This window comes from Grampus griseus (genome assembly GCF_964374135.1).
Source record: "Grampus griseus genome assembly, chromosome: 10".
Lineage (NCBI taxonomy): Eukaryota > Metazoa > Chordata > Mammalia > Artiodactyla > Delphinidae > Grampus > Grampus griseus.
The window spans coordinates 24,602,046-24,720,736 of NC_139004.1; the positions used below are offsets into that span (position 1 = coordinate 24,602,046).

General features: G+C 49.5%; 1 protein-coding gene and 1 long non-coding RNA gene across 2 annotated transcripts; both read left to right on the plus strand.

Annotated features, from left to right (window-relative positions):
* Positions 1-19,258: 19,258 nt before the first annotated feature.
* Positions 19,259-34,088, plus strand: LOC309828163. The gene is made up of 4 exons (XR_014297295.1): positions 19,259-19,324; positions 20,605-20,790; positions 32,898-33,091; positions 33,843-34,088. It is a non-coding gene; the product is annotated as an uncharacterized lncRNA (long non-coding RNA).
* A 7,096-nt stretch (positions 34,089-41,184) lies between these two features.
* On the plus strand, positions 41,185-115,947 carry TRAM2 (translocation associated membrane protein 2). The gene is made up of 11 exons (XM_082663303.1): positions 41,185-41,396; positions 80,122-80,185; positions 97,794-97,903; positions 98,376-98,492; positions 104,061-104,119; positions 105,268-105,352; positions 105,872-105,942; positions 108,466-108,570; positions 108,767-108,910; positions 109,674-109,837; positions 110,943-115,947. The coding sequence occupies exons 1-11, from the start codon at positions 41,277-41,279 to the stop codon at positions 111,014-111,016; spliced, it is 1,113 nt and encodes a 370-aa protein (XP_082519429.1). The 5' UTR covers positions 41,185-41,276; the 3' UTR covers positions 111,017-115,947.
* The last annotated feature ends 2,744 nt before the right edge of the window (positions 115,948-118,691 follow it).

Consider the following 118,691-nt stretch of genomic DNA (forward strand, 5'->3'; position numbering starts at 1 on the left):
GTAATGGGATTGCTGGATCATAAAGTAATTCTATTTTTAATTTTTTGAGGTACCTCCATACTACTGTCCATAGTAGCTCCACCATTTCGCATTCCCACCAACAGTACACAAATGTTCCAATTTCTCCACATTCTCACTAACACTTGTTATTTTCTGGTTTTTTGATAGTGTCCATCCTAATGGGTGTGAGGTATGGTTTTGATTTGCATTTCTTTGATTAGTGATGCTGAACATCTTTTCATATGCTTGTTGGTTGTTTGTATATCTTTGAAGAAATGTATATTCAAGTCCTTTGACTATTTTTTAATTGGGTTATTTGTTTTTTTGTTGTCGAGTTGTAGAAGTTCTTTATATATACTGGGTATCAACTCCTTATCAGATACATAATTTGCAAATATCTTCTCCCATTTTGTATGTTGCTTTTTCGTTATGAGAATTGTTTCCTTTGATGTGCGGAAGTTTTTAAGTTTGATGTAATCCCATTTGTCTATTTTTGCTCTTATTGCCTATGCTTTCAGTGTCATATCCAAGAAATCATTGCTATATCTAAAGTCATGAAGGTTTTCCCCTGTTTTCTTCTAGGAGTTTTATAGTTTTAGGTCTTACACTTAGGTTTTTTATCCATTTGGGTTGATTTTTGTATATGGGGTAAAGTAAGCATCCAACTTTATTATTTTGCCTGTGGATTCCCAATTTTCCCAAAGCCATGTTGAAAGGACAGTCCTTTCCTTTTCGAAGGGTCTTGGCATCCTTGTGAAAAATTCCTTGACCATATATGTGAGGGTTTATTTCTGGGCTCTCTGTTCTATTACATTGGTCTTCATATCTGTCTTTATGTCATTCCCATATTGTTTTGATTACTGTAACTTTGTAATAAGTTTTAAATTCATGAAATATAAGACCTCCAACTTTGTTGTTTTTTTCAAGATTTTTTTGGCTATTGGGGTCCCTTGAGATTCCCTATGAATTTTAGGATGGATTTTTCTATTTCTGTAAAACACACCATTGAAATTTTAATAGAATTGCATTAAATGTATATATCGCTTTTGGATAGTACTAACACATTAACACTATTAAGTCTTCCAATCCATGAATGTGGGTATCTTTCCAGGCTTTCTCCCTTTTAAGAATAGTTTTTTTCATATCCCCTGCCTTTTCCAGGCAGTGTTAATATCTTTCATTTTTCAATGTTATTGAACTCTTTATATATTCAGAACATTAACCTTTTGTCATATTGTGACAAATATTTTGCCCAGCAGTATACTAATTTAGACTAAATTTGGGCTATAAATGAGGTCAAATCCTCTTTAAAATGTATTGGACAGTGGTATTTCCTTTTTTGCAAATTATGTTTGTATCATTTTCATTTTTAAGTTAGGGGGTGGCATTTTAAATAATTGATCTGAAAGAGTTAATTTTATATTGTAGCAGACACCTGTTAGCTTGTCTGCATAACACATCTCGTTAGTAATTGCCCTCTCCTCTGCCCATACGGTTGCAACAGGGAAGCCATGATTTCACGTGAACTTCTGACCCACCTCAGTCAGTTGGTCACCTGGCCACAGTCAGTTGGTCCTGGGATAGACATCAATCCAACCAAGTTAATCACAGCCTTCCCCAGGGAGTTGGAATAGAACCAAGAGAGTCAGGTCATCTTCTCCCCAAGTAGCTGGACAAGTTATGGTAAAACTTGGGTGCTTCTGGGGGCTCTTTGACCACAATGTGCTCTGGGAAACAGAGATGGAGACCTGCAGGGAAACATAAGTATGAAGCAGAAGAGAGAGAAAGAGAGCAGTCTCAGATTCTGAAAATGTTCTCATGCTGGTTCTAGTAACTGAGGTCTAGCTGCCTTCCCACCCTTAGTCAATTTTAACTTAAGGTAGCTCAAATGGTTCTCTGTTGATTGTAATAAAAGTACTAATTAATAAGTATATTTATTCTGAGTACTATATGCAGATACTGTTCGAGATGCTGGAAATAGAGACGTGATCAAAGTAGACACAACACCTGCCCTCACAGAGGGTATGTTCAAGAGGCATGTAGACAGAAAACAGAAGAACAAGTAAATATGTGGAATGTCAGTGAGGACTGGTGCCATGGAAGAAAATAAAGCAAGCCCCCAAGGAGGGGTAACCATTTTTAAAGTGACATAGGGGTCTGAAAAAAATGAGGGAGAGAGGCTTAGACAAAGGGAACAGCAAGAGCAAAGGCCAGGGAGTGGGACTGTGCTTGGTGGGTTCAGGGTACAAGATGGTCAGTATGGTTGGAGTGAGAAATAGAGGGAAAGAGTGGGAGGAGATGAAGACAGAGGTGGCACAGCCTTGAGGCCGCTGGAAGACTTTGGTCTCTGCTTGGAATGAGATGGAGTTCTTGGAAGGATTGAAAAGAGGGAGGTGGTCTCCTATGCTGTAAAAAGATCACTCCATCTGAATCTCTTTGTCACGTATGTTGAAGAAGTGCTTTTCAGTTCTGCCTTCATTTCATTTGGATGGTGGTGGTTTGATATGCAGAAGCAAGGCTGTGGGGCTGGGCAAGCTCCAGCAGTCACCATTCCTCCTTAATCATGTAACTCAGAAGCCCCGTAAAAGAGTTTTACTTTTTTCTATGCTCAAAACATAATCTTTCCTCTTATGACCTCTTTTTTGTTTATGTTTAGAATGTCCTTCTCTCTAAATATCAATTATATCTTAATCTACGTTTTCAAATAAAAATTGTATGTCTTATGGTTATATGGAAATTTTGAGGCCAAAATTTCTGGAATTAGGCTTGGCTTTATCATTCTTTTCATATAGCCAATTAAAAATATATATCATCTGTTGAATAATCTTTCCTTTTGTCATTGGATTGTGATATTTATCTCACATACATATATTGATAGAACTGTTTCAGGACAGAAGTTCTATTCTGTTGTATTAATTCTTCTTTTCTTACAACAATACCACAACATTTAAAAAACTGACATTCTGTGTTATACTTTAATATGTAGTGGAACAAGAAAAATCTTAATTTTTCTCATCATTCTGTTCTTTCAAGTGAATTTTAGAATCATGTCCTCAAATTCCAACAACAAAACAAAATTCCATTGGGATTTTTTGATGGGATTGGCTTAATCTTGTAAGTTAATTTGAGAAGGATTTGTTCATCCTTTCCAACAGTTTGGTTTTTTTTTTCACCCAGCAACATAATCTACCTCTCCATTTACATATTTCTTAATAAAGTTTTGGTCATATCATGCCTGTGTATTCTAGGATGCTTTATGCTCTGCTGCTGCTATTATGAACATAATTTTTTGCATTAGTGTCCTCCAATCAATAATTAATCGTATATTGGAAAACTAAGCATAGCTCTGGATAATTTACTCAATTTCACTTTATTCTATGGGGGGTTGGTTCTTACTTACTTCTAAGTTTACTCATTAAGTATGTCCCAGTAATAAAGGTTTTCAGAAAGAAAGTCTTAACAGTTTCATTTGGTTATCTGTTTTGTAGTCTCAAAACACCAACTAGTGGAAAACATGGTTTCTTAGTCTCAATAACACCAGTGGAAATTCTTCCTTGAGAAGTCTAAATTTCCTTAAGAATTTTTTGTTTTCTTTTTCCTACATGAATTTGGCAGATAGCTAAGTGAGATCCTCAGTAACCCTAAAGCCTGTTGTCTTTCAAGTGAACTTATATTTTATAATTAATACTAATTTATAATTATACAACAAATGCATGAATATATCTGCTTATAAAAACATTATAGGGCTTCCCTGTTGGCGCAGTGATTGAGAGTCCGCCTGCCGATGCGGGGGACACGGGTTCGTGCCCTGGTCTGGGAGGATCCCGCGTGCCGCGGAGCGGTTGGGCCCGTGCGCCATGGCAGCTGAGCCTGCGCTCCGGAGCCTGTGCTCCACAACGGGAGAGGCCACAACAGTGAGAGGCCCGCGTACCACAAAAAAAAAAACAAAAAAAAATTATAAATAAAACTGAAGACCCCACTTTGCCCTCACCCCCTATCCTGTTCTCCTCTCCAGAAGTGATCACTCATCCATTTGCTATGTATCTTTCCAGAACTTTTTCCAATACATTTACTCTCAGAAAAGATATAGCATTACTCAAAGTTAGTTTTACCTTCTCTTTTTTAATACTTAAAGGTTGTCAAACTGTCCATATTATCCTGCAATTTACTTTTTCCACTCAACTGACAAGGAGACTTAGCCGCCTGAGTACTTATTAGTACCCATTAGTACTTCCTTTTCCTCTTTGTATGATATTCCACAACATGACTACACATGGGTCATTAATCATGACCCATGATTAAAGGGTCTTCTCCCATTAATGGATATTTAGGTTGTTTTCTGGGTTTTTTCCAATCACAAGCAATGTTGTGGTAAGCATCTGTGCACTTGCTTCCTAGGGCAGATAGTAAGTAGCGGGATATCAACTGAAATATTGACTTCTCATTGAGTTGCTAACCTATTTTCAAGGTCTTGGATCATTTTCATTGTTTTTTCCATTGTTAAATAGTTAAACAGTGTTGAGGCCCAGAGTTATCTTCTCAGACTGGAATTGGTTAACAAGCAGACTGGGCCGTTGTTTATTGGGCAGGGTGATTCCTGGAAACCTCTGCAAGCAAGCTGCTGCTGTTTGCTTTTTACCCTGGGCGGTTTGACTTGGAACATTTCTGAAGTTGTTCAGTTCCTGCACATCTAAATGAACGGCTGTTTCTGGGTACAGGTTGGTTGGTGGTTTTTAAAACCTGGACATGGGCCTCTGTGTTTGGAGGACTCCGTTCTGTGTACTTGTGTTCTTCCATACAAGGGAGCCTTATGTAAGGAGCCATTCATCACGCCTCCCAAATGGGCCATAGGAGAGAAGCAATTTCCCTCCAACCAACTGGTTATTACTATAAGGTGTGGGCCTGAGTTGAAGTCAGTGGGGGAAGCATTAGTCCTCCTCATTTTGCATGGTTTAAATTCTGCTCACCCGTATCTCATCAGTACAAATCACCCCAAAACACCCCTCACCCTCTTCCCTGTACATCCTTACTTTACTTGTTTCTTCATCCAACGCCATGTGTATCTGTTATATACCTACCAATCTAGGCAAAGCATAGAGCAGCCTACACACCTGGACATATGAGGAAGGGTGACAGAGAGGAAATATCCTAAAACATCTTTGATTAATACAGAGTAAATTTCAACTAAACAGACCTTAAAATTACCTGTTCTAGTTCTGGGTTCAAATTCCAGCTTTCTTTGTTCATAATAAACAAATATTTACAAGCAACCCTAAGACCTCGAGCCAGTTGCTTAAACGGAGTCACTTTTCTCATCACTAAAATGGATGTAGTAGTAGGTATCTCACTCAATGTCATGTGAGTGTATGAGTTTGTAGTGAGCACTCAACCAGCGATAGCTATTATCTTTATGGCAAGAGTTTGATAGGAAATACCACCAGGTGATAGACTAGTCTCTGTATTCATTTAGGCAAATCTCCTATATTATTCTCTTAAGGCCCTATAAGAGCTTGGATTCTCAAAGACTGACTCAGTTGGATTTCTCATACTTTTAGGACTAATGCAGGGAAATTGATCAAACATCTTAACAAGATCATGAACAATAATCCTAGAAAGGAAGACCTTACTTAACGCTCCCAAGCACTCCACTTCGGATTTGTGGGACTCGGGTACAGCATTCTCTAGATGAATCTGCTGCTTCAAACCCATCCAGCCTAAACCTGTTAGCCTCATTGATGAGATCTCCAGTGATCTGGGCTTGCTTCCCTCTTCAGCCTCTCTTGCAATTTCCCTACACACACCACACACACCACACACTTGTTTCATATTCCATTCTGATTCACATTCTCTAAGTTACTCAAACCCAACCTGTTCTCATCACCAGGCCATTGAACACACTGCGTTTTCTGTCTGGTACACACTTTCTTCAACTTCTTGCCTAACTGCTCACTTTAGATGTCATTTTCTCTGAGTGATGTTCCTTGACTTCAGCAATGCTGGATTAGCCGTGGTTCTGTGCTCCCGTCACATCCAGTGCTTAATTCCATCCAGTGTTCCTTCTGTCATTGTCATGGTCAATTCATTTGGCTGTATCCTTGTCTAAAGAATAAGCTCTTTGAGTGCAGAAACTGTACACCATCCTTTATCATAGCACTGCCACACAGAAGATATCCAATTCATTCTTGACTAGATGAATAAATAGACTGGACATAGAATTTTATCATAATAATCTGACCAATTTGTCTGAGCAGAAAATTTATAACGAGGAGTTGTGGGAAGAAAGATCAGAAAATAAGTTAATTCCAAATTTAGAAGCTCTTGATCTTGAGTTAAATTAAGAGTTTGATCTTTATCCTGTAAGCAGTGAAGAGCTATGGGAAAGTTTTAACTCCATGAAATGACATGATTAAAATGTTTATTTAGGAATCTTATTTTGGCCAGTGGAATGCTTGATAGAGAAAGTAGATGAGATTTCAGGCAGGAGATTCAAATTGGACCTTTAGTTTCTCACATGTGAGGAAAATACCTGAGAAATATTTGATAACTGTGACGCTTCAGAAGCTTTGTAAACTTCTTAATGGCGAGAACCAATTCTTCTTATTTCTGTCCACTTCTTAGTCTTATTTTTATCCACTGCAACCAATACAACGGTTTGGATTTCACTGATGCTTAGTAATTGTCACTAAGTAAATGAATGAGGTGTATAAAAAAGGACAAATGCACAGGCTTTGGAAAGGAAGACTTGATAAGACTTGACTGATTGCCTCTGGAAAGGTGTCAAGTAGAAAATGGTCCCTTTGCTAGAAACAGAGGAGACGGGAAGAGGATCCAGTTTATGGAAAAAGTGAGTCCAGAAATGCACACTTTTTGTGGATCTTTTTTCTAGAAGGGATGGACATAAAGCACTACATTCTCATAATATCCTTAGGCCTGAGAAGCCATTCGTAATATCCTCACTCTCCTTCTCACCTTTAATGGCAGGAAGAAAGTTGCCAGATGGTTGAGTGAGTCACCCACAATCATAAAGCCAGGAGAGGCTGTCCTCAGAACAGAAGCACGTTATCCAGGGTGGAGACCATGCCATCTCCTTGCTCGCACTAAAAAGCAAATTCCGTCTTTAAATAAGCACATCGTCATACTCTGGTTGTGTTACCTGCTCTTCAATTTTTCACCAAGGTTCAAGGAGATGAAACTCTTAACTGCCTGCCATCTTAGTAAATGGCAAAAGTTGGAAGGAAAAGGAAATAAAACCACTCACTGCTCTTAGCAGAATCCTCCGGTGGGCTGTTTTCAGGAAATGCTTTCTAGGGTAAAGAAGTGAAATGTGGTAAAAATAGCTAACTTATAACTAAAGGAAAGGGTGCAAGTGAAGCCTGGTGATGTGTAGTCCAAACTGGGATTAAGTAAATGGCAATCACCCTCGATATAGGTTCAATTAGAGGCGTTTCTTTTTCTTTCTTTCTGTCTTTTTTTTTTTTTTTTTTGAGGCATAAAGATGTTAATTTTCACATGTATTTGACCAGGGGTCTGTGGACGTTGCCTGCCAGCTGTGAACCACCTGCAGTCCTCCCAGACTGCCTCCTTTTCTCACAAATGCCCCGGCTGGGTCCCCTCATGTCAGGGAAACTGGCTGCGTAATACACAGGGCAGACCATGGTTATTCATTCACACACAAATATTTATAGAGTGCCTACTTGCCTGACACTGTGCTAAATCTAGTGGAAATGGCAAAGAGCCATAACTTCCAATATGGGGAAAGCATTCCCTGAGCCTGAAAGGAGCTTACCATCTACTCTGGTAGTCAAAGGCATCCCCTGAGAAAAAAAACAGTATAAAATTGTAATCAACATTATAAAAACAAGGTAAGAGATGTAGGTGGCCCAAGAGAATATGCTAGGACCTTACAATGTGTGGAAAAATCCAAAGGTAGTTTGAGTTTGTAGGACAAAGACAGAGCTTATTTTTCTGTTGGAAGGAAGATCTTGGGAGGAGGAGAGAGTTGAGCTGGACTCTTTTGCTGTTATTACCCAAACCTGGCCTGAGGCTAAGCTAAAGATGTATGAGTCACCAGAGATAAAACAATTAAACAACAGACTGCCTGGCTTGCACAGCCCAGCATCCGGTCCTGAAGGCTTTTCCTCTGAATGACCAGTTGTTCTGATATCACATAGCGTCAGCATACTGAGGCTATGCAATATGCAATGCATATTGCATCCTTTACTATTTTAAGACTTTAAATTTACTGAATTTACTGTTTTAGGACTGGTACGAGCTTTTAGTTGTTGTTAGGAATGATTAGTCAAATCTCTGCATGGTTACTTAGCAAATGGAAGGCAGCTCTCCCTAGAATTCTGGACTGTCAAGGCCCATCAGGGAGAACCCCAGAAGCCAACAGAACGTGCTCGACCTGATGAGTGACCCCAGTCTAAGACTGACAGCAGACAGGAGGTCCACTGCCCCTTCTGAAAGGGCCTTGGTTGGGAAGAAATGCTCTAAGGTGGGATACCCAGTGTTCCCTGCTCAGTCCCTCTACTGAGAAGTTTGGTAGGACAGTTTGGGGTCTTCAACTATGTAAAGTTGCTCAACTTCTATCTCAGTCCAGGAGCTGTGCGAAATTAAAACCCAATATGAACTTACACCATGGTTGTTATAGGACCTGGGAGCTCCCTCAAGGCCTTTCTACTGCAAGCCTAGGGCTTTTCTTTTAGCCTAGTGAGAGGGGGTACCCCATCTAGATGGTGAGATCTGAGAGGTACAGGGGGAAGGGAGTGATTTCAAGGGCAAATCCTCAGAGACAGGTATCGCCAGGCCTCTTGTTCACCTGCAAACTCCTCTTCACTCAAGCTTCGTCTACTCCTGAAGTCTTTTCTGCGTGTGTCCCCTTTGAGCCACCGTGGTTCCCTGCCTTACCCTCTGTAATTGCACATCACATGTAATGCAATGCGATGAGTCATTCACCCACGTGAATCCCTCCTTAGTGAGTTCACGGAGGGAGGAGACTGTCTTAATCACCTTCCTTCATATGCTCAGTGCCTCCCTCATGCCTGATACACTGTAAGGGTTCAGTAAAGGTTTATTGAAAGAATGAGTCCTTGGGAATAATACTTGGCAAAGTTGTGGCTGAGGGACATGTTTCTCCAACTAGGATTGTCAGAGTCCTAGAGCCCCAGAGAGGTGTCTTGGGAACCCTCGTGGGAATGTGGGGAAAGGTGTTCCCAAGGGCACCTTCTCCTCCTGTAACTGTCTGTGATCTGAGTGGTTCTGCTTTTGTCTGTTTTACATATTAGGGGTCTACATCTGGTTTTGCTTGAAAACCTCTAGAAAAATCCTATAGGTGGGAGGAGGAAGAGCTTTTGGGTCTATATGGGATATCAGCAGGATATCATCACAAGATAAAGAGGAATGAGGCACTCAGGTGCATCTGAGCATGGTCACAGCCTCAAGACTGACTGCAGGCCAGTAGAGAGAAGACCTCAGGAAGAGAAAAGTGGCCAAAGGGGTCTCCAGGTCACTTCTCAAGGGCCTCCTTGAGAAGGTCACTGGCCATGGGCCAGAATCCTTAAGACAGCAGACAAGGCCTCACTTCCTTCTCTTGCTGTTCCTGTTCTCTCGACACTGCAGCCACTCTTCCCTCAAATACAACACAGTCTTTCCTGCCTCAGGATCTTTGCACAGGCTGTTTCCTCTGCCTGGTAAACTTCCTTCCTTCTCTGTCCTGGGCCAGTCCTTCTTTAAGTCTCCACTGAAATGTCCCTGCCTGACATCCTACCTCCCTCAACCTAGACCGGATTGGAGCTTTTATTCCCTGTATTTCTAACTTAGTATGTTTATCACCAATTGCAATAATCTATTGAATGTCTGTTCCCTTTCCCCCAGATAGGTTGTGAGTTGTGATGAGAGAAGGGTGGTCGTCACTATATCCCCGGCACCTGGCACAGGGTCATGAAGCTAAGAGGGGCTCAACAAATTCTTAACACATGTGATTGGCAACCTCCGAGATGGCCCCCAAATATCCCCACCTGCTAGTACTCACAGCCTTGTGTATTCTCCTTACCTTGAGAAACTTGCTTCTAGACCATGGGATATGGCAATGTTGAGGGTATCTCACTTCCATTATAAAAGTGAGATATAAAAGAGTGTAACTTCCATCTGGCTAGTTACCTCCTCAGCTTACATGCTTTGATGAAGCAAGCTGCCATGTTGGAAACGGTCATGTCGCAAGGAACTGAGGGAGGCCTCAGGAGGAGCTGAGGTCCAGTCCAACATCCTGCAAGGAACTGAATCCTCCCCACAACCACACGAGCTTGGAAGTGGATGCTTCCTGACTGGAGACTCCCAGCCCTGGCCGACGCCTTGATTACAGGCTTGTGGGGAGACCTTGAAGCAGAGGACCCAGCTAAGCCACGCCAGACTCTTGACCCTCAGAAATCAAGAGGTCATAAATGCATGTAGTTTTAAGCTACTAAGTCTCGGGGCGTAATTTGTTACACAGCAGTAAATAACTAATAAGACAAATAAATGAATAAATCAGTACATGAATGTATGAAACTGAAGACCTCACCAAAAAAAGGGGAACTTCAGACTTGGGGGAATGAACTGAGGTGCTAAGTCAAAGACAATTGCTAATGCTTCCTGTTTGTTTGCTAATGTTTCCTGTTTGTTTCTCCCGGCTACAGAATCTGAAGGTGGGATTTTGGGGAAAACTCTTCCAGAGTTTTCAGGATCAGAAATTCACCAGGTCAATGGACATCTTATATGCCCAGATCCTATCTGACATCACTCACGAGAATTTGTGTTCGTAGATGAATACCAGAAATACATCCTCAGTGATGCCAGTTTGGATCCAATTTATGTCAAAATGAACAGTCTGGCTTGGAAGGCCTTTATTGTAAATGGTTGTATTTTAAATCTTGATCCAAGTGACCCTCTCAAAGCATCTCTGTCTCATGTGTATTTGGCTGCAAGAAGAGTCTTGTGTGACTTTGAAAATGGAAACAGCACTAATTACCTGGAATGGATTAGTGGGCGTTGATTGTGTATATAGTCTAGATGTAAATAATATAAAATCCTTGATGGAGCTATAAATACCAGCTTTATCAATAGCTCTCATAGTTTATAATTTCCCACTGCATTTCAAGATGCCAACTCTCACCTTTTCCCTAGATTGATTTCCTTGCTTCAAAGTAATAAAAGGATGCAAAAATAAATAATAATAATAAAATAATGATATACTTTAAAGTGCATTTGGGTTCCAACATCTGATTTTAATAGAGGTGTACAAAGAAGTTCCTTTTCCACCTTCTTAAATCTCATATTTTTTCCTGCTCAGTTTCACATGGAAAATATAATTGCCTATTGAGTTTCCCTGGGTTAAGCTTATTTCAATAGGAACTACTAATTACTTGATCACCGTGGCACTGTAACATGCAACATTTAAAGTTTCTTTGCCCTTGGGCTTCCGTGGTGGCACAGTGGTTAAGAATCCGCCTGCCAGAAATATAGATCAATGGAACAGGATAGAAAGCCCAGAGATAAACCCACGCACATATGGTCACCTTATCTTTGATAAAGGAGGCAGGAATGTACAGTGGAGAAAGGACAGCCTCTTCAATAAGTGGTGCTGGGAAAACTGGACAGCTACATGTAAAAGTATGAGATTAGATCACTCCCTAACACCATACACAAAAATAAGCTCAAAATGGATTAAAGACCTAAATGTAAGGCCAGAAACTATCAAACTCTTAGAGGAAAACATAGGCAGAACACTCTATGACATAAATCACAGCAAGATCCTTTTTGACCCACCTCCTAGAGAAATGGAAATAAACCAAAAATAAACAAATGGGACCTAATGAAACTTAAAAGCTTTTGCACAGCAAAGGAAACCATAAACAAGACCAAAAGACAACCCTCAGAATGGGAGAAAATATTTGCAAATGAAGCAACTGACAAAGGATTAATCTCCAAAATTTATAAGCAGCTCATGCAGCTCAATAACAAAAAAACAAACAACCCAATCCAAAAATGGGCAGAAGACCTAAATAGACATTTCTCCAAAGAAGATATACAGACTGCCAACAAACACATGAAAGAATGCTCAACATCATTAATCATTAGAGAAATGCAAATCAAAACTACAATGAGATATCATCTCACACCAGTCAGAATGGCCATCATCAAAAAATCTACAAAAAATAAATGCTGGAGAGGGTGTGGAGAAAAGGAACACTCTTGCGCTGCTGGTGGGAATGTGAATTGGTACAGCCGCTATGGAGAACAGTATGGAGGTTCCTTATAAAACTACAAATAGAACTACCATATGACCCAGCAATCCCACTACTGGGCATATACCCTGAGAAACCCTAATTCAAAAAGAGTCATGTACCAAAATGTTCATTGCAGCTCTATTTACAATAGCCCGGAGATGGAAACAACCTAAGTGTCCATCATTGGATGAATGGATAAAGAAGATGTGGCACATTTATACAATGGAATATTACTCAGCCATAAAAAGAAGTGAGATTGAGCTATTTGTAATGAGGTGGATGGACCTAGAGCCTGTCATACAGAGTGAAGTAAGTCAGAAAGAGAAAGACAAATACCGTATGCTAACACATATATATGGGATTTAAGAAAAGAAAAACTGTCATGAAGAACCTAGGGGTAAGACAGGAATAAAGACACAGACCTACTAGAGAATGGACTTGAGGATATGGGGAGGGGGAAGGGTAAGCTGTGACAAAGCGAGAGAGTGGCATGGACATATATACACTACCAAACGTAAAATAGATAGCTAGTGGGAAGCAGCCGCATAGCACAGGGAGATCAGCTCGGTGCTTTGTGACCACCTAGAGGGGTGGGATAGGGAGGGTGGGAGGGAGGGAGACGCAAGAGGGAAGAGATATGGGGACATATGTATATGTATAACTGATTCACTTTGTTATAAAGCAGAAACTAACACACCATTGTAAAGCAATTATACTCCAATAAAGATGTAAAAAAAATAATAATAAATTTTTTTTTTTAAACAACAACAAAAAAGAATCCACCTGCCAATGCAGGGGACGTGGGTTCGAGCCCTGGTCTGGGAAGATCCCACATGCTGTGGAGCAACTAAGCCCATGCACCACAACTGCTGAGCCCGCATGCCGCAACTACTGAAGCCCGTGCGCCTAGAGCCCATGCTCCACAACAAGAGAAGCCACAGCAATAAGCCCGTGCACCGCAACGAAGAGTAGCCCCTGCTCGCCGCAACTAGAGAAAGCCCGCGTGCGGTGACGAAGACCCAATGCAGCCAAAAATAAATAAAATTAAATAAATAACTTTAAAAAGTGAAGTTTATTTGCTCTCAAGTAAAGGACATTTTTTTCCTGTTATTTATAATCATTTTCTTAATCTCCTAGCAGCCAAATCCCATTTCAGTTGCTCATTATGAAAAACTCATATTGCTTTGTGAAATGCCGAAATGCATCTAAAGGCATGATGTACCTTTGTGTGTATCCAGAGAGAAAAGGAGAGGGCTCATTGAAGAAATATGGATGGTGAAATCCTGAACTTAAAGACAGGTTACAGACTGCCTATTTGAGTAACAAACTTTTTATTTATTTATTTATTTATTTTTGGTTGCATTGGGTCTGCATCGCTGCGTGCGGGCTTTCTCTAGTTGCGGCGAGCAGGGGCTAGTCTTCGTTGCGGTACGCGGGCTTCTCATTGCGGTGGCTTCTCTTGTAGAGCACAGGCTCTAGGCCCGCGGGCTTCAGTAGTTGTAGCTCGCGGGCTCTAGAGCGCAGGCTCAGTAGTTGTGGCACACGGGCTTAGTTGCTGCACTGCATGTGGGATCTTCCCGGACCAGGGCTCGAACCCATGTCCCCTGCATTGGCAGGTGGATTCTTAACCACTGCACCACCAGGGAAGCCCTGAGTAACAAACTTTTAAAAATCATTATTTGCAGAGAAATGAGTTGCACTGTTGGACTATGGTTGCGAGACCATGATTCTTAAAGCTGCAGTTTTAGAGGCTACTGTCAAGAGGTAATAGATCAGAAATTAAGATAAAGTGGCTGTGAAGTTGTAATGGGAGTGCACCGGGGCTGGAGATTTATACACATTATGCTCAAGTTAGCTGAGAAAACAACTTTTGACTTCCTCTCAAGCTCTCGCCTACTGACTCACCTTAGTCTGCTGCAATAATTCAAACAATAATTGAAGGAAAATGCTTAGGCTTTCCGATTTTGTTGCCCTCACCTTTGTTTCCCCGAGATGGGATTGCGGGGAGGGATGTGCTGACTGAGTCATCATGGGACTAGGGTAGAGGGGTTCTACAATCCAGAAGTGTCCCTGGTGCTCGATCCCCACCATTGCCCATCGCCCCTCCCTGCTGACCTTTGCATACAGCCAAGTGGACTGCAGATGCACTCAACATATGGCCTCTTGGCCAGGGTTTGGGGCTGATTCCTGGCTGCCTGGCTTCTGCAGCCTCTTGTTGGTGTTAAACCCTCCAAGCCATGTCCTCTGTCCAGCCTCTGATCAGGGGATTAGCCCATGATCCCTGCTCTAGGGTCACCTCCCCTGGTCACAGTGGGCCACTCTTAACTCAGCTGCTTCTTCTCCTTCCCCTCCACAAGGGGACTTCTGGGGCCCCTCCATGCCACATGGGAACTGAAATAGTTGTGGTGCTACCAGGCTTACTGAGGAGTGGTTACCTCCAAGGTTTGGGGCAGGGAGGTTGCAAGGCAACCTCATCCCGGTGTCCAAGCCATGAATTGAAACAAATAAATGAAATGCCCCTGCCCTTGGCATTCCTCTCCACAGCTCCCCAGACCTCCCCTAAAATGGAGAGATGGAGAGCCATGTGACTCACTTCCTGCCTCACATGACTCTCTCCTCCTCCCTTTATCCATTCAGGTAAGAAGGGGAACTTGTACTTCCCCTTTCTGAATACCTGCGATCTCCTTGCCAACCCCAGACTCAAGACTCAGACTTAATGACTGACAGACAGTGTATGAGAAAAACCCACTTACCCATAAAGGAACTACTCGGGAGGCATTTGAGAAAATTGTACCTCTTCTATAAGTCAATGGGAAACATATCATCTGATTTGGAATGAAAATTGTATCTTGGTTCTTTAAATCTACTTAGAAATGTATTGGATGTCAAGTATATGCCAACCTTTAAACATGATGAGTTTTCTCCTACATACTGTATGGTTCCATTTATATGACATTCAGGAAAAGGCAAAACTATAGGGACAGAAAACAGATCAGTGGTTGCCTGGGGTTAGGGGTGGGGAGAGGAGGTGATGACAAAGGGGCACAGAGGAACTTTGGGGGGTGATGCATCTTGATTGTGGTGGTGGTTACATGATTGTATGTGCTTGTTAAAACTCAGAAATGTACACCAAATGGGGCAATTATCGTACATAAATTAGACTTAAATAAACTTGGCTTTTACCAAAAATGATGAGCTTTCACATTCCCAGGATTATAGTTGACATGTATTGAACATTTATTAAATAGTGTACCGTTCTACCACTTTGACTGCATTAGCTCATTCAGCCCTCAGAATAACTCTATTTGGAGGGTACTCTTGTTATCATCATCTCCATCTTACTGATAAGGGAACTGAGACCTAGAAAAGTTAAGTAACTTGCCCAAGACCACACAGTGAGTATAGCTGGAATTCACATTCAGATCTGTCTGATGCCAAAGCCTGTCAGTTTCACCGCTATGTAATATATGGCCTCTCCAGATAAGCAAGTTCTGGGACTTCTCTGGTGGTCCCGTGGTTGAGACTCCGAGCTCCTGATGCAGGGGGCTCAGGTGTGATGCCTGGTCAGGGAACTAGATCCCACGTGCTGCAGCTAAGAGCCCACACGCCGCAACTAAAAGATCCCACATGAGGCAACTAAGACCCAGCACAGCCAAATAAATAAATAAATATTAAAAAAAAAAGTTTAGGCTGATAAATATTTAAGAAGTAAACTGGTAATGTTTATGTTTGCCTGTAACTTGCCTTACCTAGAGCCTTTTTCGGTTCAATCACATTTGCTCTCAGATCAGAAAGTAAGTGGTAAGCCCCATCCCCAACACACACACACACAGACACACACACACACACACACACACACACACACACCAGGAATGTATTGATATTTCTCCAGTTGCCCCAATCCAACATCCTCAGTTAGACTGAGAGACACATTACTGACAGTGAGCTAAGAATGTGTCAGGGGCTTCCCTGGTGCTGCAGTGGTTAAGAATCTGCCTGCCAATGCAGGGGACACGGGTTCAAGCCCTGGTCTGGGAAGATCCCACATGCCGCGGAGCAACTAAGCCTGTGTGCCACAACTACTAAGCCTGCGCTCTAGAGCCCACGAGCCACAACTACTGAGCCCATGTGCCACAACTACTGAAGCCTGCATGCCTAGAGCCTGTGTTCCGCAACGAGAGAAGCCACCGCAATGAGAAGCCTGCGACTGCAACAAAGACCCAATGCAGCCATAAATTAATTAATTAAAAAAGAAAAGAAAGAATGTGTCACACTGGGGGACTGTTGGTGAGGAGGATCCCCTGGAAAGTTCCAGGGTCTGTGTGGCCCACCATAGCTCAGACTCCTGACCAGGCCTCCAACCTATTCTCTCAACTGGGGGTCTTGCAGTTCCAACCCAGATACCACCGCAGCCTGGTGTAACAACAGTGGCAGACTTCTCCTCTGCTTATAAGAGTTTCCTTCTCAAGTTCTTATTTGCTTGACTTGGGTCTGAGAACTCCAGCTCATGCTGCCTCTGACAGCAAATGACAGTAACTGTTCTCATTAGCTGCTGGTGCTAGCACAGTGGGATTTCTGAGCGTCTTCCCATCTGCTTTTCTCTACTGCAGAGTGCTTTCCATAATAAATTATGGAGCTTGATGTAGGACAGTGGTAAGATATGGCAAACTGTGGGAACTCGGGGCTGGTTCTTGCCAGGGGAAAGGGGCACCTGGGCCCACATCTGGTCTTCTGGTTCTCCCAGCCTGGTACGTATGGTGCAGAGCCCAGTTACCATTAGCAAGGCGGTCAGTCAGGGAGTGCACAGCATTATGACAGAGGCTTTGGGCATGTGCTGAAACCACTGCAGGGAGAATCTAACTGGTCATATATCAATTTGCTCATCCAGGGACCTTGGATCAGAAGTAGACAGTTCAAACATGCTGAAAGGGCAGTGATTCACCCCAGCAAATACCACCTTGTGTTTCTTCTTATCTGCTTTGCTTAGGGAGCAATTTGGTCCTCTGACGCTCCTGGTGAATCACCGATGTCCGTAGGGCCAGAGGAAGGTGCTGTGCAATTGAGGGAAGATCACGTAGGCCCCAGCTTCACTTACCTGTCATCAATCTTTATGGGGCCCATGGACCCAATGGCAGGGTTGCTTACATTGGGTCATTTGAAGGTCTATCATCTCAAAAATGCACTTGTCTTTAATTCTCACTATTAAGGGGCCTGTTGGTACATTTGGTCAACTTATGACAAAGATGCTGAAGGCTGGGGCAAGGTTGGGTAAGTTCAGATATGATGGTGAGAGGGGGAGAGGTATGGGGGTCAGGGTGAGTCTGCAGGTCGGGAGCCTTCCCTGAGGTAATAGAGAGCCTCAGAGATGTGCTCTGGAGGCCAGAGACACCCTGACACTAAAAACAGAGGATCAAAAATAGTCAAGGAGAGCCTTAGGAGACAAATTGGTCTGCTCAGAGTTTGGCCTGGAATGCAACCTCTCTGGGCTACTCTAAACTTATCAGTTGTTCATACCTGCCTATAAAGGAGTTTTTCCTTTTTCTAGAGGAAGCCATGAAAATAAGGGACAACTGATTGGCAGGGTCGTGGGTCTAGGTCAACAAAGGACCCAGAGGAATGAAGACTGGAGACAAAAGAGCAAATGTCACTTATATTGACCTTTGGAGACAAAAGAGCAAATGTCACTTACATTGACCTTTGCAGGATGAAGGGTATTCAAATCTGAGTAGGCCTGGCAAGAAAGCAGCAGAGAGATCGGCCAAGTTGGTAACAGAAGGCCAGTCTTCATTCCTGAACAGAGGGTTGAGGGACCTGAGAAGGCAGCCCTCCTATAATTTTATTTTCTCAAACATTAGAAATTACATGTGTGAAACCTATGAAGCCGTCTTATATGTGTAAACATAAAAGAACATTGCTACATTTTAGAGCCAGCTCTTTTCCCATTTCGTAGCAATCCATTTTGTTTTTTCAGACCTCCTAAATCTTGTCTCTTCAATATTCTTTTATTCTGTTTAACAAATAGGTATTGGTGACTGCGTATGTAAACCTCTCTGCAAAGCTTGTTGCTACCAGTGGGAAAAGATGGCAATTTCCTAAAATTGCTCTGTGCTTTATGCTCAGACCATTATGAAAGAAACATTAGGGTATTTTTTAAAAATGAGTATCTACTGTGTACAAAGCACCCTGCTGATAAGGAGAGGACTGTGTTTATCCAGAGTTACGTGCACTATCTCTTCCAAAGATTGGGAATCCCTGAAGGAAAGGAAATGCCTTGGAAGGGAAACTGAGTTATGAAGTTTCCATTTCCGTGATTAATTCTACCCTCTCCAACCTCTCTACCCAACCTGCCTTTTCTCATCTATAAAATGCGCACGATCACAGTTCATTGATTTTGGTAGTCTGCTCATTGATTTGTAAACATGGATCAAAATGCCAGACCATCATTTATGCAAACTGGCCTTGCTCACAGACATAGAAACTAAAATAAATCAGACCTTGGGCCACAAGCAGTCAGCATGACCTCAGGAGGCAGAGGCTGGGTGCTCCCCACGCGCTGTCTCCCTCCCTCCTTCAATGCCAAATGGTGGCTCAACGCCCACCTGCCTTGCCAGCTTGATCTCCTCAACACCAGAAGATCCTAGCCCTCCCTCCATCCCCAAAGGTTCAGTTATCTGCAGAATGTACCTGTCTAGACAGTATCAGCTCTTGAATGTTAAAGATTCCATTCTAGTTCCCAGTACCAGGGAAAAGGCCTGTGCACTTCCACAGTCCAGAATGTTTCAAGCGTAGCCTTTAAAAAAAAAAAAAAAGGAAGCAACATATGTTCGTTTGTAGAAGATTTGGGAAATACAGAAAAGCACAGAGAATCAAATTTGCCTTTAACCATGTTTTCTAGTCATTGTTATGCTTATATATCAGTCCAAGCCACCTTTAAGAATGTATTTTAGAGCAAAATCTGGTAGTTTTAATACTGTTGTTTCTGTTTTTTCTTTAAGATTGCCGGAGACTGTCCATGAAATCGTCTTCATCCTTTGCGCTACTCTCTGACCTGCTCTAGTGTAAGACCATTCTTGGTGGGCGGGAGCAGAGGGGACAGTTAAAACCCTAAATACCGTACGGCAGTCCTTTCCCAGTTATTTGGGGTCATGTAAGACACTTCCAGGAAATGCAATTCCCCGGTTTTATTTTAGGTTTTTGGCGGGGGTGGTGTGTGTGGAGGAGAATGCCAGGACGGTACAGGAGTATTTCTTAATCCAGAGGACAAGCCTCAGGGACACGTCGGAAACACAGACTCCCGGGCCCCACCCCAGAACTACTGGTTGAGAATCTGCATTTTCACGAGATTCCCAGCTGTTTCCAAACTGTGCCTCTGAACTTTGAGAAGCAGTGACCTGTGCAACCCCTTTCTGGCCTTCCTCAGGTGGTATTGATTGTCAGGATTTGTATGTAACGTTCACACCTCCTTGATGTTGAAACTAGCAATAAAAATCCCACCTCCAAGGGAGTAAACACCTTTTGCTAAGGCCACAGCCCACATTCTTCTGGGAAAACTCCAAGTGTGTTGCCTTCTCAATGCCCTGGAGAGTTGCGGAGTGCTCCAAATGGAAATCGAAGGAGGCGGCCAACCTTTTATTTTGCCCTCCCCTCAAAGTCCATTCCAGGGTCAGAGCTGTCATGGTAAGTCATTCACCCAGGCGGGCAAGAGAGATTCAGGACAGCGCTCTGTAAATTCTGTTGGAAAAAAATCCACTGTCCCCCGCCTTCCCCTCTGCACCACCACAGCTGCCCCATTTTCGGCCTCCACTGGTTCCTTTAACGTTGGTGCATCCACCAGGGGGCCCCAGGAGGCACAGGCAGGGCCCAGGGATTGTGACGACCCTAATCAGGCTGACTGGGATCAAGGACTTTGAGTGCAATGCTGCTGATAGAGGGAGAAGAAGAAACGACAGAAGCCCAAACAGTCGTGTCTGTCTGCGTCACCAGACACAACCACGTGTGTGCATCAGGATGTGTGTCAGCCCAGCCTGGGCAAAGCCCCTATGGGGCTGCTTCCCTTAGGTCTCTGCCTGACATCCCCAACCAGGAAGGTGTTCCCAGGTGGCCGTCTGAGCAGCATCCCCGCTCCCCCAGGACTACCTGCACCCAAGTGAAGTGTCATTCTTCTCTCTCCTCACAGACATGAAAGGTGTCACGAAGCCTTTGTGCCCGGGCACTACAGTTCCCTCTGGGTTCTGGCATCGGGTTCTCCTCTACCTGTTCAGCAGCATCAGACAATCTCGCTGGCACCCGGCCCTGGCCTTGGTTATAACGCTCTCATCTGGCGTCTCTCCTCTCCCAGGGTTGGCTTCCTAAGCTCTGGTGTCAGATCTGCAAATCCTTCCGTGGGAGCACATGGGACACTTAGGATGAAGGATGGTTAGGAATGGCTTCTTCCTGAGCTTACAAATATCACCTGATCCATCCTGGCAACACCTGGTTTATAAAGCAAGCAACTACAGTGGTCATCTTCTTTCCAGAGGTTATGGTACGTAAAGGGTCGAAAACTCAGGCCCTGATGCTGCAGAGGCCTGCACTCAAATCCTGGCTTCCCATCACTAGCTGGGTGATTCAGCTCTAAAATGGGGATCCCAAGACCTCACACGAGGATTAAATGAGATGCTGGATGGAAAGCACTTAGCACAGTGCCTGGCAATTACTGAGTGCTCAGTGAAAGGTAGCTGTCGTTGTTGTTGTTACTATTACCTAAAAGGGACAGCAAGTCAGGCCAGATAACCCAATGAGTCTGTGCTGTAACCCACAAGGCCTGGGTTTCCATTCTGGATCTGCCTAGAATCTTGTGTGCCTCAGTTTCCTCATCTGTAAGGTGGGGATGACGCAGTCTGGTGTTCTGATCTTGCTGTAGCTAAGGCTTATCCATGCGAATTGTGTACCAGGCACTGTTGTAAGCACTTCTCGTGTTAATTCTTTTGATTCTCGGCACATCCCTCTTTGACAGACGAGGAGACCGCGGCAAAGAGGTCCCGTGCCCAGGGTCAAGCAGCTGGTAACAAATGGAGCTGAGATTCCAACCCAGGCGGTCTGGCCCCAGAGCCTGCATTTCTACCTTTCTTACTGTGGGGAATCAAATGATATATTGATTATGGAAGTGCTTTGGGCGTGGGAAGTATGATACAAACACGAGATTAATTCAAGTCTCTCGGTGTTTGGTCTTCATCTGGAATCCTTACTCTTTCCTGGCAGGGCATAGAGTTGGGGGCTACTTGAGTTTTTCCTGAAGCCTTTTAATCACTGGATGTTATGAGTTGAATTATGTCCTTCTCAAAAAATATATGTATGGAAGTTCTAGCCCCTAGTACCTCAGAATATGACCATGTTTGCAAATAGAGTCTTGACAGAGGTCATCAAGTTAAAATGAGGTGATTAGGATGAGCCCTAATCAATATGCCTGGTGTCCTTATAAGAAGGGAAAATTTGAGCACAGACGTGCACAGAGGGACGGCCATGTGAGGTCACAGGAGAACGCCACGTGCAGATGGAGGACCGGAGTGATTACCCCCAAGTCAAGGATCACTGAGGCCACCAGAAGCTAGGAGAGAGGCATAGAATAGATCCTTCGGTGGCTGCAGAGGGAGCGTGGCCCTGCCAGCACCTTGATCTTAAACTCCTAGCCTCCAGAATTGTGAAGTGAAAATTTTCTGTTGTTCTAAACCATCCGGTCTGTGGTACTTTGTATGGCAGCCCTAGGAGACAAATAACACTAAGATCAAGGGGGAGGAGGTGAGGCGAGAATGGAGATGAATGGGAAAGTCAAGGCTGACGATGGGTGATGAGAGGCTGCTGAGAGGGGCTCGACACTCCCACGTGTGCCTGTGTGTGTGTGAGCACAGGCATGTGTACACTTTGACTGTGAAATCTGATCTGTGGGCTCACCAAGCCTGCAGAACTTTCCTCTACAAGATCACGGGTGAGGCAAAGCAAACGTTAAATCTATTCCATCTCCACTGAAGCAGGTAGGAAGAGGAGTCTTCTCTGGGAGAGCATTTCATCGAATCCCACCCCTTTGTTCTGCAGTGGAGGATGTGAGAAGTGGGGAGCTGGGTTCCCAAGACCCTTTCAGCGGTGAACAGCAGCAGTGGGGTCGGAGCCAGTGTCGCTCTGCGCGTTGTGCTGCACTGACCCTCAGGGCTTATTTTTGGTTGGCACAGAGGAATTCACTGTTTTGCTGTTACAGGTTACTTCATAAGATTACATTCTGGTTTGTGCGTGTGTGTGTGTGTGTGTGTGTGTGTGTGTGTGTGTGTTTAAAGCAAATGAAGGTTTATTTAGGGAGATACACACTCCATAGACAGTGTGGGCCATCTTGGAAGGCCTGGTTTTTGTGGTTTTTTTAATGAAACTTTTGAATGAAATATTACAGACATACAGACATGTCATAGATCCTAAGTGGACATCTCAGTGTGTCTCCATCTGTGTAAGCAGCACCCAGACAAAGAATGAGTATATCACTCGCACCCCGAAGCCCTCCTGCCCCTCCCAGGCACTAACGCCAACAAAGGAACCACTATCCCGAGTTCTAGCAACACAGATGGATTTGCCTGTTTTCGAGCTGATATGAATGGGATTCACAGGCCTCCTTTGTGTCTGCTTTCTTTCTCTCTACCTTATGTTTGTGAGGTTTCTCTGCATCTCGCATATGGAGCAGTTCATTCTCACTGCCAGAGAGTAATTCATGCTTCTTGTCTTTTGAATCAAATCAAGAGGTGCACAGAGAGAGAAGTGTCCTGAAATAATTCAAACTGGTCCTTTAAGAAAAAAGTTAAAACCATCCAATTGCTGAAACAACAGCAAAACAAATTAATTAATCTTTACAAATTGGATCCAATTTATTGGCCATTTATTAAAAGCCACTTTCCCAGATCACTTCCAACCCACCCTTTCCTTTCCCCTTTCCCTGGATTCCCAAGGCCCAGTTGTGTCACCCTGGGCTGACCCAGTCTGGACCTAGGGGATGAGGTTGTGGGTTCACTAGCTGGGGTTTACCTGGGTGAACCCATCTTGACCCCAGAGTAACTGGGAGCCTGGACTGTTACTGAGTGCACCGTGGCCGAGAGTCACTCCCACAGCTAGCTCAGGCTCTGGCCTGCTCCCAAGAGCAGCTTGGCTGGAAAGGGGCGGCACCCCCTTCCCTCCTCGGTCCACGCCAGACCACAGTTGGCCCGATTTCTTTATGCTGACAAGCCTTACTGGGGTCTTCCCTTTTGCTGGTAGCAATGACCTAATCCCAAAATGCAATTTTCAGGGAGCCCCAATGCAAATCAGCGGGACTGCCGTCCTGAGCCTGAGTCCATATATGGTGCATTCTCTGAACCGGGACAGGGATAGTGCTGAGTGCAGTGCAGCACAGCTGATTCTCCAGCTGGCCCTCTCCCTCCCTAAGCTGTGCCTGCCCACTCCAGTTTCCAGTGATGTCAGCGCTGTACCCATAAGGAAACCTTAAGACAGTCCCAGCGCAGCACTTCTTTGTGCCTTTGGGAGGAGCAATCTAGTTGTTACTTCTTTTTAGGCTCCCCAGTTCCTGGGGGGGGGGGGGGCTGTACTTTCTGGAATGTGATAGAATAACAAGATGACTGGTGCTTTTTCTTCAGTACTGCTCTGGCTGTGGGTGTAGTCGGAGAGAGGACAGTTGCTCAAACCCAGTTGCCAGGACTGTTTTGAACTGGAAGCAGTCACAAGGCCCCACCCTGGCACTGGGCAGAGATCAGTTTTCACAGACCTTAGTTGGAGCCTTGGCTGTTCTTTGGTCTCCACCCTCAGCTAATTTTTATTTGTTTGGCCTTCTGTGTGAGCGGTGGAACTAAGGCATTCTCAGACATGGGAAAGAATGCTGAAGTCTGGTTACCAGCTCTGTTCCAAACTCATTAGTGGATGAGCATGTTCTTTTTATTAGCATACCCACCACCATCCTAGAACCAATTAAAAGCAAAGCCTCGGACTAGACTCCAGCAGTGCACGCTGGAGCTGGCTCTAACCAGTTAGGAACCTAATTGTTAAGTTTCCAGGAAACTTGCAAGCCGATTGTTAAACACAACAATTTTAAAGATTAAGTTACATAAAATTAAAATAGAAGCAACAGGATTTAAAACAAAGGTAATAAATGATCAAAACTCATTCATTTCCTAATGATTTTTACTACATTTTGCTGTTATCTGTGCTCTCTTTTTTAAAGCTATTAATTTTTTAAAATTTATTTATTTATTTTTGGCCGCATTGGGTCTTTATTGCTGCACGTGGGCTTTCTCTAGTTGCAGCGAGCGGGGTCTACTCTTTGTTGCGGTGTGCGGGCTTCTCATTGCAGTGGCTTCTCTTGTTGTGGAGCATGGGCTCTAGGTGTGCGGGGTTCAGTAGTTGTGGCACACAGGCTCAGTAGTTGTGGTGCACGGGCTTAGTTGCTCCACGGCATGTGGGATCTTCCCGGACCAGGGCTTGAACCATGTCCCCTGCATTGGCAGGCAGATTCTTAACCACTGCGCCACCAGGGAAGTCCCTATCTGTGCACTTGAGGTTACTCACATCTGTTGTATATCTGTACGGTGGAAACATCCTATAACACTGTGCACTGTTCACTCTTCCCAGCCCCTGGTTCAGTAAGGTCACATTGGGACATTGAAATCAGCCACTATGGGGTATTTACCCCATGGAAAACACTACAAATCAGGGCTACCACCTCCAACCCCCAAGCCAGTTTTTGACCTTGACCTGCACACCACTGACTCTGGGGGTCAATAAGGAATGACTCACTCCTTGCCCTCAGGGTGTTTATAATACATGGAAGGGGATAAGTCCTTCATGACTTGAGTTGGGCAGTGTCTTCTCTAAAATGTCAAATGGGGGAGTCAGAGGACATGGACATTGAAGTCAGAGAGACCTACATCAGCATCCCAGTTCTGCCACTTGCTGGCCACATCCCCTTAAATACGTTACCTAATGTTTTTGAATCATTTGCCAGATGGGAATAATAGCATCACAAGATGGTCGCGAGGATTTAATGGTGAAAATATGAGAGTGTCGAAAGAGCATTTCCAGTTGAGGGACCAGCATGAAGGAACAGCATAGAAGCAGGAAAGTGGAAGGACTATTCAGAGAATGGCCAGCAGTCTAGGATGTTTGGATATTACGATACACCAGAAGCATCAAAGTGGGAAGAGCACAGGTAGGATGTGACCCTGGAAATGCAGGATTAACAGGGAGGAAAGAGCTGAGACTCCTTGGGGCAGGGCTGGGGAGACTGAGCCACTGGGAGGGCAGCCAGCAGTCCAAGCCAGCAAGTTTGAAGGATACAGCAGGTTCAGGCATAATTCAGACAATCCTCTCAACCAGGAGGTGCAGTCTAGCAGGCAGCATCAGGCACTATGGGCAGTCTGTTCCTCTAAGACGAATCCCCAGCCGTAACTGGAAATGCAGGGTCCTCCTCCAGCCCTAAAGAGGGGGCCAGTAGGAGCCAGGTTAAATATGCTAGGTTGGTTCAGTGGCTCAACACTGTCATCCAAAGGCCAAGCACTCTCTTTTCACTCTGATATTCCCACTACTATTCTCTGTGTGTCAGCTTGTATTCTTGGTGTTGATGCCTAGTGTGGCACAATGATTGCCATAGCTCATAGCCCCTCAATCAAAGCAGGTAAGAGTGCGGCAAGCCTCAGAATCGTTATATCAGGGAGCGAAATCTTTCCCCAAGCCCCAGCAGATTTCCCCTTGTATCTCATCGGCCAGGGTGGGTCACATGCAGTAGCAGGCGGACAATGGCCTATAAAGACCCTCACACTCTTGTCCCCTGGAGCCCGTGAATTTCTTACCTTACACGACCACAGGGACTTTGTAGATTAAAGGTAGGCTCTCGGGGGCTTCCCTGGTGGCGCAGTGGTTGAGAATCTGCCTGCTAATGCAGGGGACATGGGTTCAAGCCCTGGTCTGGGAGGATCCCACATGCTGCGGAGCAACTAGGCCCGTGAGCCACAGCTACCGAGCCTGCACGTCTGGAGCCTGTGCTCCGCAACAAGAGAGGCCGAGATAGTGAGAGGCCCGCGCACCGCGATGAAGAGTGGCCCCCGCTCGCCGCAACTAGAGAAAGCCCTCGCACAGAAACGAAGACCCAACACAGCAAAAATAAATAAATTAATTAATAAACTCCTACCCCCAACATCTTCTTTAAAAAAAAAACAAAACGGTAGAGTCTTTCTCTTTTTCTTTTTCGTTTTATTTATTTATTTATTTATTTTTTGGCTGCGTTGGGTCCTCGTTGCTGCATGCAGCCTTTCTGTAGTTGCAGTGCGTGGGCTTCTCATTGCGGTGGCTTCCCTTGTTATGGAGCACGGACTCTAGGCGCGGGCTTTGGTAGTTGCAGCGCGCAGACTCAGTAGTTGTGGCTTGCAGGCTCTAGAGCGCAGGCTCAGTAGTTGTGCCACTCGGGCTTAGTGGCTCCGCGGCATGTGGGATCTTCCCGGACCAGGGCATGAACCCGTGTCCCCTGCATTGGCAGGCGGACTCTCAACCACTGCACCACCAGGGAAGTCCCAGTCCCCACTTAAAAAAATATATTTATTTATTTAGCTTTACAGGGTCTTAGTTGTTTCGTTGCGGCAGGCGGGATCTTTAGTTGTGGCGTGCGAGTTCTTAGTTGCAGCATTTGGGATCTAGTTCCCTGACCAGGGATTGAACCTGGGCCCCCTTCACTGGGAGTGCTGAGTCTTAACCACTGGACCACCAGGGAAGTCCCAAAAGAAGACTCTTGAGATGGGAAGTTCAACATAATCACATATGGGACTTACCGGTGGTCCAGTGGTTAGGACTCAGAGCTTCCAGTGCAGGGGGCATGGGTTCAGTCTCTGGTCGGGAAACTAAGATCCCTCAAGCTACGTGTAGTGGCCAAAAAAAAACCCCAACAAAACAAAAAAAACAAACCATAATCACATAAACCCAGCTGAGTGACGGAGATGGCCGCAGGAGGGGGATTTGTCGCTGGTTCTGAGAGTGAGGGGGCTATGTGTAAGACCTGGAGAGAGGCCATGAGACACTAATAGAGGCCCCCTGCTGACAGCCAGCAACCTCACTCTTACAGCTGCAAGAAACTAAATTCTACCAATACCTAAAGAGCAAGGAAACCAGTTGTTCCCCGGAGGCTCCAGGAGGGAACTCAGCCCTGCAGACACCTTGATTTTAGCTCAGTGAGATATGTACCCGACTTCTGTCTTACACAACCATAAGATAATAAATTTGTGTTGTTTTATGCTCATTTGTTACAGCAGCAAGACTAAACTAATATACATGCCCATCCCTTAAGCCAGTAAAGGCAAAGGAGACTGAGATAACTATGCCTGGCTTAATCCAGTTGGGGATTTCCCCTGGGCCTGGGTGACAGGCCACGTTCCCTGAGGGTGCAGGCAACAGTCCATAAAATCAGGAAAGAGTACCACAACCAGGGTGGGGATCAAGTAAGCTCCAGGACAGACATGCCAGTGGTTTTCAGCCTTCTGTTTTGATTGGTCTAGTCATTAAACATTTTAAGGATCACCCGTGGTTGCAACCAGAGATCCATAAAGGCCCCCAGAAATCACCCCCATTACACCAGGACCCAGGCCTGATTGGGGGAAGAAGATGCAGAGAATGGGCAAGCAGCTTCCAGAGCTCAACTCTGGAAAATGCTACTTACCATACTTCATCAAACCCGAGATGCCTTCATTTGTAAGCTATGTCGTTATTCCATGAACCAACAAAAGAAAACAGTGCTGCCAGATAAACAACAACATGCCATCGATTGCATGGTCAGTGTTAAATGAGTAAGATGTTAAAATGAGAAAAAGGGTGCATCTTAGATTCAACCAAATAGGATGCTACAAATCTGCCACCAACAGTCATAGTTAATTCTTTTTTTTTAATGAGACCTCTCTATTTTTATTCATTTTTACAAATTTATTTATTTATTTGTTTATTTTGGCTGCACTGGGTCTTCTTTGAGGCGTGCAGGCTTTCTCTAGTTGCGGGGCACAGGCTCTAGAGCTCGCAGACTCAATAGTTGCGGCGCATGGGTTTAGCTGTGCTATGTGGGATCTTAGTTCCCTGACCAGGGGTCGAACCCGGGCCCCCTGCATTGGGAGCACAGAGTCTTATCCACTGGAACACCAGGGAAGTCCCAAGAGTTAACTCTTATGATGCTGCCAGCTCAGTCAAAATTGGCAGGGGTGGTACTTATGAGTTTCTAGGGAAGATGGAGGCCAAGGTGGGAGGGTGAGAGTGTGCCTCTGGTGTTCCTTGAAGCCAAGACAAAGGATGCGGGCTTCCCCCTGTAGGCAATGGGCAGTCACTGAGGGGCTTCTGGCAGGAAGGAGGGGAGTAGGACATCTCTGGTCACACGGCCCCTAGTTTCTGAAACGGTATTTACAACTCCATCTCATAGCAGAGCATGAGAGACCATTCCCCTTTTGCCCAAGAGACTTGGCCTAGAGCAACCTCTAAGCTCACCTTTGACTAGCACTGGTCACCCCTGGCACAAGTGAGGACGCATTCAAAGGATAGCTCTTTTTTAATAAGGAGCTTGGGTTTACCCATCCTGATGTGCATGGTCTGTGTGTCCTCTGAGTTATTAGGTGACGGACAAACCCTCTTTTCCTCCACCCCAGGACTCTGGGGCCTGGAGGGGTAGGAGGGATTGCACCAGAGGCCTGGTCTGGACAGAGGGAAACATTGCAGATGGAGCCCTGAGGGGTCACCAAGCATCGGTTTTGCCACAAACTCCATCCCTTTACCTGGGGTTGGCCCCGAATCCAGGAAGTTTGGAGATCTTTCTGACTACCGTTATTTTATTTTAACTTTTTATTTCATATTGGAGTATAGTTGATTAACAATCTTGTGATAGTCTGAGGTGTACAGCAAAGTGATTCAGTCATACATATACATGTATCTATTCTTTTTCAAATTCTTTTCCCATTTAGGTTGTTAAATAATATTGAGCAGAGTTCCCTGTGCTATACCTGACTACCTTTATAATTAGGAAAAAAATCACAGCGTTACCACCTGAAAGTGCCCCAAGAAATCACCTCATTCTCTTAATTTTTCTGATTGGGAAAGAGTGCAGCTGGCCTGAGGTCACCCACCTGCAGAGTGGCAGAACCAGGCTGGAATCCAAATCTCCTGCCACCCCCAGGGCACGTCTGGAGAGGCAGGGATGGGGACAGGAGTGCCATCCCCAGGCACACCCTGCTCTGCCTCCTACTGGCCTGGGGCCTTGGGCCTGTTACTTAATATCTCTGGGCTTCTATTTCCTCGTATGCAAGTTGGGGCTACCAGCAGTACCTGTAGCCGAGGTTGTTGTGAGGATTAAGTTTAGAAGTTCGTGAGAGGTCAGAGACAATTGCCTGCCAGCTAGTAATTGCTCCACCCAGAGCGATCGCTGTTGCTATTATTTTTCTGTGCTATCTCAGGCCGCCTCCATCACTTAACTCCTGCTATCAAACTGGAGGTCTGAACTTTGAGACTTTGGAACTGAGGCATCCGTGGAATTTGCTCCCCTTGCTAATCTGGCAAAGTCAACAAACTCTTTCCGTCCAACCTGACGGGAGCCTCTTGGAGATGTTAGGTCATGGCATGGAAGAGTTTGGTGTGAGGTCCCAGGGAGCAGGGCGGAGGGAGAGTGGGCAGCCCCACTGGGGGAAAGAGGAGGCTTTCCAGGGGCTGGGGGAGACCAGCTGAGGGTGCAGGAGCCAACAAGCGCTGGGTGGGGCACTTGGCATGTGAACTGAGTGTGGAAGGCCAGGAAGGGGGGTGTGATTGGGCCTTCACGCTAGAAAGGAAGGGGACTGGAGTCGATGAAAAGAAGCATTTTCTGTGGCGCTCAGGAAGGGCCTCTCACTGGGGATTTCCTACCCGGGGCCGCAGGCCTTGGCCGCCTTCCCGGGGAAGGTGGCGCTGGTCATGAGGAGCTTGCACACTGCGAGGCTTCCGTCTAGGGACGGAGGGTGTCCACTCCTGTCTCTGGCGCTGCCGGGCTCCCTGGGCCTTGTTCAGCTGGGAACAAAAGGCTCTTTGCTTGAACCGCACACTTCAGACGTCTCCATGCAAGACAGGGACACTGAGGTCCAGGCGGAAGTGGAAGAGGGGACTGGAGACGATGAATAGTGGGGAGTAGGGGAGGTCAGGGCCTCTCAGGGCGTGCCTTGGAGGCTGAGCAGAGGGGCTGTTTCCAAGGAACAGGGCTTGGCACAGGGTCTAGCGTGGCCCTAAGACTGCAGGCCAGCCCCAGACCACTGGTCATGCCGACGTGGCTGGTCCAAGGAGCTCGATGTGGTCTAAGGCGAAACCTCCTTGGAGAAAAGAATTTCAAAATTAAAAAAAAAAAGAAAGCACAATCAACTCCCTTTTTCTCTTTTTCCCAACCGCAGTCAAAAAGTACTGTATCTGCTATTGAAAAATCACATCTCAGAAGCAGCACCACTTGCTGACAGCATCTGCCAAGATTTCCGATGAGGCTGATGGAAACTCGTTCCATTTTCATGCTGTATAATGAGTAGATAGAGTCCTCGCACATCTGCTCAGGCGAGATAATGATGATATTATTACTAGAAGCATTGTGCTGCAAAGAGAATCTATTTTTTTCCTCTCTCCTACCCCCTGCCTATATCTAGCCTCACTTTCTTTCCACTCTTCTCTCTTTACTGTCCTGTGTCTCTCTGCTTCTCGTGTTTATTTTCTTGCTCTCTCTCTTCCTGTTCTTTCTTTCTTTCCTCACCTCAGTGCCCCACCCAGCTTGTGGAAACCCAGGGGACAAAGTGAGGAATTCTTCTCCTATGGAGGAGGGACCGCTGAGAAGGCGCTGGGGCCAGGGGCTGGCTGCCGAGATCAGGGGAGAGGGGTCTTGGGTCCCTCCTCCGAACCCTGGGGCCGCCTGCATTGGAGGGCCCTCTCCCACTCCCCAGCAAGAGCCCTTCTGCCCCGTCAGAGAAACCTCTGGGCTTGCCCTGTGCCCAACCTCATCAGCAAAGAATCAAGTGAGACAGCAGTGTGACCAGCTCACTTCTGCCAGAGAGACAACAGATGGAAAGGGCTTCATGTATTTAGCATCCAGGAATATTTTGCATCATAACTGGACACTTTCTGGATACGTGACTGATTTACAAAGGGATGAAATTTTCACGTTGGAATATAGTAACAAAAAATCAGAATGTGGGGGGGAGTATCAGGGTCGGGGGAGCCTTCCTTGTGTTTCTCAGATCATTCATTCATTCATTTTTGTCAACAGTCTCTCAGCACCTATTCTGCGGTAGGGAATGAGCTGGTTGCTAAGGCACACAGATGGAAAGCTATGGCTCCCGTCTCCCAGGGCCATAAATCTACCCCACGGCTAAGTTCTACCCAACCCAGATATATCTTTGTTCTTGAACATGCCTCCTGTGTGGAAGCAGGATCCCCTTGGAGCCCCTTCACTATGCAGTTACCTTGGGCACCAGTATAAAGATGGAGTGGTATGAATTCCCTCACGTTGATCCATTAATCCATCCGTCCATTTGCTCATCTACCTACCCATCCAACCATACACCCTTCCACCCATCCATCCATCCATCCATCCACCCACCCTTCCACCCATCCATCCATCCATCCACCCACCCTTCCACCCATCCATCCATCCATCCACCCACCCTTCCACCCATCCATCCATCCATCCACCCACCCTTCCATCCATCCATCCATCCACCCACTCTTCCACCCATCCATCCATCCATCCACCCACCCTTCCACCCATCCATCCATCCATCCACCCACCCTTCCACCCATCCATCCATCCACCCACCCACACTTCCACGCATCCATCATCCTTCCAAGCATGCAGTAGGATGTCAATTAACAGCTCAGTGAGGAGCGGGGCACCCCTAAACCATTATTGTGGTTGGGAGCTAGGCAAAGACACACCCAGTAGTTGCATGTAGTGTTCATGATTGACAACTTGCAAGTGAATGGTTCCTGAATCCTGGGCTGTGATGTGAGAAAGAGAGATGGGATGAATTTCAAGGACTGATTACAAAGGTTCACAGGGAGCTGCTAAAATTTAATCAGAAGAGTGTCTGCCTTTCTCCCCAGACTGGGCGAGAGCTGCTCGGGGAAGGCAGAGGCTCGTGTAAACTGTCCTTCCACAGAGTTCTTGCTATGGAGCTTTTCCTCGCAGTGATGCCCACTGCATCACAGAGCTGCCATTCTGATAGTTCTTGCTTTCTTCTTAAACAAACTAAGGCTAAGTTCCCCAGAGAGTTTCCACTGAAAGATGCCCCCCAAATTGGAGAACTCGGTGGAAATCAAGATCTGAAATCATTCCTTTGCTCCCCAAATGTTGTATTCCAGTATTTTCCTGGTTGCAGGAATTCTGACTGAAATGTACTCATTTCTTTTCTTTTCTTTTTTTTTGGCCGAGCCGTGCAGCACGTGGGACCTTAGTTCCCCAGCCAGGGTTCAAACCCACACCCCCTGCATTGGAAGCACGGAGTCTTAACCACTGCATCGCCAGGGAAGTCCCCTGAAATGTACTCATATCTAATGTTAATTTGAGTTGTGTTTCTTTTTAAAAATGCCCCCCACTTCCCTTCTGAATGTCAGGTGGCACACTCATTAGTCGTCTGGAATAAGTCTGTCTCCAGCTGAATGAGACTTGGAAAGAGGAAATAGGGGGCAGTGGTTAGAGCCCTGAGTGGTCAGGAGTCCTGGTTCCCATGTCTTACTCTGCCACTGAGTCACTTGCTGCCACTGGACAAGCGACTTGGTTTTTCGGAGTTACCGCCTAACTGCCTAAGGTGAGTGAGTGTGGCAAGCAGGCATTTTGTACTCTGTTACTGTTGTCTTACTGTTTACATTTTAAACAAAAATAAGAGCTGCCAGTGGTCACAAAGAATGACAGAATTAAAGTAACAAGTTCTGTTTCTTCATCTATAAAATCACTGTTATCATTGTTTGTTTCCAATTTGTGGTTCAAACCCAAGCTTCTGTCACAATGGAGACCTGGCTGTGCTGGAAACGAGCTAGGCTGCTTCCAGATGGGTATGAACTTACTGGAAACAAATATGTGCATCTGAGACCCTGTGTATTAGGAGTCGGCTGTATATATGAGAGTTACTAGAATTAACTTTCATGTAGGATGCAGTGTTTATTAAAAGATAAATAGTAAAAATGGGCAAGGTCGAAATTTACATACATATTATTAAAACTCAACAGCAACAACAATTGTTTAGAATTTAGACCAAAAGATTAGGGGAAGTATTTTTACCTCTAACATTGTTTAGAATTGCCATGGTGGTAATTAAAAAACAAAGAATTTTAGTCACTTTTGTCATTTAAAATTTGCTTCGAACTTTGAAATAATTTTGGATTTACGTGAAAGTTGCAAAAATATTATGGAGAGTCCTCATAAACCTTTCACTCAGCTTCTGTAACCATGGTACATTTTTCAAAACACAGAAATTAACATTGGTACCATACTATTAACCAAACTACAGACTTTGTTGGGATTTCAGCCATGTTTTCACTAATGTCCTTTTTCTGTTCCAGGGTTAAATCCAGGATACCACATTGCCTTTAGAGGTTTATCATTGTTTTAAAATTCTTTATAGATCATGCAACACCTTCATGCGTGCCCCCAGGGCTGACTGCTTCCACTGCCCTGACCTTAGTATACCACTGATTCCACTAAACCGCTGTGGTATCAGAGGCAAGAATGTTGTGCCTGATATGATATGCTGGACCATCGGAGCACCAACACTACACTTTGTCAAGCTGGAGCTCCATCAGTGAGACACTTCAACAGTGACTGGTAGGTGTGTGACATTTGCAAAGCTCATGTGTCTACTGTACGGAAACCAGAAAGCAAGACTCATTTTGGGCAAGAGTGCCATGAGTCCCTTGAGGAAAAGAGGTGAAAATATATAGAGTAAAAAGCCCTGACAAAAATTATGGTGCAGATGCTTCTGGATGCCTGCTCCATACTAGTTCCCCACCTTTTTTCTTGCCAGGACCTAGTCAGGATCTTCAAAGCAGGCTGAAAGTCTCCTCAACTCCTCTGAGGATGCCTTCCTGGTGAGGTTAATCTAGTCATGTCAGTTCCACTCACCTTGCCAATGACTGGTTTAGGAATGGGCATGTGATGCATTTCGGCCAATGAGGCATGAGGGGAAAGTCTGGGATTTCTGGGAAAGTTTTCTTCACTCTTCAAAATGCCCCCCTCTTTCTTGTCTGAATTTTGGGTCTTGTTGTATGAAAGATAGAATGCCTGGAGCTGTTGCAGCCGCTTTGTAACCATGAGGGACAAGTCTGAGACAAAAGCAAACACAGAGTGGCAAAATGGCAGGACAGTGAGAATCCAGGTTTGGATGAATCACTTACCCCTGGGAATGAACTAATTCAGGACTTCTTGTTATATGAGAAAAGACATTTTCCATTTCCTGGGGTTAGTGGTCACTCTTATACCGGCCATGGCAACAGCATCTCTCTTTCAATCGTTTATTCACTAAAACAACACTCAGTGAGAACACACCATGTGGGATTATTGTGTTTGGTGCTGATGGAATATGAGAGCGAATGGCTAGATTCCTGCCCTAAAAGGTGACACCATCCAAAGGGTGTGTAAAACTCATAGACAAATCCACTGATTGCAGGAGAACTTGCTGCTACCTGAGAGGTGTGCACAGGTGCTATGTGACCCCTCCAGCCTAAGTGCCCTGAAGACAGCTTTGTGAAGGAAGAGGTACACACCCTTTATCTTCAAGGATAGTTACCTTTATAGGCAAAGGGACATAGCACAAGGGCCTTGTGAGAGGAACAAAGACACAGAGATTGGAAACTGCAGGGTCTGTTCTGGAAAGAGGGGCTACTCCAATCTAGTTAAGCACTGGTGTTTCAGAATTATCAGCTGCCATGATGGGACAGGTGGGGAGAGGCAGATGGTGCTCACTTGATCAGTGCCATGCTCTAGGAAGCCTGAAAGGCTCCAGTTTGGGTGGGCAGAGGGGACCCTGTGCTGGTCTCTAGTCTGAGTCCTGTTTCAGCTACCTGCTAATTATGTGGCCCTTTGTCTTTCATGAGTCTCAGAACAGCTATAAGAAGGGGCTGGTAATCACTGTCTTTCCTCCCTCACAGGGTAACTGTAAAGCACAATATAAACATGAAAGGTTATTATCTCCTCCACGTCCAGACCTAACGATAGATTCACCCATCTTAGGTTGTTGCCCCAGCCTCAGAGGAGTGACCCTCAGGCCTCCTCCTTGGTTTCATCCATGATCTCCCATATTTCTAGTATTTTAAGTATTTCCCTCTCTCTCTCCTGAGTGTTTTTTCTCTGTCTCCAAATATGCTCTGATCTTAAAAAATAAAGATCCTTCCTTGGATCTTCTGTATCTCCTAAGACACTATCCATTTCCCTTGTTCTCACCAAACTTCTTAAAAGAATAGACTATTTTCTCACCTTTTCTCATCTTCTACCCACTGTTAACTATGCCTCCTCCAATGTCCAATTAAGAGTGGGCCCTCAGAACTCTCCTACAGTGTTGGTGGGAATGTAAATTGATACAGCCACTGTGGAGAACAGTATGGAGGTTCCTTAAAAAACTAGAAATAGAGTTACCATATGATCCAGCAATCCCACCCCTGGGCATATATCTGGAGAAAAACATGGTTGGAAAGGATACATACACCCCAATGTTCATTGCAGCGCTGTTTACAATAGCCAAGACATGGAAGCAGCCTAAATGTCCATCGACAGATGAATGGATAAAGAAGATGCTGTATATACACACAATGGAATATTACTCAGTCATAGAAAAGAATGAAATAATGCCACTTGTGGCAACATGAATGGACCTAGAGATTATCATACTGAGTGAAGTAAGTCAGACAGAGAAAGACAAATATCATATAATAACACTTATATGTGGAATCTAAAAAAATGATACAAAGGAACTTCTTTACAAAACAGAAATAGACTCACAGACATAGAAACAAACTTACGGTTACTGAAGGGGAAAGGGGGAGCAGGGATATATTAGGGATGTGGGATTAACAGATACATGCTACTATATATAAAATAGATAAAAAACAAGGCCCTACTGTATGGGACAGGGAACTATATTCAATGTCGTGTAATAACCTATGATGGAAAAGAATCTGAAAAAGTATATATGTATATATATATATAACTGAATCACTTTGCTGTATACCTGAAACATTGTAAATCAACTATACTTCAATTAAAAAAAAGTTTTTTAAAAGAGTGGGCCCTCAAAGGCCATAATGCCAGCACCTAGGGGCTTCATCCTCTTATCCTGCCTGGTTTAACCTGCCCTGGTGAAATGCTTGCATTATGGCTTCCTCAACCCGCCCCCCTTTCCTTTTCCTTCTCCCCCCTTCTCGGAGTTGGGGGTCCCTCAGATTCTGCTGACCTCGGGCTTTTCCTCACTCAGCACACTCTGCTGGGAACACTTAGTTAACCTCATGGCTTCCACAGTCCTCTTGCAGATGAAGCACAAATACCTTTAATTCTGACTTTCTCTCCCTTAATCCAGTCCAATGGTTTCCAACTGACCTGTCAAAGCATCGATTTGAACATCCTGAGACTCCTCAGGCTCAGCTTGTGCAAAGCTGAGGCCAGCTTCTCCTCGCTTGTGACTGTTCTTTCTCTGTTGTTCCATATACGTGTTTTTTTTTTTAAATTTTATTTATTTATTTATTTATGGCTGTGTTGGGTCTTCATTGCCGCACGTGAGCTTTTTCTAGTTGTGGAGAGCAGGGGCTACCCTTTGTGTGGTGCGCGGGCTTCTCATTGCGGTGGCTTCTCTTGTTGCGGAGCACGGGCTCTAGGCACGAGGGCTTCAGTAGCTGTGGCTTGCGGGCTGTAGAGCACAGGCTCAGTAGCTGTGGCGCACGGGCTTAGTTGCCCCATGGCATGTGGGATCTTCCCAGACCAGGGCTCGAACCCACGTCTCCTGCATTGGCAGGCAGATTCTTAACCGCTGTGCCACCAGGGAACTCCCCATATATGTTTTTTAATGGTCCCACCATCATTTATGTCATTGTAGCCTAAAGATTTGACTCCTCCAACTCCTATACATCATATATTAAAGCAATCACCAAATCCAATTAATTAACCCATACAATTGTCCCTGAAATAATTCACCTCTCTTTTATTCTTATCGCCACTATTCTTTGAGAAGGGGTTTGTTTTGTTTTGCTTTGTTTTTAACTGGGCTGTTCTAATAGTTTCTCAAGTGGTCTTCCTGATACCACTCTTTTTACCTTTTTTTTTCCTGCGGTACGCGGGCCTCTCACTGTTGTGGCCTCTCCCGTTGCGGAGCACAGGCTCTGGACGCGCAGGCTCAGCGGCCATGGCTCACGGGCCCAGCTGCTCCGCGGCATGTGGGATCTTCCCGGACCGGGGCACGAACCAGCGTCCGCTGCATCGGCAGGTGGACTCTCAACCACTGCGCCACCAGGGAAGCCCAAGATACCACTCTTTTTAAATCAAAACAATCTTTCACATTCCTGATGGTTCTCTCTTTAAAGACAGATTTGGTCCTGCTTAAAAAATTCCCATTGTTTGCAGAATAAAGTCACAATTCTTTAAAAAAATTTTTTCAGCTTTATTGAGGTATAATTGACAAATAAAATTGTAAGGTATTTATGATACACTGAAAGTCACAGTTCTTTATTATGGCATTTGAAACCTGTTACAACCTAGCTCCATCTTAAGCCTCCAAAATTCATCTCCCACCCTGCTCCTGCATTCTCTATCAGTAAGATCCTACCAGATAAAGGTCCAGCCCAAATGTCCTCTTCCCATTACCCCAGACAGAATTAAGTTACCTTTTCTTTGCACTCATAGGGTATGTATTTCAAGTTGTTCTTAGAGTCACCATCATCACACTGAATTGTAATGATGTCTCTGTCTCTTCTAATAGATTGTAAGCTCCAGCATACCTCTTGCTGCATAACCAGTGACAACAAGATTCAGTGACTTAAAACAGCAGATATTTATTAGCTCACAGCTGCTGTGTGTCAGGAATTCGGGAGTGGCTACCTGTCTGGCTCTGGCTAGGGGGTCTCTCATGAGGTTGCAGTCAAGAGGTCAGCAGGGCTGTGGTCATCTGAAAGCTTGACCGGGGCTGGAGGATCTGCTTCCAAAATGGCTCATGCAGAAGCCTGGCAAGTTAGCACTGGCTGTTGGCTGGAGGTCCTGGTTCCTGTCCATGTGGACCTCTCCCTAAAGCTGCTTGAGTATCCTCGCAACATGGCAGCCCACTTTCCCCAGAGCAAGTGATCAAGACAAGAGAGACAGGAGAAAAACAAAATGCCTTTATGACATAGTCTTGGAAGTCACACACCATAACTTATTCCATTTGTTAAAAGTGAGCCACTAAATCCAGCCCACGCTCAAGGGGAAGAGGGGAATTAATTGCTATCTCTTGAAGGTTGGAATATCAAAGAACTTGAGGACATATTTTAAAACCACCAACAGGGGTTGTCCTATCTTTGTCTTCAGTAACTAGCACAGCATCTGGCACTTAGCAGGTGCTCAGTAGATGTTTCTAATGGAAAGATGTGTTGAAGGGGGAGATACTGGAGGCAGTGTAACCATGGGTAATTTGTGTGGGCCCCGTGAAGAGTGGTGGAGGTGAGAGTTGGTGGGAGAGATTCTGAGGTAAGAATTCATGGGACTCCATGACCGATTGCATGAGAGGGGTTGGGAAGAGATCCATTTGGGGTTGAAGGTCTTGAAACTAGGACGTAAGAGATGGTTGCGATGGATGAAGTAGGCATCTAGGACTTCCTCCTTGGGGTTTCAAGGTAATGAAATATTAAATCATACAGCTAAGAACCCCGTGTCTTTGGGGTTCTTTGGAAGGGTCTGGAGCTGGCGGTCATCAGTATGAGCCCTAAGTCATCCCCTTTATTTCATGTTTCTCATTTATAAATGTGGAGGTTCTAGTACCTAACTATGTCCCAGGACTTCCCAACTAAACTCTTAATGTTAAGGGGATAGCAACATCCCACCTTTTTCTTTTCTTTTTAGCATCCCACCTTTGCAAGAAATTCCCACCACCACATCCTCTACAAACGGTCATGTGGAAACACAAGGGAACTATTAGGTTGAACCATCTGAAATGCTAGTGTTCTAGTTTTGACCTATAAAGAAGTCAGTTTCATAGGGTTCAACCTAATAGATATGGCTGCAGTTTGAAGATTTGAACACCTTTTCACAGATGGAAAGTTGAGATGTTCCAGAGTTCTGGATCTTTCTATTCCTCAGGAGATTAAGGTCCAACTTTAAGAAAGGTCAGTCTTGAAGTTAAATTAGCTTTAGTCCGATATAGGCATTACTTTCTCATTTACTTATGTCAGATAAAGGAATTAAAGACCAAAGACTAAATACTGGAGTCAAGAAACTTAAGATGGAAAATTTATCTCGGAACTCCAGATAAGTCCAGACTCAATCACATTTCATACACTGTGCCATTTCTAAGAAATTGTATTTACTTAGAAGTGAAATAGCTGTGGACCTAATAAAAAAGGGACTAGGAATTAAATAGTTCTTTTCTCATTTTGTACCTCTGGAAAGTGATTAGTTGACTCCTTCATTACTGGTAGGACTAAATCCAATATTTGCCAATTTAATTTATGAAAAATACCTTTTGTCCTCCATAAGTAGTTTTTTTTTTCTTTAATTTATTTATTTTAGGCTACATTGGATCTTCGTCGCTGTGCACGGGCTTTCTCCAGTTGCGGAGAATGGGGGCCACTCTTCGTTCGGGCACTCAGGTCCTTCATTGCGGTGCCTTCTCTTGTTGCGGAGCACAGGCTCCAGGCTCCCGGGCTTCAGTAGTCGTGGCTCGGGAGCTCCAGAGTGCAGGCTCAGCAGCCGTGGCGCACGGGCCCAGGGCCCAGCTGTTCCGCGGGATCTTCCGGGACCAGGGCTCAAACGTGCGTCCCCTGAATTGGCAGGCGAATTCTCAACCACTGCACCACCAGGGAAGCCCTCCACGAGTACTTTTCAAACTTAATATTAAACAGAAACTTTCAATGAGAAAGTTCTTTTCTTCTTCAGTGTTTATTCTTCCACTTTTTCGGATCAATTAACATCGAAGGTAGACTTTGGGTAAAACGTGTAAAACTAATTTATAGTAGCACAAAGTTCTCAAAAGTTAAGAGAGCACAACTGCACCGATCCATCCATTCCCGCCCATTGGAAAGCAAGTTCCCCGAGGGCAGGGTCTTTGCTGCATATTCCTAGCAATCTGAACCGTGCCTAACCCTCTCTAGCTCTCAGTGAATACTTGGTTAACCGTCCATTCATTATCATCCGTGCAGGCCGCTGTGGCCAACGAGGATGCCGGCCAGCACCGAACCTGAGCGGCTCTCAGCCCCTCAAGGCCACAGCCCGCACCTCCGGAAGCACCGAGCTGAGCTGCCCACCCCGCGGCCAGCCCGCGGCCTCCGCGGCCCTTCCCTTCCCGCGGAGGAAAGAGCGGCCGCCGAGGAGTGGGAAACCCGGACCCACTTCCTGTCCGGGTAGGGCCGTGCGTCCTTGCACTCCTCTGCCAGCTCCCGGCCGGGAGAACGCGGCGGGGCGCGAGCGCCGGGCAAGGGGAACCCAGCCTGGCGCACCGCCCTCCGGCCCCGCCCCGGCCCCGGCCCCGCCCCCTCGCGTCCCCGGCGGCGAAAGGGTTAACCGTGCGGGGGGCGGGGCCCGAGCGAGCCAGGCGCACCGAGTGCGGGCCGCGGGCGGCGAGGGGGCTGCGCCGGGGGCGGTTCCGGACGGCGGGGGCGGGGGCGGGCGGAGGAAGGGGGCGGGCCCCAGAAGTTGTTGGGCGCTGGGCCGGCGGCGGGAGGGCGAGAGGGCGGCGGGCCGGCGGGCGGAGTGGGCCTGGGCTCGAGAAGTTTGCGCGGCGGCTGGTGAGCGCCGGGTGCGGGCCCCGCCGGCCGTGCGCGCCCGCTGCCATGGCTTTCCGCCGGAGGACGAAAAGTTACCCGCTCTTCAGCCAGGAGTTCGTCATCCACAACCATGCGGACATCGGCTTCTGCCTGGTGCTCTGCGTCCTCATCGGGCTTATGTTCGAGGTGAGCGACAGCGGGGCGGTGAGCGCCCCTCTCGCGCGCCGCCCGGCGTCCCCCTGCGGGTCTCCGGGGTTCGCGTCTGCGCCTGGGCGCCCGGCCGCCGTGTCGGTCCCCCGCACCCCCGGCTTTGTGCACTGTGCGCCCCTCGGCCTCCTAGTCAGCCCAGACACCGCCGCCAGCTCCGCGCCGTGCCCGCCTGCCCTGCCGCCCTTTTGGGCACCTACCGTACCCTGCAGCTCTCCCTGCAGCCCCGAATCCTCAGCCTGGCCTCGAACCAACCGCAGAGCTGCCACCCGGCCCGCCCAGCGCGGGTTCCTTTTTGGTGTCCGGGAGCCAAGCCCGGAGACTCCCAGACCCGCAGTCATTGCACAACTCCCCTTCCCAAGCCGTGGCTGCTAGCTCCTCTGGGCTTTTCCAGTGGGAGGGACCCCTGCCCTTTACCTCCTCCCACTTGATTTTCGGGGTCTTTTGCATCCTCCGCTCTGGGCCAGACTCGGGGTGTTCACGTGTGGCCCTGACCCCATCCCAGCAGTGCACTTCTGCCGTCCTCCCGCCACCCTCCCCACCCCCCCTTTTTTTTTTACTCTTGCCCAAAAGGCCAGTTTTCATAAACCCTGTTTCACTCTGTGAACTGTTCATTCAGATCCAGCTGTGGTGGACCCAGAGCTTCTCCTGTGACAGGAGCAAGGCGTGGGCCAGGGATACCCTCTGCTTTTAGGGGAAAGGTGATTCTCTCAAAGCTATTCGGGTAGGGGGAGACCACGGGGTCCTGCTCAGGACAGCTGGGGCAGGCCTCATAGAGCAGGGAGTTTTAGTAAGCCCGAATGGGGTCAGAATCCAAGGGGGCTGATGGGAAGGATTCCCTACTCCCGACAGCCAGAAAAATGTGATATTCACAAGTAGGGAGAACTGGCAAACGCTGAGTATAGGACTTGCTGTGGTCTGTCTTGTCTCAAGGGTCAGATACGTGAGTGACACTTCGTGGGCAGCTTATCTGCATTCTCAGGAATGGGTTAGGAAGCTGTAACTCTCTATAAATTGCCTTGAAGATGGAAGATTCCCGGCGTGGCTAATCACCTCTTCTGTGTGCCTCTGTCTCTGGGTTCCCTATCTCCTCTCTAAGGATGACAAGGGCCCTGCTTGGTCAGCGAAGCTGCCCTCAAGCTGGGGACATTCTTGTGGCAGCCGAGTCAGCGTTGGATGTCTGCATGTGTCCTTGGCTGGGCTTCAGGGTCTGCAGGCCTCCTTTACTCCTTCCACCCACCCCGACAGCTCTCGTGATGTATCGGCGGCGAGGGCTTTGTCAAGCCAGGGTGGTCCCCGTGTCACGGTCCCTGCTCTGTCACTAATTTGACGAAATAAAAAACAGATGCAGCCTCAGTTTCCCCATCATTACAGATGAGTAAAACCTGTCTTCCTCACAGGGTTATTGTGAGGTTTAATTGAGATCATGTGAGCAGCAAAAGCCATAACAGGTTCTACCAATGTGAAATCAGGTCCTTTGCTCCTGAAACCCTGTTATTGTTGATCATAATAGCTTAGCGGGATAGGAGAAAATTTGTTTGGTCCAGCCAGTGCTCTCAGTGTCTCCTTGCTGTCCTCCATTCTAAGAGGCCTCCCAGTGCCTTGTCACCAGACTTGGAGGGTGTGGTTGGAAAGACACGTGACAGCTGTAGCCCTCACAGCCAGCGACGTCTCTTGCATAGCCTGGTGGGTCTCTCTGCTGTGTGTCTGGCACTCATTAAGGATGGTGGCTCTACCTGCTTTTACCTTTGCTCAAAGAGAGCTGCCGAGTATTTGAGCTCGGTACCTCCTTCCCTCGCTGCCTCTGGTCTGGTGGAAAGTCTTGTTGGTTAAACCTGGCCGTCCATGGGAGGTGGAAAGTGCAAGGAGCCCTTAATTCCAGTACATGACAAGAGGAAGGCCCAGGGTGGGAAAAAAACCCCGAAAAAACTGCCCTGCCCTCCTCCCCCTTTTGGGATTGGACTGGGGAGTGTGGAAAGGGCCAGGGCTGAAATGCCTGCCTCACGGCTCCCTGTCCCACCACCTTCTTCTGGTAGAACCTTCGCCCCGCGGCATCTGTACGTACAGGACAGGTTGTCTCCTCAGGAAGGTGCACTGGAGGTACGTTGTGGGTCGGTGCAGGCTGGTCTGGGAGGAGGAGGGCCGTGTCCAGACCTCCCTTATGAATCACGTGTGTTCTGCTGCACTAGGCACACAGTAGGTCTTCATTGTCTGTACCTACCAACTGACTCTCCACAGAGACAGGTATCTGCGGGGGGGACTCAGATTTCTGGAACTCTGCTCTCCCTACCAGATGAGAGCAGGACCTCAGAGAAACACATGTGGGCATCCTCACAGTTGGGGTAAACCAGCCAGGGACTTACAAGCTATCACTCAGGGTCATCTGGGTTCTTCCCTGGAGGGGTGGTGTGTATGTGTGTGTGTATCTAGGGATGCAGATGGTGGGGGGCAGGCCAGCACTTAACACGACTCACTTTTTCTTAGGAGTGAGGACAGAAGGAGATGGAAAGGGGAGGGGAAGGCAGGGAGAGAGGACGGCAGGCTTTTGGGTTTCTAACTTGGGCAGGGCTAGGATGCCTTCATTCAGAAGCTGAATCAGGAAAACTCAATTATAATTCTTCCCACAAAGAGCGAGTCTCCTGGCTACTTCTCCCTCTGGGGTCCCCTGCCTAGCCTCTGCCAATGAGCTGGGGCCCTCTCCCCCCCACCCCAGCCAGCCACAGCCTGGCCCTTGCATCTTAACTGGTCTCCACTTCTTCCCTGCCTCGCCCCTTCCCCAACTCACTGGTCAGCTTACCAGCGTTCAGAGGGGCTTTCGTTCCCCCGCAGGAACCCCAGGACTTTAGTTCTGTCCCCTGGGAGATGATGACTCCAAGTTCTTTCCCTTGGGATCACTTCCTTTGGGGAACACACATGAAAGGGTTGCCCTCCCACCTCTGTGTGGTTCAGTTTTGAACCCTCCTGAGGTTCCTTCTCCCATTTCCGAGGCCAGGGGCAGGCTCTTCCCCCTGAGCCCAGGTTTTCTTTCCATCCTGCGGGCTGTTTGGAATAGAGCTGTTCTGTGCAGCCACAGCACTTGGCTAAAAAATGTCAGGAATGTGGAGCTTTATTTTCCCCCCTCCTTCCCTTCCAGCTTTCTCTTTCTTGACTCTGCTGGGGAGAGGTGGTGCAAGGGGGATTTCTACTCCACACTTTGGTCCTTCAGGCCTGTCTGAGGTGAAGCCCGGCCGGAGCGGCCTTCAGGGTGTGGGCAGCCAGTGGGGTGTGTGTCAGATTTGAAAGCCGCCTCCCCTCTCCTTTCCCTTTCCAATGTCCTGTTCCTTTGGTGCCACAGTGCCACGTTTCAAACTGAAACAGGCAGGGGGAAGAGAGAGGAAAAGGCGCTCATTAGCGAGAACAGAGAATGAGAACAAGGGGGCACATCCAGCAGAGAGGAAGCCACTTGTACATTACCTACAAAATGTCATTTCGAGACAGACTTTTTCTGTTTGTTGCAAAGCTCATTTGCAGGCGCTGCTGGCTCTGCAGCACGGAAATGGTTCTGAAATTCTGGGCCCGTCATTTGGAGGTTGGGTTCCTGTTTGGTCTGTGATGACTTTAAGAATTTAGGGCCCAGAGAACTTTGGGGGTAGTGGTTGGTGTTTGCTTTTTGATTGTTTTGGAGGCAGATGTGGTGGAGCCACCTTTTCTCCAGGAACTGCCTTCTTCCCGGTTGCTGACACCACGGTCAGCTTGTCGGGGTGATGTGTTTGCAGTGTGCACGGTGGGAGCCCGTTGTGTCATGACCTGGCAGGACACGGGTTCCGTGGCACCAGTGCACATCCTCCCAGGCATCCCTGCAGACATCACAACCTGAAGGGAGGCTGCTGGTCCTGCCCCTTAGCATTAGTGCTGTAAGACAGCTCTGCTTACATTCTGTTATTACAAAGAGCCGTGCACAGGGCACAGATGTACATCTGAGGGCAGATGTCGCTTTTACTTTAATTCCTAATCTCTTTTGAAGATGTTCTTCTGCCAGCTGTTACAGTTCCTGACTTACGCATCTTCCTCTCCAGCCTCTGACGTGGCTCATCAGTGGCGTTCTAGAGAAATGAGTCAGGGGAAGCCGAGAAGGGCCACTTAGTCTCTTAGGTGCCCTTGTTCTGTGGTTTGATTTTTACCCGCATTTCAGTGATCTGAACAAAAGAGCAGAGATTTGGAACTAGTGTACCTCCTGGTCCAGCCTCAAGTGTAAGTAACCCTGTCCTGTGGGATGTAAGGGCATCTCGGTGATCCCCGTTTCTTCTTTTGGCAAAAATGTGACATCCAGAAAGGTGGTGTTTATCAGTGAGTGAGTTTTTAACCCTCACAGCACGATGAAGGTACAGGTGTCCCGCACTGGGCCTGGCACACGGGCGCTTAATTGCTGGTCTCAGCAGCCACGCTGGTGGCCCCTGTTATTGGCGTCATTGCTGGGTGTGTGAGAACACCTTCCCCCATCAGCCTGGCTTGAATTTCAGTTTAGATAGGACCTGATTTTTCCATGAGACCTTTCCCCCAAGTTCTCCAGTGCCAGCTGTCTGCTCCAAAGCGGGCGATCACTCTGCCCTGGGTGCCTCTTTCCCCTGCTTCACAGAGAACATCTGTTGTCCCTGTGCCATCCATCTTATTGGAAGGTGGGCTGGGGTTGCTGGAGGGTCTCAGAGCTGCCGCTGTCAGCTGCCCCGCCCACTCTGTCGGTGCCACTTTCCTCTTGCTCCCTCTGTTGTCTGCACCCTCGGCCGCTGCTTCCTGGGGGCACTGTCCGGCCCAGTCTAGTCCTGCCTGTTTGCAGAGTCGCATGTGTTGCTATGGAGAAAACTTCACTCTGGCAGGCATGAGCTCCTTTCTGATCTGCTTCGTCGTGGGCAGGGGCCCCAGAAATCAGTCTGTGGCAGAGCTGATATATCTCCCGTTCCCACCCTGATAAATGCCTAAGCTGGAGGGTTGATAAGAGCGGATTAGAGTTCCCAAACTCCAGAAGTGCTTTCTAATCAGCCAGAGTGCTATTAGCAAGCTTTGGTGGGAAACTTTACTGATACGATCTCTTAACCTTTTCATCCAGCACTGTGTATCTGGTGTCCATTGGTACCTAATGGTTAAAGAAAAGGGGGCAAAAAAAGGGAAAAGAAAACAGTAAAGCTACTACCACGGCTCCTGACACAGCCCGTCTCGTTTCCCGAGCAGACCTTTGTCTCTCACACAGCCTGTTGCTTTGCCTTGACTTACCTCAATGTCTCACGTGTCCCCAGTGGAAGGAAACCCAGCCCAGCTTAGTCACCACTGGTTAACATTGGGAGTTGACATTGCAGTTTGAAGAGCTCTGCAGGCAGGTCTTCTGGACAGTGTAGGTTCACACAGCTTTCCTGCGTGAAGGAGCGGAGCCCGATTGGGAGTGGGGGACTGGGAGGCCCCTGGAGGGAACTTGGGGGCACGCAGGGTTAGGTGAGCCGCTGCTCTGTGGCTCTCCGCCCGAGCCACGTTGCCTCTTGACAGCTCCCCTCATCTGTCTCGAGGGGTTGGCAGCACTTTGCGTCTGCGAAATGCTTTACTAGCCTCACCCTGTAATCTGGATGGTTTATGGGGGTTGTCATACCCATCCAGAGCCTGGCTTCTAGAGGAGAGACTTGGCCAGGGACCATCCGCTCCGAGTTAAGAGTTGGAGCCAAAACAAGAAGTCAGCCACGTCTGGCTCACATTTAGAGCTCAGCCCCGATGCTTCCACCAATGGGGCGTCTGCAGAACGTAGCCACAGGCCGCTTTAGTTTTCTCTGTCTGAGTGGAATCTGTTTATTACCTGGAAGTAATGTCTGCGGGTCACTGTTCCACTTGGAGGCTTTTCTGTCTGGAAGAGTCGTTGCCATTTGCAGTGACTCCCTGAAAGACTCCAGAGAGTGACCCAAACGTGTGTATCACGTGTGACGGTGGGCGAGTGGGCAGAGGCTTTACCTCCTGTTAAAGTCACTGTCTGCTGTTAGCCCACATCTGCGTGAGAGTTGCTGCTTCTGCCTGCTGTATCTTCATTGCCCGTCTCATCAAGTGAATATCATGGCCATAGCTCAAGGGCACATCTTTTCTTCACGTTTTACAAGTCTGAGGGCTAAAGGGAAACCTAGATGTCATCTACTATGTTTACAGAAGCGGAAAATAAGACCCCAGAGGTTGGGTGATTTGCCCAGGGCAGCAGAGTGAATTTCTGGTAAACTTGGGGCTTGAACCCACGTCATCTGACTCAAGCCCAGTGCATTTTTACACATCTGCTCACTGGCTTTCCCGACGCTGCCTTTGAATGCCGTTGTGTGTGCAGAAGCCTCGAAATTGACAGATTCTTCCTAAATGTGCTGCGTTTGTGGACTGGGTGCCTGCCGTGTGCTTGTGTGGAGCTCTGGGAATGCAGATGAACCAGGTGGGGTCCTTGTCTTCAAGGAGGTCACGATGTGGTAGCTTAAAGCTGATAGACTGTTTGTGGATAGAAGTGAGGTCTTGAACTTGATGAAAGTGGCAGGTGCAACTTACAGATCATTGGGCCTCACCCTCAAGCCATTGCCATTGGTGGAGGGGGGAGTTTATTGAATAGAGACCCAACACCCTGAGTGGTCAGCAGGCAGAAGACAAGCACGGCGGTAACTCCTGGGCATCTCGTGTGTCACAGCCTTGCAGATGAGTGAACTGACCAAAGGCAGTGAGTGTGTATGTGTGTGCAAGGTGTGATTTCTGGCACTCGGAGGCCTTCATTGATTGGAACCTTGCTTGAGGTTCAGAGAACTCTTCCATAGGGTTTCTTAAGATTTCCAACATCAGACCCCAGCGGGATCTGTGATGTGCCTTTTGGGTTAGTGGGGGTGAGAGTCGCACCTGAGGTGAGAAAGGACATCATCCTCAGAGCCTCAGTTGTCCTGCCTTTGAAGAGGGTTTCTTAATAAAGCTCCTTAAGTTTTAAGGACAGAGTATCATTAGTTTAATCAGTTTGTTCTTTCGTCTTTATCATAAAGGCGCAGATACTCTCTGTTTTCACGGAGAACTTTAAAAAGAGACTTTTTAATGATGAAGACTTCCGTGGCTCTGGGGAGGGAGAAGGATGTGCCTCCCTATGGGCAAAGCGTGGGGACGTAACATATAGCAACATGCCTATTCCTGCTCTGTTAACCTCTGCCCTCTTGCTTTGAGGAAAGCCCGCGACCTCACTGGTTAGTTAACAAGTGTTTCTGGTCTGTTGTGCATGCCCAAGCGCAGTGCTGGCATCTTCGAAAAGATAGCATTGAGAGTCAGTGAGAACGTGGCTTTGGGGTGAGAGGTGACAGGGGATGTATTATCAGCTCCTTTCCTGAAGGTTAAGGGCAGTCTGGGCGCTCCTGACCTGGAGGAGCGATCCCAGGATAGGCAGGCCTTCGCTCCGTGATTCCCGGAGTCCTGCGGGAAGTCGCGGCGTCCCTTCACGATGCCCTGCAGAGAAGGATCTCCTCTCCGAGGGACTTCTTCCTCGGGACTTCTTCCTCGGGACTTGGGACGGGATGGGGCTTTTCAGACCCAACACTTCTGGAGTTCAGAGTGTTTGGTTTGCTCTCTGACTTTGTACCGGGTCAGCTTTTGACCTCGATGGGCAGGGAATAACTTGTTTGTATGCTGGTTGGAAGAGGGGGTGGAGGTGGAAAGGAATGAGGGATCGCTGATTTTTTCTTTTCTGTAATTGCAGTTTGGTCTCTGGTTTGACGTGACGTGCGGGCACGAGCTCCTCTTCCAGGGTCCCCGCGACAGAGCCCGGGCAGGGAGCTGTGCGGTGGAGGGGTGAGGACTGGGCCCCGGGGCCTCTGCCCCTAAGTAGCTGTGCGGTCCCTTCTCCAGTCTGGGCCCCGCTGCTTCCTGGGAGTGTCAGTTGCTCTGTGTCTCAGTCATGCCTTCCTAAGATGCTGATGCAGAACAGGGCTGGGACATATGGGTAACACTCCAGTTGAAGGAGCACCTTCCCCACAGCCACACGGATTCAGGGTTAATGAGAAAAACGTTGCCCTCCACTACCTTCTGAAGTTGAGGTAGTGGTCTCCACTTCTGCTTTTGGTTTCATTTCTTATTTGAGTTGAAATCTAGCCTGAATTTGGGTTTGACATGTCATGGAGCTTAGTGGAACCAGTGGTGAGGGAGGAGAAAACCCATATGTTAGAAAGGAATCACCTGGGATGGGAGAGGGGGTGGGCTCTGTCTGTGACTTTGGAGTCAGAGGCCGTGTGGCCCCTGCCAGGCTGACAGGGGACCCGGGAAGAGCTAGAAGAGGTCTCTGTCCTGGGCGGCATGGCCAGCGCCTGCCCTGCCCGCTCAGCGTTCGTTGCGCCGGTGCTCAGGGTGGTCCAGGGCCCTGGCTGGAGCGTGTGTGCATGTTCAGGGACCCGCTCGTTCCCGCCACCCCTCGCGCCCCTAGGGGCCGGTTTATTTCAGTCAGTAGGGTGAGCCTAGAGTGTGAAACGCCCCCCAACCCCACACCTACAGCAGCGTGCTTAAGGCGCTGCCCAGCCAGCTGATAACACTCCCACTCCATCTGCAAGGCCTGCAGCTCCTCTACCCACGGGCATGCTTTCTGCCTCGAAATTATGAGAGGGAATTAACACCAGTACTGGAGGGGGAGAGATGTGAGGAGATGCATCAGCACTTAGTGACTTCCTCCTGAAGCCTAGTTTCAAGTAGGAATTATCTGCTATGGTTAACGTTTGAAATGTCACAGTTTTGGACTCACCAAATGTAGGCCTCACCTGTGCCATCCAATAGGCAGCCACAAGCCACACCTGGATATTTATTTATTTAGATTAATTAATTTTTGGCTGCACTGGGTCTTCGTTGTGGCGAGCAGGGGCTACTCTTCATTGCAGTGCGCGGGCTTCTCATTGCGGTGGCTTCTCTTATTGCAGAGCATGGGCTCTAGGCATGCGGGCTTCAGTAGTTGTGGCACATGGGCTTAGTTGCTCCGCGGCATGTGGGATCTTCCCGGACCAGGGCTTGAGCCCCTGTCCCCTACATTGCCAGGCGGATTCTTAACCACTGCGCCACCAGGGAAGCCCACATCTGGCTATTTAAACATAAGCTCGTCAAGACGAAATGAAACGAAAGATTCAGTTCCTCAGTCACACCGGCCACATTTCAAGTCCCCAGTAGCGCTGAGATGGAACATTTTGATCATCACAGAAAGTACTGTTGGACAGCACTGGTCTCCACGTCGCTTCCTGAGAGTTTGGTTTTTGTTTGTATAGTAATAGGTAATGAGGGGTCCTTGTGGTGTGGTTCTGTTAGGGACTGTTAGAGGCATGGATTATAGGGCTGAGGTCGTGGGCCTGGAGCCACATGGCCTGGGTCTGAATTCTGGTTTTCCATGTCCTAGCAGTGTCATCTTGGTAAATTATTTAATCTCTCTGTGCCCCAGTTTCCTCATCAGTAAAATGGGGATAATACTATGTCTGAGAGTCGTTGGGAGGATTAGAAACATCAACACAAAATACGAAATTTAATACAGACACAGCGCTCGGAAGACGGCCTGTTGCAGGGTGAGAGCCCAGTGCGTGTTCCCCATCGTTCCTGTTACACTCGGGAGGTGTTGGAGCGATGCCTCGACCGTGTGGGGCTCCCTCAGCATTTGGAACGCAGCTGGGAACGGGATGCATGGAGAGGTCAGTCCTGTGCCCTGTCCTGTGACCTCCACACCGGGCGAGTCACTCAGGCCCTTGCTGACAGCCACCTGCACTCACTTTACGTACAGTTACAGGAAGCTTGGGTATCTGGTCCAAGGTTACAGAAGAAAGAATACGTTAAGATGGGAGCAGTGGCTGGGGCAGGTGGGTGGTGGTGGCCGACAGCTTGAGACTTTCTCCCGGAGGCAGCGGGGGTCTTTGAAGAGCTTCGGGAGTACAGTGATGTGAGGCTGTGTCCCCTGTTCCGGAGATACTTGGAGGTGAGATTGGAGGTGAGTCTGGTGAGGAGGCTGTGGCACTGACCCCCAGGAGAACTCCCCCAAACCCCCGATACAATTTCAGTCTCCACCCCAACTGAGAAGTATGCCCCGGGACCCACACACCTGAACTCCCTGGTGTCCACTCGGTGTGGCAGGCACGCTGTGCGCCCCGGCAGTTGTGAGGGTCAGACTAGGGCGGGGGTGAGGGGCAGGGAGGGAGGAGGGCTCCGCCTGGGAGCCGCTGTACCCCGAGGCTGCCCGGTGCGGGGCTGTCCTTGAACTCCGGTGTCTCTGTGCCACTGTGTGGTGCCGGCTTCGCGTGGCTTTATCACCAAAGTGTCCTTCGGACTTATTCAAACAGTATGTTTTGCATCTAATGTGATTTCTGATTTTTTAAGAAGTCGGGCCTCAGCCAGGTGGAACATCTCCCCCCCCGCCCCCCGCTTTTTTCTTTCGGCTGCATAAGCCGTGAAGAGGCTTACGCTCAAGTATGGCGGCCTGACCCGAGGAAGCCGGGTTTGTTCCAGTGCCAGAGGATGCGGAGGGCGGGGGGGCTCCTCTGGGGAGGTTTCCTAGGGATGGGCGGGAATGGGGCTGCAGGGGGTTGACTGGGGACAGAGGAGGGAGCCTTGGCCTGTGTGCAGCTCCGTTCACAGAGTTGCTGCCCTCACTGTACGTGAGGGGCCGCCCGCGCTCTGCCAGGCGGTGCTGACAGGTGTCAGTCGTCATTCTTTGACGTGTGCTGGACAAGGTGAGGGCTGCCTGATCTGCCACGTGCCTTCCATCTCTGAGCTGGTGCCAGGCCCCTGGGAACAGAAGGAGGAGATTTGCCCCTTGTCTGATTTCTCGCCCCCTGGTGGAACCCTGGGAGGCTTCTTCCCGAGGCCTGGGGGTGATCACCCATGATTTTATTAAATCCCCCTGACCCCCAGTGCCTGTAGTTTACATGGTGTGCAGAGGAGGGAAATGCTTCAAAGCAAGTGCATGTGTCAGAGCAGACCCCCGCGGTCACTGCTCCCTTGGCCTCGCCCCCGCGTCTGGTCACTAAGTCCCACCAGCTTGACCTTCTGCGCTGCTCTGTGTACCCGCTCGAGCGCTGCTCTTCGGCCTTGGCTCAGACCCTGGGCCTCTCACCTGAACAGTGACAGTGAGTCCTACCTTGGTCCTCAGCGTGTTGTCTGGCCTCCCCTCTGGCCCCTCCTCCACGGAGCTTCCGCTGATGTCCTCAGACTCGGAGCTGGGCCTGGGTCTCCCTCCCTTACAGCCCTTTGGTGGTGCCCACCCGAAGTCTGGGCTGCTCGACATGGCATTCAAGGCTCCCCTGGAGTCTGACCAGCCTTTGTCCTCCACGCTCGGCCCGCCCCTGCCCTGACCCCTTGTCACAAACCATCTAGTGGTTCCTGAACACTTTTCTTTCATGCCTCCCATTTGCTTATGCACCCTTCCCCCATCTTCCCTCTCCCCCTTTCATTGGACTGACTCGCGCTTCTCCCTTGATGCCCACCTCCTGTATCGCACTGGTACCACCTGCTCAGACGCTCTCCCTGGCCCCTAACAGAGTTCACACTTCCTTGCCACCTGCCTCTGTATTTCTCTCGTTTATTCATTGAGCCCGACTCGCATTGAGCATTTGCTCTCTGCCACGCACTGTTCTTGGGGCCAGGGTCACAGATGACGAGGCAAAGATGCTGCCGTCACAGAGCCCGGAGTCGTCTGGGAGGGGGCGGTATTGTAGGTGCTCTCATGTGCACGGGTACAGTGTGAGTCAGAGGGGGGCGCAGAAGCCCCCGGAGGGTTGGGGACAGTTCACTGTAGACAGGAGAAGTTTGCGCTGGGCCTGGAGGCCTGAGGGATGCTGGCCGGGCAGATGGGCAGGGGAGAGGGTGTTCCAGGCAGAGGAGGGACCTGTGTAAAGGCCAGAGAGGTAAGGGGGTGGAAAGTGGCTCTGTGTTGCCAAAGCTGGGGAGGTGCTTCAGGAAGGAAGTTATGGAAGATGCGTATGGACTGGCAGGCAGGGCCGCGGAGGCCCAAAGTTTGGATTTGCTCCCCGGCTTAGGTAATAGGGAGCCACTGCAGATTCCTGAGCACGGGAGTGACTCCATCAGAGTTGTACCAGGAGAGTCACAGGCAGAAGGGACAAGGCTGGCTCCTTGCACTTGCTATGAGTGCCCCCTGGAAGGAAGGTTGCTTCACATTTTCTCGGTGTCCCCCACCCCTCTGTGCCTGACACGTAGCTGGCGTGAAACGATCAAGGCTGGGCCAGCGCACACACAGGGGAGTGCGTCTTGAGCTGCCTTTCTGCTGCTGCTGGTGGTCGTTTGCAGCCTTTCCATCCACGCTTTCTTCTCTGGGTTCTCAGCTGCTCCTGAGCTCACTAGGAATGCTGGCTACTTTAGCGTGTGCGTACAGACGGAGAACCTAGAATCCTGGCCTTTTAAAGCTTAAAAAAAGAATGTTTTTGAACAGGTGATATTTGGCAATACAGTCACATTGTTCAAAAATCAAAAACGTGTAAGAAGAATAGATTGAGAAATGTCCCTCCCCTACCTCTTCCCATCCAGCTCTCTTCCCCTGCCCCCAGGTAACCACTTTTATTAATTTTTGCATATCCTTCTTAGGTTTTCTGGAAAGCCCCCTTTGCCCTGGGTGGGGTAGTTGCTGCTGCCTCAGCGCTCCGGCCCCTGTGCCCCCCCCATCTCGGCCCTTACTGCCCCACCTCCACCGTCTGGGACAAGCAGCTATAAATATATGATAGATTTTCCACATACACACATGTATATATGTATGTGTATGTTATATGTGTATGTATGTATATGTGTGTGTATACACATACACACGTATATATAGAGAGAGGTATATGTATACGTATTCCTGCCTCCTTTCTTACATGCCTTGCCTTTTTCTGCTTGCACAATATCCCTGAGATCTTTCCATGTCAGCACACAGAGAATTTCCTCATTTGTGTCCAGGGTTGCTTAGTCTTCCATTGTATAGATTCTCTGTACTTCATTTAACCAGTCCCCTTCAGATGGACACTTGGGTGGTTTCCAGTCTTTTGCTCTTATAAACAATGCTGCAGTGAATATCTTAGTACGCACATCGTTTGGTACCTATACAGGCATATCTTGTAGCATATTTTCCCAGAAGTGGCATGATTGGTTCCAAGCATAAGTTCATTTGTATTTTTGATAGATATTGACAGATTTGTCCTTGTCCTTTTAAAATACCATGTTCAAACCAAGGAATCAGTTAGCCGTGGCCCATTTATCCTGTAGCCGTGAAAATACACGTTACATACTAAAAGCTGTGCCAGTGTCTGCATAGATCTGGTTCCCTGTTGTATTCTCAGCATCTAGCCCGATGCCTGGTACATAACAGGAGTCAAGTACTTGTTGCATCTTTAAATTACATCATTTGGCACGTTTGAGTAACAAGGCCCTTCCCTATTGGTTATCTTTCAGCCCCGCTGTGAGGTTTCTCTCGCCTCTGTCCCTTCATACAAATTCTTCCCTTAGGACACTCTGGCTTTGCATTTGGTCAGCTGGTCCTCGATCCTCAGGCCACAGCCCCCTTTTTGTGGAAAGCCCCCCCTTTGCCCTGGGCAGGGTCGTTGCTCCTGCCTCAGCGCTTCATCCCCTGCGCCCCCCCATCTCGGCCCTTACTGCCCCACCTCCACCGTATGGGACCTCATCACTAGGGCAGGAGAAGGGCTTGCTCACCGCGTGTCTCCAGCGCCCGGCCCAGCACTTGGCGTTCCAGTGGTTTGCACGTCGTATTCTTTCAGTAAAGAAGTGGTAAAGTAGAATCACCTACTGATAACCAGTTTTGAAAGAATCTTTTTTGCATATTTAATGGAGATATAATTTGTATACTATAAAATTCAGCATTTTAAAGTGTATAGTTCAGTGGTTTTTTTGGTATATTCACCATGTTTTGCAACGATCACCGTTATCTAATTCTACGTTTCCATCAGCCCCCAAACAAAGCAGTTAGCAGTCACTTCCCATTGGTCTTACCCCAGCCATGAATCTACTTTCTTTCTCTTTGGATTTGCCTGTTCTGGACGTTTCATGTAAGTGGAATCATACAACATGTAGCCTGTGACTGCCTTCTTCCACTTAGCCTAACGTTTTCAAGGTTCATCCATGTAGTAGTGTGTATCAGAGCTCATTCTTTTTGACGGCTGAGTAATATTCCACTGTGTGCAAATGCTGCATTTCCTTTATCCCTTCGTCAGTTGGTGGACATTTGGGCTGTTTGCATCACATCACATGAATAATGCTGCCATGGACATTTGTGTACAAGTTTTTGTGTGGACATAATATTTTCAGTCTTCTTGGGTATATACCTAGGAGTGGAATTGCTGGGTCATCAAATAATTTTAATATGGGAAAGCAGCCGGCATGGAAACTATATTGAACTATTTGTCTTTTTGGTCTGAGAGTTAAATCTCAGGGCCAGCACTGCAAATATTGCCCACTACTATCCAGGCTTCACACAGCAGCGCTGGCTTTTGAAATTTATATTAGGTGGACTGCATCCCAGTGACCATCTGCGACCCAGAGGCAAATACTTTTGGAGTTTACACAGTAGGATTTACTGAATTCTCACCATGTGCACAGTGCCACCTCTATGAAGATGCGGAAATAGAGGGCACAGATCTTGCCCCAAAGTCATCATTCATTTGAAACAACCTAAGTATCCGTTTATATTGAACCAGTTAAGTAAATTATAGTATAGCCATATGCTGGAATACTCTATAGCTGTTTAAGAGAGAATAAGGTCAATCTTTATGTATTGACATGGACTGATATCTGAGGAAAAAAATAGATTAGTATACAGAGCATGAGTCCATTTTAATAAAGAAATTATGTTTATATATGCAAAATCTGGAAAGATCACAGCAGACTGTCAACATTGATTGTCTCCAGGAGGTAGTTTATGGAAGACTTTAGCTTTCAGTGTTATATCTTTCCCTTAAAAATTTTTTTTTACAGTAGGTAAAAAAGTAGCTTTTACTTATTTTTATTTAAAATTTATTTTATTTTTATTTATTTTATTTTTTAATGCATTGGGTCTTTGTTGCTGCGCGCGGGCTTTCTCAAGTTGCGGCGAGCAGGGGCTACTCTTCATTGCGGTGCGTGGGCTTCTCGTTGTGGTAGCTTCTCTTGTTGTGGAGCACGGGCTCTAGGCCCGCGGGCTTCAGTAGTTGTGGCTCGCAGGCTCTTGAGCGCAGGCTCAGTAGTTGTGGCTCACGGGCTTTAGAGCATGGGCTCAGTAGCTGTGGCGCACGGGCTTAGTTGCTCTGCGGCATGTGGGATCTTCCTGGACCAGGGCTCAAACCTGTATCCCCTGCATTGGCAGGCAGATTCTTAACCACTGTGCCACCAGGGAAGCCCCGTTTGTAGCTTTTAAATTCATTTAACCCCCCCCCCCATTATGTTTTGGAAAAAAAGGAACTTGACATAAGATTTCTTCTATCTGAATCACTAGATACCAATGTAGGATATAATACTAGACATCAGTGTATGCCTAAACGCCAGATACATTTGTGGTGAATATAGTGGTCTTCCACACCGCGTAAGCCTGGAGGTGAGAACGCTTTTAGATTCCCGCAAGGGAAGCTTCATAAGAGAAGAGTGGGACTTGGCTTGGGCCTTATAGGATGGTGACATTCATATAGCACTTTACAGTGTTTAGGGTCAAAGAATGAAGTGTGTTGAGTGCTGACCTTGTGCCGAGCACTGCAGTGAGCGCTTTCCCTGTATCCTGTCATCCCACCCTCACTGTCACCTCTGGGGTGGGTACCGTGACTGCTCCCATAGTACAGTGAGAGAACTGAGGTCTAGAAAGACCAGGGAACCTGACCAAGCTTCCATTGGTCAAGAGGCCAGAGACAGAATTCACAGCCCACTTGTCTGATTTCAGAGCCCGAGTCCTTACTCCATTCTAAAGGGAAAAAGACTGAGGCTGAGAGAATTCAAATAACTGCCGGCCATCACACAGGTAGTAAACCGGGGAGCCAGGCCTGCGCTTACCGATATTCCGAATAATCCGTCACGTCTGTGACACTGATGTTTCCTGTTATGAGGTCCAGGCTGTTGAAATCCCCAGGGGTGGTAACAGGAGGCTGTAAGGTTCTGGGTCACAGAGGTACGTGAAACTCTTCCTTCCAGGCCCCCTTCCTTGGAGATTCATACACCACATATACTTATTAAAGAAGCAGAACCTCTCAGACCTATCGGCCATCTCTTTCCAGTAGGATTTAGTAACATCCACAGATCTGCTCTGTGGAACGCCACCCTTCCATCCTATAGGGAGATGGGAGTGAGGGAGGTTTGTGGACAGCTTTCTCTCTCCCGTCACAGGTGAGAGTGCCACCTCTAAGGTCTGCGGTTGGCAGGCTGTGAGGAAGAGTCCAAATTCTTGGGTGGATTTGGGGCCTCCTCGCTAATGCTTTAGGACACCAGGAAGGACCTACTGAGTGTCGTATTTGACATCTGTTTGTGACATTTTGTTTCAATGAATCATGATTCACCATTGATAACAGTTACCTAATTAAACCCACCCCATACTTCTTAAACTCCAATTATTCAACCCACACAATGCCAGATTTCATACAATGAGTATTAGAAGTATCTGAGTGCCACCACTGTTTTTTTTCTGTAATACATGCTATTATCGTTTTCTTTAAATTGTGGTAAAATATATATAACATAAAAGTGTCTTACCATTTTAAAAGGTTTTAATTATATTTAATTGAATGAAAAATTCTTTAAATTCTGTAGTGCTTTACAATATTCAGAAGTTTCACACTCATGATTTCATATAACCCCATAATAACCTTTTTCCCCCTACTCCTATATTACCAATTTTCAAGTGTACAGTTCGGTAGCGTTAAGGACATTCACATTGTTGTACAACCACCACCAGAACTCTTTGAAATTTATTCCCTAAATATTTATTGAGCGCCTGCTAATTGAAGGTGCCTGGGACCTGGAGATGGTTGAGACAGGCTCCGTGCTTGGGCTCAGGCAGGGAAGGGGTAGGAAAACCAGTGGTTACCGTTCAGTGTGGCCATAGTCATGAGGGGCTCTGTACAGGTTGAATCCTTGCGGGGCTCTGTGCCTGGGGATGGGGCCACGTTTCCACCTCGTGCTGCAGGGCTCCCTCCCTCCTGGCTTCCTATTGGCTCCGTGCTGGTTGGTTCTCACCCCATCACTCCCTGGAGTGGTGGTACTACCTCTGCTCCCTAGAGCCCGGGGAAGAGTCGGGGATTGTGCCTGCGTGAGAGCCAAGCCCTAGAGCCACGCGGCCTGGATGGGGCGGGTGGGAGAAGGGCGCTGCCGCCCAAGCCAGAGCTCTACCAAACCCCCAGTCAACGGTTTGCCCAAATACCGTATCCTAGCCCTTCCACCCGGCACGTTTAAGTTAAATAGACTGTGTTTCAGCTTGCAAGCTCTGCTGCCTCCAGGAATGACCTCTGTGATTAGTCATGAGTGCCTTCGCTCCACTTTACTGCTAAAAAATGACCATGGTGACGTGGCCGAAGTCCCAGACGAGGGGCACGTGTAAACTAAACTAAATAGATCGGAGAGGACTGGCTCTAGGGCGCATTTGGGTTTGTGCATTTCCATGGTGACCTCCTGGAAGTGAAAGGCAGTGGTGGATTTCTTGTATAGGTTTATTACGATGGTTCGCTCCCAGGCTCTCCTCCCCCTGGAAAACAGACTGCAGGTGTGAGGCTTGGCTGCCCTCGACGTCTGGGTGGGCACCCCGATTCCCAATGTCACGTTGCTAGATCGTGCCGGGCTTGTAAATACCATGAAGTGTGTACAGGTTGGGGGTGCAGGCTTGGCGTTCACATTGACTGGTCCTTTACCAGCTCCCACACGTCGCTAGATAATTTAAGTTACTCAACTGTACCCCATTTTTTTGGTCAGTAAAATGGGAATGAAAGTAATTGTGCCTACCTCATTGAGTTTTTGGAAGGATCAAGTGAGCTAATAGTGCCTGTACATACAGTGTTTTTTTTACAGAGCTTGATATCAAGTAAGGACTCCATCGATGATTGTTGTTCGTGAATATTAATTAATTCCATGACCATCGCATCCGTCATTAGGCAGCTACTTTTCTGTGCCTCTCATTTTCATGTTACAGTTATATATAGTCCTGGTGCATCCATGCCACACCAGACACGCCATGTGCGCTCAAACGCTGCTTCCAGGGCCACCAGGACTGCTAAGAAATGTGGACGTGGAGTCCATTTGCTGAGGGTTTCTCCTGGGTGGGCTCTGAGCCCCCAGCCCGTGGTTCAGTGGGCTCCCTCAAGTGCTCAAGCCTCAGAATTACCCCTCACCTCTTCCCCTTCTTCTCAAAGATCATACGGCTTCAGACCACGGTCTCCTTTTCCCCTTGGGAAGAAAACTGTGAGGTCCAATGAAGTGGAGATCAGCTGCTTGAAATATTTTATACTAAGGCGTGACCTATCATAGCATTTTTTAAGATAATGAGGCGTTTGCGTTTTACGAGCTATTTTTGTTGAACGACTTTCTTTGCTGTTTGAATACCACTTTTATAAACATTTCTTCGCGCTCTCCCACTTAGCACAGTTGGTTTAATTATGCCTGGACACTATGGTTTTTCATGATTGTAATAAAAATGCACAGACCAAATTCTGACCTTTCCCCCACTCAATGGTATATCCAAATATTTTGAGACGTTAGCATTTTTAAAAGATGAGCTTGTTCCTAAATGCCTACCAGCAAGGGATTGGTTAGATCAGTTGAAAATGGTGACATAAATCTATATGCAGTGTCACAGAAGGATTTCTATAACGTATGGGTGTGCGGTTTTTTTTTTTAAGCAGGTTATAGAATGTCATGTCAGTGTGGTCCTCTCTAAAAGTTTGGATTTGTTTTATTTTTATAAAAAGACAGCTGTAAGGATAATGATCAAAATATAGTCAGTGGTTTTGTTTTCTACGTGTGGTAGAATTTCAAGTAATTTTAATTTTTTTCCCATGCTCGTATCTATCATACATGTATATATTTTCAACGAAATATATATCGTTTTGCTAATCAGAAAAGGCACATTAAGGCTGTTATCATTTTGTAGATGGAAAGAAGGAAAGTTTGGATTGGTGCAGAGCCTGTTGCTTGGAGAGCAGGAAAGGCGAATGGAGAAATGGGAGAGAGGCTGGAGGTGGAATTGGGGTGTGTGTGTGTGAGGGAAGCTGGAGGAGGGTGTCCGCAGAGTAGCCAGGGGATGCTGTAAAGATACGCTCGTGCCCGGATCTTAGAGATGTCATTCCCACCTGCTATAAATAAAAATCTGCTTTTCAGAAGCCTTTTGAAGAGTGGCTCAGAGGGTGAAATGGGGGTATTTTAAACCGTTCAGAGAAGCATCTACAAACGCATTAAGAAAAACACAAGTTGGGATTGACCAGAAGTGGAAATGAAACTTCTCAGTTCCAGTTATTAACTGAACAAGTCACATGAATGAAAAGGCCTGTGGTGAAAATTTAAGCTTTTAAAAACAGCAGTTGAAAAGTTCAAGTTTAAACCCTAACCCGCACGGCAGCCCATTGTTGCCCAGCGTGGGCCTGTGGAAAGGGGCCGCCTGGTCCACTTTTTGGGTGAGACCCACTCGCTTTGGTTTCCTGAGAGCCTCCCCACCCTTCCAGGGTTGCAGAAGGTGGACAGGTGGTGGGGGGCAGGGCAGGATGGTAACGCCTCGGGGGAGGGGTTCTGGGAAGTTATGGGACTTGACTGCCTTGAAGATTCTTTGGACAGCCTCTCCTCAGTGCTCATAGCCCGGGGCTGCTGAGTCCTCTTCCCTGCCCAGGGGTGCACTCACCTGCGACCTGGTGGAAGGGGAGCTGTTGGTGGTGGTGGCCTTATCAACACACTATTTGTTAAACCTGATCATGTAGAGGGGGTCGGGGGAGAAGCCTTGGGGCTTTCAGTGGTTTCCCATGGAAAAGACGCACAGAAAATGATAAATGACAAAGCATTGATAACAAATTAGAAGAAAAATGGCTAATTGTTACTTAGTGAATGTGTGGTGTGCCCGGCCTTGTGCTGGATCTGACCTTCTAATTGCACTAATCCCCGTAACAGTTCTCTTTAATAGATCCTGTTATCTCTGTCTACACAGAGCAAGCCGAACAGCTCCATCTGAGTTGCTGAGGGCAGAGCTGGGATTTAACACAGTCTCTCTGAATTCAGAGCCCAGGCTCTTCACTAGGCCTGGCAGTGCGGGCTTCCGGGGTGACGGAAGGAAGCAGCACGGATGGCAGGGTGGGCAGAAGGCTTCCAGAGGAGGTGAGGCCAGGGCTGGCCCTCAAAGGGAAGTCGAGGCAGAGACACAAATGGAAGGCAGAACAGAGGGCTGGCGTTCTGGGCAAGAGAAGGCGTTCAGAGAACCGAAGAAAGCAGTTAAATAGAGGAAATGCTACAAAAGTTCCTGGGGCCGGGTACTTTTGGGAAATGTGAGGCTAAACAGATTTATTTACCGCAGGACTTGTCAGAGCCTTTAATGTAGTAGTAAGCAGTAAGGAGTCTTGTATACCTGCACCAAACATGTTTGTTGACCTTGGAGAGTATTTCATGGAGTAATATTCTAGAATATTTTTTAGGACATCCGGGGCTGTTGTACTGAGTTTGGGGGGTTGTGATAATCAAGGGTGGAAAGGGAAGGAGGTTCAGGACTGTCAGATTGAAGGGTTAGACATTATCTTGAAAGCAGAAGTGAGCTTGGAAGGGGGTTTATATTGTTCATATTATATATAGCGTGGCTGTTCTATCTAGGATGGTGGGAGGAGAGGGAGGAAGGTTGAGTCCTAAGGGAGAGAATCCAGTTAGAAGCCTCTTCTGTAGGCTGGTGAGAGATGAGGGTGTGACTGGAAATAATGGATTTAATAACATAATAAAGGAAAAACCCAGCAGGTGGCTGTAAGGGACGGTGGGACTCCTTGCCTGCAGCCCGGGACATGGGCAGATATAGGGATGTCTCTTGGGTACCAGTTTTTGGAATAAAGATGCATAGCTTGATTTTTGGCATGCCGAATGGAGTTGATGGTGTGATGTTTAGGTAAAGATGCAGGAATGTCCCCCAGCAGAAGATCTGAGTAGGAAAAGTAGATTTGAGTGTCACTGGAATAGAGGTGGTCACTGGGGCAGGATTTCTAAGGGAGAAGGGCCAAGCCTTGAACCCTGTACCTTGCGGGGGTGTGTGTGTGTGTGTGTGTGTGTGAATCTCTGTCCTGGAAGCATCTGTGTGTGAAGGAATCCGAGGGAGCAAAGGGACTTCAGAGAACACCCTTTAAAAGAGGAGATGGGGCTTCCCTGGTGGCGCAGTGGTTGAGAGTCCGCCTGCCGATGCAGGGGACACGGGTTCGTGCCTCGGTCTGGGAAGATCCCACGTGCCGCGGAGCGGCTGGGCCCGTGAGCCATAGCCGCTGAGCCTGCGCGTCCGGAGCCTGTGCTCTGCAATGGGAGAGGCCACAACAGGGAGAGGCCCGCGTACCGCAAAAAAAAAAAAAAAAAGGAGACCCCCCCCCCCAAGGCCTTGTGAGCGGGGTAGTAGCCTGAGGCTCACATCTGGTTTGCGGCTGAGCTCCTAGGAACAGCCCCCCGCCCTGTGCTGTTTTCCTTCTGTTCTGCAGGGCCACCTGTTTCCTCTTCTTGGTGGTGTGTATTGCGTTGTGGTGACATGTTTGCAGGTGCTTCAGGAGGGCTGCGGGTGGCTTCCTTGCAGGTGTGGCCACCGGTACCCACCAGGACTTTGGACTTGGGTCACTTCTTGTCCTCCGCACGCTCCCCCTGGGCAGCAGAAGGGCGTGAGGGTCTGGTGGGCTTGTGGTCTCGTCCAGTGGCCCGTCTCCTCCAAATCCTTGTCTTCTGGACTTCGCATGGGGGAGGCTGAAGCCTCTGTCTTTAGGGCTGGAGATGGGCTGGCCGCTGGGACTGCGGAGTCTCTGTGCCCTGCCTGCCTGGCCTCGGGCTGGGGCCCAGTGTGGCCCGGGGCCTGCTTGTCAGCACGTGGCTTGGGTTTCCGCGTTAACGTTCCCACGTGGGGATCGCAGAGGATCGAGTGTCGAGCTGGCTGATCGCGCTGAGCCTTCTGGAGCAACCAGCTGTGGAACTTCCAAAGGGCCGTGTGTAACCGGCTTGGGAGATGTGGTGGGTGCCAGGGGCACCGAGATGGGGACAAAGAAGCCAGTTTGTAGAAGGAAAAAAATAAATGAGCATAACAGTCTTGGGCCGTTTGGGTGGGGCACGGCGCTTGGGCACCTTGGAACCCCTTTCCTCTTCCCTTCGGATTTTTCCGCTTCCAGAGCCCCCTTTGGCCAGTGACCCCTGCAGACCCCCTCTGGGTAAATACAGCCCCTGTCTCCCACCACCTCGCTCATTACGCATTCCTTTAATCCGGCCCATCTCCAGGTCGCCAGCTGGCAGAGACTAGGCAGATTCCAAACCCCAGCTGGTGCCAGAGTGTTTACACGGGGAAGCTTGGCAGACAACTTGCCCCCAGGGTGCTCAGCTGGAGGAAAAGGTAGAAGGACGTCCCAGAGCTGAGGGCCAGTTTGTTTGCAGACTTTCCCTCCTCCCTCTCTCCCCCTCCCCTCTCCCCCACCCTCCTTCAAGGCACACTCTATCCCCACAAAGTAAAAGGGAAAAGAATCCCCTGTGTCTGAGGAGGTGCTGGGCTGGGGATTCCCCGGCTCACCCCTTCCACCCACTTGCGCAGCGCTTGGAGCACATGCGAGCCGAGAGCCTTTTACTTCCTGTCCGGAGCAGATTGGATTATTGAGACCTTATTTGTCAGTGTAAAGTCAGACCCCAGAGTGGGTGTGACTTTCCAAAATCAGGGCTAGAAGCTCTGTGCTCGAATATCTGTGGCCTGGGATTCCTTCCTGCAGCCTGAGGGCAGTGGTGTCCTCAGTAAAGGCCCCTGAACATGCAGGCGGGTGGTCGCTGGTCCACAGCGGGGGCTTGTCTTGATGGGAGTTTGTGAGAAGCCAGTCCCAAGGCTTCCTGCACAAAGAAAGCGGTTTCTCTTGGTTGTCAGCATCGTCGGTCATTGGGAACTCAGAGAGTGACTGTGCCTGCCTCCCCCTAGTTTCCCAGGTAATATTCCCAGCATGTGTGGATGGGAGAGCATTTTGCTGATTGGAAGTGCCCTGTTGCCAGAGGTTGTATTGATGAGGTTAATGATTATCATGTGGTGTTAGTATTAAGCCTTTTATTTGAGGAGCCAATCGGCTTCCATCAGGGTCCCACAGGAAACAGATGGGGTGATTGAAGGTTATTGAAGGCATTCTTAACAAGGGTGGGGACGGGATGAAGCAAGACAGATTAGGGATGGTAAACCCCCAGGGCTTGCAGTCGTGGAAGATAGCCCTAAACCTGAAGAGACCGGGGATGGAGTGGATGCAGAACTTGTTGAGATGTAAAGGAGAGGGAGAGGGAGAGGTCATGGCCGCGGGAGCTGTGGCTGCAGGAGGGGGGCTGGACCTTTGGTACTGGATCTAGCCACTGCCACATCGCCCAGTGGGAAGGGAGCCAGGCAGTGACCCCCCTCCTGGTGCCCTCTCACCTCCTGTGGATTCAAGCGAAGCCAGGGGTCCAGGAAGCCCATTGCTGCACTCCATAAAGGTCATCCGCCCTCTGCTCTGGGCCCCGGGCCAGGATGGAGACTCAAGCAGCCCAGTAGCAGTTGCCGATTCTCTTCCATCTCCTGTTTGAGTCCTGCCTCCTTTATGCCCACGGGCAGTCAGAAACGGGGTGGGGAGGGGGCGAAGCGAGACCTGTGCTCCTGAAATACTGCAAACGCTGACAACAGCCCTTTGGGGCAGATGTTTCCTAATTGCAATAAGCCAAACCATGTAACGTGTTTACTTTAAGCTACTTATTACCCTGATCTCTGGTGAGACCAGAATTGTCCTGGCTTCTGAAAAGTGGCAGCGTGTTAAATGCTTCCGCATCCCCCTTTTGCCCCAGTTCAGACAATACTCAAGTACCACTTAAACCCATTTCCTTCTCGGCCAGTGAGTGCTCTGTGCTCCCGGCCCTCTGGGACCAAGAGGAGGTTCCAGGGGAGCATAAATAGGATTCTGATCATGTGTCCGGTTACCACTAGTCTTGGAATATCTGTATCCATTGGGAAATTACTTCCCTGACAGTTTCAAGTGGGGGAGCTCAGACTCACTAGACCGTCAGGTAACTGATAAAATTTAATTGGTAAATTATGAAATGCGGGACAGCCTGTAGAGTGTTGTGGCTGGAAATGGAGTTTGAATTTCTATGTGACAGTGTTGCCTCCCTAATTGAAGGAAGCAGTTGTTTTTTCATCTGGGCTTGGCTATTTGGGGAAGCAAGATGTTGAAATGCCCACGATGCTGGAATGGACAGCATCCCATTGATGAACTCAGTAGGCAAAAAGTTGACTTTGGAGCCCGGTAGCTTTTAGAATGAATGGATGCATGCAAGCTCCAAGGGGTCTGAGGGCCAGATTTCCTTTCCGCTTCCCGGTTTAGACTAGCTTGTTTGAAACACAAGGGGATCTCAGCTGTTCTGAAGTTGGCCCATGCAGTAGATGGCCCCCCAAAGCCGCCATGATGCACTAAGCCAGCTGGTTCTATGTGGAGGCCTCCCGCACTTTCCCAGCACAATCGTGATTCTTCTCACCCTCCCCCCTCCCCTCTACCACAGTCTTGTACATCTTCCTGGCTCAGCTCACCCCCGTCCCAGAAGTCTTTCCTGAGGAGATCCATAGATCTCCATACCCAGAGCACTTACTGATATTTACTGAGACCCTCCTTTGTGCCAAGGACCCTAGGGGTGCAGAGATGAATGAAGCCATGGTCTACTGCCTTGGGGAAGTGAAAGAGCCCCGACTTGTCCTTTGTCTATTCATGTCCCGATTCATGACATCTTTTCTTGTTGTCTTACAAATAATTCTTCACTCGGCAAAGTCCCCATCATTAGTTTTCAGGCCCATTGTTCAGGTGCACGTGGTTAGGAGTCCACAGGTCGCAGTCCGGTGAACCTTGGGTTCCAGTCCCACTTCTGGGGCGTATTAGCTGTGTGCCTTTGGGTAAGCTTCCTAAGCTTTTTGAGCTTTGATTGTTCTGTATAATAGGGCTTCTGGGAGGATTAAATGAGAGTTTCTGTTAAGTGTTTACAGTGATTCCTGGCACGTAGTAGGAGCACGATAAATAGTAGTGGTAGTAGTGGCAGTGATAGTAGCAGTAGTAGTTTCTCTTAGAGCTGGAGGTTAAATGAGGTGCAGCTGTTTGGTGTTTAGCACAGGGCCCAACATTTAATGAGATCTCACACATTCAATGTTCCTTACAGACTTGTTGAGGTAATCACATAAAATACCTCAACCTGGTCCAACTTGCAGTAAATGTTCAATAAAGGGCGGTCAGTTTTGTCACCTCTGAAATTGAGGAGTTGCGCTAGATTGATAGCTTCGCTTCTGATTTTGGTCTCTGAGCCTTTGAGGGAAGGAAGTGGGTCTTAGAATGTTTTTCATCTCCAGTGGCATTGTGCCTTGCCCAGGGCATGCACGCAGTAAATATTCTGTGATTGACGGGTTGCTTTTACATTTTTAAAAGTTTTTAAAATTCTTTAATTTTTAATTCTTCAGTTCTAACCAAAGGTACGTTTCTGGGGTGTGAAAGTCTTACCAGCCTGCTTTGCGTGCACACGTGTGCGCGCGTACACGCGCACTTCTAATGCTTTCCTGGACACATCCGTTAGAAACCCCGGTGGGACCACTGGCAGATCCAGGAGAAGGCCCCAGGAGTCCCCTCCGTGGCAGTAGTGACAGGCACTGCAGGCCTCAGAACGAGGACCCTGGCCCTCGGCCAGATGCTTATCTGCGTGTCTGAGGGCTCTGATTCCGAACCCCATCAGCCCGGCTAGAGGTGGTGAAGGCTGACGGAGGGATGGGAAGCCGGAGGCCTCCTGTGGCCAGCACCCTCACGATTCCCCCGGAACCCGCGGAACAGACATCGTCCTGTGAGTCCATCCAGGTGGCCCTGCCTCTCCCTCTTGGGCCATGACTGAAGGTGAAGCGATGGCCTCGGAGAGGGGCAGAGGAAGCGATTGACGAGACAGAGATGGTGCCAAGCCCTGTAGCGCCGGACGGGGAGGGGGTGTTAGTTTTGGTTTTGCCTCTCCCACCACGTGCTCCACAGCCCTTTGACTTCCTGTTTCCCCCTCTGAATTACATCACTTTAAGGCATGCTGGTGGAGCCTCTGCTCTGGATCTAGACAAGTGTCAGAACTTCAGAGGGGGCGGGGCCTGAGGGGGGAGCTGCCCAGGGCCGGTGTTCCCCTCAGCCATCCCTCTCGTGTGGTCCTGGAGCTCATTCCCTGAAGAGAGCCCCCTTGAGTAGATGTATTCCTTGCAGCTCTCCCGTTTCCTGCATATCCAGTCCCTTTTCCTCCAGCGGTCTCTCTCCTCACCACACGGAGGTTCGAGTTCTTGCATCCCTCCCTGACCTCCCGACCGCTGGAACAGGCGGTGCAGGCTCATTTCCCCTTCTCTCTCCCCTTCACACTCACCCCGTGCACCAGCTTCTGCCCCCTCCTTCTCTGCAACATTTACTCAGCAAGGTCCCTGATGACCTTCCCATCCCCAGATCGGATAGACTCTTCATGTACTCTTTCATTCCACAAATATTTATTGGGCTTTCGCTGTTCCAGCTGCTCTGGATCCATCAGGAAAAAAAAAAAAATTAAGACCCCTGCCGCCTGCAGCAGGCATCTCAGCGCCAGGCTGACTGGTCCTCCGGAGCCCGGACTCCTTCCGCCGCTCTCCTGCCCTGGCTGCTGGGCCCCTTCTGCTTCCTCCTGCCTCTGTGACTGGTCCTCCTCGGCCCACTCCCTCCCTCCCCTCCCCCTCCCAGCCCTGGACCACAGCTGTTTTCCCTCTCAGTTGATGATCCCACCACGCGCAAGGTTCGGAATAGCCATCCTAACGCCAAGCACGTCTCACTGATGCTATAGGTTTCTACGACCGTTTCCTGAGCAAGACAAGAGCACTGCTCCTGGCTACTCCCCGCCTGAACTTACTGTGCCGTCGAGCCCTCGGAGAACGACCCCACGCCGCCTGTGTGTGTGGCCGTCACCTTCATGCAGGCCTGTGTTATCCTTCCTTCCTACTGGCTTCCTGCTCCCACGCTTCCCCAGCCCGTCCTCTGCGCCCGGAGCGGCACGAGCTCTCTGCAGTGGAGACCTCATCGTGCTATGCCTTGCTTAAAGCCCCCTGCAAGTCGGATAAAGCCCAGTTTTTATACTTGCCATAAAGGGCCCTTCACAGGACCTGGTTCTTGCCAGCCTTCCCGCCTCATCACCTTCCTCACACAGATCATCTCCCGGGAGTCCTGTTTCTTCTGCTTCTCTGCCTGCCTGCACGCAGCCCCTTCCTGCCTTCTTTCAGCCTGTCCATCCCTTTAGGATACAGATTGGGCAGAACCTCCTGGCTGAAGTGCTCCACGGCAGGTGGGACCCCCCTCTGGTCTCCCAAGCTGCTGTAAGGTACCCTCTAATAATGACCATGTTGTGTTGCAAATGAGCTTTTCCATACTGATTTGTCTGGCTGGGCTCCAAATTTGGGTAGTGCCTTTCCTGCCTGGGTTGGCGTTTGGGGCGGGGGCATTCCTGTGTCTGGGAGTTGAAGGGGCAAAGCTTAGAAAGCTGAGGTGGGGTAGCTGTGGAGTCCTGGGATCCAGGCAGGGGGCCTGATTCCTTTGTAGGCACCAGGGAGTCATGGAGGACTCCGGAGCGGGGCCTGTGGTATTTTAGGAAGGCAGATCTGTGGTCTTTCTCAGTCAGGGAGGCGGCGAAACAGTACTCAGGGTGGTTCCCCTCTGCAGGCCGTGGCCTTGGTTCCTACCATAGGGTGTGGGTGCAGAGCAGTGGCTGAAGAGCTGTCCCCCCTCCCAGGCCTCGGCAGGGAGGAGTCCCCCGCCCCCTTGCGTGTGCCTGTGTGCTGCGTCCTCCCCTCCTGCCTCTTGCTGTGTGGTTGTCTTGCAAGGAGATCATCTGTGCTTCTCGGCCAAAGCTTAAGGTCACTGGTGGCCCTGGCGGTTCCTGTTCCTTCTTGTGTTCCCCTGGAATAGAGTGGGGCACACCTGGCCCCTGACTCTTGCTCCAAGGCCTGGCTTCACCAGCAGGTGCGGGCGGGGCGTTGCACACCGAGCGTCGGATGAGGGTGCCTGCAGCCTCCCGTCAACCTCTGAGGACCCACTGTGAGTTCAGACTCGGTCCAGCCTCTCCCTCTGCGGTGTGGCTTTCTTCCTGGGCTGCCTTCGCCTGTGTGAGGTCACAGGCAGCCTCCTGGGGTGCTGAGAGGCTGTGATGGAGGCTGGCCTCCGGGGCAGAGAAGAAACACCACACATTTTTAGCTGTCATTTAAAATACCACTTTCAGTTAGTAAAATGAGATTTTGTACTAACATATATAGCTTTATCTGTGTGCGTATGTGTGTGAGTGTGAGAGAGAGAAAGTATCTTAGAATACAACATGTAACCTAGATATCAGCGTTTGCCTGGGCTTTATTCATTCAGTTGAGGGGTGTGGAGGGACTCTTGCGGCAAAGTGTGGGTAGTGTTTACCTCAAGCAGTGCCTTTGGGGTTCGATTTGTATTTTCTGTTTATCTGTAGCACATTTTTCTGGGAACTCTTGCCTTTTATGTTGTTATTTTCCTTCTCCACTTTGAAGACGATTTGGGGCATCCCCTTGTGAATATTATTGGCTGACAAACAGGGCTGTTTTAGTGCTGGGTGTTTCTTATTCACCTTGATGGCCTTGATTGAATTCACCTGAATCGAATCATCATCCGTTAAGTTCTCTCAGGTGCTCTCCTGCAGGGGGTCTTTGTAGACTCAGGCAGAATAGTCTGGATGCCCGCCCAGGGCGGGGTTATAAGGCACGTCCCGCGAGAGTGGGAAAGAGGCAGTTCAGAATTAGGATGCGCAGAGCAGAGCTCCCGGCCTGGCCTCAGTTTCCTGCGAGGGTGGAAGGTAAGGCTGGTGTGAGGTGGCACCACAGAGGCGGTTGCTGGGGCCCGTCACCTAATCCCTCACCCCTCGGTGGGGTAGGGGTGTGCAGATACGGGACGCCAGAGGAATGGCGTATTGTAGAAACTCGCTTATTTGCCGTAGTTTGCTCGGTTTGAGCGTGGGCAGAGGTGGACAGCCTGGGTCAGGGCCCTCCCTTCCTGTGCCCGACACAAGCCAGAGAGGAATCTGAGGGTTCCCGTGGGAATCAGCCTCTGCCCCGCTGACGGGCCTGGTTGGTGGCCCCTGGAGACGCTTCTTTGCTGTCTCAAGTTCGTTTTTCTAGCAAGCGCCGCTCCCCACGCCTGGCTCTTCCGTCAGAACTTGGGGATGGACGTGCTGATGTTCTGAGTAGGAAACTTTCCAGACGGTGGAGAATAATTAAACACGGTGGCCGTCGGTCACTGCCTGCTCTTTTCCTCCTAAGTTGTAAATAAGCAAATGAAGGCAAATCCACCTGGGCCCCGCCTGGTCCAGCTAGCTACCTGGCTCTTCAGAGCTCCTGGATAATCCTTTCGCTTCCCCCATGCCGGGCAGCCTCCCTTGACAGTTGCCAATGATGAGTGCCTGGCCGTTGCAGACACATCTGTGCTGGTTAGAATTGCCCCGCTCTTTGTGCTGATGGAGTTAAAGCTTCTTTAGAAACTGAAACTCAGACAACCTGTGATGTATTGGTGCCGTGGTTCCTTTTCTGCAATGAAATCTAAAATGTTACTTAATCGGAGCCCTCCAAAAATCACTCAGAGCCTAAAATTCTACACTCCAAAACTCTTTCTTTTTTCTTTGTTGATTTTTAATTTATTTTAAAGATCATATTGCATCTGAACAGGTGGCTTTTGCCCAAAAGGTAAAGATATTTTGTCCTGACCCAGATGGGTGTTTTAGGAATAGCCACAAAGAATCTGAACTGTGCTATGTGGTGCAAGAGAAGCACATTTTAAGAACACTGACATTCTAAAAAGTTATTTTGTGTGAACACTTCCTTATTTTGTTGTTATTTTAAAAATTTTAATGACCAAGCGCTTCTTTTTTTCTTTAGGTTTTAGCTTCTGTGAGGAATGGTTTATGAGTATATGCTGACCCACCCAAACAAGCGGAAAGCTCCTGGGGTTGGGGGTGAAATATATAATCAAGTAAGAGTGTTTGAAATATTGACCCAGGGCTCTTTTTTGAGGGAGCAGGTGAGAGTGTATATATCTTAAGGCCTCCAGAGAAGAAGTATATTTATTACATGGAATGTAGGTATTTTATCTAAGGCTATCGGTAAGGCACATAGTAGATCAAGTTCAATAGGACTCGGTGCTTTCACTGCCGAGGGCCCAGGTTCGATCCCTGGTGGGGAACTAAGATCCCATGGCGAGGCCAAAAAAAAAAAAAAAATTAAAAGCTCAACTTCAGAGATTTTTAAAACTCTATAAGTGACCCTTTCTAAATTCCTCTTGATCCCAAAATAAAGTTTAGACCTTGGAACCAATGAATGTCCTAAAGCAAGCATTATCATTGCATTGCAGCTGCTCCGATGATACAGGTTTTTCTCATAAATATACAGTGTCGTTTTTTAATCCGATACAAAACTGCAGTCGTGACCGTTAATAGGGAGTCTTCTCAGCCTGGTGAACACAGGCTTGTAGAGAATCTGTTTTGTGTGTTTGGGTAGCTTTGCCTAGTTCTTACATTAAGGCAGTTTTTCAAGTGAGAAAACTGAATCTCCAAACGTTGCTAAAAGCCACCCAGAAGGTCCTGTCAGCATCCTGCCCCTGGCTGCAGGCACTCGGCCCTCCCCGCCAGCCCCTGGTCATCCAGACGGAAAATTTCAGAAAGCAAGCATGAAAAGCATCTTTGTCTCAGCTGTATCTGCCTTTTACTGAGTGACAGTGAGGCTGCAAACCTCATACCTCAAGTACTGGCCCTAAAAAGGTGTGTGCAGGTGACCAGCCCAACTCATAAAGCCAATACTTCAGGAGAGAAGGGCTAAAAGACTTTTATTAAAAAGAAAAAAGAAAAAGACAGAAAAACCCTTCCTCGTCAATTGGGCATGACTTTTATTTATTTTTTCTTTTTTTCTTTGCAGTTTTTTAAAATTGAAGTATAGTTGGTGTACAATATTATATGTTACAGGTGTACAGTATAGTGCTTCACAATTTTTAAAGGTTATACTCCATTTATAGTTATTATAAAATATTGGCTATATTCCCCATGTGGTACAATATATCCTTGTAGCTTATTTTATACATAATAGTTTGTACCTCTTAATCCCCTACTCCTGTGTTGCCCCTCCCCCTTCCTTCTCCCTGCTCGTAATCACTAGTTTGTTCTCTATACCTGTGAGAGGCATGACTTTTTTTTTTTTTTTTTGCTGTACCCGGGCCTCTCACTGTTGTGGCCTCTCCTGTTGCAACGCGCAGGCCCAGAGACCATGGCTCATGGGCCCAGCCGCTCCGCGGCACGTGGGATCCTCCCGGACCGGGGCACAAACCCGCGTCCCCTGCATCAGCAGGCGGACTCCCAACCACTGCGCCACCAGGGAAACCTGAGAGGCATGACTTTTAAATGTTCTCCTGTCTGACTGAAATTTTTCTATCCACCGCCTGGGCAGAAAGATGCAAAATCAATTTTGGGAAATTCTGAGTGGGGGTCGTTTGGCTTCCTGAGAGCAGGCTGGGCCGGGAGAGGGGGACAGGTCACTTGGCTCTACTTGTGCCCCTGAGGACCAGAGCACGAGCATCTCTCAGTCAGAGGGGTTCCGGGTCAGCCACTTGGACTGTGTTTCAGCCCCGGGGTGAGAGAGGCGTTGTTCGTGGCACCGAGCAGTGTGGAGAAGGGCTGCCTTGAACAGGGGTCCTCCTCCCCGCTCCTGTCCTTGGGCTCGTCTTGCAGCGCAGCCCCTTGCAAGGACCAGTGCGTGAATGTGGCCAAGAAATAAACAATAAACCAAACCAAAGGTCAAATACTGCTTACCAGGAAAACCATGAGACTGCCTTCATGACATCTTTCCTTTCTTATCTTTGGTGCCCAGATATCAGCTTGCAGTGTAAAAGGGCAGATTGGGGTATTGGGAAGCCCAGGTGTGCCCGGTATCTGGGGCTTGCGGGCTGGCAGGTTGACTCGAGAGGCCTTGTTTTCTCGCTGTTGTATACAGATGACACCTGGGCCTCATCTTCACAACCTGCAGAAGCAGGAATATATTTTAAACTTGTGGGAAGACCTCTCAGCAGGCTGTCAGCGTGAGGCTGTGTTTTTGGCATTGACAGGGAGTGGAACCAGGAAATGATAGCCTTTTGGAGCTGAAGGTGGAGAGGACCTTTAAGGACATCCGTTCTGACCACCTGCTCCTTTCTATGCTTATCTGTAAAATGGGAATGTTACGAGTGTCTGCCTCTAGGGTGGTTGTGAGAACCGCCTCAGAAGTAATTTCTGTAAAGCACTTAGAAACGTGCGTGGCACTGAGTAAACCCTTGATAACATTCACAGCCATTATTTTTGTTGTCCATGGATGAGAAGACTGGGGTCCAGAGAGGTAAAATGCCTTGCCTGAGGTCTCCCAGCTGCCGCCCCAGCAGAACTGGGACTGGAGTCCAAGTCCACTGTGCTCTTCTGGCATCCTTGGTCTAGCTGCAACTGAGAGCTCAGATTCATGTGCCCCTAATAGAACATGGCATGTGGAACGGTTTTGGTTTTGTTATGGCTACACAAGCATGCTCGGTGTCACTGCCTTTGTGCTTGATGCCCTGTTTGAGTTAAAAGTTCAGTGAGGCTTCCTCTGTGTGTGCGTGCGTGTGTGTGTGCGTGCGTACATGTATGTGTGCGTGCATGCATGCGTGTGTGGTGGCCCTGCTACATAATTTAGTGTTCTCCTTTGCATTAGTGTATTAGCATGTTTCCACTTTTAACCTTTCACCCACTGATCCAGGCATTTAAAATGCTTTAAACTCAATAATGTTTCCATCAATAGCCTTAGAGGTATGGGAAATAATTGGAATGACATTTTTAATGGGCTCCTGTTTCTCAGCCCTCTGTGTTACACAAACCCAGCCAGCGCTGGCAGAGGGGGGCTTGTTGGCCGTTTCGCCCCTGGTCTGAGGTTGGGAGGAGTTGGGAGTGAAGTTTCGGGGTGCCAGAGGACCTTTTAAAGCACAGAGAGTGATTTTTGTGCTGGAAAGGTAGAGTTGCTTTTTTAGGGCAGTCTTTATTTTTTTCTTATTAATGGGCGAGGTGAATCCAGGAGCTGATCCCTGCTGCCTCCTGATGGCTTCGAGAAAGCTTAGGGCCAAATTTCTGGGGACCTTTAGCCAACAAGTTGGACTTTCTTGAATGAGGTTTTGTGGATCAGCCTCATTCCGACTCCTTTGCCTTCAATATATATTTTTGGTTGTCCTCTCCTGCTTCTGTTTTAGGTCACCGTTCTATTTTATGTGCCGTATTGTGTGTCTCCGAAATTTGTTTTTGGAACACAGTTTTAAAAAATCAAATTGAACGTTGTCTTTTCTGTTTGTAAAGTTGTGAGGTCCTGCTGGGGAGGGGACCTCTCTGTGCCCCAGGTTTAGCCTCTTCATCGATAAAATAGGGAAATGGACATTATCTTAATGAGACGTGTAACGTGGGAGTGAGCACAGCTGCCTGAAAGAAGGTTGCACGGTTTGGAATGGTTTCACCTGCTACGATGAGGGGCGTAGGGATGGAAAAATGCTGGAATCTCAAACTTTTTGCTTTAATCAGAGTCCCAGGTCCTATTCTCTTAGAATCATGTTCAGAGAGCATTTGTTAAGCATTCGTCTGCGGTTATTAAATATTATAGCTGCTTGCAGTATTCGCTTATCAAATAGGCATTTATGAGAGACCTACAACGTGCCCAGCACTGGGACGGACCCCAGGGAGAGAGAGGGGACATGCACAGGGGAATGAATGAGGGCAGAGGACAAGCTGAGGGTCAGGTGACAGTGCAGTACTGGCTCCCCTGCTTAATCATGTCTGCATTTATCAAGTGCTTGCCGAGCACGGGCCGTTTCTGGGCACTGTTGCAGGCAGTGGGTTGAAGTTAAGATGAGTGAGATCCCCACTTTCTTAGAACTTACATTCCAGTGAAGGGAGAGTTTAAAAACGAGGAAAGACAAACCCCATAAAGCTGTCTACTTACCAAGGGTGAATTTTATGGTGTGTAAATTACACCTCAATAAAGGTTAAAAAAGAAAAAACCCTCGGCCCTCATTGGCCTTTGGGTTTGCCGCAGGGCAGCTGACCCTCACTCTCCCGCGCCTCTTGGGTGTGCACTGGGGCTGCTCGCTGACATGTATATGTGACCTCAGAACCTGATCTCCGGGTTTTGCGGTATCTGTGGACGTGCACAGGGCGGTGAGATGTGTGGCTCACCCAACGAGATGTCCCCGGATGAAGGGGAACCCGGCGACACTCTGCCTTCCTGGTCCAGCTCCTTCCGTGAGCAAGTGGCTTTTTGCCGTCTGTTTAGTGCCACGTTCTTGCATCTTTGTGCCTTTTGTCAATGACTTGGCTGCTTATAAAATGGCCCTCACGCATGGTGCTGGGCCGCCGCCTCGGGGTCCTGAGCATGGGGAGGCCGGGAGGGGCCTGGCGGAGAACAGAAGCGTGTTAGAAGGGCTTCCTTCAGGTGCGAGCCCCAGGTTCAGTGTTCACACTTCAACAGCCTGCGTTCCATACAGCGTCTTTCAACAGGAACACACGTAGACCAAGGTTACATGTTGATTGGTTGATGGAAATGGACCAGAGGCCTTTAGGAACCTAACCCCTAGGAGCAGGGGTCCTTTGTCGCTGGGATCACGGTAACTTCCAGAACAGAACGACTGGGAGTAACAAGAATTGACTGGATATGCAGGGCCAGACCAAGGGCATCTGTCCAGCCCATATGCCAAACGGCTGTCCTCATTAAAAAAAAAGGGGGGATTATTCTTCCAGCAGTTACAGGCTGATGCTCTGTTGTGTTAACTCCTGTGTCAATAGCTGTTCCCCTTAATTCAGGGTACAACTTCTTGTGTAGGACAGCATTACTTCACGTACCATTTTTGTGGGTGTTATATATCTGACTTGGGGCTAATTGAGACAACACAGCTGCGTTGTGGTCTTTGTTGCTGCGCACGGGCTTTTCTCTAGTTGTGGCGAGCGGGGGCTTCGTTGTGGTGCGCGGTGTGGTGCGGTGGCTTCTCTTGTTGCAGAGCACGGGCTCTAGGCGCGCGGGCTTCAGTAGCTGTGGCTCGAGGGCTCTAGAGTGCAGGCTCAGTAGTTGTGGCGCACGGGCTTAGTTGCTCTGCGGCATGTGAGATCTTCCCGGACTAGGGCTTGAACCCGTGTCCCCTGCATTGGCAGGCGGATTCTCAACCACTGCGCCACCAGGGAAGCCCACAGCTTTTTTTTTAAAATTGAAGTGTAGTTGATTTACAATGTTGTTTCAGGTGTACAGCAAAGTGATTCAGTTATACATATATATATCTCTCTATATATTCTTTTTCAGATTCTTTTCCATTATAGGTTATTACAAGATATTGAGTATATTCCCTGTGCTGTACAGTAGGTCCTTGTTGATCTGTTTTATATATAGTAGTGTGTATCTGCTAATCCCAAACTCCTAATTTATACCCCTCTCCCTGGCTTTCCCCTTTGGTAACCATAAGTTTGTTTTCTAGGTCTAGAAACACAGCTTTTTAATTTGTTTAAAACAGACTTTCTGCCTGTTGCATTTTGTGCTTTTAACCAATTAAAGAAGCCAGTGGCATTCTTAGTTTTATCTTGTCTATGTTTTCCACTAGTATATCCCTGTGATTTTTTTTTGTGCCCTTTGTTAACTGCCATCTTCCAAAATCTTTTTCAATAAAAAGAAAGGATGCAAAAAAAAAAAAAGTCCACACATCTGTATACACTTTCACAGTGAGCCCGTTTTATTTGGCCAAGCTTTTCAGTGTTAAACATTAGGGGTAGCCCTGTGGGAAACAGTAATGAAAAGCACTAGTATGTATAGGAAGTTTTTATTATATAACCACTTATCTCTACGTTGACATCAGTAAACGAAAGGTTGACCTACATGTTTTCTGTGTCACTATACTCTGAATACTTTCATGTACTCTGAATATTTTTGTGCCTTGGTTTTTATGTTCCTGTAACAACCATTAGATTAACAGAGCTAAGAAAGTGATTTAAATAGTATTTAATAAGTTGTAGCTCTTATACTAAATAAGTCAGAAGGAGAAAGACTAATACCATATAGTATTGCTTATATGTGGAATCTACAATATACAAGTGAACTTATTTACAAAACAGAAACAGACTCACAGACGTAGAAAACAAATTTATGGTTACCAAAGGGGATATATTAGGAGTTTGGGATTAGCTGATACAAACTACTTTGTATAAAATAGATAAACAACAAGGTCCTACTGTAGAGCACAGGTAACTATATTCAATATCCTGTAATAAACTATAATGGAAAAGAATTTGAAAAAGTATATATGTGTATGTATATGTTTATATATGTGTATATGTATATCGCTGAATCACTTTGCTATACACCAGAAACTAATACAACATTGTAAATCAACTATACTTCAATTAAAATTAGAAAAGGAAGTTGTAGCTCTTGTCAAGTGGCATAAACACAATCCAAGTTATAATGTCAGAGTAAAATGAAATAAATTCCGAGTGTAGAAATGCATGGGAAAAGCTCTCAGAGAACTGACCCCATACATGTGGAGAGAGGAAAACCAAGACCGTAGAGTGAATATTTGGTTTTTAACTTTACGTATTTCTGAATTGTTTCACTTTTTAAAAAGTATGTTTCTCTTGAAGTTAAAATAAACACTGACCTAAAACATAAGTTGATTAAATGAAATGAATTCTCTGGAGGACACAGACAGTGACTGGCCAGAGAGGCCTGCTTTGCGAGGCTGGTGAAGGTGGGGCTCCCAGGCTGGGCTACGTGTGGGCTGCTCTGGGGAGCTTGACGACTCCCTGATGCCCCTGAGGGGCAGGGTTGATTGGCTGGGGCAGCCCAGGCGTCGAGATTCTAGAAGCTCCCCCAGGGGTTCGAATGTGCTCCACGCACGGGATTCTGATGTCTCTTAGGAATGGACTCTGGCCAACTTCAGGAGGCCGTCTGCGGTTCATACAGGTGATGGGGTCTGTGCTCCAGGGCAAGGCTGTGGGAACCCCAGCAGAAAACTCTGGAAGGCACTCAGGGCTAACCAGCTCTTCCTCCATCCCTGCTCAAGATTCAGAGCCCAGGAGAGGGGGTCTGATGGGCTGGGGAGAGGGTCTGCTCCCTGTATCCTCCTGGGAGGGCCGTGGTCACCACAGTGACACCCTCACAACACACAGCTGGGGAGAGTTGTCTCCTCTGGAAGTCCTGGTATGTTGGGAAGGGGCAAAGGGGTACTGTTCAGCCAGAACCCCACAGAGGTCCACTTCAGCCCACCAGCTTAAAAGACGAGTGTGTTTCCTGAAGGAGAGATTGTGCCTTGAGCATGTACAGCGTTTGGTGGAGGGGCTGGAAGGCATCATCCAACCATTTCTCTGCTGCTTCTGCCACAGTCCAGTGCGTTTCCTCCACACCCACAGTGCACCCTTCACATCTTTTTGTTTAGAGGAGAACCAGTAACGCTACTGATGAGATGTCCCCAGGGGCCTCCCAGAAAAGACCTGGGGTCTGGCCGCCCCTCACCTGGCCTCCGCACCTGCTCCAGAACCGTGTGGGGGCGCTTCTCAGCCCCAGCTGCACGTCAGAAACATCTGGGGAGCTTTAAACAATGCTAACAGCTGGGCCGTCGCCACCCAGACCAGCTGGAGTAGCACAAGTATCCCGCCTTTAGAGACACGGGAAGTGAGGCTCCAGGTGTAAGACCACGGCTCCTGGTTGCGAGGTGGGCAAATGCAGAGGCAGCGTCTGAACCTAGGCAGTCGGTTCTTGAGTCCAAGCTTCGAATCCTGCACCTTGTAGTCTCTCCCCTGCAGGCTGAACTGCAAGAGGACTGAGCTGCCTACTAATAACCAAGTGACGACCTCAGTTCTTCCACAGCACAACCGAGATTTGAAAGGCAGCTTTCGAAATAAACAGACCAACAGAGTGGAGTGTTATGTCCTGCCCCCCAGTAGGGCGTATGTGAAATTAGCAGCTGGAATTCTCTGTTTCTGAGGCTCAGGCCTCAGAAACTTTGCGGGCTGCCGCCCACGGTGCAGTTAGCCAGCGTGCTGGGGAACCTCGGCGAGGTCCTAAGTTCTGGAAACCTCTGGAAGGCTGTGACCTTCATCTTCTGTTAGTTTCTGACTTCACCAATGCTGGGGACTTAGAACCAACTTGATAAACACTTGAATGAATGAATGAATGAATGGCAGACAGATTTGCACCCTTTGCTGGTGAGCTCTCGGCCGGCCGAGCACACCTTGTTGTATTCCATCTGCAGCGAGTACAAGTCTAGATGCCATCCAGGACTTGGGATTGTTTCTTTTGCTTTTAGTGCAGGTATTGGGAGGGATGTCATTCAAGAAAATGGGAAAAAAACAAATGGTGCTAACTTGTGCTCTAGGTGAAACCCTTCATTGGAGAGGCCTGTGGGTCTGAGATGTGAAAGGCGTGGCCCGAGGGCTGGTAGCAGGCTTTGCTTGTTTCTTTTGATGTGGACAAGAAGCTAACGTGGAACTTTTTCCCTCTATTTCACAGGTCACCGCCAAGACTGCCTTCCTATTTATTTTACCTCAGTATAATGTTAGCGTGCCTACAGCAGGTAAGAAAAGCACTGGTCTCTATCTTTCCCGGGCCCTGGTAACCCCCAAGTTCTTGGAAAACGTCCTTTTCCTGTGTACGTGTATGATCATTTTAGATACTTAGACTCAGCATCCAACTCCCTGTTGCTGTGAAGATGCAGCTTCGGGCCACGTCTAGCCCTCAGCCCGAGGCTCTGCAAGCTTGAGGTTCTTGGGTCCACCTCCAGGAACTGGGCATCGCCGGTGCCCTCACGGTGAATAAAGGTGGAATGTTCTTCACTGAGGCCAGCCCTCCCCTCTTCATTCTGCAGTGGACAGGAGAGTTGTCTGGACTTGGAGGTCAGATTCCTTTCCTGGCCTGGCTCCACCAGCGGCTAGCTGAAGGTCGCTGGGGCCAAATCCCTCAACCCATGGTCTCTGCAGGACGTGGCCGGAGTCTTTCCTGTACTCTCCTGCCCCTGCAGTCCCTGTAGCCAGGCTCTGGGGGAAGTCACCCCTCTGGGACAGCCAACTCGGCCCTTCATCTAGAATCAGAGCGAGGGACGCTGGCAGGAGAGGGACAAAACTCCACACTCGTGAAGGAAGAGACAGGAAATGCCATGGCCAGCGCCGTAGTCAGGAGACTAGGCAACACCAGCTCATCCCCAGGCACACGCCAGCCTGGCAGGCACACACACTGTCTTGTTTGATGCTGTGTGGTCCAAGGTCAAATTCAGCCTTCTCTACTCCTGTCTCTTGAAAATCCTAATAACTAGGACACCTCTAGACCCAGCTGTACTTATGATTTACGGATTTAAATTTTTCTTTAAGTTTTTTTTGGTTTAAAAAAAAAATTGGGGTAAAATACACATACCATTTACTATCTTAGTCATTTTTAAGTGTACAGTGACATTGAAGTACCTTCACTGTGTTGGGCTGCCATCACCACCATCCATCTCTAGAACTGTTTCCATCTTGCAAAACTGAACTCTACCTCTTGAACAATAACCCCCACTCTCCCCTCCCCCACCCGCTGGCAACGGCCATTCTACTTTGTCTCTATACATTTGACTCTTCTAGGGCCTCATATAAGTGGAATCATATAGTATTTGTCCTTTTGTGACTAGCTGCAGTTTATTTTTAAATAAACATTTTCCAGAGTATATTTATGACTCTCACAGGAAATTTCTAAAATACAGCTAAACATGAGAAGATAAAAATCACACATGACCCCATCACCCAAAAACTGCAGTTAGCATTTTGGAATCTTGAGTCATAAGCAGTTCTTTGCTGTTAGCAGATGGTGAACCCTTTACCATGTCCTTCAGTATTCTTCCGTTCAGTAAGACATTCTGAAAAGCTACAGAGTATTAATAGGGATTACTACAGTTACTTATTCAATCCATATTGTTGGATATTTCTAGCTTTTATAGTGCTACAGTAAACATTCTTGTGACTTCCTGCATTCATGATTATTTTTTAGGATAAATTCCTATTACTGGAATTTCTGGGTCGAGTAGTATGTACATTTTAAAGGTTTTATATACGTACTGCCAAAATACCCTCGGTCATCTTCTTATGACCCATAAATCCTGTTTTTTGGTAAATATAAAATGCATAGGCTTCTTTTTTTAATGCCAAAATGCCAGTTTATTAATTGATAAAGAGATAGCCACCTATCAAAGGTTGTGCTCGTATTTTCATTACATTTCTGACCAAAGTCAATTTCCTTTTATTAATTTTTAAAATAAAAAAATTTTTTGGCCACGCCATGTGGCACGTGGGATCCTAGTTTCCTGACCAGGGATCGAACTCGTGCCCCCTGCAGTGGAAGCGCGGAGTCGTAACCCACTGGACCGCCAGGGAAGTCCCTGGATTTAGAGGGGATGCGAGATCATAGCCCAGCACTGCTTTGTTAGCTACCAGGAGGAAGTGTTGTCCTGGGGACCATGGCAGTTGAAGTACATGTGAGCGGGACATGCCTTTATTGTAGGAAGGGCCTGTTTGTAAAGCCAGATCATGACCAGAGGGTTGATTTTTTTTTTTTTTTAGTTTGAAAAAAGACTTTCCCAGAGAAATTGGGAGACAAGTGATATCCTAAACGCTTCCCTCTCACGTAGCGTGAAACAAAGGCTTCGCGTGAAGCTCCAGGGCTGCGGCCAAAGCTTCTGAGCAGGAGTGTCCCCCCAAGTTCCTATCATGCCCTCAATTTGTTTGTTTTAACTAATTAATTAATTGATTAATACAGACATATTTGTGTGCCTGCTGTGTGTCAGGCCTGGACTATAAAGTAATTATAAAACATGTCTGATCTGTGACTCACGGAACTTACTGTTTATTAGGGAGAGAATAGATAATACACAGCAAACAATAAATAATTATAGTTGTGATAAGGGTAGTGAAGGAAATATACAAGGTTGTGTGGTAAGGAAAAATCAAAGGGTGATGACCAGATGTTTCTGGGAAACTGCCTTCTGAACCGTGCGTGTGTGCAGGTGGTGTAGGGGGGTTTAGGGAGGGGGTCTGGGCAGAAGAAAGAACGTTCCAGGCACAGGGATCGGCATGTGCGAAGGCCTCAAGTGAGGCACAGACACCTTGGCGCACGCTAGTCACTGAAGGAAGGCCAGTGTGACAGGAGCCTGCAAGGTTGGGCATTTGTCTAGGGTGGGGCGATGCAAGTCTACCCCTAGAATCCTCCTCCAGGCCAGAAGAAGGCCTGGGTAGAGGTGAAGGGACATAAAATCCATACTGAAAGAGAGGATCAACTGTTGCTACGGAGCCTGACTTTTATTTAAATCTTGCCATTAGGGGCTGTTTGAAATAGGACAAGCAAATCATCCAGAGAGACGGTGCAGTCAGAGTAGCCTGTTTAATTTTGTTTTGAGCGCCTTGATCACCAAACCCAGGGTGGTGATGTTTGGTTTATAAGTTGCAGAGGAGGGCAGATTTCTCACGGGAAAGAAGCGGTTCATAACCGAGGCCCGTGGAGGTTGCGAATTTAAAGCCCTCCGCCCACAAATCGCTTTAAGGCTGCAGGTGCCTGGGAATGGATCCTGTTTGTATAACCAGGGTCAATTCTGATTTCTAAGCTGCTTCTTTAAGTGGCCTGTAACTCGTTCAACTCAGTGTTTAAAATGTGAATTTTAGGAGAGCAGTAACGGTTTTCATACAACGTGATCTACTGTTTCTAAATCCCTCATCCTCCCTCAGCAGAGGTTTTCAAGTTCTATAGAAAATAGCCAGTGGGAATGCTGATGAGGTTTTTTACCTGTTTCCTTTCCTCCCTCTCCTTCTCTCCTGTCTTCTTCCCGGCTCCCAGCATGTGCTTATAGGCCAGTGGTGACAAACATACCACAAGGTGAGTGGCTTAAACAACAGAAATGTAACGTATTGTACAAGTCCAAGATCAAGGTGTTAGCAGGGCCATGCTCCCTGGCTTGTGGCAGCAGGACACCAGTCTTTACCCTGTGTCCATGGTAGCCTCTGCGTCCCGTTTCCCCTTTCTAAAGGGACACCAGTCATATTGGATTAGGACCCATTCTACTCTACTATGGCCTCATCTTAACTCTTTACATCTGCAATAACCCTAACTCCAAATAAGCTCACATTCTGAAGTGCTGGGGGTTAGGAACTCATGGGAGTTTTGTGGGGACATGGTTCAACTCATAGTACTAGCTGTAAATATATGATTCTCTCACATTATAATAGCTAGTTAAGAAGATTAAGCTCTGTTCATAGAGATGAACTCAAAGAGGAGATGGGCACAGTTGTTGCAGTCAGAAGTTGTGCATCTCGGGGCAGTGCCGGCGTCCTTGGGGTTTTCTTTAAGGTCAACAGCGATGAAGCAGGAAATGGTTTTTTTTTATTTATAAATTTTAATTAATTTATTTTTGGCTGCATTGGGTCTTCGTTGCTGTGTGCGGGCTTTCTCTAGCTGCGGTGAGCGGGGGCTACTCTTTGTTGCACTGCGCAGGCTTCTCATTGTGGTGGCTTCTCTTGTTCTGGAGCACGGGCTCTAGGTGTGCGGGCTTCAGTAGTTGTGGCACGTGGGCCCAGTAGTTGTGGCTCACGGGCTCTAGAGCACAGGCTCAGTAGTTGTGGTGCACGGGCTTAGTTGCTCCGTGGCATGTGGGATCTTCCTGGACCAGGGCTCGAACCCGTGTCCCCTGCATTGGCAGGCGGATTCTTAACCACTGCACCACCAGAAAGGTCCCTAAGCAGGAAATGTTCTTGTCACCATATCCTGTCTCTCATTCCCACCTGTTAGGGTTGCCAGACTTAGCAAATGAAAAATCCAAGACCACCTGTTAAATTGGCATTTCAGATAAACAGCAGGTACTTTTTTTAGTGTAAGTATATCTCAAAGTATATGTGGGGCATAATTATACTAGAAAAGTATTCTCTGTTTGTCTGGAATTCAAGGTTCACTGACTGTCCTGTATTTTATCTGCAACCGTACACCCAGCCCAGCTCCGGCAAGGAATAAAATGTCATGTGTCTGGTCTTGCCATTACACTCCAAGTCTTTCTGATTCAAATACCACAGAGTATCTGCTGTTATGGCCAGAAGTATATAGACTGTAAAAGGTCAGCAAAGAATAGAGGCTTGAGCGTTCCCACAGACAGACTCATGGCCTGCTGGCTCCCCTTCTGATGTAGAACAGGTGACCCCAGACAGGCTAAAATGTACCAGGTTCTTTTGAGTTGTGCCACTAGTTTGCTGAGTTGTCTTGGGCAAACTGTGTAGCGTCTGGGTCTCCATCTCCACCTGTCAAATCGAGGGTGGAGGTCGCTGTGTCAACTCCAGCAATTCCTTAAGCCAGGAGTCCAGGAGGCACTTGCTACGCAGGTTGTCCACAGACCAGCATCACCTGGGAACTTGTTAGAAACACAGACTCCAGGCCCCACTTCAGACCTTCTGCACCGGAACCTTCATGGTAACAAGATCCCCAGGTATTTGAAGTGCTGCTGCCCTGGGTGAAAAGCTCTAAGTAGACTTGCGGATGACCCTGTGCTTCCAACCCCAAAGGTAAGAGAGGGAAACCCTGTAAATCCAGTAACTCATTTGCATCTTTCTGTTCTCGTCCAGTTTTGGTTTTGCTATAACTGTTGTGTCTAGGAGCGGGGGAGGGGGTGCCGTCACTGGGTGGATTTGGTTTCCAGCTGGGCCGCTGCTGCCCAGAAGTCATGGGCACCTAGAGCGAGACGGCTGGGCGCGAGGGGCCTCTTGGAGAGAAGGGTTGGTTTCACAGTAAGCAAAGGGGACAAGGACCCATCCCCTGGCTCAGTTGGTCCCGGTGGTTTTATCACCACCAGCTGCTGTGTAGCATTTAGCAGCTGGAGATGAAAAGCCCGGGACCCTCCCACACCATAGCGTGGCCCTTATTCTCACAGCCCGTCCAAGATGAGACACACGGCCCCATCGAAACAACCTCAGACAGATGGTTTTCGGTTTGTTTTTTTTTTTTGCTGTACGCGGGCCTGTCACTGTTGTGGCCTCTCCCGTTGCGGAGAACAGGCTCCGGACGCGCAGGCTCAGCGGCCATGGCTCACGGGCCCAGCCGCTCCGCGGCATGTGGGATCTTACCAGACCGGGGCACGAACCCGTGTCCCCTGCATTGGCAGGTGGATTCTCAACCACTGCGCCACCAGGGAAGCCCAGACAGATGGTTTTAAAGCCTTATTCAGCGAAGGCCTTTGTCCAGGGCTCAGAGTGTGTTTTGTTCCCTTGCTAGCTGGTGGGAGTTAGTCTTGTCTTGTCCTTGTATCATGTACTCGGAAGATTGGCATCACATATCAAACCGAGCCCCTGTTTGTAAGATGAGCTTGTGGGGGACAAAAAGGGAAGAGACAGGTGGACGACAGGGGCTCCGGAGGAGGAAACCTGACTTGATTACAGACGAAAGCTGCCCAACCCGGACCTGTGGTCTGTCCAGCTACAGGAGACTTGAGACTCAAAGAGCCTGGCCTTGTCCTTTTATACCAAGGGAGAGAGTTGCTGGACATTCCCAAGGATACAGCAGTAAGGGCAGAGGAGGGGGCTGGGCCCCTCACACCCCGTGCAGCACCAGGACCCAGGGTAGCTGTGGGAAGGTTGGGTTGCCAAACGGGCTGGTGGGCATGGCCCAGGGGACCCAACGAGGAAGACAGAGATCTGGGTCCATCCTGGGCCCTTGGACCACACAGCGGCCAGGATCCCCTTTGGCCCTAAGGTCCTGTCCATATGGATAAGAGAAAATAAACCAGAGTCTTCACTGCCGTCACTGTATTGGCTGGCATCTGAGGAAGAGTGGGGCTTATAGCCAGACCTGGACTTGATCTTTTATTTTATCAGTAAGCAGAAACTACTTATTAAACTTCTTAGTCTGTTCAGGCTGCTATAACAAAATACTGCAGACTGGGTGGCTTATAAACAGAAATTTACTTCTCACAGTTCTGGAAGCTGGACGTCTGAGATCAGGGTGCAGCCTGGTCAGGTGGTGAGGACCCTCTTCCAGGTCACAGACTTCTTGCTGTGTCCTTACGTGGTGGGCGGGTAAGGGAGCTCTCTGGAGCCTCTTTTTTTTTTTTTTTTTTTTTTGCGGTACGCGGGCCTCTCACTGTTGTGGCCTCTCCTGTTGCGGAGCACAGGCTCCGGACGCGCAGGCTCAGCGGCCATGGCTCACGGGCCCACCCGCTCCGCGGCATGTGGGATCTTCCCAGACCGGGGCACGAACCCGTGTCCCCACCAGGGACGCCCTGGAGGCTCTTTTATAAGGGCACTAAGTCCATGCCTGAGGGCTCGCTCCATGCTTATGGTTTATAAACACCTCCCCAAAGGCCCCACCCACTAACACCATCATCTTTGGGGGTTAGGATTCCAACATGTGAACTTGGCAGGGGACACAAACATTCAGACCATAGCAGTTATTATTTAAGTATAACAGTCGTGCAGGAAAGTGGAGGCACTGTAAGAGGTCACCTCCAGGTAACAGCACCTCGGAAGTGTGTCCCCTTCCCGCCTAGACTTGATTTCTGTCCAGTCCCCTGTTACAGCCCGGAGAATTTATCCCACGTGGAGCTTCTAGAGGTTTCAGCAAGAACCACTGAGTTGAGTCACTGTGGCTAATTGTTAACCAGCTGAAGCTGACCAAGCCGGTAGCATCTCTGAACGGCTGCCTCCCCTCCCCTGCACTCCCATTTCTCCTGATCAAATCTTTTCTTCTCCTGTCTAGCCAGGATCATGTTTTTTCCTTACTCGGTTGTTCTTACTGAAATAGTGTTTTGTCCTTAATTTAACAATGAACTTGTTGATGTTATTTTTATCCAAGTTAAAAAAAAAAAAGGCTGTGACTTTAGACATTTTTTGGTATGTGATCTCGAGGAGCTGTTTCCTCTTTATGGCTCTCAGTGAATTAACAGAAAGTTCACACTTTCCGCCTCGCAGGTGCTCTTCACGCGCTGCATGTTGTCTGCCCAGGCCGGTTGTAAGGAGAAGCCTCAGACTTAGAAACAGCCGTGGGGCTGAGTGTGGGCCTGGCACCAGGAATTACTGAGATATTTCTTTGTTGAAGGCCACAGGCCGGGTTATATTAGCCTTATAAAAAGGAATGGTACATCAGGAAAACTACGTAGAGGCTGGGCACTCTTATTTCCAAATTCTCTTTAGTGCATCTCTCATTTTTGCTACATCTCTCATTTTTTGCTACATTTTTACATCATAAAAATATCCTTGTCTTCCTACCTTCTATAAAACTGGAGAAAATAGATTACAAATCATGCAGTCTGGGGTTAAAATGGTAGCTCTGCAGATTCTTTAATTCTCCGGGCAGCCTGGGAGAGGGAGGGAGGGAGGGAGGGAGTGTGTGTGTGTGTGTGTGTGTGTGTGTGTGTGTGTGTGTGTGTGTGTGTGTGTCTGTCTGTCTGTCTGTCTGTCTCTGTGTGTGTGTCTGTGTGTATTAGTTTGCTAGGGCTGCCATGATAAAGTACCACAGACTAGGCGGTTTATACAATAGTAAAGCACACACATTCTTAAGGGCACAGTGTGATGAATTTTTACATCTGTGCGCACCAGGTGGGGAGACAGCGCTCCCGACCTTCTCAGGCCCCTGCAGTCAACACCCCCTCCCAAAGCAACCGCTCTTCTGTTTTCACGTTTCCTGCTTAGTTTTACCTGTTCTTGCCCTTCATTTCTCCCTGATTTTTAAAAATGGCTCCACTGTTTATATCAGTACGTGTGTCAGAATCCCCTGGGGAATTTAAGCACAGATCCCTGGGTCATGCCCAAGTTCCTGATTCACTGGTCCTGGGGTGGACATACATGCAGCAGTGTGCACCCCTGGGATCCACGGAGAGGCTGGCACTGTGGTCCACAGCCACAGCTTGTTACAACTGCGTGTTATAAGCCCCCGTGTTTATAACTCTGGTCTGTTTACCCGGTCCTCCCTAGATGAAAACTTCTTGGGTTGTTTCCATCAGTTTATTGTCAAAAAACATGCTGCTGTGCGCAACCTTGTGCATGTGTCATTTTGAACGTGGCAGGTACGGCTGTGTGATAAATTCCCAGAAGTGGAATTGCCACATCCAAGGGCTGATGTGTTTGTAATCACGATGGAAATTACCAAATTGCCCTTCCGAAGAGGTGGTCCATTTTGCATCCCACCAGCAGTGTGAGAGCCTCTTTCCCCGCAGCCTCAGCAAGTGTGTGTGTCAAGCTTTGGATTGCTGCCAATCTGATAGGGATGACGTGGTATCTCATTGTAGTTGTAGCTCATTTCTCTTCTTTTTCTTTTTTTTAAACAGCATGTTACAGAGAAGAGTGGCATTTTTTTTTTATAATTTTATTTATTTATGGCTGCGTTGGGTCTTCGTTGCTGCGCGCGGGCTTTCTTTAGTTGCGGAGAGCAGGGGCTACTCTTCGTCATGGTGCGCGGGCTTCTCACTGCGGTGGCTTCTCTTGTGGAGCATGGGCTCTAGGCACACGTGCTTCTGTAGTTGTGGCACGTGGGCTCAGTAGTTGTGGTGCACGGCCTTAGTTGCTCCACAGCATGTGGGATCTTCCCCGACCAGGGCTCGAACCCACACCCCCTGCATTGGCAGGAGGATTCTTAACCACTCTGCCACCGGGGAAGTCCGGCATATTTTTTTTAAATATATATTTTATTTATTTATTATTTTTGGCTGCCTCGGGTCTTAGTTGCGGCACACGGGTTTCTCTCTAGTTGTGGTGTGTGGGTTTTCTCTCTCTAGTTGTGGTGCGCAGGCTCTATAGCGCGTGGGCTCTGTAGTTTGAGGTACGCAGGCTCTCTAGTTGAGGCGTGTGGGCTCTAGAGCACAGGCTCAGTAGTTGTGGTGCACGGGCTTAGTTGCTCCGCAGCATGTGGGATCTTCCTGGACCAGGGCTGGAATCTGTGTCCCCTGCACTGGCAGGTGGATTCTTTTTTTTTTTTTGAAAACATCTTTATTGGAGTATAATTGCTCTACACTGGTGTGTTAGTTTCTGCTTTATAACAGTGAATCAGCTATACATATACATATATCCCCATATCTCTTCCCTCTTGCGTCTCCCTCCCACCCTCCCTATCCCACCCCTCTAGGTGGTCACAAAGCACCGAGCTGATCTCCCTGTGCTATGTGGCTGCTTCCCACTAGCTATTGATTTTACATTTGGTAGTGTATATATGTCCATGCCACTCTCTCACTTCATCCCAGCTTACCCCCACTGTGCCACTGGGGAAGTCTGGCATATTTTTTAAAAATATTTATTTATTTATTTGTTTATTATTTTTGGCTGCATTGGGTCTTAGTTGTGGCACGTGGGATCTTCATTGCGGCATGTGGTGTCTTTCATTGTGGCATGTGGAATCTTTCGTTGCAGCACGTGGGCTCTTCGTTGCGGCATGTAGGCTTCTCTCTAGTTGTGTTGTGTGGGTTTTCTCTCTCTAGTTGCAGCGCATGGGCTCCAGAGCTCATGGGTTCTGTAGTTGTGGCACGTGGGCTCCAGAGCATGTGGGCTCTGTAGGTTGAGGTATGCAGGCTCTCTAGTTGAGGCGTGCGGGCTCAGTAGTTGTGGCGTGCGAGCTTAGTTGCTCCGCTGCATGTGGGATCTTAGTTCCCGGACCAGATATCCAACCCCCGTCCCCTGCATTGGAAGGTGGATTCTTTACCACTGGACCACCAGGGAAGTTCCTTCATTTCTCTTCTGTGTGAGGTTGAGCATCCTTTTAAATGTATAAGGGCCATCTGTGTTTCTTTTCTCTGTGAACTGTTCGTTCATACCCTTTGCCCATTCTTCTGTTGCGTTTGTTACCTTTTCATGCTTAGGTTCTAGGTGCTCTTCATACTTTAGCGAGATTAGCCTTTGTTTATGATCCGAATTGTAAACATTTTCCCCTTGGTCATCACTTGCCTTTTGATTTTGCTTATGGTATTTTTTCATACCTAAGTTCTGGATTTATATATATTGTAAAAGATTCAAAATAATGGGAAAACAGAGTTGGCCAAAAGCACAAAAAGCAATAGAAAGTAACTTTTACAAATCCAGGTTTGCAGGGCTTAGGAAGAAAGCCGGGAGAGAAAGGAGGCATCCACATTGTGCGGTGATGCTCTTTAAGCCACCAGGCTTTCGGACAAAGGCAGAAGCCTCGTTGGCAGGTGCCCAGACTTTAAGGGGATGTAAAGAGCAGATGAAGCGTCAGCCACAGGTGGCCACGGGCCAGCTGAGGTCCCGGGGAGGAGGTCAGAGACTGCACAGCTGTATCCGGACAAGATGGGACCTGTGAAGGCATGCGGGAGAAGCTGCTTACAGGTGACACCAGGGGAAACAAGAAAATGTCTATTAGTCATAGGAAACAAAACAGGAGGCCAGTAAGAGCGCTGCTCCTAAAGGGCCAGCTCCACCTGAGGTTGTCAGGACAGCCAGGCCCTTATTGATCACGTTGACTCTCTTTTTAAACTTTGATCAGAGATAAACAAAGCAAGTGTCACTTTTGAATGAAGACAGGATAACATCCACAGAGGGTGGGTCGTTATTGAAGGTGTTCCTTCCAGGGTGAGGTTAACCCTTCAGGGGAATATACTGACCTACTCCATGGTGTTGCATAGGAAAGAGGGCTCACAGAATATGGGTGTTGGGAGGTGTCAGGGGTCGTCTGGGCTAGGGATTGCAAATTGGTGGCCTGTGGTCAGAGTTGGCTTGTGTATTTTCCTTAGCCAGTTTGGTGTTGGCCCATAAAGTGTTTTTACAATTTTGGAATTAGTCACCGGCATTTTAAAATCAGATGATTCACGTAGGGATTTCTCTCTTTGCTTTTGAAATATGGGGCCACGCCCCTCCCAGCGCCTTCCCCACTCCTTCCTTCACCCCTTGGGACATGCACTCTGCACTTTGCCACAGTCTCCACTCCTCTCTAATGTCTTCCCGACATTAAGACTGCCTGGCAGCCACCATGTATCCCAGTTTGAATTGTTTTTCTTTAAGTAAGGTTGAAATGGAAGTGGATCTTAAACTTGTTTCTCTCTCAAAGTGGAAATGTGGAAGACAGACCAAGCGGGCCCTAGAGCTAAGGAAAAACAGTGGGGAGCATATTGTGGCACTGAAGACCGTTCCCTGTTTAGTGCAGCGGCCTCTGTGCTGAAAGAATTTATCTTAAGACGCACGGACCACTTTGCTCATTGCATTCCCCACCTGGTCTCTGCGGGCGTTTTGCCGTGACTCAGGGCCAGAATCGCTTCTCTGGTCTAAGAGCTCAGAGATGTGCTGAAACATACTCTTCTAAAAAATCATAGTCGCTCACTGCCAGACCATCGCCGTTCTTTCTGAGACCTCATGCAGGATAGGGGCACTGCTTAAAGGGTCAGAGCTCTAACTTGGGGAGTGAGAGGATTTTTATAAGAATTAGTGAGCAGCCAAAAATTTAAAAAGAAAAAAAACCCCAAAATATCCATTTGTGTATAGCCTCTTGGAAAAACACAAAGTTCCAACCTCCACAGCTCTGTGGCAAGCAGAAGGGGCCAAACCAATCTACTTTCCTGCCCTGTTGAAAAGCAGGCAGGCAGCAGACAAGGGGCAAGCAGCAGAGGTAATCTGCATGCATCAGAGCACAGCCCGTGAGTATCTGGATACCATGCTGCTTGTTCTGTTGTAGGGAGAGAGATCAAAGCAGCAGCTTCTTACCAGCAGGGGGGCGGGCGGCCGGACACTGGGAGATCTGAGAAATGGCCCCTGTCCCTTTACCCTGTGAACCCTGTTTCTTCATCCCCTCTGCCCACGCTGTGGGTGGTTACAGGGATCAAATGAGACAGCACGCTGAAGCATTCTGAAAGCTCGGGGGCTACAGAGGGCAGACAGATGCCAGAGGGAACCTCAGGGTCTTTCTCCACGGCCAGTCTGCCAGCTGGTCCTTTTGGTTCCATCACCCACACCTCTCCCAACTTGTCTTCTCCACCACACTGCCGCCATCTGAGTGCAGGGCGCTCCCACCCCCCAGCCTGGGCTCCTGTGAGTGCCTCCTGACTGCCCTCCCGGTCCCATTCCGGCCCCCCAGCCCATCCACCTGGCAGGAAGAGCGCGTCTGTGACTCAGTCCTCCAGAACCTTCCCTTGCCTTTGGAAGCGTGACTTACCACGACCTGTCGGGGGAGCCCCCCGTGGCATGGCTTGCCCACCCCTGCTCTGCAGGTCACGCCAATCCTCTGTCCAGCTGGACCTTCCCCGGATGCCTCTGCCCAGACCACTCCACCCTCACCAGCTCTCTGGCCTGCGTTCAGTGACCCTTCCTCCCCAGGGCCCTGCCCCTCCTCATTTCCTGCCACATCACAGCACTGATCACACCTGGCCTGGTGTTTTTTTTAAATTATAGCGAAATACACATACCGTGAAATGGACCATCTTAATCATCTCTGAGTGTACGGTTCAGTAGTGTTAAGTACATTCACACTGTTGTGCAACCTCCAGAACTCTTCATTGCAAAACCGAGACTGTATTCGTTAAACAGCAACTCCCCATCCTCCCTGCCCCCAGCCCCTGCCAACCGCCGTTCTTTCTGTCTCTGTGAATTTTCCTCCTCTGGGAAGCTCCTGTGATGGAATCATACAGTATTCGTCTTTTAGTGACGGCTTATTTCCCTTAGCGTTATGTCCTTTAGGTTCATCTCTGTGTGGCATGTGACAGGATTTCCTTCCTTTTTAAGGCTGAATAATGTTCTGTTGTACGTATAGACCACATTTTGTCTTTCCATTCATCTGTTGATAGACACTTAGGTAGTTTCTACCTTTGGCTGTTGTGAATAGTGCTATGAACCTGGGTGTACAGATATTTCATCAAGATCCTGCTTCCAGTTCTTTTGAGTCTGTATCCAGAAGTAGGATTGCTGGACCATCTGGTAGTTCTATTGTTAGTTTTCTAAGGAATCATCTTGCTGTTTCTGATAGTGACTGTACCATTTTACATTTTCACAAACAATGCACAAAGGTTCCAATTTGTCCACACCCTCGTCAACACTTGTTATTTTCTGTTTTTTGTTTGTTTGGTTTTTTTTGTTTTAAATTGTGGCTATTCTCATGGGTTTGAGATGGTTTTATCTATAGTAGGTTGTATTTGCTAATCCCAAACTCCTAATTTATCCCTCCTCTCCCTCTCCACTTTGGTAACCATAAGTTTGTTCTCTGTGTCTGTGAGTCTGTTTTTGTTTTGTACATAAGTTCGTTTGTATCATATTTTATTTTATTATTTTTTTTTGCGGTATGCGGGCCTCTCAATGTTGTGGCCTCTCTCATTGCGGAGCACAGGCTCCGGACGCTCAGACTCAGCGGCCATGGCTCACGGGCCCAGCCGCTCCGCGGCATGTGGGATCTTCCCGGACCGGGGCACAAACCCGTGTCCCCTGCATCGGCAGGCGGACTCTCAACCACTGCGCCACCAGGGAAGCCCCTGTATCATATTTTAGATTCCACATATAAGTGATATCACATGATATTTGTCTTTCTCTGTCTGTCTGACTCACTTCACTTAGTATGATAATCTCTAGGTCCATCCATATTCCGGCAAATCTTTGCCCATTTTTCAATCTGGTTGTTTTTTGTTTTTGCTGTTGTTATTGGCCTCTGGTTTTTAGGTGTAGAGAATTTGGTGTGCACTGGCTAAGCTCTGAGAGGGCAGGGCCATGCCCTCGTACCCTGCTGTCCCCCAGCACGGGGCCCTGCACGTGGTTTATTAGTGGATGAATAAACATGCAAGGAGCTCTCATCAGCAAAGGAAAAAAGAATGTATTAGTCTATCCATCCATTCTTGTTTCAAGAAGGTTTCAAGGCTCTGGTCACATCTCTTTGGAACCATAGTATATGGGGTGACGAATGGAGGTGACTTGAAGAGGCTTTAAGATGGATAATCCAAAGTCTTGACACGTCATTTAACTGCTTTGGGACCATGCTCGTTTGATTGAGGATAAATCCTATTTTGCCTCATAAGGCTGGTCTCGATGGTGAAACTTTGCATGTGTTTAGTTATTTTATAGTTTCAAAATATGCTGCCATCTAATTAGTCTCCTTTGATCCTCCCTTATGAAGAAGGCAGGGCAAGGGTAATGCCAGCCCTATGATGGAAGGGCAGGAAGGAGAGGCTGACCCATACGCCCATCTCTTCCCTTCCTCGCATGTTTCCTCCTCGGTCCTCGGTGCTGATGCCCATCTCTTCCCTTCCTCGCATGTTTCCTCCTCGGTCCTCGGTGCTGATTCCCCTCCCTGATCTCAGTCCCTTCCCGGGTCAGTCACCTAGTCTTACCAGGTCTCTGCCGCTGATGGCCCTCCTCCCTCCCTGTTCCGTTTTCCCCTTTAATTCAGGTCCCTGTGGTTCCTTACCTGCATCACTGGTGTCTACCTCCAGGCACGATGCTGTTTACTGCTGCCAGAGTAAACTTTCTGAAGCCCAGATTTGTTCATTTTCCTATTGAGTTTGAATTCTTTGATGTTTCCACCTTGCCTTCAGGATAAAGTCCACACCCCTTGATGTGGTACCCTGGCTGCCTGCAGCACTGCATCCTCCTTGCCTGCATCCTTGAGATGCTGCGTCCTCCGCCCAGGATGCCCTCCTCCCCACACCTGACTGCCCCAGCTTGTTCTCAAGTTTCTATATCTTCCTGTTTACCCTGAGGGGCTGCCCCAGCTGGAGTCGGCCCTCCATTGCCTTGGCTCCCTGTGTGGCTGTCTGCCTGTCTGTAGGTCATTGTACATTTATTTGTCAGTCTCCCCACTGGTCTGTGCTCTCTGAAGCCAGGGCAGCGTCTTTTATCTCCGTGTTTCAATAATTAGCCCAGTGGCTCTCACAGAGTAGGGTCTTTGTGGAAGGTAGGAGGGAGAGGGAAAGCTTGTCTGATCTCAAAGTTCATGCGCTCCATGTCTTTACTGCCCCCTCCCACCCCACCCCCACCCCCCGACCACCAGTGCATTCTCCCAGTCCAGGGTGGCGGGTCATGGGTTGACTCCCAGAGTGACCCAATCAGCTCTGTTTCGCTCTGCAGCCACCCTGAAACTCACCCACCCTGGCCTGCCTTCTGGTAAACGCATCCCAGCAAAGAGAGATGACTCGTGTGTGACTCAGCACGAAGGCAGCACAGCTGGAAAGGGGACCAATGTGTCTGCTTGGGGGAGGGCGGGCCACAGAGCACCAGGGATCCAGGCCTGCCAACTGGAACGAAGGCACGAATCCTCCTCTGTCCGCGGAGAGAGAGGCTGTAGTAGCAGAGCTTTACAAAACTTAGATACCTGGGATTCCATCTAATTTATTACTACGAAATAATATTTTATTAAACTACTATTTAGTGCATGCCTACCATGGTTATAGGCACTGATAAGTATCTTGCATACAGATTATCTCGTTTAATCCTCACAATAGCCCAACAACCACAAAAATAATAGCAAATACATGTATAGCGCTTACTGTGCACCAGATACTATTCTAAGTAAGCACTTTGCACTTTTGAAGTCACCTCATTCTCACAGTAACCCTGCAGTACAGGAACTGCTGTTATCCTCATTTTACAGATGAGGAATCTGAGGCACAGAAAGGTCAGAGGTGCTCCAGAGTCACACAGGAAATAAATGACATTTTCTTTATCCATTTGTCTGTTGATGGACACTTAGGTTGCTTCCATGTCTTGGCTCTTGTAAATAGTGCTGCTGTGAACACTGGGGTGCATGTATCTTTTTGAATTAAAGTTTTCATCTTTTTTTTTTCTGGATAAAGAAGGAGTTTTATACACGCACACGCACACACAATGGAGTATCACTCAGCCATAAAAAAGAATGAAATAATGCCATTTGCAGCAACATGGATGGACCTAGAGATTATCATACTAAGTGAAGTAAGTCAGAGACAAATATGGTATCACTCATATGTGGAATCTAAAAAATAATACAATAAATCTGTTTACAAAACAGAAACAGATAGACATAGAAAACAAGCTTATAGTTAGTTACCAGAGGGGAAGGTGGTGGGAGGGATAAATTAGGAGTATGGGATTAATAGTTGCACACGACTATATATAAAATAGACAAGCAAGAAGCATTTAATGGATAGCACAAGGGACTATATTCAATATCTTGTAATAACCTATACTGGAACATAATCTAAAAAATATATATAGCTGAACCATTTTGCTGTACACCTGTAACTGACACAATATTATAAATCAACTATACTTCAATTTTTTTGAAAAAGAGGGAGGTGTGGGTTCCCTGGTGGCCTAGTGGTTACGATTCCGGGCTTTCACCCTGGGTTCAATCTCTGGTCCAGGAACTGAGATCCCACAAGCTGCGTGGTTTGGCAAAAAAAAAAAAAACATCAATATCAAAAAAATAAAAACAAAGAGGGAGGAAATAAATGGCAGAGCTTTGATACAAGCTCAGGTTTCTGAGTCCACACTCTTTTTTTTTTTTTTTAATTATTTTTATTTTTGGCTGCGTTGGGTCTTCATTGCTGCGCGCTTTCTCTAGTTATGGAGAGCAGGGGCTACTCTTTGTTGTGGTGCGTGGGCTTCTCATTGCGGTGGCTTCTCTTTGCTGCAGAGCACGGGCTCTAGGTGCGCAGGCTTCGATAGTTGTGGCTCGTGGGCTCTAGAGCACAGGCTCTGTAGCTGTGGCACACGGGCTTAGTTAGTCCGTGGCATGTGGGATCTTCCTGGACCAGGGATCAAACCCATGTCCCCTGCATTGGCAGGCGGATTCTTAACCACTGTGCCACCAGGGAAGTCCTGAGTCCACACTCTTAACCCTGCATCATGCTTCCTCGATGAAGTATAACTGCAATCCTATTTTTACAGGGAAGGCGATTACGGCTCAGAGAGGTTGGTCACTTTTCTATAGTCACACAGCCAGGGAATGATGGAGGTTGGTGGTCTCCAGTTGCTGGCTGCAGCCACTGTGCCTTCCTGCCCCGATCAGGAGACATCGTCATGATATGCCGTGTGCTGGCTTCTCCTTTCCCTTCTGCACTGGTGCTCCCAAGGGCCAAGTCCAGAGGGTGGGTGGGGTTCTCGGGAAGAACATCCTCTAAGTCTGGGGTTACAGCCAAAGGGAAGCATTTGATAGCACATTCTGCTCCAGATCTCCTTTCAGTTTTGGGTCCCAGAGCACTTCCTCACCCAGGGATGCTGACGTGGCTCTCGTTGCCTCCACAGATGGCGAGACGGTGCACTACCACTACGGGCCGAAGGACCTGGTCACAGTCTTGTTCTACATCTTCATCACCATCATCCTGCACGCTGTGGTGCAGGAGTACATTTTAGACGTGAGTGACGTGTCTGGATTCCGAGATGGGAAGCTGGGGGGTTTGGCGGGTGGAGCAGCTGCAGCTGTGAGGCCTTCGCTTTGTTTGGAGGCCCTGGTTGGTCCTATAGCAACCGGATCTCCTGCACCACAGTTTGGTCTCCGTCCCCCTCAAAGCCTTCGTAGCACGTGGGACCACAGTGTTTATTACACGGGAGGGAGCTGCCTGACGTATGACGACACGGTGTCCTCAGGGGTCGAACACAGCAACCCTTGGGGGATGTTTTCTTTACATCTCAGCTAAAGACATTCATCTCGCCGCTTTCTCAAAATGCTTGCCTTAAACTAAACACTATACGCACACACGAGGCTTCCATGAAATAACTTGGATGAGGCTGGCTTCAAACTTCAGCCCTTTTGTGGGGAGAAAACAGGAGTTTGAAACCTGCCGTTACCTGTACACTCATGTTAATATGCAGGATTCTCTTCTTTAGAAAATCAGCAAACGGCTTCACCTCTCCAAGGTCAAGCACAGCAAGTTCAACGAATCTGGACAGCTGGTCGTCTTTCACCTCAGCTCGGTGATCTGGTGCTTCTACGTGGTGGTCACGGTGAGTGGTCCTAGGGGCTGCTGATGGCTGGGGCCCGGGCTGCCATGTTATCGCCGGGAGAGAGGAGTCAGTGGTTTAGATGCTGTTTAATAGCTGGGGAGCGTCCTCTGGTCCAGAAGTAAACACTTGTTGTCGTTATGATGTGATGTCACGGTGATGACAGCGTATAGCTCCACAGCTCTGTGTTCCGTCCTGGGGCCCTCGCACGGTGCTGTCCCCTGAGCTGAGTTTTATGTTCATTCCGGTACCTGTGTTATGGATTGAAGAAATCCAAGCTCAGGCCCCATGGTCACGTGGCTCTGAAGTGGCCAGGCCTTGGACTTGAGGGTCTGGTTCTGTTGCACCACGCCGGCCTGCCGAAGCTCGGCCAGCATCCCCCTGCGTGCACGTCAGGTCCCGTCAGAGTCAGTGCTGTTTCTACGAATGCCTGGAGGACCAGACGGTTGACTCACCTCCCCTTTTGCACAAGAATACTCTTATTTCAAGCAACCTTTGATACAGCAAAATTCCTTCGTACAAAGGAATGTGGACAGCCTTTCGGGGTCCTTTGTAACAAGCCTGTCGTCCTAGGAAGTGTTTAATCCCCTCCATCCCCCCCAACCTGGAGCACCTCCTGTCTGTAACCGGGTCTCTTCCTCAGGAGCTAGAATTGTCCTGTGAGAAATCCAGGGCCAGGGCTTGGAAAATTCAGCAACCCTGTGACCTCCTAGAAGCTTCCTCCCCTGCCTCCCCTGACCTCTCACCCCCTTCCCCTTCCTTAGCAACAGTGATGAGCTTTCTCGTCTTCAAGACCAACCTATCTGTCTGCGAGCTGAACGCTGAATCCATATTCTCAAAGCGGGACTCAGCATGCCCTTTTGTATATTACCTTTATTTCTATTATCATTTAATCACAGAACAATAGGAATTTTAAATGCAGGGCCCAAGGCCTCTGTGCTCTGGAGCAGGCCTGCCACATTATACTCCCCCTGGGGCAGACTTTGTGTGTGGTCTGTGTGAGTAGCGCCCCCTACCTTTGTGCAGCACACGTGCGGCCCCGGGAAGTCTAGGTACGGCTGGGCTCAGGCCTCTCCCAGCCACTGGGTGTTTGGTTTACGCGGCCTCTGGAGACCCCGAGCTGCCTTGAAGCAGAACAGCCCTCGGGTCCCACGGACATTTAACTGCTCTTGCAGGAGAAGCGTTGCCTCATCTCTGAATCACTTTTGCCCTTTCTGCCTCAACCCACCGTCCACCCCAGCTGTGACCCAGTTTCACCAGATTCGCAGGCCAACAGCCAAGGGACTTCCCCCCAGTTCCAGAGTGTGCAAGGCTCCTGGGCCGTCCAGGGCTTAGAAATGATGCTCGTTAGTCTGGAGCTGCTACGCTTTTCTGGGGACGTTTATAACAGGCTTTTACCATGGTGATAGCCAGGTCTCCACTCAGCATCTCCAGAAGGAGAATAGAGACCAAGGGAGCCTGGAAAGTTCCAGTGACCCCAGGTCCTGATACATCGTGTGGCTCTCAGACCTCACCTGCTCCCTCCAGGCCATTCTGCACAGAGTGAAGGTGACTGAAGAAGAGAGGGTCGTTTTGTAAAAGGAGTGAAAACAGCTAGTTTTTTAAATCCTATGTTTCTGTTATGATGAACTCGTTCTCGATTCTTCTCTTTCGCTCTCCGGTCAGTCCATCGGCAGGTTCCCCCACCCACTGCCACCAGCACATGGAGCGTCTGTCGCTGCTCTCTGCCTGCACCTCTGCCCCCGGGCCCATGGGTCTCTCCAGGGGATGCTTGACAGTATGCTACCAGCATCTCGTGGGTCGAGGCCAGCGATGCAGCAGAATGTCCTGTAGTGCCCAGGACAGTCCCCACAGCAAAGACAGTCTGGCCCCAGGTGTCACTAGTGCCACGGTCAGGAGGCCCTGAGCTGCATCTCTTGCTGGACCACTTCTGGAAGGAGGCCGTTTCCACTCCTGTGTCCGCTCACCCCAATCCATCGTCTGCCCAGCCAGACAGATCTTTTTAGAACATAAACCAGGTCTCGCATCCCCTGCCTCAAATCCCCTGTCGCGCTCGTGCTGAAGTGGGTCTCCCTCCTCACTCCTGTGCTCCGGGTGCTGCTGGCCTTATCTGTCTGGCTCGCTGGCCCCAGCCCCACTGTTCCTCTGACTCTCCTGGCTCTCCTGCCTCCTGCGCTTTGCAGGGGTGCTTCCTCTGCTGCAGTGCTCTGTCCCCTGACACCCCGTGCCATCCAGGTCTCCACCTACACGTAACCTCTGCAGAGAACTCCCCGCACACTTGTGTCTGCTGCACCACGCCTGTTGCTGTGGCATTTTCTTGAGCTGTGTGTTCTCTGCTGCCTGCCTCTCCCTCATACTAGCCCCCGAGCTGCTGGGAGCAGGCACCGTGCGCACTGCTATCCCCCAAGCGCAGTTCCTGGTGCACGCTAGGTGCTCACTCAATATTGTCCTGAGAGGGAATAAGCCGACTGCGAATGCCTCTTCTTGTTCCAACCTTCAACAGTTTTTAAAGTAATGAATTGCTTGTTTTTATGAACATCATAGATGATCATTTAAAAAAAAATAAGCCATACATAAAAGTTTGAAAAAGAAAGTAAAAATTGACCCTAAACCCCTCCCCCCACGAAATAACCAGCTTGATCTTGGTGTTGAATTCAGACATTTCTCTCTGCATTGATCCAGGCAGGGTGATGGGGTCGTAGATGGGCCAACTGATAATTTAATAAGAATGTCGACCTCCTACCTTTAGTCTAGCTCTCAGCTACTGTTCATCGTTCAGGGGAAGCAAAACGCTGTACTGGGAAAGCAGGGTGGGAGGGTGCCTGGCTTCCCAGGGTGCCTCCCTTCACAGTTTAAACCTGCAGCCCAGCGCTCAGCGGGAGCGCCTCTGAGGCAGGGGCTCAGGTAAGGGCTGCCTTCTGACACACAGACTGCCTGCAGCAGAACCTCAGCAGTGGGTGTTCCTGAAGGACCACTGGGTCCAGGCAGCAGCTGGCTGTGTCAGGACTAGATGCTGCTCTCTCTTCCTGTGGTGCTTTTTGTTCATCCACTGGAAAGGAAGACTGCAGGGGAGGGGAGGGGGTGTGCCAGCCCGCTGAGGCCTCCCTTGCTCCTGGTTGATTTGTAGAATCAGGAGAGAACAGAGGATCTTAAAGGCCGCCCCCCCAGACGGCAGGCCCACTGGCGGGTGGGATCTGGGGGCGAGCCCACACTCGGTGTGCTGTGCTGAGCTCCGAGGGGCCCCGGCCCAGCCTCCCTGGGCGGTTGCCTGGCCCGAGGTCTGGAAAAGACTGTTCTCAGTGAGTCATTCTTCCTCTGGCCGCCTTGCTTGCCTCCCTCCGCCAGGGACTGCCCCTCACAGGCCGGCAGCATTGTTCTGGGGCGTTTTCTCTGCTGGTTGGCTTCACAGTTCTGATTTCTTTGTCTCCTAAGTAAAGCGCCAAGCTGGGGAGGGTCCCTGTTTAAAATCACAGGATCGTCTGGGCTTTTTGAGCTCTTAGATTTCTGTCAGGGCTGCTTTTCTTGGCCAGTCTTTTTGGCGGAAATTCTTCTCCGACTTCGATCCCAGAAGTACCATTTTCATCCTTAAATACATTGGTGTTTCCTCTAGGAAGGAATGGCCTCCCCACTTCGGTTTCCCTGGAAAAGGGGGTAGGGAGGGCGAGGGCCGTGAACCTGTGTGCCCGGGGCCGGCATCTGATGCAGGCGGCGTGTGGGGGGCAGAGAGGGGTGGCCCCAGTGTGGGTGCGGAAAAGCCCTCTCCTCCCACCCCCGCATGCCCCAGAGCCTCCCACCTCTGCCGGACTCTGAGGGGGAGATGGAATGTGGCCGGGAGGGTCTGGTGGGGAGACCCTTTCCTTCAAACCTAAGTTACTGTGACTGCCCTGGGGCCTGTGCCTGATGGGACCCGTCTGTTGAGTCATTGTGCTAATGAGGCCCTGGTCGTATCTGAAATGTCCAGGGGCACTTAGGGACTCAGGGTCTGGGTGGGAGTATGACTGAGGCTCCAGTAGTCACCTGGAGGCTCCTCTGGGAACTGCTGGGCCTCCTCCCCGCCCAGGGCAGCCCCGTCCTCAGTCCCGGTGGGAACATCTGAGGCTCTGGGCCTCCTCATCAAAGCCACCAGTCGGTTGGTTTATTTCTGACTCACCAGGACAGCCAGGCCTGGGGCGCTTGGACCAGGAGGCTTGAGGCGCAGCTCAGAATTCAGTCGTGCTGCCAAGAAGCCCCCTTGTTTTGGGAACTCCCTCCTTTCCCTGTTTCTAAAAGGAGGTCAGGCTGGCGTCACCTCCTCCGCCCTCTCTGAGCGTCGCGTGGCGTCAGCCTCCTTTTGCTCGTGGTGGGCCGTTTCCGCGTATGTTCTGTAATCTTGGATTATAAACTCATCTTTGGCAAGGTTGTGTGTGTGAGAACCCTGTATGTTCTCGGATGGAAGTACGTCCCGACGGCCTCACCGGCCCACAGATACTGTTAATACCAAGTTCTTAGCGTGAGGGCGCCTAGACACACAGGTGATGTCCATTTGAGCTCCAAACCCACGTGAAAGTGAATCTGAAGTTACAGATTTTCAGGGGGTCATATTTTTGTTTCCATCCTGAGCCCCGGGTGAGCAGACATGGTCCTCTTCTCCCTGCCTTGCTCGTCGGACCCTTCCTAGTCTCCCTTTTCTCTGGGGTGCTGGCCCTTTAAGGGTCTTCTGTTCCCACGCAGGCGCGAAAGCTCTGGCCCTACAGCCTCACCCGCTCAGGCTTTTAGCTCCCTACCCTCTTGGGCCCTCGGGTTTTCCCTTTCTTATTGTGAGCTCAGCTTTGCATTGAAAAGAACATTTGTTAGATTGCATCCAGCATGTCCAGATGTTTTGTAACAGGAGGGTTTTCAGGTCACCTCCCCTACTCTGTAAGAGGACCTGGGCTAGATACTGGAGATGCAAGGAGGCGCCAGAAAAAGAAGCCAGAAAAGAAGGCACGAGCAGAGCCCTGGCGGCCGGCAGTGATGGTGCTATGTGATAAGTGTCACACGTGAGGCCCGTTGGGGAGGCCTGGGGGGTCCTGCCATACTTTTTATTTGTGGTGGTGTGAAAAGCCAAAGTAGGCTTTTCGTTTTTCCGGGGGACAGTGGCTCTGGAGTCCATTTGCTCATTCACTCTACAAGCATTTCCTGAGTGCCTGCACGCCAGGCATAACACTCGACGCTGTCACGTAAACATAAACTGTCACATTTATTTCTAACAATAACTCTGGAGGGTATTTTGATCCTCGTTTTACAGAGGAGCCAGCTGGAGCCCAGGGACACCGACTCGCTCAGAGGACGCAGCTGATCAGTGTCAGACCCACAGTCAGACTCGGGTCCTCTGACCCCAGAGCAGGGCTCTTCCTCCTACATCACGGCTCTCTTCCATAGTAAAGAGACGGGCCAAGTGCCAGAGGGGTTCCATGTTCATGTTTCCTGTTCCTTCCTCATGCTGGCAGCTGGGGACTAGGTGCAACCCTGACCCTGACCCCTGACCCCCGGGCCCGCCCAGCAGGCCTCACGTTCACATTTCTAAACGCCGTCTCTTCCCGTCCACTACAGGAAGGATATTTAACAAACCCAAGGAGCCTCTGGGAAGACTATCCGCATGTGTACCTCCCGTGAGTATTGTCACCCTCGGTCCCCAGGGAGGAGCGGGCTGGTGCACTGGCTTCTCGCCCCACAATGTGGGCAGAACACAGGCCGGCGAGCCCGAGGACCAGAGCGCCCCCGAGCCTGGCAGGGCCCAGTGTCGTGGAGGCAGACGTCTGGGAGCTGCTTCCTCCCCGTGTTCTTATGGGCAATTCCTGAAATGACACGTCAACTGCAGGAGCCCGGGCACAGGGTCCTGTCTCTGCCCAGGCTGCCCTCACAGAGCACCGCAGGTGGCAGGGTTCCCAGGGGCTTATAAACAGCAGACATCCCCTCCTCACAGTTCTGGAGGCTGGCAGACCCAGTGTCTGGTGAGGCCGCTTTCTGCTTCATGGATGACATCTTCTGTGTCCTCACGTGCAGAAGCAGAGAGGGGCCTCTTTCACAAGGGCACTAATCCCACTCTGGGGGGCTCCAGCCCCGTGACCTGATCACCTCCCAGAGGCCCCACGTCCCGGTACCATCACCGTAGGGGTTAGGATTTCAACGTGTGAATTTCGAGGGGGTGCAAACATTGGGTCTGTAGCAGGTTCCTACAGCGCCTGGGAGGGGCGGGGAAGCAGAGCCTCTGCACGGAGCTTTCTGGGCTGCGCCCTCCTGGCACCTGCACACGTCTGCACACATCTCCCCTCAGGCCTCCACGGGAGGCAGTGCCCCTCCTCTCCTGCGCCGACAGGACACCGGGAGGGCAGAGCTGGGCCCACATCCCCCAGAGACCACGGCCCTTAGAACAGCAGCACTGGGGACTGAGCAGAGTTAGGTCCTCCCTCTGGTGCTGAGACCCCTTTATTCCTCAGCTCATTCCTGCCACCTGCCATCTCCTGCCCCGACAGCGCTCTGGATTCGGCCCCCTCCTCAGCCTTCCCTCCTCTGCTCTCTCGTCATCCTTCTTGTGTCTTTTCATGGACTTTCCTTGTCCCTCCACGTGCATGGTCTTGTGTGTGGAGCAGTGTCCTGGGCTCGGGCGTGGAGCTCACCATCCCCCCGCCCCTCCGTTCCTCCCTCTCGGCCCAGCTCCTCACACCGCCTGGCCCTTGCCCCCACCCCACCCCGTGCTTGGCGAGCACCTGTAGGCGCTGCTCTGCATCCCTCTGGTGACTGGTCCCCTTGTCTCCAGCTTCCAGGTGAAGTTCTTCTACCTGTGCCAGCTGGCCTACTGGCTGCACGCACTTCCTGAGCTCTACTTCCAGAAGGTACGGAAGGTGAGTACTGGTGGCCCCTCTGATGCTGCTGGCCCTCCCTCTGGCCGCCCACGTGTGGGGGTGGACACGGGGGTGTGTTGGCGGGTTGAGTGAGATGCTGAGCCAGTGCCTGTTGGAATCCCCCTGATGACCTCCAGGAGGGGGGCTGCCCTGTCAGACTCCCACACGAGACATGTGGCTTTGGGGGGCCTGACTCATCTTCGGGGGAGCGGATGGAGAGTTCTTTGCCTTTCCTTCAGTTTTGTTTTTTTTTTTAAAGCTTCTCTCTGGCTGATTTCCTAAAGCCCTGTTCCCCAGTCCCTGTCTCTTCTTTCTCAACCTAGTCCCGCCCCCGACCACTGAGTCGCCTTCAGACTTTGTGCAGCCAGGTGCGCGTGTCCCCGGTGGGACCTGGGGCTGTCTGGCAGCCCCGCTCCGCAGGCCTGCCATGTCCTTCTGCACTCCCCCTGTTCCTCTGCCTCCCCCTGCATCTCCAGTTAGGGAATGAGCACATGTCCTGTTTGCCTCTCTTGTCTGCAGGAGGAGATTCCCCGGCAGCTCCAGTACATCTGCCTGTACCTGGTCCATATTGCGGGCGCGTACCTCTTCAAGTGAGTGACACCCGGAGCGGGCCAGATCTCCCTGCCTTTTATGTCTGTGCCTCTCTCCACACAGTCATTTAATCAGGAGGCATTTCTTAGACACTTACTGTGTGCCGAGCACCATGGTAAGACCTGGGAACACACAGATGGATAATGGAGGGTTCCTTTATGGTTACTGGATCATTCTCTGCTGAGCAGGAGAGACAGTTACAGACAAAGGTAAAGACGGTTAGTGGGATGAGCACTGTGCTACCGTAGGGACCACCTGCCGTGGGAACCCAGAGGAGCGACTACCTCAACCCGAGACAGGGCCAGGGAAGGATCCCAGGGACGCGGGCCGTGAACCAGGGCTTTGCCGGTTGAGGGCAGCCTGAGCGGGGCTCCTGCCCCATGCATCCCGCCGGCGGCGCTGTCAGAGCTCGTGGCCCCGGACTCCCCTTCCCTTCGATTTGTAATGAAGGATAGAGTCATCACTGCTTGGTTGTCCTCACGTCAGCAGAGTTGCTGTTGCCTTGAGTGTCTCTGTTGTGAAGAGAATCACTGCTGAGCAGGACCTGTCCTTCTAGTTTGGACTTTCCTTGGGCTTGGCTTTTGCGGTATAGGAGAGCACGCGCTGTATAACCTGCTCAGGTGCCCGGGGTTTCCTCGGTCCGCATGGCAGGCATCCCGTGAGAATGACTGACCCGGGGGACCGGAGCCGGGTCTGCTCTGTGGTCTCTGGAGGCCGAGAGCGGCGTCCGTGCCTGGCTGGGCCTCTGAGGGGCAGAGGCCGTGTGGGTGCAGCTCTGCTCTTGTGTCGCAGGCTCCTGTACGGGTGGGTGTGAGGAAGCTGTGCCGCGAGGATGGGGACGGAGAGGAGCAGGGCAGGGTCTGACCCTGTTTGGGCCGAGTTCTTGTTCTGGAAAGAGGCTAGAACAGAAGGCGGAGCAGCCGGTCCTTCGCAATCACGCTGGCCCGGCCCCAGCGAGGCCGGCCCGGCTCAAGGTGCGGCCGCCTCTCTCCACTCCTTTTTTTTTTTTTTTGCGGTACGCAGGCCTCTCACTGTTGTGGTCTCTCCCGTTGCGGAGCACCGGCTCCGGATGCACAGGCTCAGCGGCCACGGCTCACGGGCCCTGCCGCTCCGTGGCACGTGGGATCCTCCCGGACTGGGGCACGAACCCGTGTCCCCTGCATCGGCAGGCGGACTCTCAACCACTGCGCCACCAGGGAAGCCCCTCTCCACTCCTTTTAATCTAGTTTTCAGAAGTGAGTGAGTGTGGGGAAAGGAGAGACCCTCGGCTGCAGGATTTCCCAAGGAAGACAGAACTTTGAAGTGGCCAGCGATGCGGGGTCTTGTTTGGGGAGAGCTGGGCCCTGGGGGCCTTCACTCACCCGTGGGCCCAGCCCTGCTTCAGGAGGGGCAGTTCCATCTGGGTGAAGGCAGACAAGGCCCTGCTCTCCTGCTCTGTGGGCCGGGGGGGGTGGACCATAAATAAGGAAATGAGAGTTTCCCCAGGTGGTTAAGTGTGAGGAGGAAAGTAACGCAGGGTGATGGGACGGCTGACTCGTCCACTTGGCCCCCTGTGGTGAGAAGAGCTCTCTGAGGAGGGGACTCGGGTAGAGAGAGGCGCGAGTGACAGAGCCAGGCAGGTGGATACCTGGGCGGAGCTGTGCAGGAGAGGGGACCACAGGGTCAGGGCCCTGAGGTGGGAGCAGAGCTGGGCGGTAAGGCTTGAGATGGTCAAGGGCAGGATCCTGCTGGCCACCTTCGGCTGTGTGGAGACACTGGGTTTTCACATCATTCTCTTGACCGTTCTCAGAATCCAGTGACTTTGCTGAATGACTCCACACTTCTTTGGTCCCCCTGGGTGGAATCACGGGGTCCCTCTTCAGCATGGCCCGCGGGTTTTCCACCCAGCCCCCCAGTATCTCCCTGACTTCCCAAGGCCCTGCCTGCTCAGCAGCACCTGTAACTTCACTGTGCAGCCTTCTTGCATCTGTTTGAACCACAGCCAACCATTGGCAGCAGACTGCCTGGGAAAGTCAGTAAGAGCATCGTGACCGGAAGTGAGCAGGGGGCATGGGAATGGGGGCTCGTGTTTGAAGAGGTTGGTTCACTAGCACATATTTTGATGTTGTGTTGAGTTTTGCTTCTTCGTATACCTCTTGGCTGTGAAGACTTGGATGACAAAAAAAATCAGACTGTAGGAATCTCCTCCCGCCAATCCCTCATATTTCTACACGCAAAGCTCAGCAGTTTGTTCTGAGCACCTTTTCTGTGCGTGGTCCCGTGCCAGGTGATGAACACAGAGTGACAGGTGCTGCGAAGGCAGCCAGGGCCACAGTGGGAGCAGGAGGGGCGCTGGGCCCAGACGGGACAGGTGACATATCGGTATTAAGGAAAATTCTTGAAGGTGTGGCAGCAGATCTGAATCCTGAAGGATGAGGCGGGGCTCGCAGGGAGGGCGGGAGTGGAGAGAGGAGCCCAGGCCCCTTGCCCCCCGCTCTCGCGGTGCCTCGTGGGGACTGTGAGGCTTGTCTGTGTCTCCACAGCCTGAGCCGCCTGGGCCTGGTCCTGCTCCTGCTGCAGTACTCGACCGAGTTCCTCTTCCACACGGCTCGGCTCTGCTACTTTGCAGACGAGAACAACGAGAAGCTGTGAGTGATGTGGACGGGCTGAGGCCCGGCGAAGGGGAGGGCCCCGCGCTGGCGGTAGGCAGGGCCCTGGGGTTATTTTTTCCTGGAGCGTCTTACTCTGGACACCTCGTCCCTCAAGCACCCTCCTCGGCCACCCTTGGACCCTCTCCCCGCTTGCTGCCTGAAGGCTGACGTACGTCCCCCGCTCCTCGGGCAGGTTTAACGCCTGGGCTGCTGCATTTGGAGTCACCCGCCTCTTCATCCTCACCCTCGCCGTGCTGGCCATTGGCTTTGGCCTCGCTCGCGTGGAAAACCAGGCCTTTGACCCCGAGAAAGGGAACTTCAACACGTTACTTTGCAGGTGAGTTGGGCAGGAGCCTCCCGAACTCGGCACAACTTCTGCCAAAGGTCAGGAGGCCGCAGACCGCTGGGTCTCCCGCACCGTGATGTTCAGGGGGGGATCTCAGACATCTGGCCCGAGGGGAGAAGAGATGCCAGCCTCCTGCTTCCATCACATCCGTCTTCCCTCCCTGGCCCCGGTCCGTCAGGCTGCAGGCCTGGTGCTGGTGCCGCTGGGAGCTCCTCCCCTGGCCTGCGCCTCACTGGGGGTGCCGGGTTCACGTCCAGCCTCTCAGTTGGCTGTTACAACCACGCGTGGGCTCTTTACAGCGTGTTCTCAACGGTGTGGCCAGTGGCCTCGCACAGCGGCCAGGAGGGCAGCGAGGAGGCCACGGTCTCCATGACACCCGGGGCCCAGCAGGGGTCAGAGGTTTGTCCAGGTTGCTCAGCTTCTACGTGGCTCGCTGGGTGAGAAGCCGCACTTCTAGAATTATTTCTGCTGCATTGTAGTTCAGTTCACTTGAATCCTTCCGACGTACACGGGGCTTACATGGGCCGTGCTCTGCGCTGTGGGTCCAGCAGGCATGGGGTGGTGTGACAGGAGCTGGACCCACATCTGTCACCTCCTCCCGCTGGTCCCTCCGCCCGCCCTGAGGCACTGGAGCGGAGCCCGGCACGGGCCACGCTCTTCCCGGAGGTGGTGGCGGGCCGGGCACCGCGGGGTCCTGGCCTGCCCCCTGCCCAGGGCACGTGCAGCCAGAGCCCACCGAGCCCTCTGCCCACAGGCTGTGCATGCTGCTCCTGGTGTGCGCCGCCCAGGCCTGGCTCATGTGGCGCTTCATCCACTCCCAGCTGCGGCACTGGCGCGAGCACTGGAGCGAGCAGAGCGCCAAGCGCAGAGTGCCCGCCGCGCCCAGGCTGGCAGCCAGGCTCATCAAGAGGGAGTCGGGTGAGTGCCGGGTCCGGGCGGGGCGGGGCGGGCGGGGACCCCCCCCCAGGGCCCTGGACCAGGCCTGCCCCGTCCCACCTCCTCCCAGGCCCCGGGCTCCTCGGCTCGTGCCAGGGCCTGACTGGCACGTGGCCGGGCACACACGGCTTGTGGGTGGGGCTGGCCGACGCGGCGGGGGCCCTCGCGGCCGCGGTGGGCAGGGCAGCGGCTGGGTGGGGAGCTCTGGCTGGAAGCATGTCGACAGGGTGGCCTCAGGGACCCCATCAAGGGCGGCTGATGCTCTCTGGGTCCTCACCCGCCCCCATGCTCCGCATCTCGGCCTGGCCGTCTCCCAGGATGCTGGCTCTGCCTCTCTCTTCAGGGGTGGCCTGAGGGGACAGAGTGCTTGGGGGGCAGCGTTCGGGAGACAGCCGCTTCTCCTCTGGCCCCCGCCAGGTCCTGGGGCGCTCGCTGCCAGCCCCGTGCTCTCTGTCCAGCCTGGGGGCCTGTCTGCACCAGGCTCTGTTTCCTGAGTCGCCGGCCTCTCTCCAGGTGTGGCCTGCTCGGCAAGGGCGCGTGCGCGGCTGCGTGTGACAAGGAGTCAGGCCCGGCTGGCGGTGGGGCGGGTACGGGGTGGGGGGGTTGCAGCCAGGTGTGCCTGACTTTGAGCGAGCAAACGCGGTGTTTAGGGCAACAATGAAAAGCACGCTTTTGCTGTCAGAGGAGCGCCAGGTGAAGAGTAAGGCCTTGTCCCTGCAGCCTCTCTACCTCCTCCTGACCGTTCCGTGTCCTGGGACCTTTGCTGAAGGGGGCTGGTGCCCCGCAGGGGCCCGAGAGGAGCTGAGGCCTAGGCTCTGGCCCCACCTCAGGCCTGGGCGGGTGGCGGGTGGGCCTCTGCCTGTTCCCTGGTGGCTGTGTGTCATCCAGCCCCTCCTGCGGAAGGACAGTCGGAGACCACCCACCTCAAGTGAAGCAAGACCCTGGGGGGGGGCAGGAGCCCCTGGGAGCCGCCTGCTGGTGCTCTTTGCTGTGGGGGCTGCAGCCTAGGTCCCCTCGGCTCATCCTGTGCGCAGCCTCCCGCCCCTGCCCCAGCGGAAACACTGCGTTTGTCTCCCTTCATTCCCAGGTTACCACGAAAACGGAGTGGTGAAAGCAGAGAACGGAACCTCCACACGGACTAAGAAACTCAAGTCTCCTTAGGGCCGAGGTGCTGAGAACAGGAATGCTCTCGCGGGCCCAGCAGGGAGGCCCCCCTCCTGCTCCGATGCCCCATCTCACACAGCAGAAACCTGTCTTCACACAGGGCCTTTTCCTCTTCTTTACGTCTTGGCTTTCTCTTCTTTCTCTGTGAACCATTCTCAATAAAACCAAAAATCTTCCTCTTTCCCTCCCTCCAGCCACCTCACATCCTCACCTCTGTCCTGTGTCGGGTTTTCTAGAAGCCTGGCCTCTCACGGTTACCTTTCTGCTGGCCTCCTCTTTCTCTTCCTTCACAGCTGCTTCCTTCTCTTTTTACTTGTTAATTTACCTTACTGTGCAATTTTTCTGTGTCTGATTTTTACAACGAGAGGAGGCGAAGCCTGTAGTGCTGGCCGTCCCCCACCCAGATCCCCAGGACCTGTCCGGGTTGGCAGCCTCGTGCCGGGGAGCCTCCACCAGGGCCGGCGGCAGATCCCCGTGCGGATGGGCAGCAGGAGGGGAGACTGGCCCTCCTGGATCGTCGTCTCCTAGGTGCTGAGGAACTGACGAGAGTATGATTCCAGTTCTGCGCGCACCATCTTGAGGCCCCGCGGGGCCGCTGCTAGTTGGAAGCGCCAAGGCATTTGGCTTTGGGACATGATGACTCAGTCCAGAAGGATGGTGCTGTCTCGGGTCCCATGACTCGGGAGAGCTCACCAGTGGCCGGTCCTGGACACCAGCCCGCTCTCTCTGTCGGGGATGTGCTGAAGGAGGGTGAGTCTTCCCACTCTGCAGCAGCGGCAAAGCGACCAGAGCGGCGGGCCCTCCCGGAAAGTAACGCAGCAGAAACAATGGAGGCGCCAACCTAGCCTTTCTTCGGCAGGTCCAGCTGCATTGCTCTTCCCACTGTTCACCAGCGTCCAAAACCAAACCAAGCAGCAGTTAACAAAGCAGCCTGGCCGGGGACGTGCTGGTGCTAAACCCCAGGCCCAGCAGCCCAGTTGGGCGCCGGCCTTGCACCTGACTTCATCTCTCTCGCGGCAGGAACACTACGCCCCCCGTGGCCCCTGGTGCCCCAGGGTCGGTCACCTGGGCCCCCTGTCCTCTGGCCTCACTTGCTGAGTGTCCTTTGGAATTGTCGTTGTCCTCTGCTGAGCACACCCACAGCGTTTTAGATGGTTTGAAACCAGGCTGACTCAGAATCGCTCTGCTGGTTAGATAGGCAGACACAGCCGTGCTGATGTGCATATTTTGGCCCCCTTCCCGCACATGGTCTCCCCCTCTCCCCAAAGACAAGGCCTCCAGCAAGGAGCTAGGCTCTCAGCAAGGAGGCCTGAATGCTGTGGGCACAAGAATGTTAGTGTCATTTGATGTGCTGGTCCTCTTCCTGACATCACAGTAGAAACCAAACTGGATTATTACCCAGAAGGCAGGGAAGTGGGTCTTTTCATCAAGGCAGCTCCCTTCTCCAGATCACTTGCATCAGAGAGAAGTTTTAATCTACCAGTGCCTGGGGACTTGCTTCCTGACACCCTGGTAGACCCTCATCTCTCTGTTCAGGATTAGGCCAGGGAGACGGGAAGATCTTCTCTTATTTTGATTACCCTTAGGAGAGGGACAGCGCTTTTGAAAATGCGAATTCTTCCCATCTTTCCTTCTCCTTCCCTGACACTTATCTGGGCTGCAAAGCAGAATGTTGGTGGAAGGGCGGCTTGTACCAACCCCGCAGGCCCAGTCTGGAACCCCTCAGCCATTCAGTCAAATGGTCCTCCCTCCCCGCTCGAGGCTGTGGCTGTGACTGTGACTGAGCCGGTGTTCCTACTTGGCCCAGGGATGCTGTGCAGCCCACGTCAGCCTGCAGCCTCCTAAGCCTGGCCCAGTCCTCTCCAGGCTGTGTCCCTGGCCTTGGCACTGCTCCTGCTGCGTGCAGGAGGCCGCCCCCCCACCAGGGAGCACTGCTGAGTCATGCCTTCAGCGGGTACCTGGCCTCCTTGCTGTGGGCTCGGGAGGTGGGAGCTGCAGCCGAGGTCCTGCCATCGGGCAGTGACTTCTCTCACGTTCAGAGGTGATCGCCGCCAGAGCACACGTGCTTGGTGTGCCCTTGGTCTCTTGTAAGTTGGCCCCTCATACTGTGCGCCTCCTCAAGGTAGTACCACCAGCCCGGGGCCGGGCTAACTCTCGCCACCTCCTAAAGGACGGGGTTGGGTCCCTGATTGAGAGTTGGGAAAATCTTTCCTGCTGCGTGAAACCCCTGAGACCATGCGTGAGGCTAGCGTCCCACCGGCCAGTTTCAGGAATGGTTTGAGGGGAGGGTGAGAGGGAAACTGTAGGTGTTCTGTCACCCCGGGCGTGCCTGGCATGTTTGCTTCAGAGCAGAGCCAAGCCATGGCAGGCTGGCTCGAAGCATGTTACCAGGGGCCGAAAGAACTCACTTCCAGTTCGTCCTGAGAGCCTGTTGGGTTGGCTTGTCCTGATTTAGCCGTTCTATGTTCTTCAGTCTTAAACACTCTCTGTGAAGGCCCGGCCAGACCCCCAAGTTTGAGAGGCCACTCAGTGCCATCTGCCAGGAGGAGAGCAGATGCTAACCTACCTCAGCAGCCCCCGCCCTCCCAGCATCCCTGGCTGGCACGCGTGCAGGGGCGCCGGGCAGGGTGGCGTGGGAGAGGCTGGGGGATGGACGGGTGATCCCAGCTGCCAGTGCCCCTCCTTGGAGGCTCCGTGATGGGAAGTTATTTTTACCCTCCAGGCTCTGATAGCTACACTATAGTAGGTTACAGGTGCCCCTTCTGAAGGCAGGGCAGGTTCTGGGGGAAGGAGAAGCAGGCCGAGCCAGACCTGCATCTTGGGGAGAACCTTTTCCCTTCCTGTCCCAAGGTGGAGCTACCAACGTTTCAGAAACCAGACTCGACACCTGTGCTCTGGCCACCTCTGCAGATGCTCCTCTTGACTTGAAAGCCTTGGCGCCGGGCGGGATGCGTGCAGCTGCGTTTGCTGTGGGGACCTTTCTCCGTACCTTTGACTTTCTCCTAAGTGCTGAGTAAGAGGTATAAGGTGGAGAGTGCGCCCCCTCCCGATTCCACACAGAATTCTAGTCCCTGGGAGCCTTTTTAAATTCAAAGTGGCGCGAAGCCCCCCCACCACGTAGGGTTTCCTTCGGGCTTCAGCCTCCTTGGTGGTCTGTGCTAGGCCTGGGGGCCAGGGAGGCAGGGAGGTCTGCACGGGACTCACTCCCCTGCTGGGGCGTCAGCGTCCCAGTGAACAGAACCCGTTCCTGATGGCCGGGGCCTCTGCTTCTGTGGGGAGTGGCCTTTCTCCCCCTCCCAGCTGCCATCCTAGCTCACAGCCCAGCTCCTCAGGAGGGACTGGGCAGGACTGGAGAACTGGGTCTTGACAGATCACTTGGAACTTAGGCCGAGTCTCCGGCCCCGCGAGGAGCCTTCACCAGCTCCCCCCTGGAGCCTAGTTCTCTCGTGAACAGTGACTCCTCTCGAAAGGCTGAGGGTGACCGCCAGTCCCCTGCCCCCTCCCCCCAGCGGCTCGCTCTCTTTACGGAGGGCCCCGAAAAGCACGGGGATTCCAGCTCTCTGCAGCCCCTTTTTGCCCCGAGCTGATCCTGTATCTTTTTGTGTCAGAAGTGCCTTATGTGCCATGGTCTCCTGGCCTCCACTTGCACTGTGTGGCCAGCCCCCCGGGCCCTGGCACAGTTACATGTTAAAGGGACCGGATTGTGACAGTTTCACCTCATTCATCTTAGCCTCACCGCCACTGTCCGGGTCTGGTGGCTGTGAGGGCCCCTTCACGGGCACCTACCTGTCAGAGAAGCTCAGGGCTCCCAGGGGCACCAGACCTCCGCGCCTCGGCCCACGTGGTAAGCCTTGCTCATCCAGCTCCCCTTGCACGTGAAAGAGGAGGCACCCTGGCTCTAGCCTCTTCTCATCCATACTGCTTCCCGTTCGACCCCGCGTTTCTGCGGTAAGGTGTTTACTCTCACTTCCCCGTCACAAGCGGCGCTCACAGGTGCCCGTCTGACGTGGGTCCGGGGGGACTGTTGCAGGGCACCCCTCCCCCCCACGCAGTGTGCCCGCCCCTCGCCTGCCTCGTCCTTGCTCTTCCGGGTTGTGCAATACCTCTCCTAGCCAGTGGTCTTTCCCACAGGCCGTCTGTCCCTTCCAGTGCCTGGCCACTGGGGTGGACAGGACCCACGGGAGGGTGGTCGTCATCCCCACAGAAGAAAGTAGCCACGCTCCCTCTGTTGCTGTCATTCTTGTGACCCTGGTGGCACTCTAAGTGGAACACTGTAGCATCATCTTTGAAGTCCATATAGTTTTAAAACTGTTGAAAAGGAAAAACATCCTCATGATGGGGCATTAATAAGTCAGCATCTGGGAATAAGATCCGTGTGACACCTGAGGCATCACCATCAGTTCGCTGTAAGGGTTCTAGAGTTTCTTGTTCGTGTGGAGAGGAAGGAGGTTTTCCTGGGAATCGGCCACACATGGACAGCCCTGGTCATCTGATCAGATCTGACTGGTTGTAAGTACCACCATTTCCTTGGGTACAGATTCAAGTGTTTATGTAATGAGACTACACACCTCATTTTTTCAGTTCCTCTTGTTTAACAAACATCTGAAGGATGAGCTGAGGCTGCCGGTGCCCTGAGCAACTCATAATGCAAATGTGGACAAAGCGTTTTTTTGTTTTTCTACTTTAGCCTGTTCATGTTATGGACCAAATTTCAACAAGGAACTCAAGGAAAATTTGTACCTGCCATATTTATAGTTTCATGTAAAAGGGTTTTTTTTTGGGAGGGGGGGCTCTTTTTACTTTCAGTGAACATTTTTCCAAATCCTTTTTTTTCTGTCCGGTTTTAAAACAAATTACGGTTTTGTATGGATTTTTTTAAATGTACATTTTGAAACAAATGATCGACAAATATTTTTGAAATAACTGAATAAAAGGCCTTGAATTATTCGCCTGTTTGTCTCGGGTATAATTCCTTCTATTCCTTTTTATCTGGATGCTCACATTTGCTTTTTTTTTTTTAAGTTGCAAGCATTATTTTATTCCACCTCTTAGATGGCTATCTGGTAATTGATTAGAGTATGTTTCTCCCCTGAAGACTGAAAAGGATAAGAGCGCTTTAAAATAATGATATTGCTGGCAACTTTATTTTTTGCAAGACTTTGCATCAACTAGTCTTGTTTGTATTGCTCACATTTGCTTTTATATGAAGAACGAGTTTGCATCAATTTCAGCCTCATTTCTAACATTTTTCACTCTGTCATTTCTTGCGTATCTTTTGAGATATATATTTGTTCGTGTGGTCATGTGAGTTAGTTAGGGAGTTGGAATTAAGGATGGAGAAGGAGTCAGTTACATTGAGTGGTGGGTAGTAATAAGCCTCATTTTTACTGGTGTCTGTAACAGGGAGGTGTGAACGTGGAAAGGAGTGTGGTGACATGGGGTGTGTGGGCAGGAAGCGCCACAAGGAGGCGCACTGTGCCTGATGCCTGCTGTACGGCTGCCCCCATCATCCATGGGAATGTTCCGAGACCCCCCCCCAGTGGATGCCTGAAACCCCAGAGAGTTCTGGGCCCTAAATATGCTATGTTTTTTCCTACACATACCTACCTATGGTGAAATCTATAAATTAGGCACAGTAAGAGATTAACAATGATAACAAAATAGAACAATTATAACCATATACCATAATGAAAGTTATGTGAATGTGGTCTCTAAAAACATCTTACTGAGCTGCACTCACCCTTCTTCTTACGATGTGAGGTGACTGAGTGCCCAAGTGACAAGGTGGCGTGGCTGGATGATGCAGATGCTGTGGTGGAGCGCTGGGCTCTACTGGCCTTCTGATGACGCGTCAGGAGAGGATCACTTGCTCCAGGTGACCGTGGATCACTGAGCCCTGACAATGCCGACAGCTGGGGATCCCGGGAGGGACAAAGTGGGAGGGCGCAAGATCTCATCACGCTACTCAGAATGGCACACAGTTTAAAACTTAAGAATTATTTCTGGAGCGTTCCATTTAATATTTCCAGACCATGGCTGACCATGTTTAACTAAAACTGGAAAGTGAAAGTGTGGATAAGGGGGACGACTGTGTTATGGTGTCACTTGGCTAGGAGAGGATGGGGCTAAGTCTGTGTGTAAAAGCCACCAGATGTCAGTGGAGGTGCTGAATAGATGCTGAGTGTTGGTACCAGCAGTGGGCACAGGACACTGCTGGCATCAGATGGCCTGTTGCCCATGGCTGTCTGCTGTTTTTCCAGAACCATCTCCAGAGAGAGCTCAGGAGATGAGTGCAGTTAGTTGAGGGCAGGCATGGGCTATGAGGACCCAACAGGAACCATGTACCTGAGACAAAGGCACGGTGCCAACAGAGAGCAAGCGGCTCAGCCGGAGAAGCTGGTGACCTTGGGCAGTCGGCCTTTCTGAGCCTGCTTGCTCATCTGGGCTCAGCATTTTGGGGGTGTGTCGGCTGGCTGGTTTGCTTGTTTTCACAGGGAATGGTGGTGGTAAGATTTAGGGATAGTAAATGCTAAGTTCATGGTTCAAATAAAGCACTCAATAATTTCTTACAGGAACATGCTCGTGCTCCTACACCAGCAGGCTAGTCACTCACCCAAGTGACCCTTGATTTTCTGGAAACATCTAGAGACATCTTCTCAGGTACCCCTAAAGCCTACAGATATGGGCTTGATACACCCTAATTAGATGGTATTTTCAGGCCCCTGGTGGTACAGACAGAGTACAGGTAGGAAGGAATCAGAGACAGCATTTATAAAGATGAAGTTGGTGGCTGACTTCAACTAAGGAGCAGCCCTGCTTCTGAAAAGTCCATCAGAGCTCAGTCGATAACCAGTAGCTGCTACTAGTCTTTTCTGCCTATCTTGAGGCCAGGCTCTCTAAAAGCAGTTTTTCTAAATTTTTTTTTTTTTAACTACAGCCCACATAAAGAAATGTTTTACATCATGACCCAGTAAATACACACTCATTTGAAACAAAAGTTTCAAGAAACAAATCAGTGTACCACACTGTGATATTTTCTATTATCACAGTGTCTGCCTGCCAATGCAGGGGACATGGATTCGAGCCCTGGTCCAGGAACATCCCACATGCCGCAAAGCAACTAAGCCCGTGCACCACAACTACTGAGCCTGCGCTCTAGAGCCTGTGAGCCGCAACTACTGAGCCCGCGTGCCTAGAGCCTGTGCTCCGCAACAAGAGAAGCCACTGCAGTGAGAAGCTCACGCACCACAACGAAGAGTAGCCCCCGCTCGCCGCAACTAGAGAAAGCCCGCACGCAGCAACAAAGACCCAACACAGCCAAAAATAAATTTAAATAAATAAATAATAAAATGAAATAAAATGCAGGTCTACTAATGGGCCTAGAACTGCAACTGGAAAACATGGTGTCTACTTCCTGGCGGGGCGGGCAGCACCGTCTGCAGCACCACACCCGACCTGATGTCTGTCTGAGCAAATTCCATGCATCCTCCTCCTGATCTTGGTCACTCTACACCTGCATTAGTCAGGGTTCTTTCTCCAGAGAAGCAGAACCGATAGGCTGTATATACAGAGAGAAAGAGACTGATGATTAAGGAATTGGCTCTTGTAACCGAGGAAGCTGACAAGCTCCAGTATCTGTAGCCAGCGACCTGGAGGCCTCTGAGGGCTGACG

What these genes read in the sequence shown, in the direction of transcription:
- TRAM2 (XM_082663303.1), top strand. Translation starts at nt 41,277, where the DNA reads ATGGCTTTCCGCCGGAGGACGAAAAGTTACCCGCTCTTCAGCCAGGAG. An exon ending in TGCAGGAGTACATTTTAGAC is followed by an intron (nt 97,904 to 98,375) that starts GTGAGTGACGTG and finishes TCTCTTCTTTAG; the next exon opens with AAAATCAGCAAACGGCTTCA. An exon ending in GCGGGCGCGTACCTCTTCAA is followed by an intron (nt 105,943 to 108,465) that starts GTGAGTGACACC and finishes GTGTCTCCACAG; the next exon opens with CCTGAGCCGCCTGGGCCTGG.